Source organism: Dryobates pubescens, chromosome 3, assembly GCF_014839835.1.
Source record: "Dryobates pubescens isolate bDryPub1 chromosome 3, bDryPub1.pri, whole genome shotgun sequence".
NCBI classification, from domain to species: Eukaryota; Metazoa; Chordata; class Aves; order Piciformes; family Picidae; genus Dryobates; species Dryobates pubescens.
In genome coordinates, this window is record NC_071614.1 from 12,617,017 (window position 1) to 12,720,542 (window position 103,526).

At 55.8% G+C, this 103,526-nt stretch overlaps 3 protein-coding genes and 1 long non-coding RNA gene across 4 annotated transcripts; 2 read left to right on the plus strand and 2 right to left on the minus strand.

Moving 5' to 3' along the window:
- The first annotated feature begins 3,730 nt into the window (after positions 1-3,730).
- Positions 3,731-50,621, plus strand: NPC1 (NPC intracellular cholesterol transporter 1). The gene is made up of 25 exons (XM_054179674.1): positions 3,731-3,939; positions 15,807-15,929; positions 17,386-17,492; positions 18,633-18,808; positions 22,175-22,342; positions 23,364-23,613; positions 25,006-25,082; positions 25,873-26,243; positions 27,169-27,395; positions 28,343-28,443; positions 29,693-29,795; positions 32,870-33,059; positions 33,862-34,044; positions 35,471-35,585; positions 36,471-36,598; positions 37,618-37,758; positions 39,487-39,576; positions 39,684-39,871; positions 40,615-40,730; positions 41,700-41,829; positions 42,976-43,176; positions 44,678-44,909; positions 46,547-46,660; positions 48,763-48,925; positions 50,322-50,621. The coding sequence occupies exons 1-25, from the start codon at positions 3,856-3,858 to the stop codon at positions 50,402-50,404; spliced, it is 3,861 nt and encodes a 1,286-aa protein (XP_054035649.1). The 5' UTR covers positions 3,731-3,855; the 3' UTR covers positions 50,405-50,621.
- A 344-nt stretch (positions 50,622-50,965) lies between these two features.
- On the minus strand, positions 50,966-81,621 carry RMC1 (regulator of MON1-CCZ1). The gene is made up of 20 exons (XM_054179676.1): positions 81,436-81,621; positions 73,535-73,611; positions 70,974-71,058; positions 69,803-69,859; positions 66,949-67,035; positions 64,002-64,142; positions 61,053-61,156; positions 59,702-59,791; positions 59,491-59,596; positions 57,276-57,387; positions 56,697-56,741; positions 56,237-56,290; positions 55,832-55,960; positions 55,429-55,535; positions 53,996-54,115; positions 53,818-53,895; positions 52,973-53,077; positions 52,820-52,888; positions 52,471-52,696; positions 50,966-51,087 (listed from the first exon to the last, which is right to left on the minus strand). Exons 1-20 carry the CDS (start codon positions 81,619-81,621, stop codon positions 51,008-51,010), a joined length of 2,058 nt encoding a protein of 685 aa, XP_054035651.1. The 3' UTR covers positions 50,966-51,007.
- Positions 72,440-73,301, plus strand: LOC128899888 (uncharacterized). The gene is made up of 3 exons (XR_008463165.1): positions 72,440-72,488; positions 72,895-72,948; positions 73,225-73,301. It is a non-coding gene; the product is annotated as an uncharacterized LOC128899888 (long non-coding RNA).
- A 3,711-nt stretch (positions 81,622-85,332) lies between the features above and the next one.
- Positions 85,333-102,344, minus strand: RIOK3 (RIO kinase 3). Its single transcript, XM_054179677.1, has 13 exons — positions 102,193-102,344; positions 100,808-100,944; positions 99,291-99,436; positions 99,059-99,163; positions 97,446-97,555; positions 96,608-96,751; positions 94,607-94,734; positions 92,880-93,065; positions 91,182-91,341; positions 89,772-89,852; positions 89,014-89,103; positions 87,191-87,298; positions 85,333-86,596 (listed from the first exon to the last, which is right to left on the minus strand). Exons 1-13 carry the CDS (start codon positions 102,253-102,255, stop codon positions 86,495-86,497), a joined length of 1,560 nt encoding a protein of 519 aa, XP_054035652.1. The 5' UTR covers positions 102,256-102,344; the 3' UTR covers positions 85,333-86,494.
- Positions 102,345-103,526: the final 1,182 nt, after the last annotated feature.

Below are 103,526 nucleotides of genomic sequence, written 5' to 3' on the forward strand. Positions count from 1 at the left end.
CAGCATCACACAGGCTGGGGACAAAGGCAACATGGACACAGTCCTGCTCAGGCAGCAGCCACTGAAGAAGAGGCCTGGCCCTGGGGATCCCTCAGCTTTAGAAGGAACAAGACATCCGTGGGCTGCAATCCCTTGGTGGTCAGTTTAGGGTCACCTGCCCTGTCTGCTCCTCCCCACAGCTGCCACCTCTGACTCCCTGCAGCCCAAGGTGGCACATGAGATGCGGCAGTGCCCTTGGTCTGCAGCCCAGCCCTTGGTGCTCACTCTCCCCATCATGTTCTCCCTGCTGGCAGCAGCCCCTGGCTGTGCAGACCTGCCCTGAGCTGCAGAAAGTGCTGGCCCTGAGCAGAGGCTGAGCTGGGAAGGGCCAGCAGTGAGCAGAAGCAGCTCTGGTCCAGCCAGAACACACAGGCACAGGGTCCTTGCATCTCTTTAGCCTGTAGCTGTGCAAGCAATGCCCACAGCACCCTGTGCTCACGTGGAGTGCCTGGGAAATGTGGCAACTCAGTCCCCTGCTTCCAAATGACTGCTTAGTGCTGAACAGGTTTACTTATGACATGACAATTAAAACACAGGGTGAAGTTAACTACTCTGGCTTTGTCTAGCACTTGCCAGATGCCAAGTTCTGCAGCTGGGGTGGAACAATCCCATGGGAAAGTAGCAGCTGGGCAGCAAGTAGATAGAAAGCAGTTTGGCAGGAAAGGAGAGAGTGGCTGGGCTGAGCGAGGTCCTGAACCTGGAGTCAGCAGGCTGGACCAGCAAGGCAGCAGCCAATAGGTCAAGGGTTGGTGTTGCTCCACCCTCTTTGGGACTTGCAAGACCGCATCTGGAGTACTGTGTCCCGAACAAAAAGCCAGACTCTGGCACACAGTGCAAGTACAATTTGCTGCCACCACGGTGCCCGGGGCTGCTGGAGCACATGAGCTGTGCTTAGAAGCATGGATTCTAAAGCAGGTCTCCACCAAGTCTGGTGCTAAACCATACCACTCAGCACCACATCTATTCATCTTTAGACACCCCCAGGGATGGGGAGCCTATCCCTGTGTGAGAGAACCCTTTCAGGGAAGAAGTTTCTTCTGATATCCAACCTAAACCTTCCCTGCTGCAACTTGAGGCCATTTCCTCTTGTCCTAGCACTTGGGGAAAGAGCCCAACCCCCACCTCACTGCAGCCTCCTCTCAGGGAGCTGCAGAGAGCAAGGAGGTCTCCCTCAGCCTCCTCTTCTCCACACTCAACACCCCCAGCTCCCTCAGCTGCTCCTCCCCAGCCCTCTTCTCCAGACCCTTCCCCAGCTTGGTTGCCCTTCTCTGGCCCTGCTCCAGCCTCTCAATGTCCTTCTGGGAGTGAGGGACCCAAAACTGAACCCAGCACTCAAGCTGTGGCCTCCCCAGTGCCCAGCACAGGAGGACAATCCCTGCCCTGCTCCTGCTGCCCACACCATTGCTGCTCCAGGCCAGGCTGCTGGTGGCCTTCTTGCCCACCTGGGCACTGCTGTCAGCCAGGACCCCCAGATCCTTTTCTGCTGGGCAGTTTCCAGCCACTCTGCCCCAAGCCTGGAGTATTCAGTTTAGCAAAGGTGTTGAATTGCTGGAAGGTGTCCAGAGAAGGGCAAGAAAGCTGGGGAGGGGTCTGGAGCACAGCCCTGTGAGGAGAGGCTGAGGGAGCTTGGGGTTGCTTAGCCTGGAGAAGAGGAGGCTCAGGGGAGACCTTCTTGCTCTCTCCAACTCCCTGAAGGGAGGCTGTAGCCAGGTGGGGGTTGGTCTCTTGTCCCAGGCAAGCAGCACCAGAACAAGAGGACACAGTCTCAAGCTGTGCCAGGGGAGGTTCAGGCTGGATGTTAGGAAGAAATTCTTCTCAGCAAGAGAGATTGGCCATTGGGATGTGCTGCCCAGGGAGGTGGTGGAGTCCCCATCCCTGGAGGTGTTTAGGAAGAGCCTGGCTGAAGCACTTGGTGCCATGGTTTAGTTGATTAGATGGTACTGGGTGATAGGTTGGAATTGATGATCTTTAAGTTCTCTTCCAGACTGATCTAATCTATTCTATTCTATTCTATTCTATTCTAGTGGCCCAAGTGCAGGACTTAACACTTGGCCTCATACCACTGACCCCAGGCCTCCAATCCAGGCTGTGCAGGTCCCTGTGTAGTGCTCCTACCTTCAAGCAGATCAACACTCCCACCCAACTTTGTGTCAGCTGCAGACTCACTGAGGGTGCATTGATCCCTTCATCCAGATCATTGGTAAAGATATTAAAGACTATTGGGCCTGAAGCGGAAAGCTGGTCCTGGGCATACCTTCTCCACAGCTACCAAATGAGTGCAGGGGGTTTGGAGAAGGGAGAGTCACACTCTTCTCAGTCAGATACAACGACAGCACAAAAGGCAACAGATTCAAGCTGGGGCATGGGGAAATCTCCCTAGACAGAGGAAAACAGCATTTTCCTGTAAGTGGACAGAGTGGAACAGTTTGCCCAAACAGGCTGTGACATCTCCATCTCTGAAGCTGTTCTAAACACGACCAGAGAGCTCTCCGAGCCCACCTGATCCATCTGGATTCTGCTTTCAGGAGAACATCTGATGTGCCCCTCTGGAGGTGCCTGGCCGAGCGGTGGCAGCAAGACCAGGCCCCGTGTTTGTCAGCAGATGGCAATGCCAGCTGAACAGCACGCTTCATCCTGGTGCCCAATCGGAGCTGCTCTCCCGCCGAGGCAACGCAGCTGTGGGGAAACACAGAGAGGCTGCATGGGAGCCAGTCGCAGCCTGCTCTTGGAGTGCCTCCTGCCAGCCACCTCCCACACGAACTGATCCCAAACAGACAGATCCCAGCTGGAGCAGCGGAGTGCAACCAGCACTTCCCAAAGTGCCGACTGCAGTGTGGGGCAGGCCATCCAGTGCCAGCCTGGCAAGAGCACCTCTGCTGGCACAGCTCACCTGCCCCAACACACACAGGATCTAGGCGTGGCGGGGCTGCGAGAGGGACACCTCCAGATGTCCCCCTGCCAAAGCCGATCACTCACAGCAGCTTGCCCAGGATCACAAAGTCCAGGTGGGCTTGAAATCTCTCCAGACAAGGAGACTCCACAGCCTCTCTGGGCAGCCTGCTCCAGGGCTCCAGCACTCTCACACCAAAGTTTCTCCTCCTGTTCAGGTGGCAGCTGGGCTCGAGTCTCTGCACGCTGCCTCTTGTCCTGTCACCGGGCACCGCTGGCAAGACTCTGGCCCCAGATTCCTGCCTTTGCCTCTTGCTGAGCATTGATCAGATCCCCTCTCAGGCTGCTTCTCGGAGACCCCGGGAGAGCCGTTCCTGCCGGGCAGCCCAGCCCAGGCTGCGGGTCCTCGCAGCCGCTCGGGATTGCCCCGGTCACGCTGGGGAACGGCGAGTTAGGAGCTTTGAAGGGAAAACTAAGGCGCTTTGGTCAAAGCCGGGATTTGAGCAGTGACTTCGATACTTATAAACTGCGCTCTTATCGCTGCCGAGGCCGCACACGGCCGCCGGGACTCCGCCTCCGCTCGGGGCACAATTTGGCTCCAGCACCGTCCCGCCCGCCGCCGCCCCCGAGCCGCGGCCCGCCCGTGGCGTGAGGCGCGGCCCCGCCCCGCTGCGGCGGGGGGCGGTGCCCGGGGCGGGCGGCGGCGGCGGTTGGCGGCGCACGGGCGCGGCCCCCCCCGACCCGCCGCTGCTGGAAGGGGCGGGCGGCGGAGCCGCGGGCGGTGTCTGGGCGGAGCGTCTCTTCCGGACCTGCGCGGCCGCCGCTGCTCGGCCGCCTCTCCTCTGCTCCTGCCGCTGCTGTCCTTTCACCGCCTCTCGGTGCTGCGGCCGAGAGCTCAGCGCTCTCCGCGCCCCTGCCCGTGCCGCCATGGGGAGCCTGCAAGGCAGACCCGGGCAGGGCGGCCTCGGCCTGCTCTTTCTCCTCCTCCTGCTGCTTCTGTCGCCAGCGCGGGTGAGTCCCTCTCGGCGAGCGCTGCGCGGTGGCTGTGCCTGCGCCGGGCAGACCGAGCCCCGGCGCCGTCGGGACGGGAGGGAGCGGCGGGTGGCCGCCGTGGGGAGGGGGTCCCGCGGGTGCTGCCCCAGGGCTCTCGCGCCTGGGGAGGCGCTGCCCGGGCCGGTGGTGTCCCGGCGGGGTCTGGCTGTGAGGGAGGCGGTGGCGGGACGGGGGTGGGTCGGCTTAGGCCGCTGAGCTCGGGGCAGCGCGAAGCCCAAGCGGAGCCCCGCGATGTCCTCCCCTTGTGCCCGGCGGGGCTCTCGCTAACCGTTCCCGCATTCCCTGGAGTAGGTGCCGGGCGGGACGGCTGGGGCCGGAGGGAGGCAGGTGTGCGGCACAGCCCTTGTGACACAGCGAGCCCGGCCCCGAGCACCTGCGGCCGTGCTGGGGTCAGCTGCCCGCAGCCTCTGCCCGGTCCCGTGCTGTGCCCGGTTATGCAATGCCCCTCGCATGTGAGTGGCCCCCGGTCACATGCTCGGCCAGAGGCTTGTGTGTCTCTGCTGCTGGGTGACAGCTGCCTGAGGTGGTAGTGTGCGTGCTGAAGTCTGCTGCTCACTGATGTGTTAAGAGTGCAGGTTTCTTTTAAAGGCTACAGTGAGTTGGACTGTTTGAAACTTCGGTGAGGACGGGAGGAACTATAACCTTCTGTTTTGTTTATGCTGTAGTCCATGATCACAGGGTCCTGTTTGGTTTATGCTGTAGTCCTTGATCACAGAGCTACAGAGTGGTAGGGCTCAGAAGGGACCTCTGAAGGGTTTAGTCCTACCACCTGCCAGATCACCCAGGGCAGGTCACACAGGAACACATCCAGATGGGGCTTGAAAGTCTCTAGAGAAGGAGACTCCCCAACCTCTGTGGGCAGCCGGCTCCAGCACGCTCACACCAGAGAAGCTTCTCCTTGTGTTGAGGTGGAGCTTCCTGAGTTCCAGTCTGTACCCGTTACCCTGTGTCTGACCACAGGACACCGCTGAGAAGAGCCTGGCCCCTTCTTGCCACCCACCCTTCACATATTTATAAACATTGATCAGATGTCCTCTCAGACTTCTCTTCTCCAGACCCAAACAGCCCCAGTCTCCCAGCCTTTACGATAGCAGTGAGATACTCCACATTCCTCCAGAGAAACAAGAAGTGTTTTGTAAGCCTTGGTGCTGGGGCTCTTTCCCTTTCTAACCAACTTGGAAACATACTTTGTAGGTCAAGTTTTATGCCTGGCCTTTTTTAAACTCAAGTTTGTCATGTGTATGTGTGTGCTGTGGTTCTCCTCCTGTCCTCTTCAAACAACACTTAAAGAGCTTCAAGAGAACTAGAAAGTTATTCCTCTATTACCACTGGGGAAGCTGGTGGCTTAGCAGTGACTCATGATCTCCAGGTGGCTAGGCAGTGGATGTCACACCTTACCAACACTCCTTTATGTGATGCTTGTGGAGGGACACGCTCTCTTGTAGCAAGGAGGTGTGTCCTTGACTGGCAAGGAAAAGGCAGGATGCTGTCCTTTAGGTGACAGGACGATACTGAGCCAGAGGAGCTTGAAACCCGTTCCCTTAAGATTTAGGGGATTAAGATTTAGTGGCTTTGTGGTCCACGAATGGTCAACAGGGCAAAACTGCCTTTAACTGCAGGTTTCAGTTCTGTAATGTAAGCAGGCAAAATGTGATTGTTTTGGCCATTGAGGCCTCTCCACAGCCTAACACTCCCCCAGGTGAGCCCTGCTAGCTTTGAAAGAGGAGCTGGTCCTGCAGTTAGACTGAGCCTGTGCAGTGTTGGATGTTTGTGGAAGAGAAGCTCTTCCCCTCAAGGACACTGGCAGTGGGATGTGTTCCTGGCTGTGCTGTGTATAAACCAAAGTGCTGTATCTTGTCTGTCTTCTGTGGAAAGAAGCCAGTGGGCTGGAGTGCCTTTCCAGTGGGGAGGCCTTCCACTATGTAACACTTGCACATTAAACTTGAGGAGTTCAGCCCATAGCAGTTGTATCTTTCTCTCTGGTGGATAGTATGAGACTTGTGCCAGCTAACTAATGATAATTAACTACCCTTTAATACCATCCAAGACCCACATTGGAAGTCCTGGCTGCTTAGTCCCATTTCTGGATGTGGCCTGACAGAAAGATGAAGTCTTGGAACTTTTTATTCTCTTATGAACATCCTAATCTATTGGATGGCATCTTGTGTGCTTAAGGGCACACTGGTGGCTAAGCAAGGCTGGACAGAGGGTTCCTATCAGCAGCTGGGATCCCAAGCTGTGGGATGTTTGGTTTCTGAGATCCTGTGGGAAGGTGTTGATGGCAGGAGCTGCTCAGCCTTAGACCTGCCAGGCTGCCTGCAGCTTGGTGTTACCTGACCTTGAGCACCAGGTTCTGAAATGCCTGTGGAGCAGCTGGCTTGGCAAGGATGGCAGCATAGCTTCAGAACAAGGCAGGAACCACTGAAGTTGCTTCCTGGAAAATCAGGAGTGACTTGTTCACAGCCTTTCTGGCTGGAAAGGGAGGAAGCCCTGTCAGGACGGGAGAGATGACTGAAGGGAAGGGTTGGTGGATCCGAGCAGTATTTTACTAGGCAGTAGGCAAAGCAGTCTGTGCAGTGTTATTCCCAACCCTTTGCAGGTGATCAGAAGCCTTTGGGTGCAGATGGCCTAAGCTGCAGCCAGCTGCCAGCTGGGCCCCTGTCCTTCCTGGCACAGCATGCAGTGTCTGGTTGTCAGCTAGCTCCCTCAGACACTGAACCATCACCATCGTGGCAACTTTCTCTTGCTGCTTGAGCTTGCCTTCCGGGTTCACTCCAGAACTGGGGCTGGGTTCGCTCCAGAACTGGGGCTGGGTTTGCCCCACCCAGAGTAGCTGATGATTTTTCTGCCTGAGAGGGACCAGTCCCTTACCTATGAGCAACAGGGGCTTGGCAGCTTGTCTGTGAACTGGCTGTCTCCAAAGGAGTTACTGGAAGAGGCAAAGTAAGAATTAAACCTTCAGTTCATGGACCTCCCTCCCTCCCTGGGAGGGCTGTGGGGTGATGTGCAACTTCTGTGCAGCTCTGCACACTTGGCCTGCTCAGCTGTTCCCACAAACCAGTCCTGCCATTTGCTGAGGGCAAGGTGGAAATGGGTTTCCCTGGAACTCCATTTCTCAGCCTTCTGGGCAGCATCAGCTCTGAAGTGCCAGGTGGACTGCACGTGAAGGCAGGGGAGGCAAAGTGTGTGCTGCTCAAGTTGTGTCAGGGGAGGTTTAGACTCGAGGTGAGGAAAAAGTTCTTCACTGAGCGAGTCATTCGTCATTGGAATGGGCTGCCCAGGGAGGTGGTGGAGTCGCCGTCCCTGGAGGTGTTCAAGGGGAGATTGGATGTGGCGCTTGGTGCTATGATCTAGTTGTGAGGTCTGTTGGAACAGGTTGGACTTGATGATCCTTGGGGTCTCTTCCAACCTTAGTTACTGTGATATTGTGATACTGCTTGCTTGCCCTGCCAGATCCCACATGTCCCATCCTCGATGGAGGAAGGGGAAGTGGCTGTGTCTGATGCCTTTTCCATGCATCGGTAATCTTAATTTGGAGAGCCAAACAATGCCCACTTGTCATCTGGTATTTGCAAGGCTACAAATAGCTGCTGTGTGTGTGCACAGTGTCAGCATTGTTTGCTTCACAGCTCCATGCTCATTGTTGGTGATGGCTGACGTTGCTGGAAGCACTGAGGAGAGCTGCTCTGTTTCCATGTGCTGTTGGGGACACGTGGGCTGCAGCAGAGGTGTTTGCGGGATCATTAGTTGTATCCCAAGTGATGATGCCTGGGAGCCACAAGGCTGTAAGAGAGCCTTTGCAGTGTGTCAATGGTAGTGAAATGTCCCTACTTGATCATGTGCAAGTTATCATAATATCATAGCATCAGTCAGGGTTGGAAGGGACCACAAGGATCATCTAGTTCCAACCCCCCTGCCATGGGCAGGGACACCCCACACTAGATCAGGCTGCCCAGAGCCTCATCCAGCCTGGGCTTAAACACCTCCAGGGACGGGGCCCCAACCACCTCCCTGGACAACCCATTCCAGGGCTTCACCACTCTCATGGGGAAGAACTTCCTCCTCACCTCCAGCCTGAATCTCCCCACCTCCAGCTTCATTCCAATCCCCCCAGTCCTGATAGCCTGAGCAGTCCCTCCCCAGCCTTCTTGGAGCCCCCTTCAGATACTGGAAGGCCACAATGAGGTCACCTGGGAGCCTTCTCTTCTCCAGACTGAACAGCCCCAACTCCTTCAGTCTGTCCTCATAGGAGAGGTGCTGCAGCCCTCTGCTCAGCCTCCTGGCCCTTCTCTGGACACCTTCCAGCACCTCCAGATCCCTCCTGGAATAGGGGCTCCAGAACTGGAGGCAGTACTGCAGGTGGGGTCTCAGCAGAGCTGAGCAGAGGGGGAGAATCCCCTCCCTTGCCCTGCTGGCCACACTTCTCTTGCTGCAGCCCAGGCTCTGCTTGGCTTTCTGGGCTGCAAGTGCACACTGAGAGCTCCTGGTGAGCTTCTCCTCCCCCAGCACCCCCAAGGCTCTCTCCTCAGGGCTGCTTTCCAGCCAGTCCCTGCCCAGCCTGCATTTGTGCCTGGGGTTGCCTCCACCCAGCTGCAGGACCCTGCCCTTGGTCTTGTTGAACCTCCTGAGGTTGGCTTGTGCCCACCTCTGCAGCCTGTCCAGGTCCCTCTGGATGGATCCCTTCCCTCCAGCTGTCTGCTGCCCCACACAGCTTGGTGCCATCAGCAAACCTGCTGAGGGTGCACTCAATGCCACTGTCCCTGTGTAATGGGTTGGGGCAGATCCCCTCCCCACCACAGGCAGAAATAACGACTCAGACAAATGGATTGCAAAAGTGATGGAAAGTTCAAATAGGAAAACAACAATAAACAACAATGAAAGTTTTGCAGAGACCCACAAGCACCATGATAAAGAGAGAGAGATCCCAGAACATACCCAAGAACATCCCATCCCCACCTGGGGGTACACCCAAACCCCCCCAGGGCTCTTTCCTCCCCCACAACCCAGCCTTGGGCCTGGGCAGGCCCAAGGGAGGCAGCTCAGCCATTGTACCTAGGCAGCAGCAGGGGACCAAAGAGGAAGTGAAGACCCCGCATGGACATTTCATAGGGGAGCAGGGCAGTATGGGAATGGAATACCTGGTTCCCTGTGACCACCCCCTGGGCTGGGCCCACCCCTTGGGACCTCCCAGGTGTGGCTTGCGCAGTGGCATCTGGGCCAGCACCCAGCCTAAACCACCACACCCTGGCACCCACAAAGATGTTGAACAAGCCTGGTCCCAGGACTGATCCCTGAGGGACTCTGCTTCTCCCTGGCCTCCACTGGGCCATGGACCATTGACAGCCACTCTGTGGGTGCAGCCATCAAGCCAGTTCTGTATCCATCTAGTGGTCACCCATCAAACCCATGTGTCACCAGCCTGGAGACCAGGATGTGGTGGGACGGTGTGGAAGGCTTTGCTCCGGTTCTTTAAGGGCTCCTGGACTCCTGAGCTGAGATTCCTCCTTCAGGTCCAAACTCTGGGGATGGTCTGAAGGTTGCTGTTAGGTACTTCCAGTTGGTTTCTAAACCATGGTGGGGGCAGGAGGGAACAGCCTTAAGCTAAGGTGATGTTGCAGTTGCTTTGTGAAGTTCTTTAGGAAAGTCCCATTTTAAAATCTCTTCTAAGAGCTCCATGTTTTGTTTTTAAACCCAGCCAAAGCCCAACCCCATGAGGTCTGGAGCACATTGCCTGGTTGGGTTCAGCACAGCTGTTCTCTGCTAGGTGGGGCTGGGAGGGCTTTCACCCATCTGAGAAGGGTGATTGCTCACCCAGATCATAGGTGACTTGAAAGTCTGACTCTGCAAGCAGTGGCTTTGTTCACTGACCTATTTGCAACCACACTTACTCATCCCTATCTCTTCCTACCAGGGCAGGAATGCTCTTAAAGAATGGAAGGAGCAAAGTACTCATCTTGCCCTGACTTAATCTGGCTTTTACTGGAGGGGAGGTTTAGGGAAGAGCCTCCTGCTAGATCTTATCAGTGGTAAAGGAGAGGTTACTCAGTTACTGGTAGTATCCCTGGATGCTGCCTGAACCTGAGGAGTCCAGCACCCCTCCCATGGCTTGTGGCTGACTCAGTGATGAGCATGGTGTAGACTTGTTAATGGCTGAGAGCTGTGCTGGTGACTTTAACCTGCTGACTTCAACTAACTTGGTGGATTTGGTTCAACCACTGTGGATCAAGGATCAGGTTCAGGGAACACAGGCAGGGTTCTGTTACTGAGACCCTGCTAGGCTATGGCATAAACATCCAATCTTAGATATAGTATCAGTCAGGGTTGGAAGAGACCACAAGGATCAGCCAGTTCCAACCCCCCTGCCATGGGCAGGGACACCCCACACTAGATCAGGCTAACCAGAGCCTCATCCAGCCTGGGCTTAAACACCTCCAGGGTTGGGGCCCCAACCACCTCCCTGGACAACCCATTCCAGGGCTTCACCACTCTCATGGGGAAGAACTTCCTCCTCACCTCCAGCCTGAATCTCCCCACCTCCAGCTTCATTCCATTCCCCCTAGTCCTATCACTCCCTGAGATCCTGAGCAGTCCCTCCCCAGCCCCCTTCAGATACTGGAAGGCCACAATGAGGTCACCTGGGAGCCTTCTGTTCTCCAGACTGAACAGCCCCAACTCCTTCAGTCTGTCCTCATAGGAGAGGTGCTCCAGCCCTCTGCTCATCCTTGTCTCTGAAGGTGCAGTGGTACTACTGAAGCGGTACTCAGACCTGAAGTTCTAGCTCCAGGGGCACTCCTGGGAGGGAGCTGAGGGCTGCTGCTGTGTCCAGCTGTTCTAAACAGGGTAATAGTGTGTGGTAAACAGGGGCAGTGAAGTTGGTGAGGGGTTTGGAGAACAGGGCTGGTGAGGAGAGCCTGAGTGAGCTGGGATTGTTTAGCCTGAAGAGGAGGCTGAGGGGAGGCCTCCATTGCTTTCTACAGCTACCTGAGGGGAGGTTGCAGTGAGGCTGTTGTTGGCCTCTTCACTCAAGTAATGACAAGACAAGAGGAAATAGCCTCAAGTTTCACAAGGGAGGTTTAGGTTGGAGATAAGGGAAAAGATCTTTGCTGCAAGAGTGGTCAGGGATTGGAGGAGGCTGCCCAGGGAGGTGGTGGAGTCCCCATCCCTGGAGGCATTCAAAAATTGAGTAACTGTGGCACTTTGGATCATCATGTTTGGCAGAAGGTTGGACTTGATGATCTTGGAGGTCTTTTGCACCCTCAATGATTCTGTGATGCTATGTTGCTTTTTCCACTGGGGGTTTTGCTGGGTGGAACTTCAGTATTATGGTCCTGACTTCTTTATCTAGATGAGAAGTGTAAGCTAGCTCCTCACCTTGCCTGTTCTTGTGTGGTCGGGGGGGGTTTTGATGCATGACCAGGCAAAAGGCCTTGCAGGTAAATTCACAGACATAATACAGCTTGTGTTTTGTGTCTGTGGGCATAAGCAGGGATGTGTTGCCTTGAGACACAGACAACACTCTTAAAACAAGAGCACTATCAGTCAGCCTGGTGTGGCAACTGAGTGAGCTTGGGGGGTTCTATGTAAGAAGTGTCTTCAAGTGTTTTGTGACCACATTTTCCAGTCTGGAAGGAGCATAAGCTTCTCTGGAAAGAGTTAGGCTGATAATTTTGTGGGGCTTAAAAATTAAGACTTAATGAGGCATTAAAAAGTGCTTTATAGAAGGTGTTTATAGAAAGTGTGATTGCAAACCAGCCTAGGCTAAGCTTGGAAGGCAGCCTGGAAGAGAGAACCTCCTGAAGTCTAGCCTAGACTAAGCTTGGAAGCCAGCCTGGAAGAGAACCTCCTGAAGTCTAGCCTAGACTAAGCTTGGAAGCCAGCCTGGAAGTGGAAGTCCCCTGAAGTCTCTTCTAGACTATGGAAGCAGCCTGGAAGTGAAAGCCCCTGAATCCTGTTCTCACAGGCAGCATGAGCAGCTCTTAGCCCTTTGGCAGGATGGCAGTGAGTCTGTGCTGCTGCTTCAAGAGATGCTGAAGTCACCTCTGACACTGCCACATCCAGACATGGAGCTGTCTTCTTTCCCCACTTGCAGGGTGTTGGCTCTTAGAACTGGGGGCTGCACAGACTCCATTTGATGCCTGAACCAACTTGCAGTGCAGTTTGTGTCACTAGTCCCCAAGCTGTGGGAAATAGCTTTGTGCTGGTGTCAGACACTCAGTGCAGTCTCAAAGGATGCTTTCCAGCTTGGCTGTGAGAATCTGCTGGTGCTTAGCAGCTGGCTGTAGGTTTGGCTGCAAGAAATGCTGGAGCAGAGAAAGGAAAGAGTGAGCTGGGTGGGTGAGTGATGCTTCAACTGGCTTTAGGACCTGCTGAGTGACTTTCATAGAGCCTGGATTGGGTTGGAAGGGACCTCAAGGATCATCCCAACCCGCTGCCATGGGCAGGGACACCTCCACCAGCCCAGCTTGCTCAAGGCCTCATCCAGCCTGGCCTGGAACACCTCCAGGGAGGAGGCAGCCACAGCCTCCCTGGGCAACCTTTGCCAGAGTCTCACCACCCTCACTGCAAAGAATTTCTTCCTGATCTCCAGTCTCAACCTCCCCTCTTCCAGCTTCAATGTATTGCCCCTCATCCTATCGCTGCAAGCCCAAAAGTGCCTCCCTAACTCTCCTGTAGCCTTCAGGTACTAGAAGGCTGCTCTGAGGTCCCCCTGAAGCCTTCTCTTCTGCAGGCTGAACAGCCCCAACTCTCTCAGCCTGTCCCCACAGGGGAGGTTCTGCAGTCTCTGATCATCTTGGTGGCCTCCTCTGGAGCCTCTCCAGCAGCTCCAGGTCCTTCTTGTGCTGGGGGCCCCAGAGCTGGAGGCAGTGCTGCAGGTGGGCTCTGAGCAGAGCAGAGCAGAGGGGCAGAATCCCCTCCCTGTGCTGCTGCTCTCCCTGCTCTGGCTGCAGCTCAGCACTCAGCTGGCTCTGGGCTGCCAGGGACCGTTGTCATAACCCTCCCTGAAAGAAACTTTATGCTAAGCACTGTTCCCTCTCAAGCAGTAAAGTAGGTCCTAGTGTGCAGATTCAGGTGGCCTGCTCAGAGGAAGGTAGCTGTGACAAAGTACTGCCACCCCAAATGCTGTTCTCCAGCCCTCACCACCCCCACTGTCAACAATTTCTTCCTACTCTCCAGTCTCCATTTCCCTTCTGCCAGCTCAAAGCCATTGCCCTTCATCCTATCACTCCAAGCCCTTGTCAGAAGTGCCCTGGGCCGTGTCCCCTGGGTTGAGTAGAAGGGAAGAGGGGAAAATGGTTATTGCCCCTGGTTTAAAAACCAAACAACAACTGCTGACACTCCTTTGAAGCCCTCTCAGTGGTGTTCAGCACAGGAATGGATCTTGTGGAGGCATTCTAATTCTGGGCAGCTCTTGGGCACTCTGAATGCAGCCTTTCAGGGGCCCCTCTGGTCTGTAAACAACATCATTCATGGCCAAGCACAAAGCACAGCAGTTTGTCTGTGCAGGGTAAGCATATGGTGTTCCTACCAAGGCTGGGTCAAGGTTGTTGAGGAGATAAACGTGGCTCAGTTATCTCCCCAGCTGTACCATGCAAAGCCCTGGTCAGAGCTGGCAGGGGGGGAGGCAGTGTTTGTGCAGTCTGCTCTCTGCTGGCACGCCAGCTGCAGAGGAATACCTTGGAGCTGTCTCAAAGCTTTTGCTCTGAGTAACTTTCTGCATGGAAGGTTTGAATCTTGCAGGACAAATGTGTTGGTTTAGCAGTTCAGATGGCTCAGTGTCGCTGCCACTGAACAAAACCACCAGGCTCGCAAGGTGCCACTGGCCTTTTGCACTTGCCTGCCTTTTACTGGTTGATAGGAGGCTGAACAGGAGCCAGCAGTGTGCCCAGGGGGCCAAGAAGGCCAAGGGCATCCTGGCCTGCATCAGGAACAGTGTGGCCAGCAGGAGCAGGGATGGGGAGCAGAATGAAGCCCCCATACTCCCAAGAGGAGAAGGCATTGTGCCCTGTGCTCAGCACTGCTGAGGCCACACCTTGAGCTCTGTATCCAGTTCTGGGCTCCTCAGTTTAAGAAAGACATTGAGAGACATGAAGGGCAGCAAAGCTGGGGAGCCCTGTGAGGAGAGGCTGAGGGAGCTGGGGTTGCTTAGCCTGCAGAAGAGGAGGCTCAGGGGAGACCTTCTTGCTCTCTCCAACTCCCTGAGGGGAAGTTGTAGCCAGGTGGGGGTTGGTCTCTTCTCCCAGGCACCCAGCACCAGAACAAGAAGACACAGTCTCAAGCTGCAGGGGAGATTTAGGCTGGAGGTGAGGAGAAAGTTCTTCCCAGCAAGAGAGATTGGCCCTTGGGATGTGCTGCCCAGGGAGGTGGTGGAGTCCCCATCCCTGGAAGTGTTTAGGAAGAGCCTGGCTGAGGCACTTGATGCCATGGTTTAGTTGATCAGGTGGTTTTGGGTGATAGGTTGGACTGGATGATCTCAAAGGTCTTTTCCAACCTGGTTAATTCTATTCTGTTCCTCTCTGTACATAAAGCACTGATTTCTGAATTTTCCTTAGGCCTTAAATCAAAATATCTTTAAAATGAGACTTTAAGGTGGTTCTCTTTTTTTCCCCAGCACCCTAAGCACAGCTGTTTCAGAATCCTTTCTGCTGCTGCTTTCAATCTGTCACTAGGTTTGTAAGGAGGATTAAAAGGTGGCAGGAGGAGCTGAAATAGTGCCTGGAAGCAGTGCACTGCTGTGCCTGCAGAGGGACTGGGGTGCTGTAAGGTAACAGTTTAACCTACTGATCATTGAATGGGTTGGGTTGGAAAGGGAATCTCAAAGCTCATCCAGTTCCAACCCCCTGCCATGGGCAGGGACACCTCCCACCAGCCCAGCTTGCTCAAGGTCTCATCCAGCCTGTCCTGGAACATCTCCAGGGAGGAGGCAGCCACAGCCTCCCTGGGCAACCTGTGCCAGAGTCTCACCACCCTCACTGCAAAGACTTTCTTCCTCATCTCCAGTCTAAAGCTTCTTCTTCCAGCTTCAATCCATTGTCCCTCATCCTGTCACTCCCAGCCCTTGTCCAAAGTCCCTCCCCAGCTCTCCTGGATCTCTTCAGCTACTGGAAGGCTTCTCTGAGGTCTCCCTGCAGCCTTCTCTTCTCCAGGCTGAACAGCCCCAACTCTCTCAGCCTGTCCCCACAGCAGAGGTTCTCCAGTCCTGTGATCATCTTGGTGGCCTCCTCTGGAGCCTCTCCAGCAGCTCCAGGTCCTTCTTGTGCTGGGGGCCCCAGAGCTGGAGGCAGTGCTGCAGGTGGGCTCTGAGCAGAGCAGAGGGGCAGAATCCCCTCCCTGTGCTGCTGCTCTCCCTGCTCTGGCTGCAGCTCAGCACTCAGCTGGCTCTGGGCTGCCAGGGACCAGTGCTGGCTCCTGGGGAGTTTGTCACCAACTGACACCCCCAAGGCCTGCTGCTCTCCAGCCACTCCTGTGTGCATTGTCTTGCATGATCACCTGTTCTACATCACCTTACATTTGGAGATGCTTTTCAAGTACTGATTTAGGGTTTTTCTTAGGTAATAGTCTGTGTTAAGTACAGGCAGTGCACTTCCTCCTCTTAAGCTGGGCATGGAGGGTGAGCTGAGCTAGAGGCCAGCGCTGACATGCAGGCTCAAACCAATATGTTGCTGTTAGCAGGTGCTTGGTGGAGTACACGGTGGTGTTCAAAGCGGCAGGAAGCTACCCATTCTGGGTTGTAAATCCCTTCTGGAATGATGGCACACACATTCCAGAGCAGCTGAGGGCTTTGCCAATTAGTCCTTGCAGTTAATTGGTTGTCTCCTCTTGATTAGGTGCTTTCACAGACGTGTGTTTGGTATGGGGAATGTGGAGTTGCTTCTGGAGACAAGAGATACAACTGTGCTTATGATGGACCCCCAGTGGCACTGCCAGAGGATGGCTATGACTTAATACAGGTGAGCTGCTTTTGGAGGTCTGCTGCTAAGGAATCATGTCCCTGCCCTGTGGAGTTCTGTTGGACCTGCACTGTGACCTTTAGCTTTCTCATCCTACCTTGATGAGAACAGATTGCCTCTCATTTCTCAGGTATGGCCCCAGCTGTGGTAATACACCTCAGGCTTTGCTCAGAAGAAGTCTGAAATGATCACAAGCTCTGACAAACAACATGGAATTGATTTGTTTTCCTCACTGGTCTGACCTGTCTTTAGTCAGATTTTTTTCTAGGAGCTTTCCAAACTGCACAGCATTCTATATTATCCTAGAATAGTTTAGGCTGGAAGGGACCTTGAGCAGCATCTAGGTCCAAACTCCCTGCCATGGGCAAGGGCATCTACTAGATCAGATTGCCCAAAGCCTCATCCGGCCTGGCTTTGAATAGTTCCAGGCTTGGAGCCTCCACAGCTGCTCTGGGCAACCTGTTGCAGTGCCTCACCACCCTCATGGGGAAGAATTGCTTCCTGGTGGCCAATCTAAATCCAGCTTTTTCCAGTCTGAAGCCATCCCCCCTTGTCCTGTCACTGCATGCCTTTGTCAAAAGTCCCTCTGCAGCTCTCCTGTACTGGAAGGCTGCTGCTTGTGCCTTTCTGATCTCTAAAGGATAAGACTAAGGTATGTTTCCCATCAGATGATCATTCCTGATCCCTTCCTTAAATAGGAGGGCAGGAATTGACACATTTGAGTGGAGCAAACTTGGACAGAGGTCAGTCTCTGACCATGCCCAGTGTGAGGCCATATTTCCTCGTCTGGGCTTGGGTGTCAGTGAACAAAACTACAGTCAGAACAATGTGCATCTGCTACAGGCTGCTGCTGCCAGATGTGCCCTCCAGCAGGTGAGAGCTGAAAGCTCCCAAGTGTGGAATAGCTGTGGAGTTCACCAGTGGCTTGGCTGGTGGCAGGGATGACTCCAACATGTAGGTCAGCAGCTACTGCTTTGTACCTTGTCCAAGCCTCAATGTCCACTTTGCTGTGCTGCTCTCAGCTGCATCAAATGCATTTCTCTCCCCTATGAGCTGAGAGTGAAATGGCTCTGCCAGCCCACCAGTGGTTTTTTGTGGTCAGTCCCTTGCCTTCTGAGCCTTCAGAGTTGCTGTCCAGAAGGCATCCCAGAGGAATGCTTTCACCTTGGATGAGTGTGTTGGCCTCTCTAGTACCGTGCTCGGGCTATATATAGACCCTGGTGACTAAAGATCATCTGAAGGAGCTTTTGAGAAGGAAGTGATGCCTTGAATAGAAGAAGTAATTCTTCTCCCTGTCTCTAAAGAGTCTCACTGGGTGTTTTCCTGTGCATCTCCCACAGCAACAGCTACTGTCCCCTGAAACATGCTGCAGCAGAATCCTTGCCTACAGAGAGTTCTTGAGCAAGCTTTTCCTTCCTGCCCTCCCTCCTCTCACTGCTGATGTTTTTTCTTCAAGGAACTCTGCCCAGGTTTGTTCTTTGGCAACGTTAGCACTTGCTGTGATGTTCATCAGCTTCAGACTCTGAAGAACAACTTGCAGCTGCCTCTGCAGTTTCTCTCCAGGTATGCTGATGAGTGGCAAAGCCACCAGAGCCTTGTTACCTATTGAAACAGCCCAGTGAGACTTGACTTGAAGCAGGCTGTAGAAGAGGTGGTAACTTCACTTCAAGGCTTATTGGAGCAGGCTCTTGGACAGGTTTCCTTGGCCATGTCAGGAGGTTTTCACTTCATGAAACAACTACTTGCAGTCTGGACTGAGTTAGAATAAATATTAGCATAGCTGGTCTTAAGCCTGCTGTGTTTGTAGTGAAGCCTACAGAAGAGGGAGATGTGAAGTACTCCAATACATCCAAGTGCCGGGTTCTGCACATTGGCCACAACAACCCCATGCAGAGCTACAGGCTGGGGTCAGAGTGGCTGGAGAGCAGTCAGGTGGAGAGGGACCTGGGGGTGCTGGTTGATGGTAGGCTGAACATGAGCCTGCAGTGTGCCCAGGCAGCCAGGAAGGCCAATGGCATCCTGGCCTGCATCAGGAACAGTGTGGCCAGCAGGAGCAGGGAGGTCATTCTGCCCCTGTACACTGCACTGGTTAGGCCGCACCTTGAGTCCTGTGTCCAGTTCTGGGCCCCTCAGTTTAGGAAGGAGGTTGACTTGCTGGAACATGTCCAGAGAAGGGCAATAACGTTGGTGAGGGGCTTGGAGCACAGCCCTGTGAGGAGAGACTGAGGGAGCTGGGGTTGCTTAGCCTGGAGAGGAGGAGGCTCAGGGGAGACCTTCTTGCTCTCTCCAACTCCCTGAAGGGAGGTTGTAGTCAGGCAGAGGTTGGTCTCTTCTCCCAGGCAACCAGTACCAGAACAAGAGGACACAGTCTCAGGCTGCACCAGGGGAGGTTTAGGCTGGAGGTTAGGAGGAAGTTTTACACAGAGAGGGAGTGATTGCCCACTGGAATGGGCTGCCCGAGGAGGTGGTGGGGTCGTCGTTGCTGGGGGTGCTCAGGGCGAGGCTTGACAGGATGCTTGGTTGCATGGTTTAATTGATTAGGTGGTGTTGGATGATAGGTTGGACATGATGATCTTGAAGGTCTCTTCCAACCTGGTTTATTCTATTCTCTTGCTGTGAGCAGAGCGTTCCCCACTTGCTGTGATTAATGTGCCTCACGCCTTTGCCTCAACCTGATTGCTCTTCATGGCCCTTCCTACCCAGGTGCCCATCCTGCTTTTACAACTTGGTCAACCTCTTCTGTGAGCTGACCTGCAGTCCCAACCAGTCTGACTTCTTGAATGTCACCAGCACCATCCCTTATTATGATCCAGTTTCCAGAGAGAACAAAAGCAGCATTACAGAGCTGCAGTACTTCATCGGGGAGCGCTTTGCAAACGGTGAGTGCAGCCTGGGGGCTTGCCTGCCCTTCTGGCAGGGTAACCACAGCAGTGCTCTTGGAAAGAGCTGGGGGAGGAAACTTCTTTGGCTTTCTGAGGCATCAAGTGGGTACCACTAAGTCAGAGATCCATGGAGTAGTTTAGGTTGGAAGGGACCTTACAAATGCTCTAGTTCCAAGCCCCCTGCCATGGGCCCAGCTCCAGGCCTCACCCAGCCTGGCCTTGAACACCTCCAGGGAGGGGGCAGTCACAAGTTCCCTGGGCAGCCTGTGCCAGCATCTCCCCGCCCTCACTCCAAAGAATTTCTTCCTCAATCTCCCTTCTTCCAGCTTCAATGTATTGCCCCTCATCCTATCACTACAACCCCAAAAGTGCCTCCCTAACTCTCCTGTAGCCTTCGGGTACTGGAAAGCTGCTCTAAGGTCTCCCTGCAGCCTTCTCTTCTCCAGGCTGAACAGCCCCAGCCCTCTCAGCCTGTCCTCATAGCAGAGGTTCTGCAGCCCTCAGATCATCTTTGTGGCCTGCTCTGGACCTGTTCTAGCAGGTCCCTGCTTTTGTTTCCCATTGCCCATTCTCCCAAACAGATGAAGCCCAGTGCATGTTAGCTGTGCAGAAAGACACACAAATCAGGGTTGTTTGAGGTTTTTTTTCCCCACAGCAAAACTCAATCTACCTTCTCAAGCTGAAGTCCTTTTTGAAACTGCTGGAATGCTGATTTCTTCTTGGGTAGGAGACATCCCACTGACACCAACAGTTGTTCTGAAGGCTCATCTGAGACAGGGCATCTGTCCAGGTGGCTGGGAGCTGCTAACCCTGACACATTTAACAGCAGAAAAACAAAGCTTGTGCCAAATACTGAAAGCCCAAAGCCTACCTGGTAGGGAAACTGTCTGGCAACTACAATGGTCAAGTTTGTACACAGTGTATCATAGTATCAGTCAGGTTTAGAAGAGACCACAAGGATCATCTAGTTCCAACCCCCCTGCCATGGGCAGGGACACCCCACACTAGATCAGGCTGGCCAGAGCCTCGTCCAGCCTGGGCTTAAACACCTCCAGGGACAGGGCCCCAACCACCTCCCTGGACAACCCATTCCAGGGCTTCACCACTCTCATGGGGAAGAACTTCCTCCTCACCTCCAGCCTGAATCTCCCCACCTCCAGCTTCATTCCATTCCCCCTAGTCCTATCACTCCCTGAGATCCTGAGCAGTCCTTCCCCAGCCTTCTTGGAGCCCCCTTCAGATACTGGAAGGCCACAATGAGGTCACCTGGGAGCCTTCTCTTCTCCAGACTGAGCAGCCCCAACTCCTTCAGTCTGTCCTCACAGGAGAGGTGCTCCAGCCCTCTGCTCAGCCTCCTGGCCCTTCTCTGGACACCTTCCAGCACCTCCAGATCCCTCTTGGAATAGGGGCTCCAGAACTGGAGGCAGTACTGCAGGTGGGGTCTCAGCAGAGCTGAGCAGAGGGGGAGAATCCCCTCCCTTGCCCTGCTGGCCACACTTCTCTTGCTGCAGCCCAGGCTCTGCTTGGCTTTCCGGGCTGCAAGTGCACACTGAGAGCTCCTGGTGAGCTTCTCCTCCCCCAGCACCCCCAAGGCTCTCTCCTCAGGGCTGCTTTCCAGCCAGTCCCTGCCCAGCCTGCATTTGTGCCTGGGATTGCCTCCACCCAGCTGCAGGACCCTGCCCTTGGTCTTGTTGAACCTCCTGAGGTTGGCTTGTGCCCACCTCTGCAGCCTGTCCAGGTCCCTCTGGATGGATCCCTTCCCTCCAGCTGTCTGCTGCACCACACAGCTTGGTGCCATCAGCAAACCTGCTGAGGGTGCACTCAGTGCCACTGTCCCTGGCACCCACAAAGATGTTGAACAAGCCTGGTCCCAGGACTGATTCCTGAGGAACTCTGCTTGTCCCTGGCCTCCACTGGGACATGGAGCCATGGACAGCCACTCTGTGGGTGCAGCCATCAAGCCAGTTCTGTATCCATCTAGTGGTCACCCATCAAACCCATGTGTCACCAGCCTGGAGCCCAGGATGTGGTGGGACAGTGTGGAAGGCTTTGCTCAGGGCCAGGCAAACAACATCAGTTGCTTGCCCCTCAGCTATTGATGTTGTCACCTGTTCAGAGAAGGCCACCAGGTTGGTCAGGCTACAGAGGTTCTTCAAGAGTTACTCACTGCCCTTGAGAAGGGACTGGGTTTGTGTTTGACAAAGGGCTCAGAGCTTTTCTGTTTTTAAAGACCAAACCCATTTGGGGTTGTGTTTTGGTTTTGCAGCCAACCTGAAGCATTAATTCAGCCTCTGTACACTTTGTGCAGTAATCTTTAATCAAGTTATGAGACACTTGACAGTCATATGGCCTGCAGGTCAAAAGTGCCTTGAATGTTTGTCATAACTCTCCCTGAGAGGAACTTTATGTTAAGCACTGTTCCCTCTCAAGCAGTAAAGTAGTTCTAGTGTGCAGATTCAGGTGGCCTGCTCATGGAATGGGATGGGTTGGAAAGGGAATCTCAAAGCTCATCCGGTTCCAACCCCCTGCCATGGGCAGGGACACCTCCCACCAGCACAGCTTGCTCAAGGCCTCATCCAGCCTGGCCTGGAACACCTCCAGGGAGGAGGCAGCCACAGCCTCCCTGGGCAGCCTGTGCCAGAGTCTCACCAACCTCACTGCAAAGAATTTCTTCCTCATCTCCAGTCTCAACCTCCCCTCTTCCACCTTCAATCTGTTGCCCCTCCTCCTGTCACTCCCAGCCCTTGTCACAAGTCCCTCCCCAGCTCTCCTGGAGCCTCTTCAGGTACTGGAAGGCTGCTCTAAGGTCTCCCCAGAGCCTTCTCTTCTCCAGGCTGAACAGCCCCAACTCCCTCAACCTGTCCCCACAGGGAATGTTCTCCATCCTCTGATTATCTTTATGGCCTCCTCTGGAGCCTCTCCAGCAGCTCCAGGTCCTCCTTGTGCTGGGGGCCCCAGAGCTGGAGGCAGTGCTGCAGGTGGGCTCTGAGCAGAGCAGAGGGGCAGAATCCCCTCCCTGTGCTGCTGCTCTGGCTGCAGCTCATCACTCAGCTGGCTCTGGGCTGCCAGGGACCATTGTCATAACCCTCCCTGAAAGAAACCTTATGCTAAGCCCTGTTCCCTCTCAAGCAGTAAAGTAGGTCCTAGTGTGCAGATTCAGGTGGCCTGCCAGAGGAAGGTAGCTGTGACAAAGCACTGCCACCCCAAATGCTGTCAGTGGTTAAATAATGCTTCCAGTTGTATCTTAGGTGGTTCCTCCTGGCAGCTATAAGCCTGTTGTTGAGCTTGGTGAGTCTGTCATTGCTGGAAATAGTTGGAATGCTCATTCATTAACTCTGGTTTGATATCTCCTGTGTCTTCTAGCAATGTACAATGCCTGCAAAGATGTGGAGGCTCCATCAAGTAATGTCAAAGCACTGGGGCTGCTGTGTGGGAAGGATGCCAAGGACTGCAATGCAACCAACTGGATTGAGTACATGTTCAGTAAAGACAATGGGCAAACTCCTTTCAGCATTATTCCCATCTTCACAGGTGAGAAACTGAAGCTGCAAAGGCTAAGTCTCTTGGATGTTTAATGGAGCAAAACTAGAAATGGGGAGATTGAGATTGGATGTGAGGAAGAAGTTGTTCCCCAGGAGGGTGGTGAGAGCCTGGCACAGGTTGCCCAGGGAGGTGGTGGCAGCCTCATCCCTGGAGGTGTTTGCAGCCAGGCTGGATGTGGCTGTGAGCAACCTGCTGTAGTGTGAGGTGTCCCTGCCCATGGCAGGGGGCTTGGGACTAGCTGATCCTTGAGGTCCCTTCCAACCCTGACAGTTGTGTGAAAGACTGTGTGCTGTAGCTGGTGTGCCAACAGTGGATGTCTGCATTCAGAGGCCCTCAAAGCACTAGAAGACAAACTAATTATCCTTTTCTAATCTATCTGCTTGGAAGTAGTGAGGGTGCTGGAGCCCTGGAGCAGGCTGCCCAGAGAGGTTGTGGAGTCTCCTTCTCTGGAGACCTTAAAAACCTGTCTGGATGCATTCCTGTGCTGTCTACCCTGGGTAATCCTGCTTTAGCAGTGGGGGTTGGACTTGATGATCTCTTGAGCTCCCTTTCAACCTCTAATGTTCTGTGAAGTCTTGCTTAGAACCTGCTTTGTGTGCAGTTTCTTGCTGTAAACCTCCCTGAGGGATAACCTGTGCTTATGTACCTGGATGGTACTGAAGTACCTTGTGATCCTTGGGGAACTAGGGCAGTGTCCTTGACCCTTCAGGAGCCTTTGTAAAGGAATTGTTACCCATCCCACAGTCTGAACAGATGGGGAGGGTGACAAGCCCTCAGTGGGATGATAGAAGTGTGGGCTTGTTAGCTTCAGACAGCAGTAGTATGAAACATGACAGGTGGTTGGGGGGCCCCAGCTGTAGATGGGGCTTCATCTGATGGAAGAGCAAGAACCGGCTGCTCTGCCTAGAGGCTTTGCTAGAAGGGCTTAGCTCACCTGACTGGGAAGCTTGTGAAGGTCTGAACTCTTCCCTGGTAGTAAACTGGCTCTGCAACTTGTGGTTTGTCCCAGATGTTCCTCTCCATGGAATGAGTCCTATGAACAATGCTACCAAAGGCTGCAACGAGTCCGCAGATGATTCCACAGGACCATGCAGCTGCCAGGACTGCTCCATTGTCTGTGGTCCCAAACCTCAGCCCCCTCCACTGCCTGCTCCTTGGCTTTTGTTTGGTTTGGATGCAGTCTATGTCATCATGTGGATCTCCTACATGGGCTTTCTGCTCATATTCTTTGCACTGGTGTTTGGAGTCTGGTGTTACAGGTAAAGCACTGACAATGATCAGCTCTCAAAGCCTTGACCCTGAGAGCTTCCTTTGCTCAGGGCTGAATGGATAGCTCTGCTCAGCCAGAAGTTGTTCTGTGGCAGATGCTCTAAGCTTGAAGCCTCATTTCAAAGCTATTTTGATTTAAGGGACTGTTGGGAAATTCAGAAATCAGTTCTTTGTGCCTGCAAAGGAAGGAAAGTGAAGAGGGCAAGTGGCACCTTGCAAGCCTTGTGTTTCTGTGCAGTGGAGTGTTCGAACACCTAAAAGCATGCAGTGGAGAGCAAGCGTGGAAGCCAGTTCAGTTCAGGCACAACTCAGCATCCCTAGCTGCAGGATCAAATACACACATCCCCACTTCTGCAAGAAAGAGCTTGAGAGGCTGTGCAGGTCTGGGGAGAGGCTTCATCTGGTAGAGAGGCTTCAGTTGAAAGGTTTGCTGGAATGTGTCCAGAGAAGGGCAACAAAGTTGGGGAGGGGTTTGGAACACAAGCCCTATGAGGAGAGGCTGAGGGAGCTGGGGTTGTTTAGCCTGGAGAAGAGAAGGCTCAGGGGAGACCTTCTTGCTCTCAGCAACTCCCTGAAGGGAGGCTGTAGCCAGGTGGGGGTTGGTCTCTTCTCCCAGGCAAGCAGCACCAGAACAAGAGGACACAGTCTCAAGCTGCAGTGGAGGTTTAGGCTGGAGGTTAGGAAGAAGCTCTACACAGAGAGCCTTTGGGATGTGCTGCCCAGGGAGGTGGTGGAGTCCCCATCCCTGGAGGGGTTCAGGAGGAGACTTGATGGGGTGCTTGGTGCCATGGTTTAGTTGATTAGGTGGTGCTGGATGGTGGGTTGAACTTGATGATCTTGAAGGTCTCTTCCAACCTGGTTTATTCAGAGAGCAGAGTACTGCCTTCCAGGAGCAGGGGAGTGTTCACACTCAACTGTCAAACTTCTCTGGGCCTGGTGGGGTTTTAAAGTGCTGAGGACTAGGACGAGGTCACTGCACTAAAGCAGATCTTGGACACATCACTAAACAAAAACGCACTCCTGGTGGTCTCCTCAAATCACTTACTCCTTAAGCAGGGCAAGAGAGCTGATTCTTCCCCTTTGCTCTGCTGCTTGTGAGACCCCTCCTTGAATACCATGTCCAGTTCTGGTGTCCCCAGCATGGGAAGGACACATTGCTGCTGGAGTCAGTGCAGAGGAGGCCACAAAGATGATCCAAGGGCCGGAGCAGCTCTGCTGTGAGCGCAGGCTGAGGGAGCTGGGGTGTTCAGACTCCTGGCAGACCTTAGAGCTGCCTCCCAGTACTTGAAGGATGCCACAGGAAGGCTTGCAGAGGGAGTTCTCCTGAGGGTGTGGGAGGAGGCTGCAGGCTGTGGAGGAGTCAGGGCTGTGTTGTCTTGCAGGCGGCGGCACTTCGTCTCCGAGTACACCCCCATCGACGGCGACGCTGCCTTCCCTGCCAGCGCCCAGCCGGACCACGGTATGCCTGGGGCACCTCTGCAGCTCACCTCCAGTGCAGCCCTGCCCCTGCAGCTATGGCTCTGTCAGGCCATATAACCTGTGCTTACAGGGCCTCCTCTCAGCGTTCTGGCAGTCTCTCTCTTAGAGCAGCACTTCCCCGTGCTTGGCTGGATGCTGACAGCCCTGGGTGCACAGCTTGTGCTGCTAGGAAGCTCTGGAGTGCCTTGTAGCTGGGAGCTGAGGGGCCAGCATGATGCTAAAATCAGTTTCAGCATGATCTGACCCATCCATGTAACCATCTAAAGCATGCCATGAAAGAGCTGTAGCTCTAATGTGTGTAGCAGCTGAGGTTGCTCATTCTAATGTCTCTGTATGTTCCAACTGCTTCCTTGCCCTTCTCTGCTGTGCCTGCTGGTGTCAGGCAGCCTCAGAGCAGAAGGGGCAGTGTTAGCTACAAGCTGCTTTCTTCCCTCTTGACTGAAGTCAAGGATTGGCACTGGAACAGGTTGTCCCCAGAAGCTGTGGAGGCTCCAGCCCTGGAAGTGCTGAAAGCCAGGTTGGCTGAGGCCTTGAGTAACCTAGTGGGAGGTGTCCCTGCCCGTGGCAGAGGAGTTGGAACTGGATGACCTTTAAGGTCTCTTCCAACCCAAACCAGCCTATGGTGTGGTTCCCTGGATCTCAGCACAGTGCTGCTCAGGCTTCTGGTGCTTGCTACAAGCAGCACCAGAACACAATTTCCTGCAGGACTTCCAAGCAAATACTGCTCAGCTGGCTGCTCCCCTTGACCACTTTCCTTCTTGCTGTTGCAGGGAAGGTCACCTGTGGTGAGAAGCTTGGTGAAAGGTTTGAGCATGGCCTGAAGATGACCTTCACATCGTGGGGGGCTTTCTGCGTCAGGAATCCACGGCCTGTTATCCTCTTCTCTGTGGTCTTCATTGCCATGTGCTGCTCAGGCTTTGTCTATGTCAGAGCAACTACCAACCCTGTGGAGCTGTGGTCTGCCCCCAGCAGCCAGGCTCGCAGGGAGAAGGAGTACTTTGACACACACTTTGGGCCCTTCTTCCGTACTGAGCAGCTCATCATTCGAGCACCACACAGCCAGCCAGACACCTACTCACCTTACCCATCAGGAGCTGATGTACCTTTTGGGCCTCCACTTACTAAAGACATTCTCCACCAGGTAACTTGGGTCTCTCTTTCCAGGAAGTCCCACCATAGCTGGCAGGTCTGGGGGGGTTGGTTTCTACCTCTAATGCCACAGAAACCATCCCTAGAAGCTCAGAAATCCTACTCTTGCTCTAAGCTTTTTGCTTTCTGATAGAGATAGACCTGCAAGTCAGGTCCCAGTAAGTATGAGCTAGCAGTAGGCTCAGGTGGGCAAGAAGGCCACCAGCAGCCTGGCCTGGATCAGCAATGGTGTGGCCAGCAGGAGCAGGGCAGGGATTGCCCCCTGCACTCAGCACTGGGGAAGCCACAGCTTGAGTGCTGGGTTCAGGTTTGGGCTCTCACCCCAAGAAGGACATTGAGAGGCTGGAGCAGGTCCAGAGAAGGGCAACAAAGCTGGGGAAGGGTCTGGAGAAGAGGGCTGGGGAGGAGCAGCTTGGGGGTGTTTAGTGTGGAGAAGAGAAGTCTGAGGGGAGACCTCATTGCTCTTTACAGCTCCCTGAGAGGAGGCTGCAGTGAGGTGGGGGTTGGGCTCTGCTCCTAAGTAACAAGTGACAGAATGAGAGGAAATGGCCTCAAGTTGCAGCAGGGGAGGTTTAGGTTGGACATTAGAGGAAATTTTTTCCCTGAAAGTGTTCTCAGACTGGACCAGGCTGCCTAGGGAGGTGGTGGAGTCTCCAGTCCTGGAGGTCTTAAAGGCAGAGATGTGGTGCTGAGGGCTCAGCCTCATAGTTGGACTCAAAGGTCTTTTCCAACCAAAACCAGTCTGTGATTCTTAATGTGGACACAGCAAAAATTAGGCTTAGTAATAAGCTGCTGTTGTGTGCCACTGTCTGTGGAAACTCCCAGGAATACAGCAGGCACAGAAGCTGTGTCCTGCAGAGGAAAGGCTTTCCTGGGTTGCTCTTAGCTGTGGTTGTGCTTTGTTGCTTTTGTTCAAGGTCCTGGATTTGCAGAACGCCATTGTGGACATCACTGCCTCTGTTGACAATGAGACTGTAACGCTGAGGGACATCTGCCTGGCTCCTCTGGCTCCCTACAACAACAACTGCACCATCCTGAGTGTACTCAACTACTTCCAGAACAGCCACTCTGTTCTAGATCACACTATTGGGGACGAGTTCTTTGTCTATGCTGACTACCACACACACTTCCTCTACTGTGTTCGGTGAGCAGGCTGCTGCAGGCTCCTTCCAGGTGGAGGCCAGCTAGGTGTTGGGCTTCCTGGCACACAACTGGCTGGTTCCCACTGGCCCCTTGAACCTTCTCTTACCCCTTTTGAACTCCCAGCACTGTGGAACTGCAGACTAATGGAGGCTGCTTGTGTTTCTGTCTTGGTACTTGGCTCTGCTTGACCATGGTCAAAACTCCTGTGAGAACATTTATTCACTTGGTTGTTCAATAACAAAGATTCTAAACTTCCACCTCAGTTTACAGTTCAGTTGGGCAGAGGCTGCTCCTTGGTGTAGAAGCTGACTTTTAGAACTGTGCTTAAATGCAAAGCAAATAGAGCAGCACATGGCACTGCTGGAGTGGGGGAAGAGGAGACCACAAAGATGAGCAGAGGGCTGCAGAACCTCCCCTATGGGGATGGGCTGAGAGAGTTGGAACTGTTCAGCCTGGAGAAGAGAAGGCTCTGGGGAGACCTCAGAGCAGCCTTCCAGTACCTGAAGGGGCTCCAGCAGAGCTGGGGAGGGACTTGTGACAAGGGCTGGGAGTGACAGAATGAGGGGCAGCAGATTGAAAGTGGAAGAGGGGAGGTTGAGACTGGAGATGAGGAAGAAATTCTTTGCAGTGAGGGTGGTGAGACACTGGCACGGGTTGCCCAGGGAGGCTGTGGCTGCCTCCTCCCTGGAGGTGTTCCAGGCCAGGCTGGATGAGGCCTTGAGCAAGCTGGGCTGGTGGGAGGTGTCCCTGCCCATGGCAGGGGGTTGGAACTGGATGAGCTTTAAGGTCCCTTCTAACCCAAACCATTCTGTGAATCTCTGCAATGTGCCACTAGCAGTCTTGCTTCTCTCTTGAGAGCTGCAATCCAACAGCTTCTTGTTTCTCTTGTCTGTGGTGCTGTGCCTCAGCTGTCCAGCAGGAGCTAACAGTTGCTGGTGATCTCTTTAGGGCTCCAGCATCACTGAATGACACGAGCTTCCTTCACGATCCCTGCTTAGGAACATTTGGTGGACCTGTGTTTCCCTGGCTGGTGTTGGGAGGATATGATGGTAGGTGGCACAACAATGTTGGAGTCAGCCTGGGCAGGCCATGCTTGTGTGCTGGCTTTGGCACTAGAGGTGCATCCTCATCTAGCAGGGCTGGTTAGATACAGTCCAGGGAACCCAGAGCTGTTACACTTCCGGTGAGCAGGGCTGGCTTCAGTAAGTTTCCAGTGTTGAGATGAGAGGTGGTGGTCTTATTGCTCTCTACAGCTACCTGAAGGGAGGTTGTAGCCAAGTAGGGGTTGGTCTCTTCTCCCAGGCAAGCAGCACCAGGACAAGAGGACACAGTCTCAAGCTGTGCCAGGGGAGGTTTAGGCTCTCTCTTCCCAGCAAGAGAGATTTGCCATTGGGATGTGCTGCCCAGGGAAGTGGTGGAGTCCCCATCCCTGGTGCTGTTCAAGAGGGGATTGGATGTGGCACTTGGTGCCATGGTTTAGTTAGTCATGGGGTCTGTGGTGACAGGTTGGACTTGGTGATCTTTGAGGTCTCTTCCAGCCTTATTGATTCTATGTTTCAACGCTCTGGAAGTGCCAAATGCAAGCAGTCTGCTACTGCAACATACTTGTTCCAGTGTGCAGAGGTTTGGTCTGCTCTGGGCCTGCTAAGGGGTTTCTGGATGCTAAACAAAGCCATGAAAGTATCTCCAGCTGACTTGCTGAGATGTGCTTCTACTTCTGCTTCGGAGTGTGTTATCCCTGAGCTGACAAACTCTCTCTGCTGTTACTGAGCAGTTAAGAGTCAGTGGTGTTCACAAAGGAAATCCTTCCATAGCAGTCTAAAGCCAGAGTGTTTTGTTCAGGCAGTGCATCCACTTAAACCTGACCTGATGGGGAGATCAACCCCAAAGGTACTGCAGCTGCCTTTGATGAAACTGCAGGGGTTTCACACTTGCTTGCTCAGATGTTACTCAAAGCAAGAAGCACACAGTGCTTAGGAAACCACATTCTTATTGGGTGGAAAGGCAGCAGCACTGCTTACATAGCAGCCCCTTGTCTAAGCATGCAGGATTTGGGGTGCCATGAGGCTAGCAAAGAATGGCTGATGACTGACTGAGACAATCTGGAGTGTTTCTCAGCTTCCATTCTTACTTCAGTAGCATGTTGGAGAGCTCAGTGTTGAACATGGCATTTAATGGAGGTGTAGGGATGGGATTGCTTTGGGCAGTGCTGGTTTTAAACTGCCCTGTACCAGTCTGCACTGGAAGGTGAGCTCCAGTTCACAAAGCCTGATCTCTTTTTTTCCCCTTCCTCTACAGGTGATAACTATAATAATGCTACAGCTCTTATTATTACTTTTCCTGTCAACAACTACTACAATGACTCAAGAAAGCTCACGAAGGCCTTGGCATGGGAAAAAGAGTGAGTAGGCCTCCTCTGCTCTGAGGTGCATGCATTGCTTAGAGCTCCTTAGAATGTAGAGGCATAAAACCACCTGCACTGTGCTGACAGCTTCTCAGTGTAGCTACAGGGATGCCATAAGAGGCAGCAAAACCAGCTGAGGACAGGTTATACTGGTCATAAGACTCTCACTTTGTCTGGCATCCTATCAAACTTCTCTCCTGATTTCCCTGCTTGCTTCTCACTGATGTTAATCTTTGTGTTAAATCTCCCCTGAGGTCCCAAGGTCCTTGTGCCTTTAAACTGTCCAGCTCTGGTTTCTAGCTTTCCCCTCATTTTTTGTTTTCCTCCTTACACTGCTGTCAGAATAACATCATCACAGGCCACAGCTTCCTCAAAGGGGACAACAGAGGGGGGTGTCCTTAGCTCCTCTGGTAACTCCTGCTAGGACACAAACAGGATGAAGCTGCATCAGGAGAAGTGGACATCACAAAAAGCTCTTCCCTGAGAGGGTGGCTGGTCCCTGGGACAGGCTCCCCAGGGAAGTGGTTACAGCACCAAGCCTGCCAGAGTTCAAGGGGTTTCTGAACAATGCCTTCAGTCACATAGTTTAGTTTCAGGCTGTTCTGTGAGGAGCAGGGAGGTGGACCTGATGATCTTTATGGCTCCCTTCCAGCTTGAGATGACTGTATGATAGGCTTTGAGGAGATGGGTCTGAGTTCTGTCAGAGCATCCAGGAGTACTTGCTGAGTAAAGTATTTGAGAAAGTATTTGAATGACTTCTGATTAGGCCAGGATTACACAGGTGCTCTTCAGCCTACTGGACCATTCAGCACCAGTGGAAATGTCCAGCAGTGTCCTGTAACTCTGCAACTGAATTCAGATCCTCATCTGGAAGGCACTTTTGAAGCTCTCATCCTCCTCACCCTGTTGAGGAGCTGATGTTAGCTTGCAGAAGCCAGCTGCCAGGGCTAAGTCTGGATGAACACTGCTGGACTGGGAAGTGAGAGTAGGTACAAGTCTGGCCAGCTGTCCCCTGTGTGCCACCAGTGCCTCCCTTCAGCTGGGGGGACTGAGATGAAGGCTCATGAGCTGTTAGGTGCTGTGAGCAAGCAGCACTCGTGTTTCACGTCTGGATTTCTAGGTCCCCCTTCAAGGAAAACTGCACCTGCCCTTTGGGGTAGCTGATGTTCAGGCAGGAGAGCTGCTTGTCCTCAGGCTCTGGAGAGCACTTGGAAAGCATTGCAGCACAGGTGCTTGGAGCAGGCTTCTAAGGCTGTGTAGCCAGCAGCCCCCTCTGGCAGACACGAGGAAGGTCCCCAGAGCACTGCCTGGAATCTTGCCTTAAGCAGGCTCCACGTCTGAGGTTGGATGGTGTCTGGGTCTGGAGAGGGAAAGAGACAAGTTCTTTTGAGTATTCCTGTGTTGTGAAATGAGAGGCACAAGCCAGGCCAAAATAGCAACAGCCAGACTATTGATTACATAAACAAAGTGGATGGATCAGAAGGGGGAGAGGGAAAATAGTGAGGGAGAGAGAGAAGAGGAAAGGAATTATATTACCACAACCACTCTCCACCCCAAGACAGTTTGAGTCTGTGGAGGAAAGGTGCTGCAGGAGATGTTGGGTCTGTAGAGGAAGGGTGCTGAGGCTTTGGCTGTAGAAGAGAGGTGGTCCTCTGGGCAGCCTCTTCTCTCTGTTTTCCCTCACAGCAGCATTGTCCTCCTGAGATTTTCTCCCTCTGTCTGTCTGTGTGTGTCTGTGACCCTTCAGTGTTTTTTAGTCCTTAGCTATGTGTCCAAGTACTGTCCCTCAGGAAATCAAGGGCCAGGTGGTGAATCCATTGTCTCCCCATCCTCCCTTTCCAGGGTGGAGATTATCTTGTCTTATGCATGGACCACTAGATGCATACAGAACTGGCTTGATGGCTGCACCCAGAGTGGCTGTCCATGGGTCCATGGCCTGGTGGAGGCCAGGGAGAAGCAGAGTCCCTCAGGGATCAGTCCTGGGACCAGGCTTGTTCAACATCTTTGTGGGTGCCAGGGACAGTGGCATTGAGTGCACCCTCAGCAGGTTTGCTGATGACACCAAGCTGTGTGGTGCAGCAGACAGCTGGAGGGAAGGGATCCATCCAGAGGGACCTGGACAGGCTGCAGAAGTGGGCACAAGCCAACCTCAGGAGGTTCAACAAGACCAAGGGCAGGGTCCTGCAGCTGGGTGGAGGCAATCCCAGGCACAAATGCAGGCTGGGCAGGGACTGGCTGGAAAGCAGCCCTGAGGAGAGAGCCTTGGGGGTGCTGGGGGAGGAGAAGCTCAGCAGGAGCTCTCAGTGTGCACTTGCAGCCCGGAAAGCCAAGCAGAGCCTGGGCTGCAGCAAGAGAAGTGTGGCCAGCAGGGCAAGGGAGGGGATTCTGCCCCTCTGCTCAGCTCTGCTGAGACCCCACCTGGAGGACTGCCTCCAGTTCTGGAGCCCCTATTCCAAGAGGGATCTGGAGGTGCTGGAAGGTGTCCAGAGCAGGGCCAGGAGGCTGAGCAGAGGGCTGGAGCACCTCTCCTGTGAGGACAGACTGAAGGAGTTGGGGCTGTTCAGTCTGGAGAAGAGAAGGCTCCCAGGTGACCTCATTGTGGCCTTCCAGTATCTGAAGGGGGCTCCAAGTAGGCTGGGGAGGGACTGCTCAGGATCTCAGGGAGTGATAGGAGTAGGGGGAATGGAATGAAGCTGGAGGTGAGGAGGAAGTTCTTCCCCATGAGAGTGGTGAAGCCCTGGAATGGGTTGTCCAGGGAGGTGGTTGGGGTGCCATCCCTGGAGGTGTTTAAGCCCAGGCTGGATGAGGCTCTGGGCAGCCTGATCTAGTGTGGGGTGTCCCTGCCCATGGCAGGGGGGTTGGAACTGGCTGATCCTTGTGGTCCCTTCCAACCCTGACTGATACTATGATTCTATATTCCCAATGGTGGCCTCGGTTGTTGATTTTCTTTGTTGAGTCACGTCAGGAGAGACAAGCTTTTAGTCTCTCACAGATGGTCTTGAAGGTCTCTGTGACTTCTAATACAAGGTGCTTGATGTTTTAGGGTGTGACTGCCTGGCTTTTTCTTGCAGGTTTATTAACTTTGTGAAGAACTACAACAATCCCAACTTGAGCATCTCCTTCTCTGCGGAGCGGAGCATCGAGGACGAAATCAACCGGGAGAGCAGGGGGGACATTAGCACGGTGCTGATCAGCTACATTGTGATGTTTGTCTACATCTCCATAGCTTTGGGGCATATCCAGAGCTGCAGGAGACTGCTGGTAAGGAAAGAACTGCTGGTGAGGGGTCCAGCACAGGGCCACTGAGATGCTGAGGGCACTGGAACAGCTCTCATGGGAGGAGAGGCTGAGAGCTGGGGGTGGTTAGCCTGGAGGAGACTGAGGGGGATCTGATCAATGCTTACAAATATCTGAGGGGTGGGGGTCAGGAGGATGGGGCCAGACTCTCCTCAGTGGTGCCCAGTGACAGAACAAGAAGGAATGGGTATAAACTTGACCATAGGAAGGTCCATCTGGACAGGAGGAGGAACTTTGTTACTGTGAGGGTGGCAGAGCCCTGGAGCAGGCTGCCCAGAGAGGTGCTGGAAGTCTCCTTCTCTGGAGACTTTCAAGGCCTGCCTGGATGCATTTCTGGGTGACCTGCCCTGGGTCTGGCAGGGGGTTTTGGACTTGTTCTTCAGAGGTCCCTTTTAGCCCCCACCATTCTCTGATTGCTATAAACATCAAAGCTGCTGACTGTTTTTCCTTAGCTTTAAGTGTAGTGATTCAACCTTGTCTTAAGGCATTGAGCCCTAGCAGGAGCCAGGGGCACCACTGTCCTTGTCATACCTGACAATTCAGGGTGTTCTGTAGGCTCAGCTACTTCTGGTTTTACTTAGTGTAGTTAACTGAAGCTTTCAGGCTTGCAGCTCCAAAGTTGGATCCCAGCTCTGGATCTTTTGAAGATTCAGCTAAAAGCTTTCTGCTGACTACACAAATGCAAGAGTTAGAGTTCAGACCCTTGCTGTGATCTCTCCTGTGTGGTGCTGCTGCTTTGGTTCACAGTCATGGCTGTTTCTTTTAGGTGGATTCAAAGATCTCTCTGGGCATTGCAGGCATCCTGATTGTCCTGAGCTCAGTGGCATGTTCCACAGGCATTTTCAGCTACTTTGGGATCCCAGTAACACTGATTGTGATAGAAGTCATTCCCTTCTTGGTGCTGGCTATTGGGGTAGACAACATTTTCATCATGGTCCAGACACTTCAGGTAGGTCTTCTCTCACCCAGTCTCTCCCAGGTATGTCCCTAGTCTTTGAAGGTTGTTGGCTTGGAGCAGAAGGTTTTCTTCTTTCTGCTGCTCAGCCCAGTCTGAGGAGCTCTGCAGTCTCACAGGATGTGTAGTGGTCCTGAAGGGAGCCAAGATGAGATGTAGCTTTCCTTCCTTCCTTCCTTCCACCTCCCCACTCCAACATGAAACCATTTGTTTTCCTTACTGCTGGGTGGCCTCCAGCTCACCTAACAGCTGCTGGTCCTCAAACTGGAGAGGAACAAATTAACAACATTTAACAACCCCAGGGAGCAGGATAGGTTGAGGACTGAGCTGCTGGAGAGCAGTGAAGGGGAAAAGGGCCTGGGGGTCCTGGTGGATGGCAGGCTGACCATGAGCCAGCAATGTGTTTGGTGGCCAAGAAGGCCAAGGGCATCCTGGGCTGGATTAGAAGGGCTGTGGTCAGGTCAGAGGTTCTCCTTCCCCTTTGCTCTGCCCTGGGGAGGCCACATCTGGAATCTTGTGTCCAGTTCTGGGCCCCTCAGTTCAAGAAAGACCTCAGGGAACTGCTGGAGAGAGTCCAGCACAGAGCCACAAAGATGCTGAAGGCAATGGAGCATCTTCCTCATGAGGAGAGCCTGAGGGAGCTGAGGGCTCTGTCGCTTGGAGAGGAGGAGCCTGAGGGTGACCTCCTTGCTGTTGCTAAAGCTGTGCAGGGTGATGCCCAGAGGCTGGAGCCAGGCTCTGCTGGGGGATGCCCAATGCCAGCACCAGGGGCAGTGGTGGAAGCTGAGGCAGAGGAAGTGCCATGGGAACAGGAGGAAGGATTTTCCCCCTGTGAGGTGACAGAGCCCTGGAGCAGGCTGCCCAGGGGGTTGTGGAGTCTCCCTCTCTGGAGATATTCAAAGCCCACCTGGATGTGTTCCTGTGTGAGCTGCCCTGGGTGATGCTGCTCTGGCAGGGGGTTGGACTGGGTGAGCTTTGGAGGTCCCTTCCAGCCCCTCACATTCTGTGACTAACAGCCTGCTCTGGTAGCTGCCTTGATCTCCTGTCATTTTTAGTGTGGTGTGAGCAGCACTCATGGACTGAACTCCATACCTCAGACCTGGGCCCTCTGGCATTAACTCTCAGTTGGCAACCTGCTGTCTAATCTGACAGCCTCCACCACCCCCTGGAGCTGGCACTGCCTCTGGGTGGCTTTGGCTGCTGTGCTGAACTTGCTGCTGAACTTTGGGGTTGGAGTAAGGCCCCGGGGGTGTTCTGGCTGCCTTTCTGCTGGAAAGTGTGCTGGCTTGACCTCATGTTAATGCAGAGAGGGTGGAGGGTGGTTTGGATGTGTGGAAGTGGCTTGGGGGCTCATTTCAAGCCATGTGAGCCCTTCCTGAGCTGCATCTTCAGACCCCTAACCAATCCTTGTCCTCAACAGAGGGATGAGCGCCTGCAGGGGGAAACTCTGGATAAGCAGATTGGCAGAGTCCTGGGAGATGTGGCCCCCAGCATGCTCCTCTCATCTCTTTCAGAGGCTGTGGCATTCTTTCTGGGTAAGATTTCCATGCCTTGTCAGGATGAGGGCCCTGGGTCTGCATGCTGCAAGAAGAAATGCAACTCTGAGATAGCCTCCTCTGCAGGGTTCTGCTGTGTTTCTTTTAGCTGTTCACTGCTAACACCAAGGTTAACTTCACCCCTCCTGGGGTGGGCATTGCAGGGCCTTTAAGACTGGCACAGTTCAAAAGCTGTGATTCTGAATCTGCCAGGCTGTGCAGCCTAGAGGCTTGGAGCTTTCTCCTGCCTGTAGTGACTGACAAGTGACTAGCTGGGGGCAGAGTGGCTGAGAGCAGCCAAGCAGAGAGGGACCTGGGGGGACTGGGTGACAGCAGCTGAACATGAGCCAGCAGTGTGCCCAGGCAGCCAAGAAGGCCAAGGGCATCCTGGCCTGCATCAGGAAGAGTGTGGCCAGCAGGAGCAGGGAAGTCATTGTGCCCTGTGCTCAGCACTGGCTAGGCTACACCTTGAGTCCTGTGTCCAGTTCTGGGCTCCTCAGGTTAGGGAAGATGTTGAGCTGCTGGAGCTGGGAGCTGGCTTACAATTTGGCAGTCCTGCAGGGCAGGCAGCAGCCAGGGCCAGGCGCAGGGCAGCTGCTCTGGTGCACTGGGGAGAGGCTTTGTGCTGCTAACACTGGAACTGTGGGGTGGTCTGCTAGGGGGCTGTGTAGACAGGGGAGGAGAAGGGGGGTTTGTCTAGAGGGGACTGTCTAAAGAGGGGGGGAGGGAAGAGGGAGAGAGGGGCTAGGGGGGGGCTGCCCGCGGGAGGAGGGGAGGGAAGGTGAGAGGGGCTGGGGGCTGCGCGGGGAGCGGGAGCAAGGGGAAGTGCCGGGGGCTCGGTGGCGCCGTGTCCGGGGCGGTGTCTCAGGCTGCCGTCCCCTGCAGGGTCGCTGTCGGGCATGCCCGCGGTCCGCACCTTCTCGCTGTTCGCCGGCGCGGCCGTGCTGATCGATTTCCTGCTGCAGGTCACCTGCTTCGTCAGCCTGCTGGGCTTGGACGTGCGGCGGCAGGAGGTGAGCCGGGGCCGCGGGGCAGGGCCGGGACGGCGGCAGGAGGGGAGGCAGGGCCGCGGGGCAGGGGGGCAGGAGGGGAGGCAGGGCAGGGCAGGGGGCAGGAGGGGCAGGAGGCGGGACCGCGGGGCGGGGCACGGTGGGGCAGGGGGCAGGAGGGGAGGCGGGGCCGCGGGGCAGGGGGCAGGAGGGGAGGCGGGGCAGGGGGCAGGAGGGGAGGCGGGGCCGCAGGGCAGGGGGCAGGAGGGGAGGCGGGGCAGGGGGCAGGAGGGGAGGCGGTGCCGCGGGGCGGGGGGCAGGAGGGGAGGCGGGGCCGCGGGGCAGGAGGGGAGGCGGGGCCGCGGGGCAGGAGGGGAGGCGGGGCCGCGGGGCAGGAGGGGAGGCGGGGCCGCGGGGCAGGAGGGGAGGCGGGGCAGGGGGCAGGAGGGGAGGCGGGGCAGGGGGCAGGAGGGGAGGCCGGGCCGCGGGGCAGGAGGGGAGGCCGGGCCGCGGGGCAGGAGGGGAGGCCGGGCCGCGGGGCAGGAGGGGAGGCCGGGCCGCGGGGCAGGAGGGGAGGCGGGGCCGCAGGGCAGGGGGCAGGAGGGGAGGCGGGGCAGGGGGCAGGAGGGGAGGCGGGGCCGCGGGGCAGGGGCAGGGCGGGGCAGGGCAGGGCAGGGGGCAGGAGGGGAGGCGGGGCCACGGGGCAGGGCAGGGCGCAGGCGGGGCCGCAGGGCAGGGGGCAGGAGGGGAGGTGGTGCTGCGGGGCAGGGCAGGGGGCAGGAGGGGAGGCAGGGCCGCAGGGCGGGGCAGGAGGGGAGGCGGGGCCGCGGGGCAGGAGGGGAGGCGGTGCCGCGGGGCAGGGCAGGGCAGGGGGCAGGAGGGGAGGCAGGGCCGCGGGGCAGGGCAGGGGGCAGGAGGGGCGGGAGGCGGGACCGCGGGGCAGGGCACGGGGCAGGAGGGGAGCAGGGGAGGCGGTGCCGCAGGGTCGGGCAGGGCCGGTGTCTGTGCTGCTGTGCTGAGCCTGCCCTTCAATCCCCTTGCAGAGGAACCGGCTGGACGTCCTGTGCTGCATCCAGAGCGGCGAGGAAGGCACCGCAGTCCAGCCTGCAGAGAGCATCCTCTTTCTCTTCTTCAAGAACCTCTACTCTCCATACCTGCTGAAGGACTGGATGAGGCCCATCGTGGTGAGTGTGCCCTGCTGCCAGGGAGCATCCTGCCCACTGCAGCTGCAGTGCAGGGAGCCTGGAGGCCTGCACTGAACAGAAACCTTCAGTGTAGAGTGGGCTGGGAGGTGATGTGCTGCCCTGGGGAGAAGGACCTGGGAGTGCTGGTGGCTAACAAGCTCTGCATGGGACAGCAATGTGCCCTGGGGGCCAAGAAGGCCAATGGGGTCCTGGGGTGCATCAGAGGAGTGTGGCCAGCAGAGCCAGGGAGGTTCTCCTCCCCCTCTGCTCTGCCCTGGGGAGACCTCACCTGGAGTATTGCATCCAGGTCTGGGCTCCCCAGCTCAGGAGGGACAGGGATCTGCTGGAGAGAGTCCAAGGGAGGCTCCAAGGATGCTGAAGGGACTGCTGCACTGCCTGGGGAGGAGAGGCTGAGAGCCCTGGGGCTGTTGAGTCTGGAGAGGAGAAGACTGGGAGGGGATCTGATCAAATGTCCATCAATATCTGAGGGCTGTGGGACAGGCTCTGTTCACTTGTGCCCTGGGATAGGTCAAGGAGCAGTGGATGGAAACTCTAGCCCAGGAGGTTCCAGCTCAACATGAGGAGGAACTTCTTGACTGTGAGGGTCCCAGAGCCCTGGAGCAGGCTGCCCAGAGAGGTTGTGGTGTCTCCTTCTCTGGAGCCTTTCCAGCCCCATCTGGATGTGTTCCTGGGTGACCTGTGCTGGATTCTATGCTCCTGCTCTGGTAGTGGGGTTAGATGGATGATCTTTTGGGTCCCTTCCAACCCTAACATCCTGTGAACATGAAACAGCTGCTGGCATCTCTGCTTTACCATTAGCACTGGGATAAGCTTTAGGAGCTGCAGCAGTGTTTCTGGTTAGTAAGAGGCTGGACCTTGGCTTGTCCAAGGCCTAGCTTTAAGAGCTGTGTTACTGACAACCCAGTCACCCTAGGCAGATGTCAGAACTCACGTGGTGGCTTGGCCCTGGCTTGGAGGCCAGATGCCCACCAAAGCAGCTCTATCACTCCCCCTCTTCAATGGGCAGGGGGAAATCTAACCAAGCCAGTAATTTCAGTAACAATAATGAGCAAAAGCAATAGAGCACATGGAAGTGAAAGCAGGGAGAGAGGGATTGGTCTCTACTGCCCATCAGCAGGACATGGGCAGTGTCAGGAAGCAGAGCTCTCCCAGCTTGGTGGTTCCTTAGGAGGCTGGATACCATGGACCAATCCCCACTTCCTGCTCTCACTTCATTCTGATACCTGAGCTGACCTCACATGGCATGGAACACCCCTTGGGCCAGTCTGGCTCAGCCCTGTCCCCTCCCAAGGTCTTGCCCACCCCTCAGTGTACTCTTGGGGCAGGGAAATGCTGAAAGGACACAGCCTGGAGACTTACTCAACAGTAGCCAAAACTCTGCAGTGTTATCAACTACTGCTGCAAAACACAGCAGTGGGAAGATGCTGTGAGGGGAATTGACTCCAGCTCAGCAGTGCATCCAGCTGAAGGGGGGAGGGTTGCTCATCTTGGCTCAGCTTGAGCTTCCTTGCAGAAGGTCTTTCCCTGCTGCCTTCCCAGTGTAACCCCTCCCTGATGGCCCTGAAGGGGAGCTCTGTGGAGCTGGGCTTCCCTGCCACTGCTGTGCCAGGCCTGGGTGGCATGCCTGCAGCAGAGCCCCTCTGCCTGGGCCCTGTTAGCTCAGGGGGTGCTGTCCCTGCAGCTCTCCCTGCTGTGCTCTCTCTGCAGGTGGCAGTGTTTGTGGGGGTCCTGTCCTTCAGCATAGCAGTTGTGCACAACGTGGAGATTGGCCTGGACCAGGCTCTGTCCATGCCAGATGTAAGTCTGAGGTGCAGGGCAGTGTTGAGCAGTCAGAGGCTGACTCAGAGCCTGAGTTGCCTCCCTGGGCTCCCTGGCCATCAGTAACTGCAGCCCCTCCCTCCCAGGACTCCTATGTCATGGATTACTTCAGCCAGCTCAAGTACCTGCATGCAGGCCCTCCAGTCTACTTTGTGCTGGAGGAGGGCCACAACTACACCTCTCTGGAAGGGCAGAACATGGTGTGTGGTGGAATGGGATGCAACAACAACTCCCTTGTCCAGCAGATCTTCAATGCAGCAGAAATCAGCAGCTAGTAAGTCTGCCATGCTTGTCTCTGCTTCCTCCCATGGAAGAGATGCAGCTGACCACTGTGGCCTTGTCACTTGGCCCCAGCTCAGCTGCTGGCTGGACAACTGACTCTGCTTTGGGGAGAGGGGAAAGGGAGGAAGCTGTGGCAACCTCCTGGGATGGGAGGGAAACCTCTCTGGACTGATGGGATATAGATGCCTTTGGGTTGGGAAATGGGGCTTGATCCTCCAAGGAATCTGGGAATGGTAGGAAGGAAAACGTGGGGAGAAGGCCTTAGTGTGGTTAAGCTGTCCTGGGAAGTCAGCTGCATGCTCAGCTTTAAACCTGGTGGATAAACTTAGCCTAGCAAGGCTGAGCAGGGATTGCATCTGGAGTTCAGCAGCTAGCTGAAGAATGTCTCCTCCTGCTTCCTTTCACCATAGCTCAGAGGTTTTACTTCAGCCTCACTGGGGGAGGAGCCTTGCTTGAGAACTGGGGCAGCAGCACCTGGAATAGGATGGGGCACAGAGGGGATGGGGAACGGGAAGCTGAGCCTGGCAGTGGAACCTGAGTGCAGGGAGGAAGCTCCTGGTGTTTGCTAGCTGCAGTGTTAGGACAAGGCTGGCTCTTGAAGGGGGGGCTACATGCAGAGCTAAGCAGCTTGGACCAGAACTTGTTGGCATGGCTTGAGTCAGCACTGGAGAGACCAAGGGATGTGTCCTGGCATGGAACATGAAGTGACTGATGTGTGCTACCTGATTTTACCAGCACCAGGATAGGCTATGCTCCATCCTCCTGGATTGATGACTACTTTGACTGGGTGAAGCCACAGTCCTCCTGTTGCAGAGTCTACAACACCACTGGGCAGTTCTGCAATGCTTCAGGTACTGGCATCCATTTCTCCCTGGGGGGTTGCCTTGGGTTGTGAGGAGTCAGGTGAATGAGCCTTGTTTGAAGCTGCTGTTGGAGTCCTGCTGGCATGCTGAGCTTGAGGGCAGCCCACCCAAGACAGCTGACTGACTGGGCTAATTAAACCCCTGATCCTTCTGCTGGCTTCAGGAGAGCTAACAGACTTGGTGCTCTGGTCTGGCTCGAAGCAGAGAATGCTCTGGGTTGGAAGGGATCACACAGGGTCTTAGGAGTTGGAAGGGACCTCCAAAGGACATCTAATCCAGCACCCCTGCAGTCAGCAGGGACATCCTCTCTAGATCAGGTTGCTCAGAGCATTGTTGAGCCTGACCTTGAGTATGTCCAGGGTTGGAGCCTCAAGCACCTCCCTGGGCAGCCTGTTCCAGCCTTTCAGCCTGGTCTAATCCTCAGCAGCTCTGATGCAGGTGGTGCACAAGGAACTGAGTGCTCAGGCAGCCATGGCCTTAGTAGTGATAAAAGAGGAAGGGCTACACATTTGGTGCAAGGCTTCAGAACTGGGGGAGGATAGGTTGAGACTAGACAAGGAGAAATCCTTCCCCATGAAGGTGGTGAGGCACTGGAACAGGTTGCCCAGAGCAGCTGTGGAGGCTCCAAGACTGGAAGTGTTGAAAGCCAGGCTGGCTGGGGGCTTGGGCAAGCTGGGCTGCTGGGAGGTGAGCTTTGAGATGAGCTTGAAGGTCCCTTCCAACCCAAAGCAGGCTGGCTGGGGGCTTGGGCAAGCTGGGCTGCTGGGAGGTGAGCTTTGAGATGAGCTTGAAGGTCCCTTCCAACCCAAAGCATTGTAGGGTTCAGAGCTGGTCCATCAGAGTGCTCTTTGTGGAGCTGTGCCCTGCAGCACTGCAAGCCAGCAGTGTTGGCCCAAGGGATGCCTGACCCTGGGCTGACCTTGCCCCTGGGCTGACCTTCTCCCTGCCTGTTTCCAGTCTCTGACCCATCCTGCGCCCGCTGTCGACCGCTGACTCCAGAAGGCAAGCAGAGGCCTCAGGGCAAGGACTTCATGAGGTTTTTGCCCATGTTCCTGGCTGACAACCCCAACCCCAAGTGTGGCAAAGGGTAAGAGCCATACCCTGTGTGTCTTGCTTGGAGCAGTGTCAGAGAGACTTGCTCTGGAGCTGTGAGTTCTGTCTGCAAGGCTGGGAGTCGGGTGTGGGATGTCCTGAAGGAAGGCCACAGCTTGAGTGCTGGGGTCAGCTTTGGGCTCCTCACTCCCAGAAGGACATTGAGAGGCTGGAGCAGGTCCAGAGAAGGGCAAGGAAGCTGGGGAAGGGTCTGGAGAAGAGGGCTGGGGAGGAGCAGCTGAGGGAGCTGGGGGGGTTGAGTGTGGAGAAGAGGAGGCTGAGGGAGACCTTGCTCTCTCCAGCTCCCTGAGGGGAGGCTGCAGTGAGGTGGGGGTTGGGCTCTGCTCCCTAGGCTCAGGTGATAGAAGGAGAGGAAATGGCCTGGAGTTGTGCCAGGGGAGGCTTAGGTTGGAGATGAGGAAGAATGTCTTTGCTGCAAGAGTGGTCAGGGCTTGGCAGAGGCTGCCCAGGGAGGTGGTGGAGTCCCCATCCCTGGAGGTGTTCCAGAGAGCTGTGGCCATGGCACTTGAGGATGTGGTTTGGTGGCCAGGGTGGGGTTGGGTTGATGTTGGGCTGGGTGAGCTCAGAGGCTTTTCCAACCCAACCAGTTGTAAGTCCTCACAGTCACTGATATCTCACCTGCTGGGTGGTGTTCTCTGAAACAAAAGTGGAGTGGCAAAGGCTGAGCAGCTTCCCCCTGGGCAGGCAGGGAGCAGCAGGCTGGGCAGGCAGGGTCCTGAGCCCCCTGGGCAGGCAGGGAGCAGCAGGCTGGGCAGGCAGTGTCCTGAGCCCCCCAGGCAGGCAGGGAGCAGCAGGCTGGGCAGGCAGTGTCCTGAGCCCCCTGGGCAGGCAGGGAGCAGCAGGCTGGGCAGGCAGGGAGCAGCAGGCTGGGCAGGCAGGGAGCAGCAGGCTGGGCAGGCAGGGAGCAGCAGGCTGGGCAGGCAGTGTCCTGAGCCCCCTGGGCAGGCAGGGAGCAGCAGGCTGGGCAGGCAGTGTCCTGAGCCCCCTGGGCAGGGCTGTGCCCTGAAGCTCCCTTGGGTTTGCAGCCCGGTTGGGAGCTGTTAGAAACAAGACCCAGCTGCAGTTGCTCCCAGGTTTGGGGATGCTGACTGACCCCTGCCATGTTTGTGTGCTCCTGCAGAGGGCATGCTGCATACAGCTCTGCTGTGGACCTGATCGACAGCCAGGCTGCTGTGGGAGCCACCTACTTCATGACTTACCACACGGTGCTGAAGGACTCCTCCGATTTCATCGAGGCCATGAAGCAGGCTCGGGCCCTGGCTGACAACATCACTGAGACCATGGGCATCCCAGGGCACAGCTACAGGGTGTTCCCCTACAGGTATGGGCACAGCTGCTCAGCTGCTGCTGGGGGACTTGAGTCTGGGGCTGTCTCCCAGCAGGAAACGCAGAGCTGCTGCAGTGGCAAATGAAACCCCAGCACTGGCTCCTTACTGTGCTTGGTAACTGCTGCCCCAGCACAGCAAGGGCATGGAGCTGCTGGAGAGGCTCCAGAGGAGGCCACAGGGATGATCAGAGGGCTGGAGAACCTCTCCTGTGAGGACAGGCTGGGAGAGTTGGGGCTGTGCAGCCTGGAGAAGGCTCCAGGGAGACCTCAGAGCAGCCTGCCGGTACCTGAAGGGGCTCCAGGAGAGCTGGGGAGGGACTTGTGACCAGGGCTGGGAGTGACAGGATGAGGGGCAATGGCTTTGAGCTGGGAGAGAGGAGATTGAGTCTGTGGATGCCTCCACCCTGGAGGTGTTCAAGGCCTCATCCAGCCTGGCCTTGAACAGCGTGAGCTGGTGGGAGGTGTCCCTGCCCACGGCAGGGGGTTGGAACTGGATGGTCTTTGAGGTCCCTTCCAACCCAACCCCTTCTATGGATCTGTGAGACCAGCTTAAACTTCTCTTCCACTACAGGGGTGGCTCAGGCTTCAGCTCAGGCCCTGCCTAGGCTTCATGGCTGGGGTCAGCAGTGGTGACTCAAGCAGATGCTGGGCTGGCCTGGGCCCCTGCAAGCTGTACTGCTCATGTGTTGACTTCAGCTGCAGGCACATGCAGCAGTGGGGCTGAGTCCTGCTTGTCCAACACTTGTGTGATTAATGCACTCAAGACCTTGGATTAGTGACCACAGTGCCCTGGAGCTGGTGTCTGCTCAGCTGGAATAGTCTCTTTGCTCCAGAGAATCCTGACCATCCTTGTGGCCTCACTGCAGCAGTGCCTGCAGGTCTCAGCAGGTCACAACACTTCTACTGAAGTGTGGCAGTTACCCTCAGCTCCTGTGGCTGAGGTGGTAGTGAGGAGCTCCCAGCAGCTGGTGCTTGGCTGTGGGGAAGCCAGCTGCTGGTGAGCTCTGTAAGGAGGGCACAGCCCTGTGAGGAGAGGCTGAGGGAGCTGGGGTTGCTTAGCCTGCAGAAGAGGAGGCTCAGGGGAGACCTCATTGCTCTCTCCAACTCCCTGAAGGGAGGTTGTAGCCAGGGTGGGGGTTGGTCTCTTCTCTCTAGCAAGCAGCAGCAGAACAAGAGGACACAGTCTCAAGCTGTGCCAGGGGAGGTTTAGGCTGGAGGTGAGGAGAAAGTTCTTCCCTGAGAGAGTTGTTGGCCATTGGGATGTGCTGCCCAGGGAGGTGGTGGAGTCCCCATCCCTGGAGGTGTTCCAGAGGGGATTGATGTGGCACTTGGAGCCATGGTTTGGTCAGTCAGGAGGTGCTGGGTGCCAGGCTGGACTTGCTGATCTCTGAGGTCTGTTCCAACCCTATTGATTCCATGAGGGAGGTGCCCAGCTCAGGAGCTGCTCTGGCCCTGAGGGGGCAGTGGCTGACTGCAGCTCCTCCTCTTCCTGCAGTGTCTTCTATGTCTTCTACGAGCAGTACCTGACCATTGTGCAGGATGCTGTCTTCAACCTCTGCATCTCCTTGGGCTCCATCTTCCTGGTGACAGCTGTGCTGCTTGGCTTTGAAGTCTGGGCTGCTGTGGTGGTGTCAGTAACCATTGCCATGATCATCATCAACATGTTTGGAGTGATGTGGCTCTGGGGCATCAGCTTGAATGCAGTGTCACTGGTGAACCTGGTCATGGTAAGTCACTGAGACAGCCCTGGCTGCTCTCCCCAGGTCCTGAGCAGCTCTGTCTCACCTCTCTATTTTCAGTAGTATTTGCTACTGAGCTGAGGTGTTTGACAGGTAATGGAACCCATCTCACTGCATCCAGGGGGGTGTAGGAAACGGTTCTGCTCTGCTTGAGGTGGCCACTGCCAACCCCAAGGAGTTCAACACAGCCAACTGCAAGTCCCTGCACCTGGGTGGGGGCAATGCCAAGCACAGATCCAGGCTGGGTGGAGAATGGACAGAGAGCAGTGCTGAGGGGAAGGGCTTGGGGGTGCTGGGTGAGGAGAAGCTCAAGAGGAGCCAGCACCAGGCCCTTGCAGCCCAGTCCTAGCTATGTCCTGGGCTGATCACCAGCAGTGTGGGCAGCAGGGAGGGGATTCTGCCCCTCTGCTGAGACCACACCTGCAGTGCTGGGACAGCTCTGGAGCCTGCAGCACAAGAAGGATGTGGAACTGTTGGACAGTGTCCAGAGGAGCTACAGAGATGATCAGAGGGCTGCAGAACCTCCCTGTGGGAGGCTGAGGGAGTTGGGGCTGTTCAGCCTGGAGAAAAGAAGGCTGCAGGGAGACCTTAGAGCAGCCTTCCAGTACCCAAGGGGGCTCCAGGAGAGCTGGGGAGGGACTCTTGGCAAAGGCCTGGAGTGACAGGATGAGAGGTGATGGCTTCAGAGTGGAAGAAGCTGGATTTAGGTTGGCCATGGGGAAGCAATTCTTTCCCATGAGGGTGGTGAGGCACTGGAACAGGCTGCCCAGGGAAGCTGTGGAGGCTCCCAGCCTGGAAGTGTTCAAGGCCAGGCTGGATGAGGCCTTGAGCAAGCTGACCTCATGGGAGGTGTCCCTGCCCATAGCAAGGGGATTGGGCCTAGATCTTTATGGCCCCTTCCAGCCCAAACCATTGCATGGCTGGGGAATATTCCCTGCACTGCTGAGGTGCAGCACTGGCACTGGAGGCTGTGTGCCTGTGGTGGTGGCCTCTGTGCTGCAGGAGCAGCTGTGTGGCTGCCATGGGGGGCAGGTGCTGCTGCACAGCAGGGGTTGCTGTTGTGCAAGGTGGGGATGCAGGGCTTGGTGTTGAGGCTTCTGCTGTCTGCTCTCCTGGCAGCCCTGGGGGTGCTCCTGCATGTGCAGGTGGAGCTGCCTGTGCAGAGTGCCTTGGGGAAAGCCTCCAGAGCTTGGCAGCCAGCAGCTCCCCAGGGGTGACTGCAGAGCTGGGAGCAAGCTGCTGCCCCACAGCCCAGCCAGGTGCCCAGGCCTGCCAGCTGCTCCAGCAGCTCTGGAGGTGACCTTCGGTGGGAGCCAGTGTCTGCTAGAGCAGTGTGACCACAGCCAGAGCCTGCTGCCTCCTGCATGCCCTGGGCACTGCCTGGAACCAGCTTCCAAGGATGCTCAGCCCTCTAAAGCCCCCTCCTGCTCTGAGTCCTGCTGGAGCAGCTGAGTGCTGCCTGCTGCTGAAGGACCGCAGCCCCTGGGAAGCCCTCCTGAGCCTGTAGCTTCCAGTGCCTGGAGCCGCACACAGCTGCTGGGAGCTCTCCAGGCTGGCTGGAGCTCCCAGAGCTAAGCATCCAGGTGGTGCTGTGGGTGGCCTCATGCAGGTGTCTCTCCCCCCAGAGCTGTGGCATTGCTGTGGAGTTCTGCAGCCACGTGACGAGAGCCTTCACGGTCAGCAGCAGGGGCAGCAGGGTGGAGCGGGCCCGGGAGGCGCTGGCACGCATGGGCAGCTCGGTGAGTACAGCCTGCAGACTGAGCCGGGCTGGCAGACACCCTTGGGAGCTCCCAGTCCAACCTAGCAGCCAGCACCATCTCAGCAACTCAACCCTGGCACCAAGTGCCTCAGCCAGGCTCTTTTCAAACCCCCCCAGTGATGGTGACTCCTACTGTAGTCAGTGCTGTGAGGCTTCCGCTGCAACTGCGTCTCTGGGCTTAGGCAGCGCTCCCAGAAGGTCACAGGGCAAAGGCAGGGGAGTGACAGTTTGGGGGTACAAGAGAGCAAGTGCCACAAAGAGCAGCCATGCCTCTTGTAGTGCCAGTGAGGGAGTTGTGGAAGCCTGGGGAGCTGTTACCATCTGATGCTGGGGCAAGAAACGTGCCCCAAAAAGGACTGAGGCCAGGAAACTGTTGGCTCCCTCTGCAAGTCAGAGGCACACCAGGCAATCAGGTGTGAAGGAAGAAGTCAAAGGAGTTTGGTCTTCCCAGTCTAGAAGACAAAGAGGGCAAACCCAGTAACTTCAGCATGGAGATGGGAGCCCTTGCTCTCCACAGCCAAGCTGCAGAGCATGGAGGCACAAAATTACCTGACACTGGGGACCAGAATGATGAAATACAGGGGCAGGGATGCCCAGAGCTGCTGTGCAATCATCTTCCCTGTCCTTCAACCCTCCACTTGTGAACTGGGTGCTCTCTGTGGCCTCACTTCTGCAAGGAACCAGACAGGATCCCACCTTGCAGTCTCCCCAGGCAGAGCTACTCAGGATCCCTGCAGAATGAGCTGCAACACTTGAGTAAGCTCCATTCCTCCTGAACTGCAGGCTGAGCACAAGCCAGGGTGTATGGCAGCAAGCACAGCAGGTAGGCAAACACACACCCTGGCCTTCTGCTTTTCTGCTTGGAGCTGGGCATCAGTCTCTTCAGGGCTTCTGTACTGTCTGGCCTTTGTGGCCTCCTTTTCTGCCTCCTTTAGTACCCAGCTGCCAGGCTGGGGCCTCAAGCCAGCAGCCTCCAGCACCAGGGATGGCCTTGCCTGTGCTTGGAGCACTCTTGAAGGGCAACCTACAGCTGTAATACCAGGGGGGGGATGCAGGCTCCAGGTGTTTCTGATGGGCTGACACCTGATGGGGAACAGAACTGAGAGCTGGAGCTGAACCTCCAGTTCTGCTGTCCCCAGCAGCAGGACACAGAGCTGTTGGGACAGAGTCCAGAGGAGGCCACAGGGCTGGAGCAGCTCTGCTGTGAGGCTGGGGGAGTGCAGCCTGGAGAAGGCTCCAGGGGGGGACCTCAGAGCTGCCTGCCAGTACCTGAAGGGATCCTGCAGGAAGGCTCCAGAGGGACTTTTCCTGAGGGTGTCTGGAGCCAGGCCAAGGGGGAATGGATTGAGGCTGAGCAGGGTTAGACTGGAGCTGAGGAAGAAGTGTTTTCATTGTAAGAGTGGTGAGACTCTGGAACAGACTCTGCCCAGGGAGGCTGTCAGTGCCTCCACCCTGGGGGTGTCCAAGGCCAGGCTGGATGAGACCTTGAGCAGCTGAGTCCCGATGAGACGTGTCCCTGCCCATGGCAGGGGGTTGGAGTAGATGATCTCTGAGGTCTCTTCCAGCCTGAGCTGTTCTGTGACTCAGTTGTTCCATTGCACTGCTGACTCTCTGCTGCAAATCCTCAGAGCATTAGGCAGGGCTGTTCCTCATGGACTGCAGTGGAGCTCTGGGAGCCTCAGCAGGGCTCAGTGCTTAGGCAGCACGGTCCTGTCACTTACCTGAGTGACCTGGGTGGGGTTGGGCAGGGCTCCTGTGGTGATGCAGAGTGGAGCCAGGCCAGGAGCACCACTGGAGTGGGACTGACTTCCAGTGGTGGTTGTGTCTGTGTCTGCCTAAAGGAATGACTGCCTCAGGTGGCTGTCCAGGTAGGGTGGGTTTGAGCCTGGCCTGGGCTGCAGGGTCTGGCAGGACCAAGGAGCTGAACTCTTGTCCTGGGCAGGTCTTGGGTTTGGTTCTAAGGACTAGCAGGTGGAGGTGCTGCATACAGGAGCCTCAGGTGACCTCAGGATTTCAGCAGATGCTAACTTCCTAAAGCAGGAGGACTCCTTAAGGCCTTGCTTCAACTCTTTCTCTTGGCAGGTCTTCAGTGGCATCACACTGACCAAGTTTGGAGGCATTGTGGTGCTGGCTTTTTCCAAGTCTCAGATCTTCAAGGTGTTCTACTTCAGGATGTACCTGGCCATGGTTCTCCTGGGAGCCACACATGGACTGATCTTTCTGCCAGTTCTGCTCAGTTACATAGGTAAGCTGTGAGCCTGCCCCAGAGCTTCACCTCTGGGCACTTCCCCTCTGGTAAAGGGAAAGGCTTGCAAGGTCAGAAGCAGCCAGGAGGCTGTGGGAAAGGGTTAAAGGGGGGCACTGCCAGCTCCTGTTCCAGGCATGCTGAGCTGAAGCAGCCACAGCCTGCTCCAGTGCTTGCTCTGTGCTGGCTGCAGGGAGGAGGCAGCCTGGGCCTGTGCAGTGCCGGGGTGAGGGCTGAGGGCTTCAAACTGGGAGCAGCTGGATGGAGCTTGGCCATCAGGAAGCAGCTGTTCCCCACGAGGGTGCTGAGGCACTGGAACAGGCTGCCCAGAGAAGTCATAGAGGCTCTCAGCCTGGAAGTGCTGAAAGCCAGCTAGGAGAGGGCCTTGAGCAAGCTGTGCTGGTGGGAGGTGTCCCTGCCCATGGCAGGGGGCTGGAACTGGCTGAGCTTCGAGGTCCTTTCCAACCCAAACCACTCTGTGCTGCTTTGTGGCCTAGCAGACAGCACTGAGAGCGATGTCCCTGAAGCTGGGGACAGGGTTGTGGGTGGAAGCAGAGCTGCTGTGGGGCTCTGCACCTGCAGGAGCAGCCTTGCTTTGCAGGAAGGATGTCCTCTTGCATTTACAAACCCAGGAGCCTCTGGAGTTCTTCAGGGCAGGCTGGAACTGAGCCTGCCTTAAGGGGGTTGAGGCTGGTGGGGGCTCACCTCCTGCTCTTGCTGCTGCTGCCACCGAAGGCTGAGCAGAAGCAGCTTTCTGAAGCCTGATCAGCATGAAGCTGGCCCTAGACAGCTCATCCCCTGCTTGCTGGCTGCTCTGCTGTCCCTGGCTGCTGCAGTCACTCTTCAGGGAGTGACAGGACTGGGGAGAATGGAGAAAAATCTAGAAGTGGGGAGATTGAGATTGGCTGTGAGGAAGAAGTTGTTCCCCAGGAGGGTGGTGAGAGCCTGGCACAGGCTGCCCAGGGAGGTGGTGGCAGCCAGGCTGGATGTGGCTGTGAGCAACCTGCTGCAGGTGTCCCTGCCCATGGCAGGGGGTTGGGACTGGCTGAGCCTCGAGGTCCCTTCCAGCCCTGACAGTTCTGTGATTCTCTGATTCCCAGACTGTTTTCCCAGCTCAACCAGAGCACTCCTCCTACTATCCAAAGGTGGTGTTTCCTGTTTGGTGGTGTAAGCACATCCTGCTCTTCAGCTCCCATCTGCCAGCCTTCCTCACCTGTGGAGGCCTGCTCACCTCTGAATTGTACCTTGTTGCTTTGCTCAGATGCTCTTGGCTTCAGGCTCAGAATGTGGGATCAAATCAGAGCAAGGAGGCTCTGGGTGGGGGTTGGAACTGGCTGAGCCTTGAGGGTGCCTTCCAGCCCTGACCACTCCCTGACTCTGTGCTCCTCTCCCCCAGGCCCTTCAGTGAACAAAGCCAAGACTCGAGCTGCACAGGAGAGGAGCAGAGGCACAGAGCGGGAGAGGCTTCTCTACTTCTGAGGCACTCAGGGGACTGCAGGAGCTGCAGCCTGGGCCCAGCTCCGGCCCCACGGCAGCTTTCTGAGACTATCACCCTGCAAGCACCACCCAGGGGCTCTGCCCAGCCTCACCTAGGAGCCCCCAGGCCTTGAACTCAGGGAGCGCTGCCTGGGGCTCCCCTAAGAGCAGTATTACTGAAGCCAGCTGTGGTTCCAGGCTGCCTAACCCCACTTCTCTCTCTGTCTCACTCCTCACAGTTTGCATTCTCTGTGCTTCTAGAGCCCTAACCCAGCTGGCTCCTTGGGGAGCTGAGCAGCTTTCCTGTCACTGAGGCTGAGGGGAGCAGACTGCTGCAACCACTGACACTACTTTTAAATGCAGGTCAATGCAAGGTTTTTGTCTCTGAGCTCTTTTTAGGGGGGAGGCCACCACAAGCTGGAAGGTTTTTTTTGTTGGGGGGGGGTTGGTTTTTAGTACTCTTTTTGCCAAAATGTCTCTGTATATACTTTATTATAAAACAGCAGTTTTGTAGGTCCAAAGCAACAACAACCAACAAGAAGAAGAAGAAGAAATCTCCTTGGATGCAATAAATTAAAGTTTATACATTTCAGTGGCCAGAGTCTTTCAGAGGCTGGGAGGCTTCAGCAGGGCCTGCTCTCCAAAGACTTGCTTGAAGAACGTGACATGCTCCTCACAGTGCTCCCCTGGGGGTGAGAGGGGGGCAGGAGCAGAGGAGAAGACATTAGGGGTTGGAAGGGACCCCTGGAACTCTTCCCCTCCAACCCCCACTTAGCCCTGGGCTGTGGGAGCTGCTGCACAGCTCAGCTCCAGCACACAGGATCACAGAATGACCAAAGGCTGGAAGAGACCTCAAGATCATCGAGTCCAGCCTGGCACCACAGACCTCATGGCTAAACCATGGCACCAAGTGCCACATCCAATCCCCTCTGGAACACCTCCAGGGATGGGGACTCCACCACCTCCCTGGGCAGCACATCCCAGTGGCCAGTTCCTCTTGCTGGGAAGAACTTTCTCCTCACCTCCAGCCTAAACCGCTGCTGGGTGGCAGTGGGGCCGGGGGCGGTGCCGGCTGCCCTGGCTGCTCAGCCGGGGGGCAGTGGGGCCGGGGGCGGTGCAGGCTGCCCTGGCTGCTCAGCCGGGGGGCAGTGGGGCCGGGGGCGGTGCAGGCTGCCCTGGCTGCTCAGCCGGGGGGCAGTGGGGCCGGGGGCGGTGCAGGCTGCCCTGGCTGCTCAGCCGGGGGGCAGGGGGGCCGGGGGCGGTGCAGGCTGCCCTGGCTGCTCAGCCGGGGGGCAGGGGGGCCGGGGGCGGTGCCGGCTGCCCTGGCTGCTCAGCCGGGGGGCAGGGGGGCCGGGGGCGGTGCAGGCTGCCCTGGCTGCTCAGCCGGGGGGCAGTGGGGCCGGGGGGCAGTGGGGCCGGGGGCGGTGCCGCTGCCCTGGCTGCTCAGCCGGGGGGCAGTGGGGCCGGGGGCGGTGCCGCTGCCCTGGCTGCTCAGCCGGGGGGCAGTGGGGCCGGGGGCGGTGCAGGCTGCCCTGGCTGCTCAGCCGGGGGGCAGTGGGGCCGGGGGCGGTGCCGCCTGCCCTGGCTGCTCAGCCGGGGGGCAGTGGGGCCAGGGGCGGTGCCGCCTGCCCTGGCTGCTCAGCCGGGGGGCAGTGGGGCCAGGGGCGGTGCCGCCTGCCCTGGCTGCTCAGCCGGGGGGCAGTGGGGCCGGGGGCGGTGCCGGCTGGCCTGGCTGCTCAGCCGGGGGGCAGTGGGGCCGGGGGTGGTGCTGCCTGCCCTGGCTGCTCAGCCGGGGGGCAGTGGGGCCGGGGGTGGTGCCGGCTGCCCTGGCTGCTCAGCCGGGGGGCAGTGGGGCCGGGGGGCAGTGGGACGGGGGTGGTGCTGCCTGCCCTGGCTGCTCAGCCGGGGGGCAGTGGGGCCGGGGGCGGTGCCGCCTGCCCTGGCTGCTCAGCCGGGGGGCAGTGGGGCCGGGGGCGGTGCAGGCTGCCCTGGCTGCTCAGCCGGGGGGCAGTGGGGCCGGGGGGGCAGTGGGGCCGGGGGGCAGTGGGGCCGGGGGCGGTGCTGCTCACCCGGGGTGAAGCTGGGGCTGCCGCGCAGGCGCAGGTTGCGCTGCTGGAAGAACCTGAAGGTGGTGTAGTAGAGCAGCTGATCCTCTGCCTGCTTGGCGGCGTCCAGGAACTTGCGTGCCGAGATGCTGTCGTGGCCCCCGATGCCCCTGAGGAACCGCAGGGCCGCCAGCACTTGGTGCTTGGACAGCAGCACTTCCACGATCTCGTCGTTGGCCGTGGAGAGCCTCTGTGAAGCCGAGCGGAGCTCTCAGGCGACTGAGCCCCCCCAGGCTGTCCCTGCAGGCCTGGCAGGGGAGCCGACAGCTCGGGGGGGATGTCCCCCATGCACCGGCGGGGGCTGGATGCTTACTTTTAACATGTCCAGGGAGAGCTGGTGTGCAGGAGGGTAAATGCTTTCCAGGGACAGCAGCAGGCAAGCCTGGGGCAGAAACACAAACAGCCTTTGACTGCTGAAGCCCTCCCCACCCCCTCCCCAGCTCCCTGCACACCCCGGCTGCCATACCAGAGGCTTGGAGTCACTCAGCACGTGGTACTGCAGGAACTGATGGAGCATGTAGAACAGGTTGTGCTGCACCAGGGTTTTGATCACCAGCTCGTACAGGTAGTGCTGTGAAGAAGAGCAAAGGCATGGCTCCAAAGCAGTCTCTACAGCCTAGAACACAGCACTGACCAGGTCTGGCCTGCAGCTCTCTGTAAGCTGGAGTATGGTGTGAGGCAGCAGTGCCCAGGGGGCCAAGGAAGCCAATGGCAGCCTGGCTGGGGTCAGAAGCAGGGTGGGCAGCAGGGACAGGAGGTGACCATCCCTCTGTGCTCAGCACTGGGGAGGCCACAGCTGCAGGGCTGTGCTCAGCTCTGGGCCCTCCCTGCAGGAAGGACATTGAGGGGCTGGAGCCTGTCCAGAGCAGGGCAGCAAGGCTGGAGAAGGGCCTGGAGCCCCTGGGCTAGAGGAGGGCTGAGGGAGCTGGGGGTGTTCAGGTTGGAGAAGAGGAGGCTGAGGGAGACCTCATTGCTCTCTGCAGCTCCCTCAAGGGAGGTTGGAGTGAGGAGGGGGCAGCCTCTGCTCCTTGGTGGCAAGGGACAGGAGCAGAGGCAATGGTTCCAAGCTGCCCCAGGGGAGGCTCAGGCTGGAGCTCAGGAACTATTTCTGCCCTGGAAGGGATCTCAGCCATTGGAAGAGGCTGCCCAGGGCAGTGCTGGAGTCCCCATCCCTGGGGGTGTCCCAGCAGCTGTGGCCCTGGGGCTAGGGACATGGTTTGGTGCTGCCCCTGCAGGGCTGGGTGGAGGGTGGGACTGGCTGAGCTGGGAGGTGTGCTCCCAGCAGCTCCCTGCTGGCAGGCAGCAGCTCACCTGCACTGCGATCTGCACCTGGTTGAGCGAGCGAATGTACTCCATCAGCACCGCGATGGTGAACTTGTGAGGGGCCTCCTGCAGGGGAGAGCAGCCCTCAGTGCCGGCTGCAGAGCTGCCCTCCGGGTGGCAGCCCTGCAGGAGCGTGGGCAGCAGCAGAGCCCGGGGCTGCACTCACCTTCCTCTCGGTGAAGCCGGCCAGCACGTGCGTGTACATGTCCGACTGGTCCAGCACCGCCTGCGTGCGCACCGGCCGCCGCGGCGCCGGCGTGCTCCTGCTCAGCCCTGCCTCCACCACCTGCAGGGACACAGCCTTCCTCAGCCACCCACAGAAACCTCTGCCTCCAGGGACTTCCTCACTGGGAACCCTAGCTTGCTACCGAGGAGCCACAGCTTGTGCTCGTGGTGGCTCCTGGCCAGCGTGGGCGACAGCTGGAGCTGCTTGAAGCTCCTGCCGGTGATGTGCTGGGGGGATGCTGCTCACTGCGGGCTCCATACCTGGGCTGCACCACAGCAGTGCCTCCAGAGCCAGGGAGGTTCTCCTCCCCCCCTCTACTCTGCCCTGGGGAGGCCCCACCTGGAATATTGCAGGCAGTTCAAGAGGGACAGGGATCTGCTGGGGAGAGTCCAAGGGAGACTCCAAGGATGCTGAAGGGACTGCAGCACTGCCTGGGGAGGAGAGGCTGAGAGCCCTGGGGCTGTTCAGTCTGGAGAGGAGAAGGCTGAGAGGGATCTGAGCAATGACTATCAATAGCTGAGGGCTGGGGGTCAGGAGGGAGGGGACAGGGACAGGCTCTGCTCAGTTGCACCCTGGGCTAGGACAAGGAGCAATGGATGGAAACTGCAGCACAGGAGGTTCCACCTCAACACGAGGAGGAACTTCTTGACTGTGAGGGTCCCAGAGCCCTGGAGCAGGCTCCCAGAGAGGTTGTGGAGTCTCCTTCTCTGGAGGCTTTCCAGACCCATCTGGATGTGTTCCTGTGTGACCTGTGCTGGGTTCTATGCTCCTGCTCTGGCAGGGGGTTGGACTTGGAGGTCCCCAGAGTTCCCTTCCAACCCCTGCCATCCTGTGAGCTGTGATCCCACATTCTACTCCACTCTTCTCTCTCTAAAGCTGCTTTTAAAGTATAAATGTAGCTGCTCTTCTGTGCCTCAAGGGCAGGAGCTGAGTCCAGCTGTGTTGGCACAAGTCCTGAAGCTGAGAGCCTGTCTGTGGCTGTGCTGAGTCCGTGCCTGACCCCTTGAGGCTGCTGCTCCACCAGAAGGGATTCTGAGCAGGTCACACTGCTGAGGGGCTGGCTGTGCAGGTGCTGTGCAGTGGCACAGCCATGGAAGCAGAGGTTTGGAAGCTGCTTTGATAGGGATTCCGAGTTGCTCTTTGAGCTTCTACCCTTCTCTGTTTCCAGGCACTGGAGTGTGCTGGAGCTGAGCTATGCAGCAGCTGCCACAGCACAGTGCTAAGTGGGGGTCTCTGTGTCCCTTGCAGAGCAGAACTTCCCCTGTGGGCCTGAGGTGGGCAGGCCTGAATGTCCTAAGAGAGAGCAGTCTTCAGCATGATGCCACCTGCCATGTGCCCAGCACCATCCTGCTGCTGCAGCTAAGGTGCTTTACCATGGTATAGCTTTGCTCAGCTTCCAAGTACTTCTTGTACTCATGGTTCAGCTTGTCAAACACAGTGGCAATCACAGGCAGGGATCCCCTTTCCGGCTCACTGAGCACTGCAAAGAGGAGAAGACGAAAAGGACTGTGAGGAGGAAGAACCAGAGGGGTTTAAAGAGACACTTCCAGTCCTGGCAGCTGTGACTTAACTACCTGAGGGGGAAGTTACTCACTTTGTGCTGCTCAGGAGCTGCTGTGGGTACCCTTGACTGAGGTTGGCCTGGGCAAGGGGCATCTCACAGGCCCAAGCTAGCTTCAGGGGTGAGCTCCAAGCTGAGGCCAGCCCAGCTAGGCTGTGTCAGTGCTTGGGCATGAGCAGGGCAGTGCATCCAAGAGAAAAAGCTTGTGGACTTACTCTGAGAGCACACAGAGAGGATAACCATCTTGCATTCTTTCCTCTGCAGAAGGAAATCCATCAGCTTGCCTTTATCTGGCAAGAGGTTCACCACAGGCTCAAGCTTCACCTGAAGGCTCCACAGGTAACCTTGAAGGAATAAAGCAGTGCATTGCCTTATTAAGCAGAGCCTGGACACCTAACTTTCCCCCTCTGAATGAGAACACATCTAGGTGAGGCCTCACCTGCCTTCCTGCATCTATTTCAGAGCAGCACTACAAGATCTGGGCCCCCTCAGGTGCCCCCAGCAGGAGCAGTCAGCTCCCTGGGGCCTCTGCTTAGTTGCTTTGGTGTAAGCTGCTCCAGGCACTGAGCCAGGCACCCTTGGCCAGCCAGCCCAGCAGGGGCACCCAGCTCACCACTCACCTTCACTTGCACTGATGATGATGTCAGGTTGAAAGACAATCCAAGAGGAAGAATCTAAAGGTTAAAGTTGTAACAGCCACAGGAAGGCTGACTCCAAACTCTTGCTCCTACATTCCCTTCAGGGTCTGAAGCAGGCCCCAGAGCCATACTTCCATTCACAGCCTGGAGCCACAGTCCTGGCAGTTTCTCTTCAGTTTCATGCTGCACCTGCCCAGGAGTTCCCTACCTGCATCTCAAGTGGCCAAGCCCTGGGGGAGGGGTACTGCAGGAGAGCAGAGCCCCACACTCACAGCTCTCCCACAGCATTTCTGTTGCTTGTGGAACTCTGACTGTTTCCTCTTGAAGGCAGCATGCATCATCACCTAAAGCTGGGCTTAACAGGGCAAGGCCAAGCCAGCTCCTTCCATGCCTGGCACACAGGAGGAGGCTTCCTTGCCCTTGCAGAGTGTTTAAAGGATACAGAGTTTGCATGGAACAGGAGACTGACTGGTGACAGAGGCTGGGCCTGCAGAGAGAGGAGCAGGTGAGGAACAGCAGCACCCAAGCAGCTCTCCCACAGCCCCAAACCAACCACAACAAAGGCCCCAAACCAACCACCCAAAAGGCCCCCAAGCAACCACCCAAAAGGCCCCCAAGCAACCACCCAAAAAATCCAACAACAGAAGCCCCAAAGCAACCCCAAACCACCACCATCCCTCCCCTTTGTCTTCCCCCTGTGCAGCACTGCAGGCACTCTGCACCTCTCGAGCAGCAGCTGCTGCTTTCTGCAGTGTGCAGAGAGAGGAGACCCAAAGCTGTGCTCAGCTCCTCCTTATCTTCCTTCCCCACCACCACCTACCAGCAATGCTCACAGCCAGCAGCCCTGCAGCCAGCAGCAGCCCTGCAGCTGCTGCCTCAGCTCACAGCAGTGCCCAGGCAGCGGCTGCAGCGCCCAGGCAGCGGCTGCAGCGCCCAGGCAGCGGCTGCAGCGCCCAGGCAGCGGCTGCAGCGCCCAGGCAGCGGCTGCAGCGCCCAGGCAGCGGCTGCAGCGCTGCCCTACCTGCCACAGGGATCTGGTAGGGTTGTATTGATCGAGGTGGAAGCACAAACTGATGGATGGTGGTGGAGCCATCAAATTCTCCTTTCAGCTTGATGTCAAACACCACTGAAGTCTGCAGTGGAGAAGGGGAAATTAGGGCCCACAGCTGTGAACATTGAGCATGAGGCTGCTGTTCTCATTCCCACCTTTGCTTCTCCACTAGAAGCACAGAAGGGCTTGGGGTGGAAGGGACCTTAAACAGCCTCTGGATCATCACATCTCCACTAGAAGCACAGAAGGGCTTGGGTTGAAGGGACCTCAAACATCACCCAGTTCCAACCCCCTTCCCTGGGCAGGGACACCTTCCACCAGCCCAGGTTGCTCACAGGCCCTGGCTTCCAACATTTCCAGGGATGAGGCATCCACAGCTTCTCTGAGCAACCTGCTCCAGTGCCTCACCACCCTCCCTGTACAAACATCTCTGCTATCCAATCTCAGCCTACCCTCCTGCAGTTTAACCCCACTGCCCCCTGAGCTGCCTTCCACACCCCTTGAGGAGGGATTGAGGTCAAATTCACTGCTTGGTTATGGCTGCTGGGAACTGGGATGGAAATGTTGCCTCTTCCTATGATCTCCTCATAGCCCTACCTTTCAGACTTGTTCAGCTCAGGTCACTGGCACAGCCTTGGCCTTACCCAGTGGAAGGCAGCTTCAGTGCTAATGAATCACAGAACTGTCAGGGTTGGAGGGGACCTCAAGGATCATTCTGTCCCAGCCCCCCTGCCATGGGCAGGGACACCTCACACTGCAGCAGGTTGCTCACAGCCACATCCAGCCTGGCTGCAAACACCTCCAGGCAGGAGGCTGCCACCACCTCCCTGGGCAACCTGTGCCAGGCTCTCACCACCCTAACTGCAAAGAATTTCTTCCTCACAGCCAATCTCAATCTCCCCACTTTTAGTTCTGCTCCATCCCCCCCAGTCCTATCCCTCCCTGACACCCTCAAAAGTCCCTCCCCAGCTTTCTTGGAGCCCCCTTCAGATCCTGGAAGGCCACAATGAGGTCTCCTGGGAGCCTTCTCCTCTCCAGCCTGCACAACCCCAACTCTCTCAGGCTGTCTCCAGAGCAGAGCAGCTCCAGCCCTCTGCTCCTCCTCGTGGCCCTTCTCTGGACACCTTCCAGCACCTCCAGATCCTTCCTGGCACAGAGGCTCCAGAGCTGGCCCCAGAGCTCCAGCTGTGGTCTCAGCAGAGTGGAGCAGAGGGGCAGAATCCCCTCCCTGGCCCTGCTGGCCACACTTCTCTTGCTGCAGCCCAGGCTCTGCTTGGCTCTCTGGGCTGCAAGTGCTCCCTGCTGGCTCCTCTTGAGCTTCTCGTCCCCCAGCACCCCCAAGCCCTTTTCTCCAGGGCTCCTCTCAAGCCAGTCCCTAAAGATCATCCTTAAAGATCACCTAGTTCCAGCCCCCACCTCCATGTCCTTGTGCTGCAGGCTCCAGAGCTGGCCCAGCACTGCAGGTGGGGTCTCAGCAGAGCAGAGGGGCAGAATCCCCTCCCTGCTCTCCACACTGCTGGGGATCAGCCCAGGGCATGGCTGGCTCTGGGCTCCAGCACTTGGTGCTGGCTCCTGTTGAACTTCTCCTCCCCCAGTACCCCCAAGACCTTGTCCTCAGCTCTGCTCTCTGTCCATTCTCCACCCAGCCTGGATCTGTGCTTGGGATTGCTCCAAGCCAGGTGCAGGACCTTGCCCTTGGCTGTGTTGAGCTGCATGAGGTTGGCTCTGGCCTGTCTCTGGCTGCCATCCCTTCCCTGCAGCCTATCCACCACACCACACAGGAGGGTTGCCTTGACCCCACACTTCTGCCCACAGGAGATTTATCAGGTCTGGCCAAATCTGTGTCATCCAAACCCTTGCAACATCAGAAGCTGCCAGGATTAAAAATTCAGTGTCCAATTTAAACCCTTCTTCATGTAAAGCCTTAAAATCCTGCCCAGTGCAGCAGCAGAGTGTCCCTGGAGACTGACAAGGAGGTAAAACCTAAGTGTGTGAAGGAAGAGGTGGCAGCAACAGCCCTGACTGAGCCTCAGCCCAGCAGGGCCAAAGGAGAACTCTGAGGTGGTTCTACTCTTCTGTCTTGCTCCTGCTGGCTTTTGGCAAGGGGAAGCTCACAGGCAGCCTGACTGAAGCCTGCCCAGCCCCTTCCCAGGGCAAGGCAGAGGGGCAGAGGGGGGAAGCAGACCTCTGTGTCCTGGTGGTGCACCACCACCAAGTTGTCCACGACGTTGAGTGCAAACTTCCCTGTCCTGTTCAGCTTCAGAATGTGACTCTTCCTGCAGGAGCCCTCCCTGCCAGACAGAGGGGACAGCTGCTCAGAGCCCTGCTGCAGCCAGCAGGGCACAAGCCTCACACACCCCTGATGTGCCACCCAGGGCCCTGCACTCTGCTCTTACCTGGGCAAGTGGTAGAGGACTACTTCTGCTCCTGTGCTGTTTGATGTCCTGGAGTGGTGCCTCAAATAGAGAATGTAGAGCTGCCCATATCTGACAAGACAACAGCACCAGAGCATTACTTGCAGCTGAGAGCTGCCCCAGCCTGTCACATGTGACATTTCCAACCTGCTCTGGTCCTGTCCTGTCCTATTCTATTCCATCCTACTCCACTCCACCCCACCCCACCCTACCCTACCCCACCCTACCCTATCCCACCCCACCCCATCCTACCCTATCCCACCCCACCCTACCCTATCCCACCCCACCCTACCCTATCCCACCCTACCCTACCCTATCCCACCCTATCCCACCCTACCCTACCCTATCCCACCCTATTCTACCCTACCCTACCCTATCCCACCCTATTCCATCCCACCCCATCCTACCCTACCCTCTTCCACTCACCTCGGTCAGCTCATCAGTTAATTAAAACCCAAAGACTAAAGCAGCACTTGACAGATCCTAGAATGGTGTGGGTTGGAAGGAACCCCAAGGATCATGCAGTTCCAGCCCCCTGCCCTGGGCAGGGACACCTCCCACTGCACCAGCTTGCTCCACCTGGCTTTGAACACTTGTAGGCCTGGACAAAGCACAGCTTCCCTGGGCAGCCTGTTCCAGTGCCTCACCACCCTCGTGGGCAAGAATTGCTTCCTAAAGGCTAATCTAAATCCAGCTTCTTCCAGTCTGAAGCCATCCCCCCTCATCCTGGCACTCCAGGCCTTTGTCACAAGTCCCTCCCCAGCTCTCCTGGAGCCCCTTCAGGTACTGGAAGGCTGCTCTGAGCTCTCCCTGCAGCCTTCTCTTCCCCAGGCTGAACAGCCCCAACTCTCTCAGCCTGTCCCCACAGGGGAGGTTCTGCAGCCCTCTGATCATCTTCATGGCCTCCTCTAGACCTGCTCTAACAGCTCCATGTCCTTGTGCTGGGGTCTCCAGAGCTGCCCCAGCACTGCAGGTGTGCTCTCAGCAGAGCAGAGGGGCAGAATCCTCTCCCTCCCCACGTGGTGCATGTCCTGTACCCATGCCAATGAGGCCCCTAACCCAACTCTGCTGGCACCAGCTCAGAAAGGAGGCATGCTCAAACCTTCTGCACTGATCCACAACACCTTCACACCAGTCTCTTCAGCTGGCTTCCCCTCCCCACCCTGCCCACCAGAGAGCTGTTCAGATGCCTCACTCCAGGCAGTGACTGAAGCACCTTCAAGCAGCAGTGCTGCTAAACCAAACCCAAGCCCCACCACATCTGTGCTCCTGCCCCCTCTCAGCATGCCCCAGCTGCCAGTGCCCTGGGGGGGCTTGGTTGTCAGACACCTACATTGTGGCCATGGCAATGTCTCGTTCAGAAAGGCTGAGCTTGGAGGCCTTGGGGGCTGCAGGCAACTCGATTTCAAACTTGGACAGCTTGGCCATTGTTCCACTCTGTTAACAGGGGGGAAAAACACCACCACAGTGTCAGGAGCTGAGAAGGGCCTCAAGCCACCTTGGCTGCTGCACCAACAGCACCCTCAGGAGGCCAGGAATGGAGACAGCTGCAAAGAAGAAACCTTTGGACACTTCCCTCCCCTCCTCCTCTGACAAGCACCCTGGGGATTCGAAACACAGCCTGCTGCTGTCCCAATCACAGCAGCTTTGTCCTCTTGCCTTTTGTAACAGCAGCTCCAGCTAGGAAAACGACTCCAGTTTAAGCCACTCAGGACAAATCTGTATGCAAATCCTGCTCACAAGTGCTCTGGAGATCCCCAGCAGCAGTTCTTAGCTTTCACAGAATGGGTTGGGTTGGAAGGGACCTCAAAGATCACCCAGCTCCAACCCCCTGCCATGGGCAGGGACACCTCCCACCAGCACAGCTTGATCAAGACCTCATCCAGCCTGGCCTTGAACACCTCCAGGGAGGAGGCAGCCACAGCCTCCCTGGGCAGCCTGTGCCAGAGTCTCACCACCCTCACTGCAAAGAATTTCTTCCTCATCTCCAGTCTCAGTCTCCCCACTCCCAGCTCAAAGCCATTGTTCCTCCTCCTGGCACTCCCAGCCCTTGTTAAAACTCCCTCCCCAGCTCTCCTGGAGCCCCTCAGGTACTGGAAGGCTGCTCTGAGGTCTCCCTGGAGCCTTCTCTTCTCCAGGCTGAACAGCTCCAGCTCACTCAGACTGTCCTCATAGCAAAGGTTCTCCAGACCTCTGATCATCTTTGTGGCCCCACCAGGACCCACTTCACCAGGTCCAGGTCCTTGCTGTGTTGAGAACTCTAGAGCTGGATGCATCACTTCAGGATGCAGTACAGACCCTACATGAGACTGACCCAAGCCACCTGAATAAATTCCTTATAACCTCTTCCCTCACAGCCCCACACAAATCTCCCTAATCCTCTATCCCAAGCCTGCTGCATTCTTCCCAACTCATTTTACTGCATGATTCACTGAATCACAGCATCACAGAGCTGTCAGGGCTGGAAGGGACCTCGAGGATCAGCCAGTTCCACCCCCCTGCCATGGGCAGGGACACCTCACACTACAGCAGGTTGCTCACAGCCTGGCTGCAAACACCTCCAGGGATGAGGCTGCCACCACCTCCCTGGGCAACCTGTGCCAGGCTCTCACCATCCTCCTGGAGAACAACTTCTTCCTAAGGTCTAATCTAAATCTCTCCTCCTCTGCCTTGGGTCCATCCCCCCCAGTCCTATCCCTCCCTGACACCCTCAAAAGTCCCTCCCCAGCTTTCTTGGAGCCCCCTGCAGATCCTGGAAGGCCACAATGAGGTCTCCTGGGAGCCTTCTCCTCTCCAGCCTGCACAACCCCAACTCCCTCAGGCTGTCCTCAGAGCAGAGCAGCTCCAGCCCTCTGCTCACCCTCCTGGCCCTTCTCTGGACACCTTCTAAAGATTCCACTTTTCATTCCACACTTCTGCCAAGGCAAAAAGGGAAACATTTTCCCAGTAACCAGCTCAATGTTGGCCCCAGGGAAGAACATCACAAAATGAACAACTGTGAGCAAAGCTCTCTCCTGCCTGGGACAATTGTTCCTTCAGCACTACCCTTTTCCTTTTCAAGGTCAGCCACTCACATTTGGAAGGTTATCATCACCATCCCAGGTGAAAGGGCCTTATTATCATGCTACAGAGTGTAAATGTCCACATGAAAGCCAAGTAAGTGCACATCACAAGATCACAGGATCACAGCATGTCAGGGGTTGGAAGGGAACCAAAGAGATCTTCCAGTCCAACCCCCTGCCAGAACAGGAGCATAGAATCCAGCACAGGTCTCACAGGAACACATCCAGACAGGGCTGCAAAGGCTCCAGAGAAGGAGACTCCACAACCTCTCTGGGCAGCCTGCTCCAGGGCTCTGGGACCCTCACAGTCAAGAAGTTTCCCCTGGTGTTGAGGTGGAACCTCCTGTGCTGCAGCTTACATCCATTGCTCCTTGTCCTATCCCAGGGTACAGCTGAGCAGAGCCTGTCCCTGTCCCCTCCCTCCTGACCCCCAGCCCTCAGCTATTGATAGCCATTGATCAGATCCCTCTCAATCTTCTCCTCTCCAGACTGAACAGCCCCAGGGCTCTCAGCCTCTCCTCCCCAGGCAGTGCTGCAGTCCCTTCAGCACCCTCACAGCCCTCTGCTGGACCCTCCCCAGCAGATCCCTGTCCCTCCTGAACTGTTAAGAGGGACAGATTAAGATCACCTCAAGATCTCTTGAAAGATACTCCAGGTGTCAAATGCTGGGTCACTGATTTTTTTGTCTTCCCTTGAGCCCAAGTGTCCAGCAGTGGCTGGATACATCCCTTTCCAAAGAGGGCAGAAGAACCAGAGAGTCACAGAACGTGACTGAACATTGGAAGGGACCTCTGGAGATCCTCCAGTCCAACCCCCCTGCTAAAGCAGGATCACCCAGGGCAGGTCACACAGGAACATAACCAAGTGTAGCCTGAAAGTCTCCAGAGGAGACTCCACAACCTTCCTGGGAAGCTCCAGGGCTCCAGCACCCTCACAGCAAAGATATTTTTCCTCATGTTGAGGTGGAACTCCCTGGGCTCCAGTTTGCTTCCCTTGTCCTACCACAGGACACCAGTGAAAAGAGCCTGGCCCCTTCTTCTTGACACCCACCCTCAGTTCCAAAAGCCCTTTGGGTTTCTGCTTTCTCCTTTGCTCACTGTCCCCCAGGGAGGCTGAACACGTGCAGCTCCTGGGAGAAAATCCAAGAGAAGCAAGAGAATGTGTGAGGCCCAGGAGCCAGGAAGCCCCCAGGATGAGCAGTTTGGAAAGCATGCCTTTACCTTGAAATAGAATGGCTGCAGGACATTGCCAAGGACAGTGGTGGAGAGCAGGATAACAGAGCTCTCTGGGCAGTACATGTACCAGTTGACATTAATGCTCTGGTTCTTCAGAAGCTTCAAACTCCTCTTCTCTGGCAACACCTGCAAGCACAGGACACTGGCACTTCAGAACCATCAGCATTCCAACAGCACAAACAGCCCTACCCAGGACCTTGGGATGCTGACTGAGAACCACAGAACTGCCAGGGTTGGAAGGGACCTCAAGGCTCAGCCAGTCCCAACCCCCCTGCCATGGGCAGGGACACCTCACACTACAGCAGGTTGCTCACAGCCACATCCAGCCTGGCTGCAAACACCTCCAGGCAGGAGGCTGCCACCACCTCCCTGGGCAACCTGTGCCAGGCTCTCACCACCCTCATGGGGAACAACTTCTTCCTCACATCCAATCTCAATCTCCCCACTTCTAGTTTTGCTCCATCCCCCCCAGTCCTATCCCTCCCTGACACCCTCCAAAGTCCCTCCCCAGCTTTCTTGGAGCCCCCTGCAGATCCTGGAAGGCCACAAGAAGGTCTCCTGGGAGCCTTCTCCTCTATAGACTGAACAACCCCAACTCCCTCCCTCTCAGCTGAGGGTCAGAGCATTTACAGTGCTAAAAAGCAGGGCTCTGACAATGACAGCTAAGGCCCCAGGCTGCAGGAGCCAAGGAAATGCACCTCAGGCTCTCCTCAGATTCTGACCAGTGTCAGGTGTCCTCTCTCATCCAGGTCTGGGTTATCAGTATCTGCCCACAGTGGAGCAAACCCTAGCTGGACACAACTGGTTCATTTCAGTGAGTTTCATTACAAAGTGATGACAGTCTCTTTGCTGTCCTCCATCCCCAGCTCCCTTCATCTTTTAAGAACTAAGCATATCACTTAATTCTCTCCATTTTAACCACTGAATGGTTTGGGTTGGAAGGGACCTCAAGGCTCAGCCAGTTCCAACCCCCCTGCCATGGGCAGGGACACCTCACACTACAGCAGGTTGCTCAAGGCCTCATCCAGCCTGGCCTGGGGCAGGGTTGGGGCAGCCACAGCCTCCCTGGGCAACCTGTGCCAGTGTCTCACCACCCTCATGGGGAAGAATTGCTTTCTAGTATGTGATCATGGCCAATCTAAATCCAGCTTCTTCCAGTCTGAAGCCATCCCCCCTCATCCTGGCACTCCAAGCCTTTGTCACCAGTCCCTCCCCAGCTCTCCTGGAGTCCCTTCAGGTTCTGGAAGGCTGCTCTGAGGTCTCCCTGGAGCCTTCTCTTCTCCAGGCTGAACAGCCCCAACTCTCCCAGCCTGTCCCACAGAAGAGGCCTAGAGGGCTTCTCATCAAAAACACCCATACTGATTTGGTCCTCTCACTGGCAGGGTTGGTACTCCTAACCCTTTTAGAGGTCTCTCCCCCACCCCCCAAAACCAGCATGAACTGAAGCTGCTTTTTCAGTGGGTCTCTTTAGCAGCAGTTATTATCATTAATGAGACAAACCAGCATGTGTGAGCTCCAGGCCTGGAGCTTCCTTTGGAGGAAGCTGATCATCCCCTGCACCATGCATGTCAGAAAGGGCCATTCATTGATTGGAGTTCCTCCAAGCCACACAGAAAGGTAACTGCACACAGCAGAGGGACTCAGGGGATGAGGTCCCCCCAGGAAGCAGCTGCTGACTGCAGAGGGCTGTCACTGGCTGCTCCCTGCTGCATTTTCAGGGTGCACAGCCCCAGCCCTGTGCTGGTTTGGTTTGCATGCAGGGGGAGTTCACAGCAGCTGCAGATCCTCAGCTCCACACAAGCCAAGCTACCAATCCACAGCTCCCAAGGCTCAGTGCAGTACTCCCTAACACAGAGGCTTTGTTAGCTGTGCTTGGTAACATGAAGCACATTAGGATCTTTAGATCACAGGATGCCAGGATGTTAGGGGTTGGAAGGGACCCAAAGAGATCATTGATTCCACCCGCCCTGGCAGAGCAGAATCCAGCTCAGGTCAGCCAGGAACACATCCAGACAGGGCTGGAAGGTCTCCTGCTCTGAGACTCCACAACCCCTCTGGGGAGCCTGTTCCAGGGTTCTGGGACCCTCCCAGTCAAGAAATTTCTCCTGGTGTTGAGGTGGAACCTCCTGTGCTGGAGTTTATATCCATTGCTCCTTGTCCCATCCCAGGGAACAAGTGAGCAGAGCCTGTCCCTGTCCCCTCCCTCCTGACCCCCAGCCCTCAGATATTGATAGACATTGATCAGATCTCCTCTCAGTCTTCTCCTCTCCAGACTCAACAGCCCCAGGGCTCTCAGCCTCTCCTCCCCAGGCAGTGCTGCAGTCCCTGCAGCATCCTTGGAGCCCTCCCTTGGACTCTCTCCAGCAGATCCCTGTCCCTCCTGACCTGGGGAGCCCAGACCTGGATGCAATATTCCAGGTGAAGTCTCCCCAGGGCAGAGCAGAGGGGGAGGAGAACCTCCCTGGCTCTGCTGGCCACACTCCTCTGATGCACCCCAGGACCCCATTGGCCTTCTTGGCCCCCAGGGCACATTGCTGTCCCATGCAGAGCTTGTTAGCCACCAGCACTCCCAGGTCCTTCTCCCCAGGGCTGCTCTCCAGCAGATCCCCTCCCAGCCTGTGCTGCTGCAGTTTATTCTTCCTCCCCAGCTGCAGGACTCTGCACTTGTCCTTGCTGAACCTCATTAGGTTCCTCTGTGCCCAGCTCTCAGTCTCTCCAAGTCTCTGAATGGCTGCAGGGCCTTCAGGTGTCTCAGCCAAGCCTCCCAGGCTGCCATTGTCAGCCCAAAAGATGGATTCCTCTCAAGGCCAAACAGTTAGCAAGCAAACCAGCAGAGTGCCTTGGCTCAGCAGAGCACTGTCTCAAGGAGAGGGTGGGAAGGGAGGAATCCCCAGCTGCTGGCAGAGGTGCAGAGAGGGGCTGCTGGTGTTACCTGGTAGAACTCCATGCCCTGGTCTGTGATGAAGACGATTTCTGTCGAGCTTGTCCAGCAGAAGCCCAGGATGTTGGCATTCTTGGTCTTTTAACAAACAAGCAGACAAACAGACACTCTGTCACTGGGAAAGGTCAGCTCATCAGGCAAGCTCACAGCACTAAATGAAGCACGCCAGCCCAAAGGCAGTGTAGCTGTTGCAGCCACTGCAGTCCATGCTCTTTGCCAGGCAGACACTCTGCCTGCAGCAGCTGCTGTAGTGAGGCCTTCAGCAGCTGGGTAGGAGCAGAGCTGCTGCCTGGCCTGCACTGGCAGCCTGCAGGGTTTGCAGCTCTAGCACACCTTCAGCTTTTACTTTCTCCCTAAATGCAACCAAGTTCTGGTTAGAATCACAGAATGGTTTATGCAGGAAAAGATCTTTAAGGTCACCAAGTCCAGCTGCTAACCCAGCCCTGCCAGGTCACCACTAAAGCACAGCCCTCAGCACCACAGCTACATGGGGTTTAAATACCTCCAGGGATGGGGACTCCACCACCTCCCTGGGCAGCACATTCCAACCCCTGACCACTCTGGCAGCACAGAAATTTGTCTAATATCCAAGCTAAACCTCTCCTGGTGCAACTTGAGGCCATTTCCCTTTGCCCTGTCACTCTTTGCCTGGGAGAAGAGACCAACCTGGGTCCAACCCCCTTTCAAGGAGCTGTAGAGAGCAATGAGGTCTCCCCTCAGCCTCCTCTTCTCCAGATTAAACCCCCCAACTCCCTCAGCTGCTCCTCACCACACTGACCCTTGCCCAACCCTTCTCTGGACCTGCTCCAGCCCCTCAGAGTCTTGGAGTGAGAGGCCCAAAGCTGAACCTAGCACTCAAGCTGTGGCCTCCCCAGTGCTCAGCACAGCAGCACAATCCCTGCCCTGCTCCTGCTGCTCACACCACTGCTGCTCCAGGCCAGGCTGCTGGTGGCCTTCTTGCCCACCTGGGCACCCCCTGGCTCATCTTCAGCTGTCTGTGGACTAACAAACCATTACTGATTCCTGACATGAAAAGAGAGCTCCTTCTGTGGACAGAAATGCAGAACTAAGCTGAGCTAACCTGCTGTGAGTCCCTCAGCACCCTGAACACTCAGCTACAGTGCTCCACTCAGCATGACCCCAAATAACAAACCTGAGGGTGCTCCAGCTTTAAAGCCCAGAGGAACACAGGGCTCTGTGCAAATCAGGTGCTTCCTTCACCACTCTTATTACCTTAGGTAAAAGCTGGGAAGTACCAAACAGTGGCACCAGCACCTTTGCCACCATCCCCCACAGCAAACCCCAGGCCAAGCTGTCAGCCCCTGGCTTGGACAGCAGCTCTCTGAGCTGGGTTAGGAACTGGCTGGAGGCTGAGCCCAGAGAGTGGTGGTGAATGGTGCCACAGCCAGCTGGCAGCCAGGCACCAGTGGTGTGCCCCAGGGATCAGTGCTGGGCCCTGTGCTCTTTAACATCTTCATTGATGATCTGGATGAGGGCATTGAGTCCATCATCAGTAAATTTGCAGATGGCACCAAGCTGGGGGCAGGAGTTGATCTGCTGGAGGGTAGGAGAGCTCTGCAGAGGGACCTTGCCAGGCTGCACAGATGGGCAGAGGCCAACAGGATGGCATTTAACAAGTCCAAGTGCCAGGTGCTGCACTTTGGTCACAACAACCCCAGGCAGAGCTACGGGCTGGGGGCAGAGTGGCTGGAGAGCTCCCAGAGAGGGACCTGGTGGTGCTAATTGAGAGCAGCTGAAGAGGAGCCAGCAGTGTGCCCAGGGGGCCAAGAAGGCCAATGGCATCCTGGCCTGCATCAGGAAGTGTGGCCAGCAGGAGCAGGGAAGTCATTGTGCTCTGTGCTCAGCACTGCTGAGGCCACACCTTGAGTCCTGTGTCCAGTTCTGGGCCCCTCAGTTTAAGAAGGACATTGAGAGACTTGAAGGTGTCCAGAGAAGGGCAACAAGGCTGGGGAGGGGTCTGGAGCACAGCCCTGTGAGGAGAGGCTGAGGGAGCTGGGGTTGCTTAGCCTGGAGAAGAGGAGGCTCAGGGGAGACCTTCTTGCTCTCTCCAACTCCCTGAAGGGAGGTTGTAGCCAGGTGGGGGTTGGTCTCTTCCCTCTAGCAACCAGCATCAGAACAAGAGGACACAGTCTCAAGCTGTGCCAGGGGAGGTTTAGACTCGAGGTGAGGAGAAAGTTCTTCCCTGAGAGAGTTGTTGGCCATTGGGATGTGCTGCCCAGGGAGGTGGTGGAGTCCCCATCCCTGGAGGTGTTCAAGAGGGGATTGGATGTGGCACTTGGTGCCATGGTTTAGTCATGAGGTCTGTGGTGACAGGTTGGACTTGATGACCTTTGAGGTCTCTTCCAGCCTTGGTGATTCTGTGATCCTTGAAGTTTCTGCTCTTCACATGATCTGAAGTTTCTGACCTTTACCTGATTGTTCCTGCTCAAATGAGCACCAGAAACCAACCACAGCCTCCAAAGCAGCAGCAGCTCAGCATCACTGCCCAGTGGCATTAGGTGCAGCCTCCACAGCAGCAGATCCAACATCAGCACAGTTCCTGGCCAGGCTCTGTGCCTTCTCCCTCCCAAACCCTGACACTTGTTTCCTCCACAGCCTTTCCACTCCTTTCTAGGGAGAATTCAAGTGCCTGGCCCAGGAGGTTGTGGCACAGTGAGGAGCTGCTCACTGACCTCAGCTCAGAGAGGTGGCAGTGACTGCAGAGCTCACTGACTGCAGGTCAGCACTCAGGAGGTATCTCCACCTCTGCTTGGAGAGCAGAGGCCACCAGGATACCTAACCTGAGAGTTCCTCTGCAGAGCCAAGCTGAGAGGGAGGTTCTTACCTTGCACTCCTGTGTGTATTCCAGCTGAGGGCTGTCTGGAATAAAGTTCAAAAAGTCCTGCAAGAAACACCCAAGAAGAGAATTGGCAGTGGTGAGGCCCAGGCAAGAGGCAGCACAGGTACAAGGGAAGAGATTTCAGCTTCACAAATTCTTTTGGGTGAGATACAGAGAAGAAAAATTGACTCTCCCACAATCCTTCAGCCCTGCCAGGGAATTCTTTGTGGCATCACAGTTGGTTGGAAAAGCTCTCCAGGATCACCCAGTCCAACCAGCAACCCAGCCCCACCATGGCCACCAAACCCTGGCCCCAAGTGCCATGGCCACAGCTCTCTGGAACACCTCCAGGGATGGGGACTCCACCACCTCCCTGGGCAGCCTCTGCCAAGCCCTGACCACTCTGGCAGCAAAGACATTTTGCCTCCTCTCCAACCTAAGCCTCCCCAGGCACAATCCCAGGCCATTTCCTCTCCTTCTAGCACCTGAGACTAGGGAGCAGAGCCCAACCCCCACCTCACTGCAGCCTCCTCTCAGGGAGCTGCAGAGAGCAAGGAGGTCTCCCTCAGCCTCCTCTTCTCCACACTCAACACCCCCAGCTCCCTCAGCTGCTCCTCCCCAGCCCTCTTCTCCAGACCCTTCCCCAGCTTGGTTGCCCTTCTCTGGACCTGCTCCAGCCTCTCAATGTCCTTCTGGGAGTGAGAGGCCCAAAGCTGAACCCAGCACTCAAGCTGTGGCCTCCCCAGTGCCCAGCACAGGAGGACAATCCCTGCCCTGCTCCTGCTGCCCACACCATTGCTGCTCCAGGCCAGGCTGCTGGTGGCCTTCTTGCCCACCTGGGCACCCCCTGGCTCCTCTTCAGCTGCTGCCAACCAGCACCCCCAGGGCCTTCTCTGCTGGGCAGTTTGCAGCCACTCTGCCCCCAGCCTGGAGCACTCCTGGGGTTGTTGTGAGCCAAGTGCAGGACTCAGCACTTGGTTTTAGGAGTTGGCTCCCCCTCACTGTACTTAAGTGACAGCACTGCTAAGACAGCAGCACTGCCTGTCTGCCCCTCAGGATGGCAGAGAAGTCTTCTCTCCATCTGTTGTGAGCCACCAGCCCTCTCAAACATTTGTCTCAGAGCCTTCTCCTCTGGTGCTGGAAGGAGTTCCCCATCTGCAGGGTGCAGGTTTCTTACCACACTCTTCAAAGTTCTCTGCACAGCCAGAATCTTGTTCCCCAAGGAAAACTTGATGCACTTCACTTCTCCTTTGTCTTCCATCCTATACAGAATAAGAAAAAGCAGAAGATCAGGCAATTACATCTACAGCAGCTCCTTCCAGAGCTCTGTAATGCACCCTCAGAAGGATAACTGCAGAGGCAAAAGTGTTGGGCAAATGCTTTGAACTACAGCTCCTGAGTGAGGCCTGACAAGTAGGGAGTTCAGGTTTCAGACTGGGGTTCACTCTTCAGAAGGCCTGAACACATCTGCCACAGGACCACAGAATCATTAAGACTTGAAACAACCTCCAAGACCATCAAGTCCAACCATTAACCCAGCACTGCCAAAGCCCTCAGCACCACACCTCCATGGGTTTGGAGCAGTCCCAGGGACAGTGATTTAACCACTGCCCTGGGCAGCCTCTGCCAAAGCTTCCTCACTCTTCCAATGAAGAAACTGTTCCTAATGCTCAACATAAATATCTGAAACAACTTACAACCTGAGGCCCTTTCCTCAGACCTTAGAGCAGCCTTCCAGTACCTGAAGTGGGCTACATGAAGCTGCAGAGGGACTGTTGGCAAAGGCCTGCAGGGACAGGAGCAGGGGCAATGGCTTCAAACCAGAGCAGAGCAGACTGAGATTGGATGTGAGGAACAAGTTCTGCACCAGGAGGCTGCTGGAACACTGGATGATCCCTTCTAACCCAAACCACTCTGTGACTCCATGACTCTGTGGGTGGAGGGTGCATGAAACCCAAGCTAGGGCCAGGAAGACCAAAGCAGTCTTGCTTCTGAAGGAACTGAAGTGCTGCCTTACAGACAGGGGCAGTGTGTTTGGAGCTGGAGTCCTGGGGAGGGAATCCTTCTGCAGGCTGAAACCCCAGGCTCTCACTGCTGTTTTGCAGAGTGTTTGCCTCCCCCCAGCATCAGCTTCCCTTTGGAGATGCTCTGGCTTACACAAAGGGTCTCTCCTTGTGCCTGTCTGCTGCAGAACCCTAGGGAGGCCTTGACAGCAGCCTGCCAGTACCTGAAGGGGGCTACAAGAGGGATGGAGAGAGCCTGTTTGCAAAGGCCTGCAGGGACAGGACCAGGGACAATGGCTTTAGGATGGAGAAGAGCAGATTTAGATTGGATATCAGGAACAAGTTCTGCACCATGAGGCTAGTGGAACACTGGAAGAGGTTGCCCAGGGAGGTGGTTGAGGCCTCATCCCTGGAGACATTCAAGGTGAGGCTGGACAGGGCTCTGGGCAACCTGATCCAGTGGAGGATGTCCCTGCTGGCTGTGGGGAGGTCAGAGTGGCTGAGCTTTGGAGGTGCCTTCTGTGACTGCTAGCCACCTTCCACTCCAGCCCTGCCTTTTTGTTGTGTGCTGCTGCTGCTTTGTGCTGTTGGTGTGGGAGAGCTGCTTGGGTGCTGCTGTTCCTCACCTGCTCCTCTCTCTGCAGGCCCAGCCTCTGTCACCAGTCAGTCTCCTGTTCCATGCAAACTCTGTATCCTTTAAACACTCTGCAAGGGCAAGGAAGCCTCCTCCTGTGTGCCAGGCATGGAAGGAGCTGGCTTGGCCTTGCCCTGTTAAGCCCAGCTTTAGGTGATGATGCATGCTGCCTTCAAGAGGAAACAGTCAGAGTTCCACAAGCAACAGAAATGCTGTGGGAGAGCTGTGAGTGTGGGGCTCTGCTCTCCTGCAGTACCCCTCCCCCAGGGCTTGGCCACTTGAGATGCAGGTAGGGAACTCCTGGGCAGGTACAGCATGAAACTGAAGAGAAACTGCCAGGACTGTGGCTCCAGGCTGTGAATGGAAGTATGGCTCTGGGGCCTGCTTCAGACCCTGAAGGGAATGTAGGAGCAAGAGTTTGGAGTCAGCCTTCCTGTGGCTGTTACAACTTTAACCTTTAGATTCTTCCTCTTGGATTGTCTTTCAACCTGACATCATCATCAGTGCAAGTGAAGGTGAGTGGTGAGCTGGGTGCCCCTGCTGGGCTGGCTGGCCAAGGGTGCCTGGCTCAGTGCCTGGAGCAGCTTACACCAAAGCAACTAAGCAGAGGCCCCAGGGAGCTGACTGCTCCTGCTGGGGGCACCTGAGGGGGCCCAGATCTTGTAGTGCTGCTCTGAAATAGATGCAGGAAGGCAGGTGAGGCCTCACCTAGATGTGTTCTCATTCAGAGGGGGAAAGTTAGGTGTCCAGGCTCTGCTTAATAAGGCAATGCACTGCTTTATTCCTTCAAGGTTACCTCTGGAGCCTTCAGGTGAAGCTTGAGCCTGTGGTGAACCTCTTGCCAGATAAAGGCAAGCTGATGGGTTTCAGGCCTTGCCCTCTTAAGCTCAGGGAGGTGGTTGAGGCCTCATCCCTGGAGACATTCAGACTTGCTGTGGCCCTGGGCAGCCTGCTCCAGCTGGGAGCTGTCCCTGCTGCCTGCAGAGGGGGTTGGACAAGATGCTCTTTGAGGCTCCCTTCCAAACTGATGCAGTCTGTGAGGCTGCAGCTTTAGAGCTTGCTGAATTCTGTCCCAGAAAACCAACCAGAGGTGTGCCTTACCTGAAGGAGATGGGATTTCTGTCCTCCAGCCCCTTAACCACAACTCCTGTAGCTCCACCTGACCGAACTGCAAACACCTGCAAAAGAGGTTTCAACACGTTTGTAGCTTACTCAAAACCATCACCTGAAGGAGCTTCCCTCTCTCCAAGCCACACCTTCACCTGAGAGACCACACAAAAGGTCTGCTCCTACTCAGATCTGACAGCTCAGCAGAAATCCAAAGGGCAAGGGTACAGTCCTGCACCTGGGGAAGAGCAACCCCAGGGAGCAGCACAGGCTGGGGGCTGAGCTGCTGGAGAGCAGCTCTGGGGAAAAGGACCTGGGAGTCCTGGTGGACAGAAGGATGACCATGAGCCAGCAATGTGCCCTTGTGGCCAAGAAAGCCAAAGGCAGCCTGGGGTGCATCAAGAGGAGTGTGACCAGCAGGTCAAGAGAGGTTCTCCTGTCCCTCTAATCTGCCCTGGTGAGGCCTCACCTGGAGTGCTGGTTCCAGTTTTAGACTCCTCAGCTCAGGAAGGCCAAAGAGCTACTGGAAAGAGTCCAGCACAGGGCCACTGAGATGCTGAGGGCACTGGAACAGCTCTCATGGGAGGAGAGGCTGAGAGCTGGGGGTGGTTAGCCTGAAGGAGACTGAGGGAGATCTGATCCATGTTACAAAGATCTGAGGGGTGGGGGGTCAGGAAGATGAGGATGAGGCCAGACTCTCCTCAGAGGTGCCCAGTGGCAGGACAAGAGGTAGTAATCATGAACTTGACCATGGGGAGTTCCATCTAAACATGAGGAGGAACTTCTCTGAGGGTGGCAGGCTGCCCAGATGGAGTCTGCATCTCTTGAGACTTTCAAGGCCCACCTGGACATGTTCCTGTGTGCCCTGCCTTAGGTGAACCTAAAGGCAGGGGAGTTGGACAAGGTGATCTTCAGAGGCCCCTTCCAACATCGTGTGAGTCACACTGAGGTTCCCTAAACAAGCAGCTCTTTCCTCTGGAGCTCCTCATGAAGCTGTCATGAGCCTGTGACAGCCTTGCAGGCATGTCCTGGGCTACTGCACCACTTCACAGGATGAGAGTCTGGCTGAGCTTCCTTCTCTCTCTTTGGTTTTCCTTTCCTCTTGTCAACATTGCTATTTTCCTGAGTCAGGTACCAAAAGGGTCTCAGACAGCTGGGCACTGACTCAAACAAAAAGGCAATCAGCTGCAGGACTGGGAAGAGCTGCTGCAACTCCCTGAGCCAGAAGCTTGCCCTGGCCAGAACATGTGAGCAGGCAGTGAGAGCTCAGTGGCAGCCTGCAGCTCTGGGTGTGCCTAACAAGGGTCAGCTGAACTGCACCAAGGGCTTAAAGAAATCCTTCAGCACAACTGCACACAATCAGAGAAGCTTTTGTGCTTGGAAGAGACCTTCCAGATCATCCCAAGTCCAACTGTCAGCCCAGCACTGCCAGGTCACCACTAAACCAGGTCCCCCAGCACCACATCTCTCTGTCAGTTAAACACCTCCAGGGATGATGATTCCTCCACCTCTCTGTGGCCTGGGCTTGGCAACCCTTTCAGTGGAGAGATTCCTCCTAATGTCCAACCTAAACCTCCCCTGGCACAATTTGAAGCCTTTTCCTCTTGCTCTGTAGCTTGTCAAGGGTCCACCCATGCAAGCCAGGAGCAGGCAGCTTCCCCAGGAGGATGCTGTAGGAAATGCTGTCAAAGGCTTTACTGAAGCCCAGGTATACACCTCCACAGCCCTCCCCTCACTCACTCTGTCAGACACCTGCTCACAGAGGGAGATCAGTTAGCCAAGCAGGGCCTGAGAGACTCCTGCTCACAGAGGGAGATCAGTTAGCCAAGCAGGGCCTGAGAGACTCCTGCTCACAGAGGGAGATCAGTTAGCCAAGCAGGATCTGTGAGACTCCTGCTCACAGAGGGAGATCAGTTAGCCAAGCAGGGCCTGAGAGACTCCTGCTCACAGAGGGAGATCAGTTAGCCAAGCAGGACCTGAGAGACTCCTGCTCACAGAGGGAGATCAGTTAGCCAAGCAGGGCCTGAGAGACTCCTGCTCACAGAGGGAGATCAGTTAGCCAAGCAGGGCCTGAGAGACTCCTGCTCACAGAGGGAGATCAGTTAGCCAAGCAGGGCCTGAGAGACTCCTGCTCACAGAGGGAGATCAGTTAGCCAAGCAGGGCCTGAGAGACTCTGCTCACAGAGGGAGATCAGTTAGCCAAGCAGGGCCTGAGAGACTCTGCTCACAGAGGGAGATCAGTTAGCCAAGCAGGGCCTGAGAGACTCTGCTCACAGAGGGAGATCAGTTAGCCAAGCAGAATCTGTGAGACTCCTGCTCACAGAGGGAGATCAGTTAGCCAAGCAGGGCCTGAGAGACTCCTGCTCACAGAGGGAGATCAGTTAGCCAAGCAGGGCCTGAGAGACTCTGCTCACAGAGGGAGATCAGTTAGCCAAGCAGGGCCTGAGAGACTCTGCTCACAGAGGGAGATCAGTTAGCCAAGCAGAATCTGTGAGACTCCTGCTCACAGAGGGAGATCAGTTAGCCAAGCAGGGCCTGAGAGACTCCTGCTCACAGAGGGAGATCAGTTAGCCAAGCAGGGCCTGAGAGACTCTGCTCACAGAGGGAGATCAGTTAGCCAAGCAGGGCCTGTGAGACTCCTGCTCACAGAGGGAGATCAGTTAGCCAAGCAGGACCTGAGAGACTCCTGCTCACAGAGGGAGATCAGTTAGCCAAGCAGGGCCTGAGAGACTCTGCTCACAGAGGGAGATCAGTTAGCCAAGCAGGGCCTGTGAGACTCTGCTCACAGAGGGAGATCAGTTAGCCAAGCAGGGCCTGAGAGACTCTGCTCACAGAGGGAGATCAGTTAGCCAAGCAGAATCTGTGAGACTCCTGCTCACAGAGGGAGATCAGTTAGCCAAGCAGGGCCTGAGAGACTCTGCTCACAGAGGGAGATCAGTTAGCCAAGCAGGGCCTGAGAGACTCTGCTCACAGAGGGAGATCAGTTAGCCAAGCAGGGCCTGTGAGACTCCTGCTCACAGAGGGAGATCAGTTAGCCAAGCAGGACCTGAGAGACTCCTGCTCACAGAGGGAGATCAGTTAGCCAAGCAGGGCCTGAGAGACTCTGCTCACAGAGGGAGATCAGTTAGCCAAGCAGGGCCTGTGAGACTCTGCTCACAGAGGGAGATCAGTTAGCCAAGCAGAATCTGTGAGACTCCTGCTCACAGAGGGAGATCAGTTAGCCAAGCAGGGCCTGAGAGACCCCTGCTCACAGAGGGAGATCAGTTAGCCAAGCAGGACCTGTGAGACTCCTGCTCACAGAGGGAGATCAGTTAGCCAAGCAGGGCCTGAGAGACTCTGCTCACAGAGGGAGATCAGTTAGCCAAGCAGGGCCTGTGAGACTCCTGCTCATAGAGGGAGATCAGTTAGCCAAGCAGGGCCTGAGAGACTCTGCTCACAGAGGGAGATCAGTTAGCCAAGCAGGATCTGTGAGACTCCTGCTCAGAGGGAGATCAGTTAGCCAAGCAGGGCCTGTGAGACTCTGCTCACAGAGGGAGATCAGTTAGCCAAGCAGGGCCTGTGAGACTCCTGCTCAGAGGGAGATCAGTTAGCCAAGCAGGATCTGTGAGACTCCTGCTCAGAGGGAGATCAGTTAGCCAAGCAGGGCCTGTGAGACTCCTGCTCACAGAGGGAGATCAGTTAGCCAAGCAGGGCCTGTGAGACTCCTGCTCATAGAGGGAGATCAGTTAGCCAAGCAGGGCCTGAGAGACTCCTGCTCACAGAGGGAGATCAGTTAGCCAAGCAGGGCCTGAGAGACTCTGCTCACAGAGGGAGATCAGTTAGCCAAGCAGGATCTGTGAGACTCCTGCTCAGAGGGAGATCAGTTAGCCAAGCAGGGCCTGTGAGACTCCTGCTCACAGAGGGAGATCAGTTAGCCAAGCAGGGCCTGAGAGACTCCTGCTCACAGAGGGAGATCAGTTAGCCAAGCAGGACCTGTGAGACTCCTGCTCACAGAGGGAGATCAGTTAGCCAAGCAGGGCCTGAGAGACTCCTGCTCACAGAGGGAGATCAGTTAGCCAAGCAGGACCTGTGAGACTCCTGCTCACAGAGGGAGATCAGTTAGCCAAGCAGGACCTGTGAGACTCTGCTCACAGAGGGAGATCAGTTAGCCAAGCAGGGCCTGTGAGACTCTGCTCACAGAGGGAGATCAGTTAGCCAAGCAGGACCTGTGAGACTCCTGCTCACAGAGGGAGATCAGTTAGCCAAGCAGGGCCTGTGAGACTCTGCTCACAGAGGGAGATCAGTTAGCCAAGCAGGACCTGTGAGACTCCTGCTCACAGAGGGAGATCAGTTAGCCAAGCAGGGCCTGAGAGACTCCTGCTCACAGAGGGAGATCAGTTAGCCAAGCAGGGCCTGTGAGACTCCTGCTCATAGAGGGAGATCAGTTAGCCAAGCAGGGCCTGAGAGACTCCTGCTCACAGAGGGAGATCAGTTAGCCAAGCAGGGCCTGAGAGACTCTGCTCACAGAGGGAGATCAGTTAGCCAAGCAGGGCCTGAGAGACTCCTGCTCACAGAGGGAGATCAGTTAGCCAAGCAGGGCCTGAGAGACTCTGCTCACAGAGGGAGATCAGTTAGCCAAGCAGGACCTGAGAGACTCCTGCTCACAGAGGGAGATCAGTTAGCCAAGCAGGGCCTGTGAGACTCCTGCTCACAGAGGGAGATCAGTTAGCCAAGCAGGACCTGAGAGACTCCTGCTCACAGAGGGAGATCAGTTAGCCAAGCAGGGCCTGAGAGACTCTGCTCACAGAGGGAGATCAGTTAGCCAAGCAGGACCTGCCCTCTCTGAGCCCATCATGACTGGGCCTGGTCTCCTGGTTGTCCTGCATGTGTCACATGATGGCACTCAGAATGACCTTCTCCATCACCTTCCCTGGCACCAAGGTTACTGGCAGGGCTGTAGTTCCCCAGATCCTCCTCCTGGCCCTCCTTGCAGATGGGGTCACATTCTATTTGCCAATCTCCACTGAGCTGGGCCCTGGCCAGTCAGCCAGGCCTGCTGGCAACTGATGGCAAGTGTCTTGGTGAGCACCTCTACCAGCTCTCAGTACCCTCAGGTGTCTGCCACCCAGCCCAGAGACCTGTGTGTGTCTCAGTGGTGCAGCAGAATACAGAATTAACCAGGTTGGAAAAGGCCTTGGAGACCATGGAGTCCAACCTATCACCCAGCACCATCTGATCAACCAAACCATGGCACCAAGTGCCTCAGCCAGGCTCTTCCTAAACACCTCCAGGGATGGGGACTCCACCACCTCCCTGGGCAGCACATCCCAAGGGCCAATATCTCTTGCTGGGAAGAACTTCTTCCCAACATTAAGCCTAAACCTCCCCTGGCACAGCCTGAGACTGTGTCCTCTTGTTCTGGTGCTGCTTGCCTGGGAGAAGAGACCAAGCCCCATCTGGCTACAACCTCCCTTCAGGGAGTTGGAGAGAGCAAGAAGGTCTCCCCTGAGCCTCCTCTTCCGCAGGCTAAGCAACCCCAGCTCCCTCAGCCTCTCCTCACAGGGCTGTGCTCCAGACCCCTCCCCAGCTTTCTTGCCCTTCTCTGGACAACTTCCAGCATCTCAACATCTTTCCTAACCTGAGGGGCCCAGAACTGGACACAGGACTCAAGGTGTGGCCTAACCAGCAGCTCAGTGACCATCTCCTCTTGGAGTATGGGGGCTTCATTCTGCTCCCCACTGCTGCCATCCAGCTCAGGGGGGCTGGGTGCTCAGACAACTGATCTGAGTGTTAAAGACAGGAGAAGAAGGTGTTCAGTAGCTCAGCTTTCCCCCCATTTTTAGTCACAGTTTCCCCCTGCATCCAACTCTCCTCAGCCCTCCTTTTGCTGCCAGTGTCTTCAGAGGAGCATTTTCTACTGTCTCTTAGGGCAGTAGGCAGATTCAGTTGTAGAGGAGCCAGCAGGGATGACAAGTACTCAGTCTTTGCATTGGGGTGGAGAGAAAATGCAGGCAACACTCTCAGTGTTTGTGAGGCAAGAAGCCATCAAGGGCAGGTCTCCCCAAAGGCCATTCCTGTGGGGAGACTGTCACTGAAAGCCTGACTGCAAGGGATTTAGAGGCACACTGGAAACTAAATCATTTTAGAGCAGCAAGGCAAAGTGGAGAATTAGATTTACAGCTGCAAACAAGCTGCTTTGAAGTGAGCTCTCAGTGTGCAGCTCAGTCACACCCAGGCTGTTGCAGGGGCTCCTGCCAGGCACCTTTGAGCAGCCCTTTTCCAGCTGGCCCTCCAAATGCCAGTCAAGGATGATGGTTTGTGAAGAGAAAGGACATCAGTAACCCTGAACAGTGCAACAGCAAGAAGCACTCCCCAGGAATACTTCCCCCCCCTGCTCCAAGCACACCAGTGGTGATGGCAAACCATGACACTTCTATGGGGAAGAGAGCTTGGGTGTTTCAGTTCTGTGAACACCACAGTCATGGGATGGCTGCAGCAGGATTCATCCCCCTCTCCATCCACATGAGCCTCATGACAAGCTGGGGACCTTTTACCTACACTGACTTGAACTCTCAGCAGCTGGTAATAAAGAACTGAAGCCAAAGAGTTGGAAAGTCTGAGCCACCAGGAAAACTGCAAATATTAATGTTTAAGAACATACTGAACTTTAGAAAGGGAGCCTACATGAGAGCTGGGGAGGGACTTTTGACAAGGGCTTGTAGTGACAGGACAAAGGGCAATGGCTTTGAGCTGGGAGAAGGGAGATTGAGACTGGAGATGAGGAAGAAAGTCTTCACAGTGAGGGTGGTGAGACTCTGGCACAGGTTGCCCAGGAAGGCTGTGGCTGCCTCCTGCCTGGAGGTGCTCAAGGCCAGGCCGGATGAGGCCTTGAGCAAGCTGGGCTGGTGGGAGCCCATGGCAGGGGGTTGGAACTGGATGATCTTTGAGGTCCCTTCCAACCCAGCCCATTCTGTGATTCTGTGAATTTGAAAAGGAGGAAAGGTCAGATAAATGAAGCTAAAAGTGACCTCTCAGTACTGTTGGTTCATTCGGACTAGCAAGAGAAAGTGCTGACTGCACTATCCTGGAAGGACCATACAGCAGGGAGCGTAAAGGCTGGTCAACTTGATAAACCTATGCTGATGCACTTGAGAGAAGAAACATTCCACCATCTCTTGGAAGGTGACAGGTCCTGAGCCAGGCACCCAGCAGCAAGACCGTGCACCACAGTGGCTCCACACAAGGGGAAGCAAAGCGAAGCTCCAGGAGCCAGGAGAAGGGGAGGGAATTTCTTCCCTGACGGAGTGGTCAGGGCTTGGCAGAGGCTGCCCAGGGAGGTGGTGGAGTCCCCATCCCTGGAGGTGTTCCAGAGGGCTGCGGCCATGGCACCTGGGGCCAGGGTTTAGTGGGCAGGGCAATCACAGGCTGGTGGCTGGACTCGACGATCTCCGAAGGCTTTTCCAACTGAAACAGTTCTACGATTCCATGAGATCAAACCCCGGCATCGGAGCTTTTCCAGGAGAGCAACAGAGCAGCAGCGAGCAGGGCTGAGGCAACAGGCCCGAAGGTGCGACCCCAGGCTGCAGAGCCCCGGCGAGGTGCCCAGGCCCCGCCAGCCCTTCCCACACGGCCGCCAGGGCACCCACAGATCCCCCACGCACAGCCCCGGGGCAGGGAGCGGGCCGAGCCCCGGGGCAGGGAGCGGGCCGAGCCCCGGGGCAGGGAGCGGGCCGAGCCCCGGGGCAGGGAGCGGGCCGAGCCCCGGGGCAGGGAGCGGGCCGAGCCCCGGGGCAGGGAGCGGGCCGAGCCCCGGGGCAGGGAGCGGGCCGAGCCCCGGGGCAGGGAGCGGGCCGAGCCCCGGAGGCGACGCTCCGGCAGGCAGGCATCTCCGGCAGCCTGCCCGGCGCGGTGCCCACCTGCTTGTTGGCCTCGTCGAAGAAGACGCAGTTGACGGGGTTGGCCTTCTCGAAGTGCACCGGCCGGGCGCACAGCGCCAGGTAGCAGCCGCCGTCCCCGCCTGCCGCTCTGCCTTCGCCGCCTGCCGCTCTGCCTTCGCCTCCTGCCGCCGCCTCCTCCTCCCCCGCCGGCGGTTCGCGGCTCATGGCGGCGGCTGCCAGCGCAAGCCCCCCGGCGCCGACGATGGCCAGCGAGCCCGGCTCGGCCCAGCCCCTGCCGGCCGCTTCCTGTTTACACTGCCCGCGACGTCAGGCGGCGCCGGCACAGCCTTAAGGGCGCAGGGAGCGCAGCGGCGGCTGCGGGGTGGCTGACGGCCGGGCCGGGCCGGGCCGGGCCGGGCTGGGCTGGGCCGGGCCGGGCTGGGCTGGGCTGGGCTGGGCCGGGCTGGGCTGGGCTGGGCTGGGCCGGGCTGGGCTGGGCTGGGCTGAGCCGAGCCGAGCCGAGCCGTCAGGGGAGAAAGCGGCGGCTCCCAGCTGACAGCTCCGCCCCGGCCGCGCAGGCAGGGGGCAGGGCCGGGGCTGTTCCGCCTTCCCCGGCTTCCTCTCAGTCCCGGCTGGCTGCCGCCGGTGCTGCCGGCCGGGCTGCTCGCCCGCCTGCTCGCCCGCCTCCTGCTCGCCCGCCTCCTGCTCGCCCGCCTCCTGCTCGCCCGCAGAGCTGCTTCAGCCAGCTCGCCTTGGCCCCGGGCACCCCGCGGCGGCTGTGGACGAAACGCGACGGAAAAAGGACGTGGAGCGAGTGCTGGAGCGAGTGCTGGAGGAGGGCAAGGAAGCTGTGAAGGGCCTGGAGAATAAATCTTACGGAGAGTGACTGAGGGAGCTGGGGATGGTTGGTTCGGAAAAGAGGAGGCTGAGGGGAGACCTCATTGCTGTCTACAGCTGCCTGAAAGGAGGTTGTGGAGAGGCTGCTGCTGGTCTCTTCTCACAGGTAATAAGTGACAGAACAAGAGGGAATGGAATGGCCTCAAGCTGTGACTGAGGAGGTTTAGACTGGGTATTGGGAAACATTTTCCCATCCAGAGTGGTCAGACACTGGAATGTGCTGCCCAGGGAGGCGGTGCAGTCACCAACCCTGGAGGTGTTTAAAGGTGGTTTGGATGTGGTGCTTGGGGATATGGTTTAGGGGTGAACCTTGTGGAGCAGGGACAGTGGTTGGACTTGGTGATCCTGAGAGGCTTTTCCAGCCGGAATGTTTCTGTGGTTCTGCGGGAGCAGGGCGGTGCGCTCCTGGCGGCCGGCTTGGGGCCGGTGCGCAGCGACACTGCGGTGCGGAGTCCGCAGCGGCAGCCCCCAGCCCGCCCGCGGGGGAAACCTTCCCGAGGCGCAGCCTGAGGTGGTGCCGGTGTGGAAGTGCCGGGGGTTCCGTACCCGCTCTAGGCCGGCCTGCTCCGGCAGGGGGTTGGGCTGGATGATCGCCGGAGGTTCTACCGACCCCTCCATGCGGAGTGGTGAGAGCCTGGTACAGGTTGCCCAGGAAGGTGGTGGCAGCCTCCTGCCTGGAGGTGTTTGCAGCCAGGCTGGATGTGGCTGTGAGCAACCTGCTGTAGTGTGAGGTGTCCCTGCCCATGGCAGGGGGGGTGGGACAGAATGATCCTTGAGGTCCCCTCCAACCCTGACAGTTCTGTGATTCATTAGCACTGAAGCTGCCTTCCACTGGGTAAGGCCAAGGCTGTGCCAGTGACCTGAGCTGAACAAGTCTGAAAGGTAGGGCTATGAGGAGATCATAGGAAGAGGCAACATTTCCATCCCAGTTCCCAGCAGCCATAACCAAGCAGTGAATTTGACCTCAATCCCTCCTCAAGGGGTGTGGAAGGCAGCTCAGGGGGCAGTGGGGTTAAACTGCAGGAGGGTAGGCTGAGATTGGATAGCAGAGATGTTTGTACAGGGAGGGTGGTGAGGCACTGGAGCAGGTTGCTCAGAGAAGCTGTGGATGCCTCATCCCTGGAAATGTTGGAAGCCAGGGCCTGTGAGCAACCTGGGCTGGTGGAAGGTGTCCCTGCCCAGGGAAGGGGGTTGGAACTGGGTGATGTTTAAGGTCCCTTCAACCCCAAGCCCTTCTGTGCTTCTAGTGGAGATGTGATGATCCAGAGGCTGTTTGAGGTCCCTTCAACCCAAGCCATTCTGTGCTTCTAGTGGAGATGTGATGATCCAGAGGATGTTTAAAGTCCCTTCCAATCCAAACCATTTCTGTGATTCTATTACTTTGGGCAACTGTTTCACTGAGCAAGTAGGAACTGACTGAATTCTCCAGAAAATCCAAGTTCCCTTATTCCAAATTTAAAGGGGAAATGCAAGACCATCACGCACTTCAGAAAAGCAAAGAGAGAAGCCAAGTACTGGGATGAAACTGGCCAAAATGGTAAATTTTTTTTGTTGTTGTTGTTATAGTATCAGTGAGGGTTGGAAGGGACCACAAGGATCATCTAGTTCCAAGCCCCCTGCCATGGGCAGGGACACCCCACACTAGATCAGGCTGGCCAGAGCCTCATCCAGCCTGGGCTTAAACACCTCCAGGGACGGGGCCTCAACCACTTCCCTGGACAAACCCAATCCAGGGCTTCACCACTCTCATGGTGAAGAACTTCCTCCCTACCTCCAGCTTCATTCCATTCCCCCTAGTCCTATCACTCCCTGAGATCCTGAGCAGTCCCTCCCCAGCCTTCTTGGAGCCCCCTTCAGATCCTGGAAGGCCACAATGAGGTCACCTGGGAGCCTTCTCTTCTCCAGACTGAACAGCCCCAACTCCTTCAGTCTGTCCTCACAGGAGAGGTGCTCCAGCCCTCTGCTCATCCTCCTGGCCCTGCTCTGGACACCTTCCAGCACCTCCAGATCCCTCTTGGAATAGGGGCTCCAGAACTGGACACACAGAGCTCCAGCTGTGGTCTCAGCAGAGCTGAGCAGAGGGGGAGAATCCCCTCCCTTGCCCTGCTGGCCACACTTCTCTTGCTGCAGCCCAGGCTCTGCTTGGCTTTCCAGGCTGCAAGTGCACACTGAGAGCTCCTGGTGAGCTTCTCCTCCCCCAGCACCCCCAAGGCTCTCTCCTCAGGGCTGCTCTCCAGCCAGTCCCTGCCCAGCCTGCATTTGTGCCTGGGGTTGCCTCCACCCAGCTGCAGAACCCTGCCCTTGGTCTTGTTGAACCTCCTGAGGTTGGCTTGTGCCCACCTCTGCAGCCTGTCCAGGTCCCTCTGGATGGATCCCTTCCCTCCAGCTGTCTGCTGCACCACACAGCTTGGTGTCATCAGCAAACCTGCTGAGGGTGCACTCAATGCCACTGTCCCTGGCACCCACAAAGATGTTGAACAAGCCTGGCCCCAGGACTGATCCCTGAGGGACTCTGCTTCTCCCTGGCCTCCACTGGGCCATGGACAGCCACGGACAGCCACTCTGTGGGTGCAGCCATCAAGCCAGTTCTGTATCCATCTAGTGGTCACCCATCAAACCCATGTGTCACCAGCCTGGAGACCAGGATATGGTGGGACAGTGTGGAAGGCTTTGCTCAGGTCCAGGTAAATGACATCAGTTGCTCACCCCTCAGCTATTAATGCTGTCACCTGTTCAGAGAAGGCCACCAGGTTTGTCAGGCAGGACTTGCCCTTGGTGAAGCCATGCTGACTGTTCCAAATCACCTCTTCACTATTCTTCTGGAGTCAGTAGTGCCTCCAGGAGGATCTGCTCCATGATCTTTCTGGGCACAGAGGTGAGACTGCCTGGCCTGGAGTTCCCTGGTTCCTCCCTCTTACCCTTTCTGAAGATGGGAGTAATGTGAACTGGGGCAGTGGCACCCCACCCCTGCTTTAGTGCCAGCACTGAGGAGCAGGGATGCAAAAGACCACACAAGAATACCACCCAAAAAATCTGCAGTTTTTACTTCACCACCCATTTTCCATCAAAAGCAAGATTCTGGTTAAAAAAACACAACCACCCCAACCCTCACTTTACAGCACACTGTGAGAATGTCCCCTGGAGCACCACGAGATTCTGCTTGATAGAGAGCAGCAGCAGAAACAGTGACCAAGAGGTCACCACTGATCAGAACTTCTTTGTTCCAAAGCACCCTGCTGCCATCAGCTCACATCCTGGATGTCTTCTTTTGGTGGGAAACAGAGTTTTAGGACTTGCTACAATAAACAGGCTGAGGTTAAGACTAAAAGCATGAGAAGATGGCAACTTTTAAGTGTTCTCTTTGCAGAAAGCTGTGTTTGAAGAGAATGCTGTGATCACTATTTAGCTGTCACAGGCTCTGGCTGGGGGGAGTGAGAATCTTTGACGCTCTACCCCGCTGTAAAGCAGGAGTGGTTTAGAGACCTTGCAGCAAGTTCTTGGAACCATTTTTTCTGTCGAGTGAAGCTAACTGAACTCACTCTGTCAGGCAATTTGGATGCAGCCCCCAGGCTTTCCTGAGGGCCAAAGGAATCCTCTGCTGTTGGACTGATCACTGCTTCTCATGCAATAGCCAATTGTATGTATAGAGAGCACCACACCCCCCGGCCTCCCAGGGAGAAGGCCCAGGCTTGTGCGTATCAACACTGCTTTGCTACATTGACATTTTCATGTGGATTCAGCCTTTTCTTTATGCCTTGGTGGAGAAGGCTGAAGGGTTCACTAGCACCCCATCCACACACCAATGAGTAAGAGAGGGGCTCTCCTCCTGTGCTTTTTCCCACTCACTGCTTCAGCTGACCTAGGGGATTTCAAAAGAGTTTTAAACCTAAAAAGACACAAGCTCTGAATCATGCAAAATATGACCACCTCAGCTACATTAGTCTAAGGTAAGGGGGCAACTGGTGCCCTTGGCAGGCCATCTGGAGAGGTAGTGTCAGTCTGTTCTCACAGTGCCAGCCTGACCTGTGGGCCAAGTTAAAAAGCCACCGAGGCATCGCCGTATGCTCGCTGTGTGTTCCAGTGTGGTGCTCCCAAGTCAACCACTCCCTCCTGACACTGGCAGTTGACATTTACCACTGCACCAACAGAGTTAGAAGCAGTACATTTGGGTTTGGTTTGGTTAGCAGCTATACACTCAGTGCTATTCATCATATATAGGTGGGTCTCCATCACTTGAGAACATTGACTGTTTCTTGCCATGATTCTGCACGTGATCCTCATTCATCTTCTCCAGAGCTTCAATCTAGAGAGCCAAAAAGAAATCCAGACTGAAATCATAGAGCCCCACATGCATGGATAGGACTGGGGGGAATGGAACAAAACTAGAAATGGGTAGATGCAGATTGGAAGTTAGGAAGTTGCTCCCCATGAGGGTGGCGAGAGCCTAGCACAGGTTGCCCAGGGAGGTGGTGGAAGCCTCATGCCTGGAGGTGTTTGCAGCCAGGCTGGAGGTGGCTGTGAGCAACCTGCTCACAGGTTGTGTGAGGTGTCCCCACTCAGGGCAGGTTGAAACTGGCTGATCCTTGAGGTCCCTTCCAGCCCTGATAATTCTGTGATTCTATAAACCCACAGCTGCACCAGAACATGCCTAAACAGCTTCAAATGGCAGGAGGCTGAGCACAGGGGGTGGAGAGGTTTGTCATGCCAAGGTTCAGGGAACATCGGTACAAGGTTGAAATAGCTGCTGTTGACATAACCATTTTGCAAAAGGGATGCAGAGTGATTGCTGAAACACCACCCACACCCCCAGATCACACAGACTCGGTGTGGGAAGTCAGGGTATTGCAACAGCTACCCCAGAAAACCAAAGTGAAATGTTCGCCAGGGAAAGCTCTACCTCTGCTTGGAAGTCTACTTCGTTGTCAGCTGTGATGTGCAAACCCGAGACGGCGTTGAAGAGCTCCCGCTCGTTAAGCGCTTCTGCCACCCCTGCCTTCTGGAAGAACTGCTCCACAAACAAGAGCACAGATTAAACACTTCACCACACCAGTCCAAGCTCTCCCTCTTCCTCCCCCAAAGTGCAACTCCAGCATTCAGTCAAAATGGCATTTTTGCTTTTGCTGAGCTGCAGAGGAAAACGACCGCGAGATGGTTTGGGTTCTCGGGCTGCTGCTTCGCCCCTCCGCGCTTTGCTCTCCCTCTTGGAGAGCAGCAGCACAGAACAGCTGTGGCGGGAAGAGACCTTTGAGTTTGGGTCCAACCAGTCTGACATGGGAACAGCTTGCCCAGGAAGGCTGTGGATGTCTCCTCCCTGGAGGTGTTCCAGGCCAGGCTGGATAAGGCCTTGAGCAAGCTGTGCTGGTGGGAGGTGTCCCTGCCCGTGGCAGGGGCTTGGAACAGGATGGTCTTTAAGATCCCTTCCCACCCAACCCATTCTGTGACTCCGTGACCATCTAACTCGCTGGGTTAGGAACTGGATGGAGGCTGAGCCCAGAGAGTGGTGGTGAATGGTGCCACAGCCAGCTGGCAGCCAGGCACCAGTGGTGTGCCCCAGGGATCAGTGCTGGGCCCTGTGCTCTTTGACATCTTTATTAATGATCTGGATGAGGGCATTGAGTCCATCATCAGTAAGTTTGCAGATGACAGCAAGCTGGGGGCAGGAGTTGATCTGCTGGAGGGTAGAGAGGCTCTGCAGAGGGACCTCGACAGGCTGGACAGAGGCCAAAGGGCAGGAGATTCAACACATCCAAGAGCCAGGTTCTACACATTGGCCACAACAACCCCAGGCAGAGCTACAGGCTGGGGTCAGAGTGGCTGAGAGCAGCCAGGCAGAAAGGGACCGGGGGGTACTGGTTGATGGTAGGCTGAACATGAGCCTGCAGTGTGCCCAGGCAGCCAGGAAGGCCAATGGCATCCTGGCCTGCATCAGGAACACTGTGGCCAGCAGGAGCAGGGAGGTCATTGTGCCCCTGTACACTGAGTCCTGTGTCCAGTTCTGGGCTCCTCAGTTTAGGGAGGAGGTTGACTTGCTGGAACGAGTCCAGAGAAGGGCAACAAAGCTGGTGAAGGGTGAAGCCCTGTGAGGAGAGGCTGAGGGAGCTGGGGTTGCTTAGCCTGGAGGAGGCTCAGGGGAGACCTTATTGCTCTCTCCAACTCCCTGAAGGGAGGTTGTAGCCAGGTGGGGGTTGGTCTCTTCTCCCAGGCAGCCAGTACCAGAACAAGAGGACACAGTCTCAAGCTGTGCCAGGGGAGGTTTAGGCTGGAGGTTAGGAGGAAGTTCTACACAGACAGAGTGATTGCCCATTGGAATGTGCTGCCCAGGGAGGTGGTGGAGTCCCCATCCCTGGAGGTGTTTAGGAAGAGCCTGGCTGAGGCACTTGGTGCCATGGTTTAGTTGATCCCATCATGGGAGGTGTTTAGGAGGAGCCTTGATAGGGTGCTTGGTTGCATGGATTATTTGATTAGGTGGTGTTGGATGATAGGTTGGACACAATGATCTTGAAGGTCTCTTCCAACCTGGTCTATTCTATTCTAACTCTACCAAGGGTGGTGCCAAACCACGTTCCTCAGCACCACATTCCTGCCAGTAAGGACAATTTGCAAGGTGAATCTTCTCTGTATGAGGTGCAGTTCTGCTGGTTGATTCTTAGTTGGCTCTGAACAGATTTTATCATGGAAGCATTCAGTGGAACAGAAGCTGCTCAGCTGAAGAGAGCTTACCTGTGAAACATTCTTACAGTCTCTGAACAAAAACTCGAGTCCATGAGGGTGGGTTGGTTCCACAGACTGACTGACATCAATAAGCCAGACCTGTAGGCAGAGAGAGCAAATCATTTGGTAGTAACATCTTGACAAGAGAGGAAACCTTTCTTCCACCCACTAATCATACAATTATTAAGCTTAGAAAAGTCCTCTAAGGTCAGAGTCCAACCATAGCCCAACCCCCATGACCACTAAACTGTATCTTAAAGCACCACATCTACAGCTTCTTGAACACCTCCAGGGATGGGGACTCCACCACCCCCCGGGCAGCCTCTTCCAATCCCTAACCACACTCACAGCAAGGATTTTTCCTCATCTCCAACCTAACCCTCCCCTGGCACCATTTCAGGCCATTTCCTCCTCTTCTATCCCCTCAGATGAGGGAGAAAAGCCCAACCCTCACCTCTCTGCAATCTCCTTTCAGGGAGCTGTAGAGAACAGTGAGGCCTCCCCTCTGCCTCCTCCACACTGAACACCAGCAGCCTCCTCAGCTGCTCCTCATATGACAGCCTCCAAACCCCTCACCAGCCTTGCTGCCCTGTTCTGGACACACCTTCCTAGACCAAGGTGCCCAGAACTGAAGCCACTACTCAAGCTGTGCCCTCACCAGGGCCGAGTACAGTGGCATAATCCCTGCTCTACCCTGCTGAACACACTGCTCTTGATCCAGGCCAGGCTGCTGTGGGCCTTCCTGGGCACAGCAAGAAGGAGCTCACCTTCCCTCCATGCCACAGCATGTTATATTCACTCAGATCTGCATGGACCAGGTTGCACTCCTTGTACAGCTGCTGCATCATCTGCAAGGAACCAAATGAGTGAATGAAGCAAGCTGCTCTCCAGACAAACATCATTTGTGTGACTGCAACAGAAAAGTGCCTTTCCCCAGTCACACATCCCACTGACACCAGCTTTCCCCCAAGTCTTCACTGAAGCTCCACCTAGGGAATGGCAATTTTGGTTAACTGCCAGCAAACTGAGCTTTTATCACTGAGCCTGGCTTGGGCAAGTCAGAAGGATCAGCCTGGTAAGCTCCTGTCAGCGCTGCCAAGCAGCCCAAGTGCCTGGGACAGATAAAGCTGTAGTGTAGATACCCCTGTCACACAGGAAAGAAGTTTGAGATACTGAACCCCATCTTCCAAAGGGTTTTGCTGCTCTGCTGGTCTCAAGATCTGAGGCACAGACCAGGCATGTGGCTGCTGCCTTGGTTGGTATTTTTTAGTATTACTCAGTTTTTAACCCTAAAGCTGCCACAGAAGCTAAAAGTGAGTGGACAGTTCTCAGGCATTTGAGCCAATTACAGCAGGTAACAGGCAAGTCAATATCCACCATGAAAGACCCTGGATTTGCTAAGAAGAGGGTTGGGAAGGAAATTGTCCACTGGAGTACTGCCAATTAAGTGCTTGGTAAGGCCAGAGAGACTTGAGAGCTCCCTAAGCCCTGTGCTGCTTCTGTAAAAGGAGAGCCACACAGGATCACAGAATAGTTTTGGCTGTTTAAAGCCCTGTAAGATCTCTCACTCCAACCATTCTCTAACACTGCCAAGGCTGGGGCTAAGCCATGGCCCTCAGCACCACATCTCTGCCTCTCTGAAACACCTCCAGGGATGGGGATTCAACCACCTCCCTGGGCAGCCTGTGCCAGGCTTTGAGAACCCTTTCAGCTCAGAAGTTTCTTCTAACATCCAACCCAAACCAATTCTGGAGCAACCTGAGGTCATTTCCTCTCATCCTATCACTTGTGGGGAGAAGAGACCAACCCCCACCTGGCTCCAACCTCCCTTCAGGCAGTTGCAGAGAACAATAAGGTCTCCCCTCTGCCCCCTTTTCTCCAGACTAGACAACCCCAGTTCCCCCAGCAGAGGGAACCTGGCTCCTAATTCCTCTGCTGCTCAGGATCTCTTTGTCACCAAGTTCCAGCACTTTTCCCCCACTCAGATTAATTTCTTTTTAGTGCCTAATTTATTTACTCTTAAGTCACACATTAAACAGCAGCACTGTAAGCCTTTGGTCTCTGCATCTTGAAAGTGATGCAAACACTCTGGAAAGTAAATAAATGCTGATCTGTCCTCTAAGTTATTCCCCTAGGAGAAAACACAACTGGAAGAAGCAAAAGCAACATTGTCTTACATGAAGAATCTGATGGTAGGCCTTTGTCATATCCTCACTACTGAGTGTTACATCCTTCAGCTTGGGAGCTGGCACTTGATCCTGGCCAATGAAAGACATAACCAAGACATGCTTCTTGAGGATAACCACTTGAGGACAAGGAATTCCTGCATTTTGCATCCTGTGGATCAGAAAAGATGTTGATTAAGAAAAAGAAAACACCACCCCCAAACCCTACAGTTCTGGTTCCTGCCTGACTGCAGCTCCTACTGGAATATTGCATCCAGGTCTGGGCTCCCCAGTTCAGGAGGGACAGGGATCTGCTGGAGAGAGTCCAAGGGAGGGCTACAAGGATGCTGAAGGGACTGCAGCACTGCCTGGGGAGGAGAGGCTGTGGGGCTCTGAAGAAGAGAAAACTGAGAGGGGATCTGACCAATGTTTATAAATATCTGAGGGCTGGGGGTCAGGAAGGAAGGAACAGGACCCTGGGATAGGACAAGGGGTAATGGATATGAACTGCAGCACAGGTTCCATCTCAACATGAGGAGGAACTTCTTTACTGTAAGCACTGGAACAGGCTGCCCAGAGAGGTTGTGGAGTTTCTTTCTCTGGAGACTTTCCAGCCCCATCTGGATGTGTTCCTGTGTGACCTGTGCTGGATTCCATGGTCCTGTTCTGGCAGGGGGGGTTGGACTGGAAGTCTTCCAGGGGTCCCTTTCCACCCCTAACATCTGGGAGCCTGGGATTTCCAAATCAATGTAAAAGACTGCAAACTTGTGAAACTCGATCCAGAGCCAAAAGGTCTTTGAAACAGACCCAGCTGAAGACTGAAGGTGTATTTCACACAGGAGAATTCAGATCTTGAAGTCTTAAGTGGGTCCAAAACACTGAGAACTCATCACTTCTACAGCTGGAACCTGTTCACTTCCCAGGCTTCCCAGGCTGCTGCCACGTCACCAGAGGTGCTGACAACTGATTAAACTGTAAGGCACCAAAGGCTTTGTGAACAGCTGAGTCCATGGATTATGTATTTTACAAGGCCAGCATTAAGTGTTATTGATTTCAAGGGGACATCCTGATCTAGCTGGGGAATGTCCCTGTTTACTGCAGGGGGGTTGGACTAGATGGCCTTGTAAGGTCCCTTCCAACCCTGTGCATTCTATGATTCTTCAATCTGTGTCAGACTGCCTGTTATTTAGTCTGAAAAGCAAAACTAAGCTTCTACCCAGGCCTAGTTTATCATCCAGAGAAGGGAAACAAATCTGGGGAGGGGTCTGGAGCACAGCCCTGTGAGGAGAGGCTGAGGGAGCTGGGGTTGCTTAGCCTGGAGAAGAGGAGGCTCAGGGGAGACCTTCTTGCTGTCTGCAACTCCCTGAAGGGAGGTTGTAGCCAGGTGGGGTCTCTTCTCCCAGGCACCCAGCACCAGAACAAGAGGACACAGTCTCAAGCTGTGCCAGGGGAGGTTTAGGCTTAATGTTGGGAATAAGTTCTTCACTGAGAGAGAGATTGGCCATTGGGATGTGCTGCCCAGGGAGGTGGTGGAGTCCCCATCCCTGGAGGTGTTCAAGAGGGGCTTGGATGAGGCACTTGGTGCCATGGTTTAGTTGATCAGATGGTGCTGGCTGATAGGTTGGACTCGAAGGTCTTTTCTAACCTGGTTAATTCTATTCCATTCCTTAGGCAGAACCTAGGAGGGCAGCAGGCACCTGGCCTCTTTACCTTGTCAGGTTGTGCATCTCCTTCTCAGCCCACATGCGGATGACCTTGCGTGGGTTCAGCTTGCTGAAGCGGTCTTTGAACCTGTAGTCGTCCTTGATGTACTTGTCCCGGTTCTTGAACTCATTGAGGGTGGTTTTGAACACCTTGATGGCACACTCTGCAGGCACCACTTTACCTTCAGCTGTGCTGCTCAGGGAAAAAGCCAAGCACACAGCAAAGTTAACTACTGACACCTTTACAAGCCTTGGGGGGGTTGGTTTTTTAAGCACTGCAAGCTACAGAGGTTGTTAATGCAAGAGAGGACAGGAGCTGATTTGCTACCTAATTAGGAAGCCACTCAAGTGGAGTTTGAGTTCTGTCACTAAGCTTATAGATGAATGATTGGGGGTTGGCATTCTGATTATGTGTTGCTTAACACAGCTTACACAATCACAGAATGTGAGGGGCTGGAAGGGACCTCCAAAGCTCATCCAGTCCAACCCGCTGCCAGAGCAGGAGCACCTACACCAGATCACACAGGAACACATCCAGATGGGTTTGGAATATCTCCAGAGAGGGAGACTCCACAACCCCCCTGGGCAGCCTGCTCCAGGGCTCTGTCACCTTCACAGGGAAAAAAATCCTTCCTCCTGTTCCCATGGCACTTCCTCTGCCTCAGCTTCCACCACTGCCCCTTGTGCTGGCTTTGGGCACCCCCCAGCAGAGCCTGGCTCCAGCCTCTTGGGACTTACCCTTCACATATTTATGAGGTCACCTCTCAGTCTCCTCTTCTCTATGCTAAACAGCCCTCAGCTCCCTCAGACTCCCCACAAAGGGAAGATGTTCCACTGCCAATTTGTTATTGTTTTAGTTAACGATCATAGCTAACAGCCCTGTGGTGCACAGCCTTCACAAAATCACAAGTGAGGGAAGTCTTGCATTAGAAGAGGGATGGCTGTGTCACATATTTGTTAAGTAGCACAAAGATACTGCCCATTGAATCCTCCTCAACAGCACTGTAGCTAAGGTCAACTGGAAAGGAGGTGAGAGGAGAAAAGGAGGGAGGAAAAAAGGGTGGGGGGACAGGAGGGAGGGAAAGAGAAGGTGGGGGGACCAGGAGGGAGGGAAAGAGAAGGGGGGGGAAAGAGTCAATCTTGTCTCCCCAGCTGCCACATGACCCTTCTCTCAACATCTTCAAATAGAGTCTCTGTGTATTACAGCTCTTCCTCAGCTCACTTTGTAGCAGTGGTGTTTCAATGCTCTATCAACACTACCATCCTTCCAGAGTGGCCTTTACAGCTGGACTCTTGCACAACTGGCAGTAACCAGCATCCCACCACTGCTCTCAAGGGAGCCCAAAGGCAGCCCAGCACCTCGACCACGCTGCCCAGATGGAGCTGACAGCACAGAGATGTGTATGGAAGGAGAGTCCTCAGGAGGCCCAAGATCAGGAGGACAGCTCTGTAGTCTGGGGCAGGTCAGTGTGAGCAGTTCCTCAGTATCTCAACACTTAGAGGAGTTTTCCCACAGAACTCCACAGTGTCCCTGGTCTCCAAGGAGGAAGGCAGGGCATTTTTTTATCCTACTGTTAGCACCACTTGGGTTTCAGATATTATCATCTGCATATGCATGAACAGAAACTCTGAAGCCTTGGAAATGAAGGAAGAGCAGGCTGTTGAAGTGTTTTTTGCTTTGTAAACCATCTCTGGTACTCAAAGCTCTTGTCAACTACCAAACAACATGCTTACCTTCCTCCATAGGCATGAAACACAACAGATTCTTTCCCTGTGCTGATGCAGCCTGTGATGGTCTCCAGCATCCCACCATTGACCATCTTGTAGAGGAGCAAACGTGTTTTAGGATCCACTGCTTTCTCCTGCAGGCAGGGAAGGAAGTCTCAGGTCATGAAAAGAAGTCTTTGCTTTACAGAGTGTTCAGGGCATTTACATGCCACATGTCTTCAGTAATAATGCATTAAGAGTATCTCTCAACAGAGGGAGAGAAGAAAACCCCAAGTGGAACAGGTGAAGCAAAGCCAGACTGCTCCAGCAGTCATCTTAAGGAACCTCAGCAGCTATTTCACCAATTCCACAGGCCATGGTTCAAGAGCACTTCCTGCAGGGACTGCAAGAAGTCTTTACAAATCAGGAAGGAAAACATCCCATATATAGCATTTCATTTTATCTAGATACCAATAAAGTGGAACAGCCACATCTGAAGAAGGAATTGCCAGAGGCCCTGCTCTAAACCCAGCCACAGCATATCAACTGGTCACCTAATTAAGTCAGAGTCTACTTAGTCACCTCATCTTCCTGAAACTTGCTATGAAGACAGATACTTGGAGCTACATGGCTCAGCTGCAAAGAATTAGTCCTTTGGATGGCTTCTCTAAGTAAAAGGAGGCTGAGGGAAGACCTTCTGCCTCTACAACTCCCTGGAAAGGAGGTTAGAGCCAGGTGGGAGTTGGCCACTTCTTAGTTGCAAGTGGCAGGATGAGAGAAAAATAGCCTCAAGTTGCATCAGGGGAGGTTTAGGTTGGGCATTAGAAGAAACTTCTTCCTTGAAAGGACTCTCAAACACTGGCATAGGCTGCCCAGGGAGTGGGCTTGAATCCCCATCCCTGGAGGGGTTTCCAAGAGGCAGAGATGTGGTGCTGAGGGCCATGGTTTAGCCCCAGCCTTTGCAGTTAGAGAAGGGTTGGACTTGATAATGTTAAAGGGCTTTTCCAACCAAAGCAGCCCTGTGATTCTACAGCCCTAGTATTTCTAGGCAGTTTACTCATTGTAGCTTAAGATCTAAATTTAGAAAGCCAGTGAGGACAGAAATGGAAGCAGCTGCTCTCATTTTGCAATGGCTCTCACAGTGAGGCAAATGAAAACTGCCTCCTCCTAGCAGGAGGTGGCATCAGCCAGCATCACTTGGCTGTTTGACTAGAAATCACAGTATCACCAAGGTTGGAAGAGACCTCAAAGATCATCCAGTCCAACCTGTCACCACAGACCTCATGGCTAAACCATGGCACCAAGTGCCACATCCAATCCCCTCTTGAACACCTCCAGGGATGGGGACTCCACCACCTCCCTGGGCAGCACATTCCAGTGGTGAACGACTCTCTCAGTGAAAAACTTTCTCCTCACCTCCAGCCTAAACCTCCCCTGGAACAGCTTGAGACTGTGTCCTCTTGTTCTGGTGCTGCTTGCCTGGGAGAAGAGACCAACCCCCACCTGGCTACAACCACCTTTCAGGGAGTTGAAGAGAGCAATGAGGTCTCCCCTGAGCCTCCTCTTCTCCAGGCTAAGCAACCCCAGCTCCCTCAGCCTCTCCTCACAGGGCTGTGCTCCAGACCCCTCCCCAACTTTGTTGCCCTTCTCTGGACACCTTCAAGTCTCTCAATGTCCTTCCTAAACTGAGGAGCCCAGAACTGGACGCAGGACTCAAGGTGTGGCCTAACCAGTGCTGAGCACAGGGCACAAGGACTTCCCTGCTCCTGCTGGCCACACTATTCCTAATGTAGGCCAGGATGCCCTTGGCCCCCTGGGCACACTGCTGGCTCACGTTTAGGCAGCTGTCAATCAGCACCCCCAGGTCCCTCTCTGTTTGGCAGCTCTCAGCCACTCTGACCCCAGCCTGTAGCTCTGCCTGGGGTTGCTGTGGCCAAAATGAAATGGAACATTTCAGGGAATCACCAAGGCAGCATTCAGCTGTTAGAGAAGATGAAAGCACAGAGAGAGGCTTCACTAAAAACATACAGCAGTGGAGTGTTCCTTCTTCTCGTGGAGCCTCGCACTCCGCCGCTCCTCAGAGTAGGCATGCTGCTTTAAGGCATTGAAGACTTGATTTGACAGCTTCAGGTCCATCCCAATCCCATCCCCAACTTGGAACTCGGGAGCAAACTACGAGCAGAAACAAGAGAAATGTAAGAACTGCTACTGGCAGACACCAAAAGCTGGCCCAGGCAGGAATGTCTCATTCTGACTGGCAAAACCCTAGGGTAGATTGGGACCGAAGTGAAGCTCGCTTTGTGTCACGCTGTCAGGATGTGAAAAACCACAGGCAGGTCCTGCCCAAACTGAGAGATTAGCCAAGACCTTGTTAAAATAGCACTGGCAGCACTTCCTTACTTGCAGAAGTTGCAGCAATTACACTGGAGAAAAGGGAAGGCATGTGCTGTGCATAAACAGAGTGAAAAGCTGCAAGTCAGACAAGGGACTGAAAGTAAGCTCCTTGGCTCATCAGGCAAAACTTCTTGGAGCAAAAAGATAGGTTACATGATAGCTGTGCTTTTCCAAACAGCCTTGGTGTTTTCTTTGCCTGCACACCAGGCCTGCTGATAGCTTTGCTTTTTGCCAGAGCAGCTCTGTGCAGAAGTCATTAACGAAGTGTTATTAAACCAGAAGCCTGCACAGCTTGGAACTGCCAACTGAGTAACTAATCCAAACACTGCACTGCTCTCCTCTGATGGGAAAAGGCAAACAAATAAAACACCCTGTGCAGTAGCACTGGGAGAGAAGCATTAGCTTCCTTAGTTGAATCACAGCACTGCAGTTCCACCTGCAAAACAAGCCCCCCCCCTCAGCTTCCCCTTACGTTTTCCATGCGGGCAGTGTTCTTCCTTCCACATACCACTTCATCATGTTTGGTGGTGATGTCTTTTCCTTTGCCTATGAAGCCCTTTCTTGGTGTAGTAGTAGGTTTATCTGCCAGGAGTGAGAAAGAAATCAAACTTCACATCTTCACCAACTTAACTAAACATAGAAGGGGTTGGGTTGGAAGGGACCTTAAAGGCCATCTGGTTCCATGGGCAGGGGCACCTCCCACGAGACCAGGTTGCTCAAGGCCCCAGCCAGCCTGGCTTCCAACATTTCCAGGCTTGGAGAACCCACAACTTCCCTGGCCAACCTCTTCCAGTGCCTCACTACCCTCACAGGGAAGCACTGCTTCCTAACGGCTCATCTAAATCCAGCTTCTTCCAGTTTGAAGTCATTCCCTCTCATCCTGTCACTCCAGGCCTTTGTCAAATGTCCCTCCTCAGCTCTCCTTTAGCCCACCTCAGGTACTTGAAGGCAGCTCTAAAGTCACAGTATCACAGTATCACCAAGGTTGGAAGAGACCTCGAGGATCGTCGAGTCCAACCTGTCTCCACAGACCTCTCCCCAGAGCTCTCCTCTCCAGGCTAAACAACCCCATGTCTCTCAGCCTGTCCCCACAGCAGAGGTGCTGAAGCCCTCTGATCATCTTTCAAAGCTTGGAATGCTCATAAAAGTTCCACAATGCCCAGAGTTTTATTCATTAAATAGAATAAACCACTTAAATTGTTTGATCATGATGTCATCTTCTCTCATTCTAGATGTCACAGCTTCATTTGCTATGTCAGGGCTCACCTGTATCTTTCCTCTGGGGTGTCAGACACACAGTTGTGTTCAGTGTCATGTGCAGATGTCCCTAGCCACAGCTAGATGACAGATATGCATAGCCCACAATACTTTCCACCTAGAATAAGGGGAGACCTTATTGCTCTCTACAACTCCCTGAAGGGAGGTTGCAGCCAGGTGGAGCAGGGCTAGGTCTCTTCTCTCAGGCAAGCAGCACCAGAACAAGAAGACACAATCTCAAGCTGTGCCAGGGGAAGTTTAGGCTGAAGGTGAGGAGAAAGTTCTTCCCAGAAAGAGTAATTGGTCATTGGGATGTGCTGCCCAGGGAGGTGGTGGAGGCCCCATCCCTGGAGGTGTTCAAAAAAGGCTTGGATGTGGCACTTGGAGCCATGGTTTAGTTGTCAGGAGGTGTTAGGTACTAGGCAATAGGTTGGACTTGATGATCTCTGAGGTCTTTTCCAACCTGGTTGATTCTATGGTTCTATGAACAGTTACTTTGCCAGATTCAGCCACTAAAGGCAACCTTCTGGCAGACAGAAGCCTGCAGTTAGCTGCCCTGCTTCCTGCACACCATCTCCCAATTAGGTGACCTGATTTCACATACAGCTGGCATTGCCTTACAGTCAAACAACCTGAATGAACTATGGCACATCCTCAGGCCTGCTAACCAGGGCAAGGGTGCTGTTCCTAACTGCCCCATACCTGCTCTATAGGGATCATGCCGAGTGTCCTGCCAGTCCACCTCATCCTCTGAGCTGTCACTGTCATAGGGATGCATCCTCAGGCCTGCTAACCAGGGCAAGGGTGCTGTTCCTAGCTGCCCCATACCTGCTCTGTAGGGATCGTGCCGAGTGTCCTGCCAGTCCACCTCATCCTCTGAGCTGTCGCTGTCATAGGGATGCACCTTCCGATAGTTTTCAAAGGATATGGAGACTAAGAAACAAAACAAAGGAGCATGCCTGTGATGATCAGGGATTTGCTGCTTCCTCCCAGCCCTGGCAGCTTAAGCACAGTGCCAAGAGCAGCTCCAAAGCAAGACTGTTTCTTCTGAGGAGGCTACCTTTGCTGTCCCCGTTGATCTTCCTCTCCTCGCGCCGGAGCTGCGCGTCGTATTCCCTGTCGAATTCCATCTGCAGCATCTGAGCCAGCATCAGGTCACTGGAGGTGTCAATGTTCTCTCCTGTAATGAATGGTCCTTCTGCAACACTGTGCAAAAGGAAAACATGAAAGAGACAATCACAGTCAGCTGGACAGCAGCCCCACGTGGCACGATTTCATCCCTCTGCACGGGACTTCATGCAGAGCTAGAGAGACAAAGCAGACCTCGCCTGTGCCCCCCCTGCAAGCCAGCAGGGAATATTCACAGAGCATGACTTCACTGCCCTGCCATTCCTTTGCACTTGGAACTTTGGCTTGTTTACCACTCTGCAGAAACCATTAGGCTGCATTTTCAAGATGCCCCTCAAGAGAGGGAAAGAAGCCACACAGCTGTATCTCTGTGTGTGTGTGTATATATTCATAAACACAACAGCAAGCAGTGCTGCTTGGCTTCACAGAAATGGCTGCAGGCAAAAGGCACAGTTTAGGAGCAGGAAGCTCTCAGCCTATGTCTGCAGGTATCAGAAGGATACAGGTGAGACAGCTGACAGTTCTCAAAATGGTATTGAGTCAACACTGTAACAAGAGCAGCTAAGCATACCAGAACCACCCCCACATTTCTGACATTTAGTTTAGAGATTGGCCTAAAGCACCCAAAAAAGAGAGCAAGAAAGAAGGAGGAGATGACAGAAAAGACAACCTAAGGAAGAGTTTTAACTGGAGTAGCCATCTTAGACTAGGGGGAATGGAATGAAGCTGGAGGTGGGGAGATTCAGGCTGGAGGTGAGGAGGAAGTTCTTCCCCATGAGAGTGGTGAAGCCCTGGAATGGGTTGACCAGGGAGGTGGTTGGGGTGCCGTCCCTGGAGGTGTTTAAGCCCAGGCTGGATGAGGCTCTGGCCAGGCTGATCTAGTGTGGGGTGTCCTTGCCCATGGCAGGGGGGTTGGAACTATATGACCCTTGTGGTCCCTTCCAACCCTGACTGATACTATGATACCAAGTTACCACTAATCCATGTCCCTCAGCACCATATGGCTTTTAAATCCCACCAGGGATGAGGATTCAACCACCTCCCTGGACAGCCTGTTCCACTGTTTGAGAATCTTCTCAAGGAAGAAATTTCTTCTGATATCCAACCTAAACCTCCCCTGCTGCAATTTGAGGCCACTCATCTTGTTACTAGGGAGAAGAAACCAACCCCCACCTTACTGCAACCTCCTTTCAGGGAGTTATAGCGAGCAATGAGGTCTCCCCTCAGCCTCCTCTTCTCCAGACTAAACAACATTCAGTTGTTGCTCTTAGGACTTATTCTCTAGACACACACCCCGCTTCACTGCAAAAGGCCCAAAGAAGCAGATCAGGAAAAACAGGCAAAGCATTCACTCAATCACTACACTTTGAGCATATTGTATGAAACTGCAGAGTGAACAGAAGAGGACTTCACAGCTATGGAGATCACCAATCCGGGACTGAAACTTACGCAGCCACTTCAGGGAAGGCAGCACTTTCTTCTTCCAGCTGCAGCTCTTTAGCCAGCTGCTCACTCATGACATCAGCAAGGGAACATGAGATTGCAGGTGTGTTAGGAGCTCCCCAGGGGCACTGGAAATAAACATTGTATTCAAGTCAGGCGCAAACGCAATGGCCAGACACTAATCTGGAGAAGGAGCTAAGTGGCTCAAAGGTAAGCTCATGTAATCCTCTAACAGCCTGTCTTCCACAGATGCTTAGGGAAGCACAATGAACAGAAAATACCTCAAGGAGTAGTTTCACCAACTCAGCAGGGAGAGCTGTGATTGAAAGGATGTTGGTCACTCAGTAACAGAGCAAAAATTAACGTTGGTTAGCATCAGTACCCTCTGAGCACAGGGTTCTGCAAAAGCCTTTTGAGACATTGGGTAGTGATAGGAGATGGGGGGATGGAGCAAAACTAGAAGTGGGGAGATTGAGATTGGATGTGAGGAAGAAGTTGTTCCCCATAAAGGTGGTGAAAGCCTGGCACAGGTTGCCCAGGGGGGTGGTGGAAGCCTCATGCCTGGAGGTTTTCCAGGCCAGGCTGGATGTGGCTGTGAGCAACCTGCTGTAGTGTGAGGTGTCCCTGCCCATGGCAGGGAGGTTGGGACTGATCCTTGAGGTCCCTTCCAGCACTGACAATTCTATCGTTCTCTTCAGGAAGTTTGCTTACAAGTGAACACAGAGACCACGTGAAACTTGTGCTGGAATCACTCAGTATTCGTGGCTTATGCACAGCTTCCTCCCCTCTCTCTCTCGAGCCCTCAGAGGGCAGCCATCACCCCCAGCCCCTCACAAACGCCGAAGCAGGTATACAGCCTTGCTTTGGGAGGCAAGGGCTGGGAAATGATGAATCCAACCACGCTGTGATTCGCTGCCCACCACCTCGCCAGCCAAGCTCCCAGATCCGATTTCCTGCTCAGGAGCAGAGCCGGGGGAAGAAGCGCCTCGTTTATCAGTGTCCAACAGCTCTCTCCCCCAGCCAGATAACCGCCAGAAGCAGCGAGCCGCGGCCTACCCTGCCCAGCGCGTCCCGCTGCTGGGCGCAGCGGAGCCCAACGCTCGGTGTGCCAACCGCGGCCCACGGTTTGCTGGCACCGCCTCACGGCGCCCTCCCGACGGCCCCAGCCCGCTCCGAGCGGGCCGGACGGCCAGGGAAGGTCGGCCGGGGCCCGTGCCCGCGCCCCAACGCGCCTTTGTCCGTCCCCTCCCCCCAGCTCCCGGGAGCCAGCCCAGCGCCGGCCGCACCTCCGCGGCCCCGGGGGGCCGAGACGTGCCCGATACAGCCCCGCAGGCCGCCGCCAAGGCCTGGCAGGGTCCAGCCGCCGCCACTCAGGCCGGGCCCGCGCTCACCTTGCTTTGCCAGGCGGGGCCCGGCCCGGCGTCGGGAACAGCAGCGACTTCCACCGGGTCCATCTGCGCATACAAGGGCGGGCGGGCGGCGACAGCAGCTTTCCTCAGGGCAGCGACAGTGCCTGGCGACAGGGCCTCTCGGCGGAACGGCGGCGACAAGGCCTCTCCTCAGGGCGGCGACAGCAGCGACAGCGCCTGGCGGCAGGGCCTCTCCTCAGGGCGACAACAGCGGCGACAGCGCCTGGCGGCAGGGTCTCTCCCGTGGGCGGCGACAGCGCCTGGCGGCAGGACCTCTCCTGTGGGCGGCGACAGCGCCTGGCGGCAGGGCCTCTCCTGTGGGCGGCGACACTCCGAATGCAAAACCTTCCGCGTTCCTGCCCGCTTCCCCTGGCCGTCACCTGCCGCCAGCCTCCCCATTGGCCAAGCCTCGGGACCGCGCCCCTCCTTCCGCCTATGGCAGCGGCGCAGCCCCCCCGAACTGTGACACACCCCCCCGAGCCACCCCCCTCCTTCCGCCTGTGTCAGAGGTGAGCAGCCCTGGCGCTGTGAGACCCCCTCGAAAGCCTCGGGCCTGCCCCCCTCCTTCCGCCTGTGTCAGAGGTGAGCAGCCCTGGCGCTGTGAGACCCCCTCGAAAGCCTCGGGCCTGCCCCCCTCCTTCCGCTTGTGTCAGGTGAGCAGCCCTGGCGCTGTGAGACCCCCTCGAAAGCCTCGGGCCTGCCCCCCTCCTTCCGCTTGTGTCAGGTGAGCAGCCCTGGCGCTGTGAGACCCCCTCGAAAGCCTCGGGCCTGCCCCCCTCCTTCCGCCTGTGTCAGAGGTGAGCAGCCCTGGCGCTGTGAGACCCCCTCGAAAGCCTCGGGCCTGCCCCCCTCCTTCCGCTTGTGTCAGAGGTGAGCAGCCCTGGCGCTGTGAGACCCCCTCGAAAGCCTCGGGCCTGCCCCCCTCCTTCCGCCTGTGTCAGAGGTGAGCAGCCCTGGCACCGTGAGACCCCCTCGAAAGCCTCGGGCCTGCCCCCCTCCTTCCGCCTGTGTCAGAGGTGAGCAGCCCTGGCGCTGTGAGACCCCCTCGAAAGCCTCGGGCCTGCCCCCCTCCTTCCGCCTGTGTCAGAGGTGAGCAGCCCTGGCGCTGTGAGACCCCCTCGAAAGCCTCGGGCCTGCCCCCCTCCTTCCGCCTGTGTCAGAGGGGAGCAGCCCCCGAAATGTAAGCCCCCCCGTCCGTCCCGGGCCGCACTTCTCTTTCCGTTAATGTCAGCGGGGCAGCCCCGACACTGTGAGACCCCCTGAAAGCCTCGGGGCCGCCCCCAATCTTCTGCTAATGTCAGAGGGGCGGTCCCGGG

Bases quoted from the DNA above. Each gene is read 5' to 3' on its own strand.
- NPC1 (XM_054179674.1), top strand. From the start codon at position 3,856: ATGGGGAGCCTGCAAGGCAGACCCGGGCAGGGCGGCCTCGGCCTGCTC. The intron at 17,493-18,632 runs GTATGCTGATGA...CTTCCTACCCAG, and splicing joins CCTCTGCAGTTTCTCTCCAG to GTGCCCATCCTGCTTTTACA. The intron at 26,244-27,168 runs GTAACTTGGGTC...CTTTTGTTCAAG, and splicing joins CTAAAGACATTCTCCACCAG to GTCCTGGATTTGCAGAACGC.
- RMC1 (XM_054179676.1), bottom strand. From the start codon at position 81,621: ATGAGCCGCGAACCGCCGGCGGGGGAGGAGGAGGCGGCGGCAGGAGGC. The intron at 59,792-61,052 runs GTAGGTGTCTGA...TTGTCTTGTCAG, and splicing joins GACATTGCCATGGCCACAAT to ATATGGGCAGCTCTACATTC. The intron at 57,388-59,490 runs GTCTGCTTCCCC...TCTCCACTGCAG, and splicing joins TGCACCACCAGGACACAGAG to ACTTCAGTGGTGTTTGACAT.
- RIOK3 (XM_054179677.1), bottom strand. From the start codon at position 102,255: ATGGACCCGGTGGAAGTCGCTGCTGTTCCCGACGCCGGGCCGGGCCCC. The intron at 94,735-96,607 runs GTATGTTTTTAG...CCCTGCCTGCAG, and splicing joins AGAAGGAACACTCCACTGCT to GAGAAAGCAGTGGATCCTAA. The intron at 89,853-91,181 runs GTAAGACAATGT...GGTTCCTTGCAG, and splicing joins CCTACCATCAGATTCTTCAT to ATGATGCAGCAGCTGTACAA.